This window comes from Choloepus didactylus, chromosome 14, assembly GCF_015220235.1.
Source record: "Choloepus didactylus isolate mChoDid1 chromosome 14, mChoDid1.pri, whole genome shotgun sequence".
Lineage (NCBI taxonomy): Eukaryota > Metazoa > Chordata > Mammalia > Pilosa > Megalonychidae > Choloepus > Choloepus didactylus.
In genome coordinates this window covers 67111570-67255748 of record NC_051320.1, presented here as the reverse complement: position 1 = coordinate 67255748, position 144179 = coordinate 67111570, and the positions used below count along the sequence as shown (strand labels likewise).

The following is a 144179-nucleotide window of genomic DNA, read 5'->3' as shown; positions in this document are numbered from 1 at the left end:
TTCATGGATGTCATCTTTGGTGCAGCTTTACAAATTATAATTAATGGAATTGAGGTAAGCAACAGTTGTCACCCAAATTAAGGAGCAGATATTAAATATTTCAGTATTTCTTGGTTGATGTTCTTTTGCTTTAATTCTTTCCTTTTTATAGTGCCTTTGTAATGGTTAATTTATAAGTTAGAAACTTCATGGAACCTTTTTTAACTTAGAGAATTGTATAGTCTGCTTTTGTACTTGAGATATAATTAGATAGTGTTAAGGTTCTTAGGACTGTAATTTGTGGACCAGCTGTATTAAACATTAGCAAAGTCACCCAACCCCAAAGGCTCAGAGCATTTCTGATCCATATCACAGGTTTTGTGCATAATAGATGGGTGTTAAGCATCTAAAAAATAAGGTGATATACTATTTTCAGCAGTTATTTAGTGGTCCTATTCTTGAATTAGGGAAAATCTGTTTCAATTCTTGTAGATTTAAAGGAGAAGCACAATAACGCCAAAGAATTATTGAAAAACATTATGGAAAAACAGTACTAAAAAACATAAGCTCTAAAATTTTATATTAATATGAAGCTATATTTTAACATGATTACCATAGCTTCTCAAATTTTCTTATGTGAGTGATTTAAATTGGCATCACTATAGAATCAGTTTATTAGAAAGTATATGAGGCTTTCTGTCTTACTGTTTCCTTTGTCTAAATTTAGTAAAGACCCACATTTTGTTATCTCCTGTAAATTGCAGACAGATGTATTAAGCAAGAATTATGTCATGTAATAGTTTGACTTCAAGAGTGGGATAAAGATATATATAAGAAATTTAAAGTATTGTAAGAGTTTATATATAAGACGAAAGAGTGAATTCTAATTGGAGTGGATCTTAAAAGACCAATATTTCTTGCTTTTAAATAATCTAGTGTTTTCTGAGTAGAAATTTAATGAATACTAAATTTATACATTTTCAAACTGTTGAACAGAATAAGTGATAGTATGGAAACCATTCAAAATCTCAAAACAATGTAAAAATAGGATTTATAGACTGGTGAAATATACATAGATGTATGTATATATATATATATATAATATATATATGTATATGTATATATAATACATTCAAACATACGGGTGACATATAATGGCAGTTTTGTGTGTTTGTATGTATATATGTATTTATACAAATATAATTTATCTAAGTGGAATGTTATACATATACACATACACACATACATGTATCACATATACTGTTTTCCATTAATATTTTATAGCAATTATCATAACAGGGTAATTCTTCCTACAAAGACCCCCCCTCCCAGAGATATGGTAGTTTAGATACCCTGAAATTCAGTCATTGCTATCACATTAATAGAAAATCCAAAATTCTAGATAAATATTCAAAGACTATATTTTAAAATGAAAAGATGGACTCAAAAGAAAGTGAGGTCAATCCTTTAATATCAGGGAAAACATAAGCTTGCAATAGCCGGCTGCCCAATCATTTCCAACATAAGCAGATTAAGTGTTTGGTTTTTAAAGATGGCTTGACAAGGAATGTGATATGGCAGTGAGCAGGTGAGAATTTGGACTCATGCAGGGTGAAGAATATAAAAAATATTCCAGCATAAATGCCAGACCAAATATAGCACATATGTTCAAAGAAATACGAACTAGATATTAAAACCTGCCCAGCATAGGGTTTACTAAGAATTTGAAACTCGTGGCTAGTCTCCTATACATGTAGGCTTGAATTTACACTATTTGCATGGTCAAAATAGGCACTCTATATGAACATTATTTTTTTAAAACCTAGACGAATTCTTATAGGAACACAGGTACAATTTCTTGTACATGTGAAAAGTACTCTCAACACAGAGATCATAGTATCTTTACAAGTAGAATTTCAACGAATTTGAGCTGGACTCAGTAAAATTTCTCTATAAACTGAGTGTTGCCTCGGGAATCTGTTTTCACACCAATAATAGCAAAAAAGAATGGAAGCTCTATTGGGTATATAGTTTAATCCCTCCCCTTTGCACCTTCCCTACAGTCCTCTTTCAGTGATAGTCAGTTCTGCCAAGAGAGATTCTATTAAAGATACATTTTCAGGGTCCTTATTCCCTCGAGTCTCCCTTTTCTGCATTTGGTGGTCTTTTTTGGTGCTTCCTCGTATTGTTCTCCTCTACCATTTCTTAACAAACTTCCTCAGCCTTCTAGTTATGGGGATGGCATCCTTACACAGTGGCTATGTGATTTATCAGTTCTGTTTTTTGTTTTGTTTTGTTTTTTCCAACATACTCTCATTGGGTTATATTAGTGGTATTTGTTATTTGATTAAGAGGTTCACCGAGTCTGTGAAACATAACATACAATCTCAAACTTGGCTATTTATATATTTTTCTAACACAACTGGAGACTTAAAAGTAAGGCAATTTCAAATGTAGTATGATTAGCAGTCTAACGATGCTTATTCAGGACCCAGATTTTTCCCTTCCTTTGACTCTGCTAAACCCACTGAATAGGTTTTAGTCTCAGAAGGCTTCCTGGTGTTTCCCTTGCCAGACCAGGGTTGCAAGCCTACCTTTAAACCCCATTATGCATAAGGGACATGGTTCCACTAGGACATATTAATCATGATTTACGTGTAAGCTGTGGGCATGGTTACCCATCCCTACATCCTGTAGTGGCCAGTGTTGTGCATAACTAAATAATATCGGCTAGGCAACGAAGCTTGTAGAGGGGACATAAGACTAGCTTAATTGTTATTTTAGTTAAGAGGAAACCAAGCCATGCTTCTGTTGATTTTTAAATACTCAAATGTATGAATATACCATAATTTATCAATTATCCTATTATTGATATAATTTCCTTCATTTTTTGCTATTATGTAAATAATATTTTGATGAGAATCTTTGTGCTTACAATTTTATTTGCATACATTATTTCCTTAGACCTATTCCTAGAAAGATAATTGCATTTAAAAAAATTTTACTTCAGTTTCATTGAGATATATTCACCTACCCTACAATCATCCACAGTGTACAATCAGCTATTCACAGTACCATCATATAGTTGTGCACTCATCACCACAATCAACTTTTGAGCATTATCCTTACTCCAAAAAAAAAAATAATAAAAATAAAGGTAAAAAGGAACACCCACACATTCTATCCTCCCACCCTATTTTTCATTTAGTTTTTGTCCCCATCTTTCTACTCTTAAAGACGATCATATAAGTATATAGCTTGCTCAGTGTGACCATGTGATTGTGAAAACCTTGTGGCTCACACTCCCTCTGTCAAGTGTATGGACATCTGAGTAGAAAAATGGGGACAAAAAGTAAGTGAATAATGGGGTGGGGGGAGAAGGGTTAAGGGATGTTTTGGGTGTTCTTTTTTTACTTTTATTTTTATTCTTATTTTTATTTTTTCAACTAACGAAACTGTTCAAAATTGTTGTGATGAATGCACGACTGTATGATGATACTGTGAACAACTGTACACTTTGGATGATTGTATGGTATAAGAATATGTCTTAATAAAATTGCATTAAAACCACTATATGAACTCATTTTAAAAAATTATGAAGGACAGAATAAAATCCACCACACATCAATACCTTTCTCCATATATAAACATTTTTCACACTTTAGGCCCTTCCATAAATCTGGGGTGTAGGGTCTACCATCATTCTCATTTTATAACTCAAGTGGGAGTGTATCATTGAGCTACTGATTCATAACAAACTACTCATAAATTGAAGGGAATAATACAACAAAATTGTATAATTATAGCTCATGTGTCACAAGGGTGAAATTCAGCTGATGTCTATGGGGCTGAGCTCACCTAGGCCAGCCTAGTCTGAGAGAAGTAGGACAACTTGGCACTGTACCACATGTCTCTCATCCTTCCCCTGAGGTCAGCAGGTTAGAATGGGGTGTGACCCTCTCATGGGGATGGCAGAAGCATAAGCCCCAAAATATAATCGCTTTCAAAACTCCACTTATGTTGGCTTTCTAATCTATCCACTACTATTGGCCAAAGCACATCACAAGGTCAGTTGAGGTTCAGTGGATTATGCCCCACCTACCAAATACATAAATCCAGGGAAGAGAAAACACTTGGGGCCATTAATGTAGACAATCTATATGGCAAGTAGGACATTTTATATGTTAAGATTGTAAGCTTTGCAATTTGACTGCCCAGGTATATATTTTGGCCTTGCCATGAACCTTGTGGCCGTGGGCAAATTATCAACATGTCTAAGCCAGTTTCCTCATCTTAATAAATGATAAATGAAGATAAGGCTTTTTAGCTCATGGTGTTAATGGATGTACATTTCTGAGCCCTATACCTACCACAGTACAGGTATTCAAAATTTTGACTATTGGTAGTGGTACTTTTCCAGATACGTAAAATTGAGGATCACAGGCATTAATTGATAATTTAAAAATAAAATCTAACATAAATAACGTGAATAGAAATCAGGGCTTGAGTGCAGAAATGCAAATTATCTAACTTCATGTTCTTCATACAACATCCTTCTATCACTGTGTAAAAAACTATTTTGTATGATCACAAGAAAAAATATAAATATCTTAGCAAATTATAATATTCTTAAACTGATATTATTCAACTTGCATTATGAAAATTTCAGCTGAGGAAAAGAATTTATATTTATTTGCAGTCTTTAATTTTCTTTGAAAAGTTATGTTTCCTGTTTATAAAACCAGTGTCAGATGTCACATATTTTACTAAATACAGTAAATGTTCAAAACTAAATCAGATGTACTATATGTAGATAATACATATTACTGAGCAAACCATATAACTACACTTCAAGATGTAAGCTCTCTAATACTAAATGGAAAACTAGGCAACTTGTGAAGAGGGAACTGTAGTAACCAGTGTCTCTTAATAACATTATATGCTAATTAATAAAAGAATACAGCATAAAAGCATAAGCTCTCTAATACTAAATGGAAAACTAGGCAACTTGTGAAGAGGGAACTGTAGTAACCAGTGTCTCTTAATAACATTATATGCTAATTAATAAAAGAATACAGCATAAAAGCATGAAGTCAAGACTTTTAAGATATCCATATATGTACCAACAATTGTCCGTTAGGCAGTATTAAATTCTTGCTGCAGGTATTTAAGATTCTTTTAAGGAATTCATATGGGCAACTAACTCTTAACAGAAATATCTTTTTATAGAAACAAGCCAGCCTCATTTTTCTTTAATGTCTGACACTATTCCATATGTTCAGAACCCATGCAACTGAAAGAAAATTGACAAATTGGTTGCTGAGTATAGTTTTGTTCTGATTTGTGAAAAACTTTCCTGGCTATGGCAAATTTTAAAAAACAATTTTCCCACATGTGGCAGGTGGGTGACTTAGTAGAAAAATTGTCAGGATTCCAGCCTGTGCTGCTTGAGCTATTTTTTCTTCAAGGAAAAAATAAACTGTCCCTTCTCCATGGGCACTTGTGCTTTAATATTTTCTCCTAAAGTAAAAAGAGCAAGAAATCTATTTTATATTTAATCCCCTGAAAATATCCCCATCATCATCACACACAGAATAAATAACATCACTTTATTTTTGCTTCTCTATAAGATGCCTGAATTTAAACAGGAACAGCAATGTATCATGAGGCTTGCAAAAGTCTCCTCGTTGTGCTCCAGTGATTTCAAACTCAAGTTGGTTCTGGAGTACTTGATAAGTACTACTGAGGTTTATCTGCTAATATAGTTTTATTTACATTTCTAACATTCCCTGAGGTTTCTGGTGCTATACTTATCTATGATGATTTGATTCAGGCTTTTAAAAGGTTTAAGCAAGTGTGCCTAAAACAATGATTTTTTCATTTAGGTTTAACTAATTCATTCAAAAAGCTGATGATAACGAATTAAGAGGAAACTTTTAGACACATGTACTGCCAGATAACTCTATTCAGCTTTTCACTTGGAAATACTTATTTTGAATGACGGATTTAGAAAATTGCCCACTAAATTCTACTTGTTGTATGCACATATAAGAGGAGAAAACAGAGTCAGAGACAGAGAGGGAGTAATAGAGCAAAAGGGAGAGAAAGTAAAAATAATAGCTAACACTTAGGTAGCATTTCATAAGTGCTAGGCATGGTTTTAAGCACATGTTTTGTTTCAGTTAAAACTCCTACTAATCCTCATTTGCCAGTTGAGGACACTGGTCACGTGAGGTTAAGTGACTTGACCACATTCACACAGGTAGTTAATCAGGCAGGCAATGTGTCTCCAGCTCTGACACTTCACCACACTACTGTGTGCAATGCGTGGAGCCAGGGAAAGGGGGAGACATAGATGCCTACAGGTGAGACACAAAGGCTTAGTTATTTAAGATGAAAAATTACACTATCAAATCTCCATCTTCTCTTCTAACATAATTATTAGCCTATCTGATAGCTGGCAAAAAGCTTATTACATACTTCAAACAACTTCATGCAAGTTTCACCAGTCAACATGGCAACTGGAAACACTATGGCCCTAGAGTAAAAGAACAGACTTATTTCAGGAACCTGATTCCTGTTAGCTGTGTGGCTTGGGAACAGAAAAATGTCAGTTTTAAATGAATTAGGGAACATGAAAGCACTGCATCTTTCACAAAGGAAGTGTTCAGTTTTAAACTCAGATTTAAAAGGATAATGCATACTCCCCCTCCCACTATAAAATTATTTGAATTAACATAAATGAGAGGGAATTAGTAGAAATACCAGTGACTATAATGTAAACAGTATAATAAATTCTGCACATGCTACATAGCCAAAGCTAGTCCTTAATCCTAAACTGATTTACTTCATTACAAAGACACTATACCTCCATCTCCCAACTTCCCCTTATTACCCATTGATTGAAAAAGAAAACCAAACTCATTTTCTTTAGCCATAAACCTGCCTCATGAGGAAGTTTGTAGGTTTTGGATTTGAGTGCCAACAAACCACATGATAGTGAGCAAGTCACAGAATTTCTTTAAACTTCAGTTTATTCATATATAAAATGAGAGCACTGCAATAATTAATACCTGGAGTAATTTCCTTCTTTAATTTTTAGTGTCTCAGAGAGTTCATAAAAATAATAGTTATTTGATGGATATAATAGGAACAAGTTCACAGAAATGTTGCTATATTAGGTAACTGTCTTGGGGTAAAGTAGGAACATGTTGGAAGTAAAGCAGTTAGGTTAGTTCTCTTTTACTTACTCCCTTGTTATGGTCTCTTTGAAATGTTCTTTTATTGTATTTTTTTTTTTTTCATACAGTTGATTTAAAAAAAAAGTTAAAAAAATAATAGTTATTTAATGAACAAATAATTTGAACTACTAATTATGGATAAAACATTATGGGTATTGAGATTCCTTTCTCTGAGAGAAGAATATATCAAGATTTTATATATAATTTGAGGTTTTCTTCCCATAAATACCTTTCTGATTTTGAGTCACATTTTTGAGTGACATGCAAATATGAAAGGGACTGTCTATGAACAGGGCAAAAACATTAAGTCATCGGTCAATTAATGATATCATATAAAATGTTTATCCAATAGATTTAAGAAAACAGATTAGTTAGGAATGAGACAAAGGAAAATTAAAACAAGCAGTGAGAAGGACTTAAGACAAAGAAAAATAATGACTGGGGGATTATAAAATAAAGTAAAATATTGAAAGGGGGGAAAAGGACAAGTAGGGAAATAAGCATAGAGAAAATAAATTAACAAAACCATTTGGAAGTGTGGCTAGATTGTAATGGGTACATAAGCATTTTCAAGTAGTCTTTCAATGCAGGAGAATGGTATCTTCACAGAGGAAAATTTCTGGGAGTGTCGCTTTTGGTATTAATGTCATTGAGTGCATTAACCAAGGACAAACATTGTTACAGGATTCAATCACAGAAGAACCTAATATGATGTCATTTTTCTTTGAAGTTAGCTCCACATTTGTTTCTAAGTTGTTCTTTCTTTAATTTGATTTATTATTATTTAGTTAAAAGAAACTGATGAAGACAGCAGCATAGAGAGGAGTGGAAGACTTTTAGTCCCCCCGGAACAATTCATAAATGACCCAAAAACTAGTAAATAAACTGGAATAACTGCGGGGAGACAAATGTGACTGTCCACTCATCATCCACCAACCTGAACTGGGAGGAATGCACGAGATTGCAGCATAAAATCTGTAAGTAAAAACTGCAGACCCATGCTGAGAGCTGAGAGCCAAGAGCCCTTCCCTCATGGAAGCCTTGCGGTGCTAGAGAGCAGCACTCTACAAACAAGCTAGTGTACCTCAGCCCAGCTGCAACTGGGGTTTTAATGTTAACTGCTTAATACAGACAGCGAATCCCCAACAAGCAGACAGAGGCTTTTGGTGACAACCGACCTTGGGAGAGTCAGGGGATATACCTGTCTCAGGAGGGGGAGCCCAGAGGATCTGGTGCTATCTCTGGTTGACGGGTGAATTTGGGAGCTTTCTGCCCCCTTCTCTCTCTGTGGAGAAAGCCTCAGACATTGTCAGCCCACAGTGCTTTGCAGTAAAGAAAGCCTCAGCCATTTTAAAATCGCAGCACTTTGACCAGCAAGTGAGAGAAACAAAGAACTTATTGATATGTAGATGACCTCTCTGGAGGGGGCATAGCTTCCCAAGAGGAAAGGGAGGGGCCCAGCTCTACTGCCTGCCTTACTGGAACCAGACCCCAAACCCCGGGGGAGGAGAGCCACAGGCCACACCCTCTTACACCAGCTGGTGACAGGCTGACAGGTGCACCTGCCAGGCAGGAAAGCAAAGGGTGTGTCAATCCAGTAAGAAAAACCATCAGGGAAACCGGATACTGAATATTTCCTCCTTCGGTGCCCTGAGCCTGTTCTCATCTGGGAAAACCTGATTGGGGTGGCCTAGGAGGTCAGATGCCTAGACAACAGAAAACTACAACCTACACTAAGAAAAATGAAGTTATGGCCCAGTCAAAGGAACAAACGTACACTTCAACTGAGATACAGGAATTTAAACAACTAATGCTAAATCAATTCAAAAAGTTTAGAGAAGATTTGGCAAAAGAGATAAAGGCTATAAAGAAAACACTGGGCATACATACGGCAGAAATCAAAAGTTCAAAAAAACATCTAGCAGGATCTATGGAAATGAAAGGCACAACACAAGAGATGAAAGACACAATGGAAACATACAACAGCAGATCTCAAGAGGCAGAAGAAAACACTCAGGAACTGGAGAACAAAACACCTGAAAGCCTACATGCAAAGGAGCAGACGGAGAAAAGAATGAAAAAATATGAGCAAAATCTCCAGGAACTTAAGGATGAAACAAAGTACAAGAATGTACGTATTATTGGTGTCCCAGAAGGAGAAGAGAAGGGAAAAGGAACGGTAGCACTAATAGAGGAAATAATCAATGAAAATTTCCCATCTCTTATGAAAAACATAAAATTATGGATCCAAGAAGCACAGCGTACTTCAAACAGAATAGATCTGAATAGGCCTATGCCAAGACACTTAATAATCAGATTATCTAACGTCAAAGGCAAAGAGAGAATCCTGAAAGCAACAAGAGAAAAGCAATCCATCACATACAAAGGAAGCTTAATAAGACTACCTGGGGATCTCTCAGCAGAAACTATGGAGGCAAGAAGGAAGTGGTGTGATATATTTAAGATACTGAGAGAGAAAAACCACCAACCAAGAATCCTATATCCAGCAAAGCTGTCCTTCAAATATGAGAGGGAACTCAAAATCATTTCCAACAAACAGACAATGAGAGACTTTGTGAACAAGACAGCTGCCCTACAGGAAATACTAAAGGGAGCACTACAGAGTGATAGGAGAAGACAGGAGTGAGTGGTTTGGAACACAATTTTGGGAGAGCAAAATTGGCACAGCAATGTAAGTACACTGAACAAAGATAACTATGAATACAGTTGAGAGAGGAAGGTTGGGAGCATGTGAGACACCAGAAGAAAGGAGGAAAGATGAAGACTGGGACTGTGTAACTTGGTGAAATCTAGAGTGTTCAATAATTGTGATAAAATGTACAAATATGTTCTCTTATGAAGGAGAACAAGCAAATGTCAACCTTGCAAGGTGTTAAAAAAGGGAAGGCACTGGGGGAGGGATGAAATCAATGTAAACTAGAAACTGTAACTAACTGAATCACTGTATTATGCTTCCTTTAACATAACAAAGGCGATATACCAAGGTAAATGCAGATAAGAGGGGGGGATGGGGAGGCGGGTTAGACACTTGACATTGGTGGTGTTGTCTGACTCTTTACTCTACTTTGATTTAAGTTTATCTTTGCTTTTCCTGCTTCCTAGCTGTCATTTTTTTTTTCCTCTTTCTTTTTCTTTTGCCTCTCTACCTTCTTTGACTCTCCCTCCTGCCTTGTGGAATAAATGCAGATACCCTTATATAGATAGTGTTGAAGGTGGTCAACACATAAATATGTGACCATACAGAGAACCATCGATTGTTTACTTAGGATGGAATGTATGACATGTGAACAAAACCATCTAAAAAAAAAAAAAATGGGTTGATGAAGAAACCTTGAGGGCAATATACTGAGTGAAATAAGCCAGACACATAAGGACAAATGTTGCAGGGTCTCACTGATAGGAACTAATTATAATAGGTAAACTCATAGACATGAAATATAAGGTACCAAGATATAGAACAAGGCTAAAGAATGGGGAGTGGTTGCTTAGCATGAGCAGAATGTTCAACTAGGATGAACTTAAATGTTTGGAAATGAACAGGGGTGTCGGTAGCAAGATGTGAGAATAACTAACAGGGCTGAATGATGCATGAATGAGGTGGAAAGGGGAAGCTCAGAGTCATATATGTCACCAGAAGGAAAGTGGGAAGTCAAAAGATGGGAATGTATAAAACTGAATCCTATGGTAGGCAATGTCCATGATTAACTGTACAAATATTAGAAATCTCTTCCATGAACCAGAACAAATGTATGACAATACAATTAGAAGTTAATAATAGAGGGGCATATAGGGCAAAAATATATACCTATACTACAGTTAGTAGTATTTCAATGTTCTTTCATAAACAGTAACAAATGTACTATACCAATACTATGAGTCAACAATTGAGGCAGGTTGGTTAGAGATATGGGAGGATTCGAGTTTCCTTTTCTTTTTCTTTTTCTTTTTTCAACTTTTGCTTTATTTCTTGTCTAGAGTAATGAAAAGTTTCTAAAAATTGAACAAAAATTAAGTATGATGATAGATGTACAGCTGTATGAGGGTACCAGGGGTAACTGATTGTACGCTTTGAATCTTTGGATAATTGTATGGTATGTGGACAATCGCAATAAAAATTAAAAAAAAAAAAAAGAAAAGATACTGGTGACCTTAGGTTTCCTTTAATGATAAAGTTGAAATCCGTTCCAAATGATCAGAACAGTCACCAAAAAAAAAAAAAAAAAAAGTTCACTTACAGCTTTGAAGAATCTTACTAGAGGGCATATGCTTAAAATTGATAATAAAAATACTCAGTCCAAAACAAAACAAAACAAATACATCAGTCTTGAAAAACAGGTTAAATTAAGTTCAAGATTTTAGAAGTAATTACGCTCAGATGCTACAAAGAATTCTCATTATGCCCCCTATTTCAGCACCTCTTACTGCATTTTTTTTTTTTTTTTACTCTATGGCATGGCATTTCTTACTGTTTGTATCTTTTAATCCATTCAAGATTCTCCCAGGAATCTTTTTCTTCTGCAAGCAGTCATTCCTGCATTTCTTTTCAATCTCCTTACGAATGTTCACTTTACTGAGCAATTGCTAATACTGAGTAATTGCTAAACACATTTGTCTACTTGTAAAATCTTCCATTAATTTTTAGATAAAATATCATCCTGAATATTTGCACTTGGGAATAGTGCTACTACATGCCAATTTTTCTTGCCCTTTGGTTCCCAGTTTCTGATTCCTTTAATTAATTTCTTTTTATGGATAATCACAATTTAAAACAAGTGCTCTGCATTTTTTCATACTTAGTGGTTCCAGGTAGGACAATGCCGTAATATTTTCACATCCTCAGCACCAATCATTTAGAGTTCTGTAGAGAGAATGTTTTTGTTTAAGGTAAGTTTATATGCAAAGGGGCTTGTTAGTTATCTCTAAACTTGTGTCCTCAGATCTTGAGCCACCCCCAATCCCTGAGGTTTGTTTTTAGGCAACTTTCTTCACAGTCTTTCATCATCCAACACGCAGTGCCCCATGCTAGCCTAACTCCTAGAATTTCTGTTAATTGAATATACAAAACAAACAAGTATCTCTAATTCCAGATCTGAGCCCATATATTAAGCATCCTAAATTAAAACAGTTCCCCTACAGGAATTCTGTTTCCAAGCACTTCGATTTTTTTTTCCTGATGCTCTGGTCTTACAACTCACTCTTATTAGTAAGTGCTAATCACCTAAGTGTTAAGCATCTAGAATACTTTTGTAAATGTCATATGTTCAATAGATAGCCAGCACTTTGGCTGTAAGTGATACCATTTACAAGTTATGTAAATCATCAAAGAATATAAATCAACCTTTTAATTTGGAGAAATCAAGTTAATTTGTGTTAAAATTGAAATGTATAAGAATATCATGCTAAATTTGAGATTGATATCTGAATCTTAACATGGTACTTTTCCATCATTGATCTGTAATAATATGATAATTATTATATCTTCAAACTCATTCTTTAATTTCATGACATAAAAACATATTAAAATTTGTACACAGAATAATTATTAGAAAGACAGTGACTTAACCATATCTGACTTCTTTTCCCCTCTAACTTTGTGCTAGAAAAATTCAGCAACTAAATTAACCATCATAAAATTTTGAATTCTGAAGAAAATCCTAGAACATCTGAGATTTTGAGTTTCAGGAGAATGAAGCAAAATATGAAGAGAAGGTGGTTAATAATGTTAGCACTGGAAAAAATTTAAAACTCCTGTGACTTGGAATGAGCCTTGGGTGTAATCCAATCAACCTCTCCATTTTCTGAGCAGACCAGAATTACTAATATTGGTTGATCCATTGGTCACAAGGTCAGGGCTTCCTGTGGCCATTTGCTACTTGCAACTTTAGGAAAGTTCAGATATTCACACTGGTGGAGAATAAAATGTTAAATTTGAGAGTGATCCTTCACTAACTATACTTGAAAAAGAGAGAGTTCTTCCTACATAAGCCCTTAAAGGAGAACAAAGCCCTCTCTGCTCATCTAGTCAACATTAGACCACTGTAGAAAGTATTCACAAATTATCTTTCACTACTAGCCTAATGTGAGAGACCAAAACAGGTGTTGAGATATTCTACATCCACTGGTTGGAGTCTCAAAATTGACATACAAAAAAGGAGGAAGATGAATCTGAATACAATAGCAGCTTGTTGTGAAGGAAAGCTTATGGAAGGAATGGGAGAAAACCTCATGGGAACAGCAAGGATTTTAGTAAAAAATACTAAAGTATTGAAAAGACATTTGGAAATTAAAAAGCAAATTTGTGTTAAAGAAACCAAACATTTTTTTAAAAAGATGAAAAATAATGAATATTTTGAAATGTAAGTGGTAAAAATATGACACACCACAGAACAAAATTAGAATGACATGAAAAACATAGAGGTAAAGTTATGAGACATGAAGAAGAGTTCCAGGAGAGCCAATACTCACCAAATGACAAGTACAGCATAAGTTCATAAAAACAGATGGAGGAGAAATAATAAGGGCAGAAATGATAAAATTAAACTTGTTAAACCACAGAAAGAATTTTTCCAAAAGAAAAATTATAGTATGCTGCACATCCCACCAAAGGAAGAAAAGAAGATACTTGGTTTCTTTGGTTTCTGGAGGTTGCCTTCCCAGCAGACTATGTAATTACTTAAGCTTGTAATTATGCTTTCTCATAAGTTATTAGAGATATCTTAGGTAGGAAAGGAGCTCATCTAAAGTTTCTAACATTACCCATATATTCCAGCATAAATCTATGGCACTTGCTTCAGAAAATTACACACAATTCAAGAAACAGTTTTATCATGCTAGTAGAAGCAGACATCAATGGAGTGTCTGGTCATGACATTAAGAATTGCCTATCGTGATCTGGCTTCTGTCAGATAAGATTGGATCAACCTAGCAACAATATATTGTGACACAGAAGTAGAACATTTCGAATCAAGAAAAAGGAGGACAAAGGACAGAAAGAAAGCTGCATAAGCAGTGGCCCAGATTCTCATTTCATCCATGATGGCATTTCATCACATTTCATGTCCAGATTCTCATTTCATCCATCACTATTATATTTACAACTCTCCCCAAGCATATATATCTATAGCAACAGGGAGGTTTCTTGTGACCAACTGACAAAGGATGAAAATGCCAAACTTGATTCTGTGATGGGTCAGCTCAGTATGTGGATGTGAGCTGAAAATGTACGGCTCCTATATTAAAACCCCCTCAGGGGTATGCCTGAAAGACTGCCATGAGGGGAAATACTCTCAATGGGAAGAATTTAAAAGAAAACAATTGGTCATCTACTTTGTGGAAAAACATAAGGGGCCTGAGATAAGAACACATTAATTGGCATTGGTGAATGGCTTGGCTAGTTGTTCGAAGGACTTGAAATGAAAAGTTTGGAAGACTGGGAACAAGAGAAAAGGTATGTGGATGGCTCTATTGGAGTCAGCTTGAAATATGACAATCTTTGTATCCCATATTAACACCTAACCCATATTAACACCTAACATCCCTCACTGAAATGATACTAAACAGCCAAATAGAATGATTTTGCCAGTTAATGGGAGCCAGTCACTACCATCAGAATCACTAGGTCTGGAAAAATGGACTTAGGAACACAATAGGTGTCAGGGATGTGTTATATGTGTTGGGCCCACAACATAGACTTTCACTCACTAAGACTAGCCCATCTACTGCCACTGACAATGTCTAATCTGCCAGCAAAAGAATGTCGCTGAGCTCCCAATATGGCACTATCTCCTGTAAAAAAAAAAAAAAAAAAAAAAAAGTAGCCACTTATGATAAATTGCATTTCTTGAAACTTAGAGTGGGCTATAGTTTATTTTGACTTTGACTATAATTTCACATGTTCTGAGTACATAGAGATTTGCATTGCTTGACCATAGGGCCTTAGCCAGTATAACTTCTCAGAATTACAAGTGCTTATGAGTTGTTTGAACCATTAATACATAGTAATATACATTATGTTACATTGAACTGAAGGACTCACTTTAAAGCACAGGAAGTGTAGAAGTGGGCATCTCTATGGTTCTATTGTATTCTACACCATCTGTATGCTGCTGGCCTGATAAAGTAAAAACAAAACAAAAAATTGGCCTTTTCATATTGCAACTTACTACACAATTTAGGAATAAAACCCTGAAGGAAGAGGCAACATATTCGAGGATGCAGTATACACTCTAAGGCAAAAAATCAGCATATGGTGCTGGGTTACATAGCCATGGAAATGAGGGGATGGGTTAAGGAATAGCTACACTCATCATCACTCTCAATTCCTAATAAGGGAACTTTTCGTTTTTATTCCTGGAACTGTAGTCTCTGTTCTCCACACAAGGAAACAGTTCCACAAGAGGACACCTTCACATCCACAACACAGTTAAGCTACAGCTGCTGCCCAATCACTGTGGGTTCATCTTGCCAGAAGTTCAGCAAAGAAAGGAGTTAGTTACCGTACTGTGCAGGAGTAATTGATCATCACAGCAAGGTAGGAATTGTGTTTTATAATGAGAGCCAGGAGAAAAATTATCAGCCCCCAGGTAATCCACTGAGACATGTCTTGGTGCCCCTTCACAATTTTAACTACAAATGAGCAAGTACAGGCAAGACACCTAGAACCTACAAAAGTGTTAGCTAAAGTGGAGAGGAATCAAGAATTGGTGGTGGAGAAGGGAGATGGTGAGTATCAGTGCTGGTCTTGAAACCAACTAAAGTGTGAGTGGCAGTATTTCACTCTACTTTCCTTTCTCCTTGAATATTTCCCCATGAAAAGAAAACCAATGCAAAAACTATTACCAGATGGAGTGAACTTACAAGCCGAAAGCAAGGAGATCCAAGAAGCCCAAAGAAGGGGTTGTTGCTGATACAGTGGTGCTCCACACAGATATTGCTTTCAAGACCAAATTGCTTACTACCTCAAGTTCCAGAAACTTGGGCTGCTGATGGGCCACATTTAGGAATTTCCGTAGTCTTAAACTAGCCACATAGCTGCAGTTTGTGCTCCTCCCTAGGGATGTTACGGCTACAAAAGGCCCAACCCTCTAGGCTCAACATGGGACATTTGTGACAGGCTGTTACAGCTTCAGAGCTATGTGTGGGATTGGCTTGAAGTGTCAACCCGAATCCTTTTACCCTTAGGACCTTAAAGGTGTAATTATCTAGCGCACTCTTCATTTAAATAGTTGGCATAATAATACCTGTCTTAGAATCATTTTTCCCAAACACCTGGCCTGTGAAAAATTGTTTCAAGGAACATTCATTACTTTACTAATTAAAAATAACGATAATGTATAATAAAAGGAAATCTAATTAAAAGACTCCAGGTTTACTTAAAAGGGAATTAAGTCTTTTACCAAATCCCTTTAGTGTGACAGGTATGGTATTATATGCTGTAAATACCAAGGTATGTAGCCATGATATTCCCTCCCTTGAGAAACTCTTTCATTTTATCTTTATTTGCCTGGGTTTCCATAAGTGTAAACCATGATTAGATAAGCTCTATATTATCCCATGCATTTTAAAATGTTGACTTTTATTTTGAATATTAAACCATGACATTTCTTTGATTTTGTATCCTTCTCTCCAGTAAACAATAGGTTTTCTCTCTTGAATATGTTATAATTTTGGAGAATTAAAGAATGTGGCATGTTTGCCCAACAAGTCTGTCATACAGACAAATACTGAGCCTGCCTCCATTTTCTTGGAGGATTGAATACTAAGAGGTAGATTTTATTCTTTAGAAACTTGACTACAATGATTAGTTCATTATCCATCCTTGTCTAATTAAATTGTAATTATCTACATATCAAATGTCCATAAAGATTCTGATTTGTTTTCAAATACATATTTGAGAATTTTACTGTTCTTCTTACTAAAAGTTTGTTTTTCCTGTTGATTTTTTTTTGTGATTTGCTATATTCCTGCTAATATAGTAATTGTCTTTAACCGTTTAATGTTTAAATTTTCTAATGCTTCTAATTTTTTTAAATCAGTCTGTTATAAAACTATACTTTGCTTTTAAATTTCCCTAGTTATATTTGGTAAGAGAGAAAATTGAGAAGAAAATTGAGAGATCTATAAAAATGAACAGGAAGAAATTATAAAGAATAATTAGAAACTGGAAAACAGTGAGCCCAGGAGTACAAAAAACATTCTATTAATCAATTAAAAAGAGGGGGGAGGAGAATTCCAATCAATTTATCTGTGAAAATACTTTCAAGGGAAAACAGATGGATGACCTTTGTCATGATGAAAGGGGAAAAACAGTTTTTTCAACTGCAACTTATATATGTTAAATTTATTCACTTAAGGGAAAAATTGTAATGGTATAGTACATGATATATGTGCCTGGGAGAAGATGCCCCAGATGAACTTAAAATATTTTAACTAATTGTGCTAGTATGAGTCCTTATTCTCATTCCAAATTTTAATGGGAATTACCTTCTATAAAATGAACTGATTCCAATAAATTATCCTTAGAGTATACTTGACAGTTTCTATATTTCTGAGTATTTAATTGGCATCTTAATTTATTTAATTATTTATGTCCTCCCAGACTAGATTCATGGTTAACTTTATTTTTATCTTCTCTTAGAGGAAAAGACCTGAGTTGCATAAAATTTAGGCAGAAATATGAGAAGGAACTTTTCCTTGTGAAATACATACCATATATATATATATATATATATATATATATATAGTTATGACTAACATATAGGCAATTGTAATCAAACATATACCAACTAGTATCATTGAAAAAGTAGTATTTAGGTTTTTCTTGAATACTTTAGTATTTAAAAATTTATTTTTACCATAGTCGTAAGCTACCTTTTTGTAATAATTTTAGCACACACACTCAAACTCTCTATTCATCTTGCAGAAGAGGAACACTGGTCATATATGAAGAGTAATACATAGGAAGTATTCATAATTACAACAGAAAAGAACAGCATAAAACTTTGATAATGAAATTATAGATTTTTGTTGTTGTTCTTTAACTAAAGAGGTAAGGCAAACAAATACAATTATTATTATTTTTTTTGAAATAAATTCAAACTTACAGAACAGTTGCAAAAATAATACAAACCCCATACACAGAACTCCAGCATACCCCAACTCCCTCCACTGATACCCAGATCTACCAACTTTAGTATTTTGTCACTTTACCATTTCTTTCTTTCCTTCCCTCCCTCCCTCCCTCCCTGTCATCCATCATCTATTGCTCTGTCTTCTGAACATATGAGAGCAAGTTGCACACATCCTTGAACAAATAATATAATTCACATATACATTTCCTATGAACAAGAATATTCATTTATGTAATCACATTAAGTATAGTTAAGAAGTTCAAGAAATTTAACATTGATATAAAGCTTACATTCTATATTTCATTTTTTTCCTTATGTCCCAATTGTGTCCGTTTGAGCTTTTTCTCCTCTATTCTTAGCTCTTGTCCAGGATCATCTATGGCATTTAATTGTCATTATCTATTTAGACTGTCTTATTTTTCAATTGTGAAAACATATCTACAGCATAAATCTTCCCATTCGAACTCTTCCCAAGCATTCCATTTAGTGGGATTAATCACATTCACAGTGTTGCAATGCCATCACCTTCCCACTATCCATTACTAGAAATTTCCCTTCACCCCTAACAGAAACCATACACTCATTTCTTATTAACTCCCCATTGCCCTTCCCCCACTTCTCATAACCCATACTCTACTCTTTATCTCTATTATCATATTCTCTGATACTTTCTTTGTGTTTACCATGGGGCTTCAATTTAACATCTTAAGTCTATAACAATCTTGTTTTCTTTGATACCAACTTAACTTCAGTAGGACATATAAACTATGCCCCTATACTCCTCCATTCCCCCACCTTTATGTAGTTCTTGTCAAAAATTACATATTTTACACCAAGTCCAAAACCACTGATTTATCATTACACTTCCTTTCAGCCTGCACAATTCCCTTTAGCATTTCTTATAGGACTGATCTATTGGTGATGAAGTCCCTCAGCTTTTGATTATCCAGGAATGTTTTCATTTCCCCCTCATTTTTAACCTCCAGGTGTTTATGAATTTTCTGTCTCTGATAGTTATTGACTTCTATTTGTATTCCATTGTGGACAGAGAATATGCTTTGAATAATTTCAATTTTTTAAAATTTATTTAGGCTTGTTGTATGTCCCAGCCTATGGTCTATTCTGAAGAACGTTCTGTGATCACTAGAGAAGAATGTGTATCCTTGATTTGGGATGTAATGTTGTATATATGTCTGTTAAATTTCTCTCTCTCTCTCTCTCTCCTTTCTTTGTTTCTCTGTCGGTAGGGATCCTTTTAGTATCTGAAGTAGGGCAGGTGTTTTATTAGCAAAATCTCTCAGGATTTGTTTGTCTGTGAAAAATTTAAGCTCTCCCTCAAATTTGAAGGAGAGTTTTGCTAGATAAAGTATTCTTGGCTGGAAATTTTTCTCTCTCAGAATTTTAAATATGTCATGCCACTGCCTTCTTGCCTCCATGGTGGCCATTGAGTAGTCACTACTTAGTCTTATGTTGTTTCCTTTGTATGTGGTGAATTGCTTTTCTCTTGCTGCTTTCAGAACTTGCTCCTTCTCTTCCGTATTTGACAGTCTGATCAGAATATGTCTTGGAGTGGGTTTATTTGGATTTATTCTATTTGGAGTTCACTGGGCATTTATGCTTTGTGTATTTATATTGTGTAGAAGGTTTGGGAAGTTTTCCCCAACAATTTCTTTGAATACTCTTTCTAGACCTTTATCCTTCTCTTCCCCTTCTGGGACACCAATGAGTCTTATATTTGGACATTTTATTTTATCTATCATATCCCTGAGATCCATTTTGATTTTTTTAATTTTTTCCCCATTCTTTCTTTTGTTCCTTCATTTTCCATTCTGTGGTACTCGAGGTTGCTGAGTCTTTGTTCAGCTTCCTCTAGTCTTGTATTATGAGTATCTAGAATCTTTTTAATTTGGTCAAGTTTCTTTTATTTCCATAAGGTCATCTATTTTTTTATTTACTCTTGCAAGTTCTTCTTTATGCTCTTCTAGGGTCTTCTTTATGTCCTTTATATAATGTGCCATGCCCTTCTTTATGTCCTTTATATCCTGTGCCATGGTCTCATTGTTTGTCTTTACTTCTTTGATTAATTGCTCCAAGTACTGTGTCTCCTCTGATCTTTTGATTTGGGGGTTTGGGTTTGGGTTATCTATTTCATCTGTTTTTTTCATATGCTTCAAAATTTTCTGGTTTTTTTTTGGGGGGGGGGCTCTTGGCATTTGCTTTACTTGATAGTGTTCTTTTAGGATATGGAGGATTATTGAAACCCCAGTCTCTAATTTGTCAGATCTACAGCTTGGTGGCATACACTTTCTCTAACTAACCAGCAGATGGCGTCCACATGTCACCTATTTCCCTCAAGTCAGTTCTCCCCAACTTTGTCTTTGTGGTGTGTGGGGGTCTGGTTCTTGTGGGGTCCAATTGGTGCACCAAGTTTGGGTGTGCTGTTGGTGCTGTCTGCCCTGAATGTGGGGCATGTGTCTGAGCAGTTAGGGAGACAGGGCAGCTTTAATAATCAAACCTCCCAGGTGTTCCCAGAGATTTAAGGCTGTTGCAAGAGCCTAAGCCTTCATTTCAGTCTTGACACAGATTGTCTCTGCCATTGACCCACAAGTCCTTGGTATTAGCATAGGGTCCCTGGGATTTCCAAGTGGGTCCCTCTTCCCAGCCGTGCCCTTCCAGGGCCTTTGCTGGGGGAAGGCTATGCTACATCACAAGTGCATGCCGTCCCTCAAGGGAAGCCCTGGGCTGCTGGGCTGTGCAGGGGTATTCTCAGCCTGCTGTAAGGATGGCTGAATGGGGCATGTTAACCTTCCTCTTTTTGCACAGCTCCGCCTTCACAGATCTGGGACAACCAGCTGTGGGTACATGAAAGGCCACTGTCCACGCCTGATATTGTGGCATGTGCGTGGTGTTGCGGGAAACACTCCCTGTCCCACTGGGTCCCTTGGTGTGGCTCTGGTCTGGAGCTCCAGCGCTGGGCAGGAGCGTTCCCAGCCCACCAGGAAGATGGCTGCAAGAGGCATGGTTTTTATCTTCCTTTTGGTTCACCTCTGCCCTCCCCACTCCAAGACAATTAACAGTGGGTCCACGAAAGACTATCTTCCATGCCAGATAATGAGGCGTTCACACAGCCTGTTGCTGCTGCGCTTCACTGTGTGGTTCTCGCTGCCGTATCTGCAGCAGCTCTTGGGATTTCTTTAAAGAACTAGTCCATCTCCAAATGCCAACCCGCAGTTTCCCCACACTGCAGCATGGCTGCTGGACATTCAGCAGGTTCACTCACTCATTTCAGAAAGCAGACTCGCAGTTTCACCAAGCACACGGTCCCTATGGATTTAGCAGACCTTGCCCAGCTGGTGCATAGCTGAAACTTGTGCTCTGGGTCACTCTCTGGCTTTTATCCAGTATTTTTCATGGAGGTGTTTTTTTGCCCTGTCTCTCCTAGCTGCCATCTTAGGTTCCCCTCTATTTTTAAATAAAAATTAATTAGTCTTTCCAAGTGATAGACAATTTTTAAATTTTATCTTTTGAGGAGAAATACTCTCTTCCAAAATTTACTCATATTTTGCATTTGCAGTTTTATTAAGATAGTGAATTGAATTGAATGCATATATGGTGTCACTTCTCTTTGAGAATATTGTTAAAATCACTCTAACATTGTAAATTTAAAATATTGCTAGCATCAATAAGATGTAATTTCTTTGCTTTACATTGTATTTGATGGCAAAGGCAAATAATATCTCTGTGAAAACCAGCACCATAACTAAAATTAGGCACAAGCTAACAGTTCAAAGGGAAATCATACACTAACCATATTTAAATGTAATATTGCAACACCTTGGTAAAGGTAAAATATCTTTTATCTTTGTGTCCAGCAAGTAGAAAAAATATTATTTTAGTTTCATATGTGAAACAAGGTTAAATTGTAAGTTCAACCTAGATTGCAGTAAAGAGCTGTTTTCTTATTTTGTAATATTTGTGTTTTTCCCAAAATAGCATGAAAAAAGCACTGTATTTTTCAGTTGTATATTTATCAACATCATATCTTTCAGAGGAGACATAGATGCTTCCTTAATTCTCAAAGAAAAACAAGTAGGCGTAGGTTTGTTTTCCCTGTTATAGGGATATTGAAGTGAAAACAGATGTTCATGGAAAAAGAAAAATAGACATTTATTTTATCATCAATCTATATTTTCTGTGCTCAAGTTATCATGGAAAATATAATTGATTATAGTAAATTTTTGGATGGTACATTATGGTACCAATTTCACCTTGCTATGTCTATTAAAAAGAAAGTTGATCGGGGGTGGTGAAGGTTGCTGGACATACCAGTCCTTCCTTACCACTTTTCTGAGTGATAAAATCTGCATAAGAAGGTTCTCTCGATGACTACAAAAATTCTTTAAAGACACAGACACACATTACATTCTGTATCTCCCATATACTCAGTGTAGTACTGAGATCACTGAATACATTGTTGGTTGTAAACGGATCACATATAACTGGTATGTACTTAATTCTAGGCAAATACTTGGTGAAATACAATAAAGCATTAAAAAGTAAGGTAACTCTTGGCAAATAAAAAGTAAAATATTTATAGATAGTAGAGAATAAATTGTAGAATCATACAGATATAACTGGTTCTTGAACTTAGTATAGATTCTAAGAAAAACTGAAGTCTTCGTACTTTAATAATGTCCCCATTTAAAAAATAATGTTATTACTCTTTATTATAATATATAGTATTGTTTGTTGTGGAGAATATTAAAGATAATTCAGTAAGAGAATAAAACCTGCCATTAAAATAATAAACTGGTTATGAGAATAGAAATTAAATATTATAATTACTAATCAATTACAAACAGATGCACTTAAACATGTGAAAATGTTTGAAAATGCCCTTCAGTTCTATTAGTGATCTGACAATTAGTTTTACATCTATATTTATATCACATATCAAATTTTATATATTGTTTTCTCCTGATATATCAATTAGTTATTTTGATTGCAAATAGTAGAAAATGATTAAAATTGACTAAAATAATCATAATTTTAATCTCACTTAATAAAATCTAAAGGTAAGATATTTCATAGTTCCTTTCTCAAACTAACTATCTGTGGCTCTGATTCTGTACTTTCATGATGCTCTTGGATTTTCCCTCATAATTAAATGTTGACAATTGCAGCTCAATGTACTTTATCCTCATGTGACAACTTTCAAAGCCAGGAAAATGTTCTGTACAGAATGTGCTGAGCATGAATACTCTTCTCATGCATTTCTTGCTTTTTTCCATGTTTGTCTGTTGTTTGTATAAGAAGCAGCAGTATATTTTCCAGTTGCCGCCAATGACTCTTATAATTTTCATTGGAAGGAGTTATGTCAAGTGCATATCTCTGGATGGAAGGGAATGGGTATGCACAAAGAGAGTATTACTTAATTCCTGTACCATTAAAATCAATCAGACCGTGGTGCCATGATGGAAATTACACAACTGAAAGGCTATAATGTTTTGGAGGAAATTGAAAAGAACATTATAAAATTTTTAAAACTGAATTAAAATTAAAACACTACATGTCTTAATTTGCAATATGCTCCAAATGTAAATATAAGAAAATACATAATTTTAGATATTTTTCTCAAGATAAGAAAAATTTAAATTAAGTTCCAAATATGAAAATGAAATGTGAAAAAATAGAGAACATTAAGAAAATCAAAAGTTTCTTTTTAAAAGATTAAGACATTGATAGACTTCTGGAGAATCTGACAAAGAAAAACATATATATAACTAAATAAAATACATTTAAAATGGAAACAGCAAATGGTAATTAAATTAATATTGAAATATAACTTTGAACACAATATCAATAAATCTGGATATATACAACTATCTCAAATAAACTTGAAAACCTAAATAGTATAAATTTATGAAAAGAAATTAAATATCAAAATTGATTCCAGGAGAAATAGAAAATTTTTACAAACAAAAAACCAAATTGGGTAACTAATGTATATGTAATTAGCACTTCTCCAGTGCAGAAGTCTCCAGAACACTGAGATTGTTGCTTTATTTTAGCACTGGTTTGGCGAAGAGTCATATCAGGCACAAGGGTTGCCATAAGTTGAATTTTTTACAGTTATAATTTGCCCATTTTAATTTTTACTGTATGAATGGAAAGTGAGTTACAGAAAAACCCAAAATATAAAATATGTCAAAACTATGGATTTTAATGCATGAAAATTAAGGATTTCTGTTTTTTGAAGGCAGGTTAATAGATAATAGAAAAGCAGAAATTACATGTAAGATCTAAAACTGACAGATTTATTTATGGAATATAGAAGACAGCCCTGTAAATTGAAAAGAAAAAGAGGACTCAATAGAAATATGGGTTAAAAAAAAGCAATAAATAAAAAGAATAAAACAGCAAACAAATAAATGAACATATTCTTGAATCTGGCAGATACTTAGAGAGATTCAAAAAACACAATAAGTTGCCACTTTACTCCCGCCAAAATATTAGAAATTAGAAAGCTAATAATGGCAACTATGATAGGGTAAGAGGAAACTTGAGACTTTCCTGTTGGTAGTTCAAAACTGATACAGTCAACATAAAAATAATCTACCTATTAAAATGTACAGTGCATGTAAAATATGACAAAGTAAATTCACTATGATGAAATGATCAAACAAGGTTAAATAGGGTAGTGTGTATAAACATTCAACAAAACATTATTCTCTCTTTGTCTCTCTCTATACACACACACACACACACACACACACACACAGATGCACACATTCGTGCAGGAAGAAAATTCTAGAAAGGGCTGATAGTGCAAACCTCTGAGCTGGAAGCATGTGTTTAGTACTTAGATAAATAAATATAGGTAAATACCGGTAAAGCTATTGATGTAGACACATATTCCAAGTTTCAATTTATATCCTCTTCAGATCAAAACTGACTGATTGTAGGTATAAAGTTTTAATCAGGAATCTGTCAATTGGTGAAATGACAGAAACCCAATTCTGTCTACTTCAAGTAAAAGGAGAAATATATTGATTCATTATAACCTGTGTGTAGAAGTAAAACAACTTCCATTACTGGGATTCAAATAATGCTATTAGGAGCTTGTATCTATACTAATTAAGGCTCTTGGTCACCAACAACAGAAACCAACTATAGCTAAGTTGAGTAGAAAAGAAATATATTGGAAAAATACCGCATAAAAAATTTGCAAGAGTGCTATAGAACTAGGCTCAAAAACCTGGACAGGAAATGAGAAAGCTTTTCAGAAAAGCACATAGCCGAGATCATAGCTAACAGTTCTCAAGAGGGGCCATGACGCCTTTTAGATCCTTTGGAAATGTGTAGGGACAATTGTGTTTCTCTGCAGATGAACAAGCTGTCTACAGGCCAGCTCAGACTTACTTGGACCCTCCCTGCTATGTGCTGAATCACACTTAGGGACTTTGGCCTTTTGGGTGTGACAGACGTATTACCAAACTAAGCACTGTTGCCCTGTGACTGGATCATGAGCACATCCTGTGTTCCAAAGTCAAGTTCTGCCTGATTTGATCTTTGTGTGGTGGGTTCCTTATGAAATATAGGAGCTCTATTTACAGAACAAGGGAAAGGGATGATTGAGAGTGAAAAACACAGATGTCTACTCTTGTCAGTTTGGAGCCATTTCTTATTTTTTGACTTGTATAAAGCAATATATAGCTATTGGGTGACTGACAAAAGAGAGTTTCAGAAACTGAAATTTTAAGTACTTTTTCTGTACTTAAAAAAGACTATGTATACAATATAAAAAAGAAAATATCCTTGAAAGGGAAAATATACTGTATAAACAGTTCTTTCCACATAAAGGCCATTAAAAATAAAATCTGCTACTTGTTTAAAGACAAAGTTTTATTTTATTGTTGATACCCACAAAATAACACTTTTACTATTGCCTTTGGCTGAACTTGTATATTTGAATTCTTAAGTGAACCAGGCTTGGGGAAAAAACTGTCCTTTTCTCCTCCTCTCCTCCTCTCCTCCTCTCAATTATTAATGAAATAAACTCTGAATGTAGAGGAGCTAGATTTAAGACCATTGCTTGAAATGTCAGCTAATATCAAAGCAATTCAGTAAAAGCTGAAAATAAAAGGTATGGAAAAAGTTCCAGTAAAACTATCTTGCTTTAAAATAGATCAGCAAAATATTATAAAAGTTTATCTTAATTTTTCCCCTAAATCATTATAATTATAACATTTTGCATTGGTTTCCAGTATAGAAATGCCAGTTAGTGTTCCTCATAATCATACTCTTATGTCTATATCACTCACAGGTATAGTAAAAGGGAGCATGAACTTGAACATACATACTTTGAACACAAAGCAGTTGCAATGCAGGTTCAAATAAGATTTTCTGTTGGAGATAGCAAGTTCTGGAACAAGAGAGATTTAGGTTTTGTCAATCTTCTACATATTAACAGTTCTGTGACTTTAGACAGTGTTTTAATTCTCTGAGCATTAATTTTCTCACCCGAAAATTAAGAAAATATGCATACGTTGTAGATTTCACCATTTCAACAAATACTTTTAAAATACTAAGCATTATGCCTAAAGATGAAAAATTAAGAACAAATATACGTGATTGAAGTAGGATCTCTTCTCTTGAAGCTTGCAGATTGTGGACACTACAGAGTGAAATATAGGAGAGAGCATTGTGAGCCATAGTGGCACTAGCACAAGGTACTGCTAAGTAATATAAAATGTACGCCTGCATTGGACATTGCCAGAGAAGACCCTTTTCTGAGAAGGGCTTTTCCAAAAGACAAAAACATTTGACCTGCAGGAGTTGGAAATGGAACACACCCTACAGGATTGCTTACAAGCAACACCTGGTGATAAAAGCAGTTTGGGGTCAGTAGAGAAAGCTTATCAGAATGGACAAACATACCATAGCAATCAATGTATATCTGCTCCCCACTTTGTAAGAACCCCCGACAGGGGGAAACAATGTCAGTCAGTCAGAACATCTCACTTGCTTGCATGTTTGCCTTCTATGGGCATCCCCAACCTCCCACTGGAGCTCCCTTCTACTTTCTGCATAGGCTGCTGAAGAATTTATGAATTGCTTGATAAAGTGATGAGATCCTAAATTGTGTGAAATGCTTTTCTTTTATCAGTTTTGGCCACAAGGATGGGATCCAAAGGTGACTGCTGAAGACTCTGGAAACAAGAAAGACAAGTCATTGGACCCTGTGGGTTCCCTGTACTCCTCACCTTCTCCAAGGGTCGCGGGTAAGTCCCTCTTAGATTTGAGTCCCCCTCTTTGCATTTCAGCTCTCTGATCTCACTATTTTTTAGTACAGGTAAGCAGGTCATTCTTACTGAAAAGAAGTTTCAAATTTTGAGCCCAAGTTCCAAGCCTTTTGGTCTAGTGCAAAGTTTCATTATTGCTACTGCTGTTTTCTTTGTCCTACGCACTAGGTAAGAAATGAAATGATAAAAATTCTAAAATCTTTGATTCTCCACTCTCTGGCACCCCAGCATATTATACATTAAAAAATTATAGGGCTGAACACTACCTATCTAACTAAATAGCGAAATCTCCCCAAAGACAACCTGAAGTTTCAATGACCATTATGAAAAATGTTCCAATTTGACAAACTTACTCATCTCAGTAGTGCACTTGAGAAAAAGGGATCCAAAATTAAACAGGCCAAAATGGAATGCCTATTTTAACTGGTACTCAGAGCTTAGTAAGAAATTGCAAGATTCTAAAATAGCTTGTAAACTACTGAGTTTTGTATTTATGCTATCTTTGTTACTGTATTTTAATGTCTGATTCATGGCTGAAAATTTTTAAATTAAAGCTATATGCTCTCTATTGTGTCTGTATGTTTGATGTATCATATTTTTCTAACTCCAAATTGTATTACCAAATTAATGTATAAAACTCCTTAAAAGAGTTCTATTCAAATTGACTTAGAGATAAACAAGCAGTTACATATAAATGAAGACTACTAAGATTCTAGAAGTTAAGGAAACCAAACTTGTAATATTCCAAATGAAAAATAAAAGACTATTCATAGAACTAAACCCAAGTGTTTTTAGATAAGCCTTTGACAAACGTCCAAATCAAGGCACCATCAAAGAGATACTTTCTTCCCAAAGTCTGGCTGTTGGTGATCCTTCGCTCCTCTGCCACATGGTAAAGCACATGGGGGCATCTGGTGGTCTCTCACTTCTCTCCTATGTTCCATTGATCCCAGCTTCCTGCTTCCATGGCTTTCTCTCTGTATTCATTCATCCTGAATGAGGTGGGTCATACTTTAACTGAAGTAGCCTCATCTAAAGACTCTACTTACAATGGGTTTACACCCACAGGAATGGATTAAATTTAAGACCATGTTTTTCTGGGTACATACAGGTTCAAACCACCACACAAGGTGAAAGAACAAATCCTTTGTGGTTTTTCAAGGGACCTCTGGAAAATCTCAAAGACAGTTTGAGATCATTAAAAGGTTATTTAGGATTTGATTTTGGGAAAACAAAATGTCCAGTTGTCAGGTTTGGACACTGTTAAATAGTATCATGGGCCTTTCTTTCTGCCTGTGGATGTCACTGAAGAAGCATCGTTGAATTCTTTTCTCCCACTGCCGTCATGTCTAAGTCAGAGTCTCCTAAAGAGCCTGAACAGCTGCAGAAGCTTTTCATAGGAGGGCTAAGCTTTGAAACAACCAATGAAAGTCTGAGGAGCCATTTTGAGCAATGGGGAACACTCACAGACTGTGTAGTAATGAGAGATCCAAACACCAAGCGCTCCAGAGGCTTAGAGTTTGTCACGTACTCTACTGTGGAGGAGGTGGAAGCAGCCATGAATGTAAGGCCACATAAGGTGGATGGAAGAGTTGTGGAACCAAAAAGGACTGTCTGAAGAGAAGACTCTCAAAGACCAGGTGCCCATTTAACTGTGAAAAAGATCTTTGTTGGTGGCATTAAAGAAGACACTGAAGAGCATCACCTAAGAGATTATTTTGAGCAGTATGGGAAGATTGAAGTGATTGAAATCATCACTGACCGAGGCAGTGGCAAGAAGAGAGGCTCTGCTTTTGTAACCTTTGACGACCATGACTCTGTGGATGAGATTGTCATTCAGAAATATACCGTGAATGGCCACAACTGTGAAGTAAGAAAAGCCCTGTCTAAACAAGAGATGGCCAGTGCTTCATCCAGCCAAAGAGGTTGAAATGATTCTGGAAACTTCTGTGGTGGTCGCAGAAGTGGTTTTTGTGGGAATGACAACTTTGATCGTGGAGGAAACTTCAGTGGTCGTTGTGGCTTTGGTGGCAGCCGAGGTGGTGGTGGATATGGTGGCAGTGAGATGGCTATAATGGATTTGGTAATGATGGAAACAGTTTTGGAGGTGGCAGAACTACAATGATTTTGGCAATTACAATGATCAATCTTCAAATATTGGACCCATGAAGGGAGGAAACTTTGGAGGCAGAAGCTCTGGCCCTTGCAGTGGTGGAGGCCAACACTTTGCCAAACCATGAATCCAAAGTGGCTATGGCAGTTCCAGCAGCAGCAGTAGCTATGGCAGTGGCAGAAGGTTTTAATTACTGCCAGGAAACAAAACTTAGCAGGAGAGGAGAGCCAGAGAAGTGACAGGGAAACTACAGGTTACAACAGATTTGTGAACTCAGCCAAGCACAGTGGTAGCAAAGCCTAGCTGCTACAAAGAAGACATGTTTTAGACAATACTCATGTGTATGGGCAAAAAAACACGAGGACTGTATTTGTGACTAATTGTATAACAGGTTATTTTAGTTTCTGTTCTGTGGAAAGTGTAAAGCATTCCAACAAAGGGTTTTAATGTGGACTTTTTTTTTTTGCACCCATACTGTTGATTGCTAAATGTAATAGTCTGATCGTGATGCTGAATAAATGTGCCTTTAAAATAAATAAATAAATAAATAAATAAATAGTATCATGAGTCACTGTGAAACATATTTCATTCCCTACTTAACCAAAGAGAAAATAAAAGATTTTAAAAGTAAATGGGAGTTAACAAGATTGTAAACAAACAAACAAAGTTCTTAGTTCTTTCAAATGGGAGACTTGTTCTTCTATAATAAAAATCAAATGAAGTAGGATAAATACAATATAAAGCATAGGAGATTATTCTAATGAGAGAGAGAATCCTTGCCTTCTAGTTAGGATGCAAATACAACGCTTTTTCCACACTTTACAACTTTCTATACCCATTCAGGTTTTGTCCTACACATTCCTGTTTCTTATTCTGGAATAACCAGTCATTTTATTTAAGGAAAAAACTATTCTCTTCTTTAAGGAAAAGATATCCTGTGTACCTTACATATTTGAGTGGCCAAAAAAGATGTTGGAAATCATCTTGCCAACATCCTACAAAACACAATTATTCTTAAAATAAAGTTTGCCAGAAAAATAACTCAGTTTAGTTAAACACAAAATTACAGTTTTCATCCTCTTAAAGCTCTAGTAGATATAATGCTAGCTTATTTTATTACTGAACATACATAAATTAGGAAAAACATATCCAAGTAGAATAAAATCATATGATTGTATTGTACTTAATATTGGTAACTAAGAAGGCTTAGCTGTTTGTATTTAACTAACAATATTAAACTAGTCCCATTCATCAAAGTTTTATCTGAATTATGTAAATCTTAATTTTAAAAAATATTTTATTTTAGTTCTACAAGTACTCCCTTATTTGCCATTGGAAATTTTAGAAGTTTGATTTCCTTAATTTCTGGGACATTAGAAGTATTAGTTTATTTATAAGTACATATTTATCTCCAAGCCAACTTTCATAGAAGTTTTTAAAGGAGCTTTATAAGCTAATTTGGCGATACCACCTGGACGTAGGAAAATATACATCAAACATATATAGACATGGAGCACTTATAGTTTCAATTCAAAACTTTTCAGCCAGACATACAAATACAGAAACACAGAAAATATAGAAATGAAAAACTCACTAGTTTACATGAGCTTTTTTCCGTGTTGCAATTTCTGAGTTGATCCTGAGTACCAGTTAAAATAGGCATTCCATTTGGCCTGTTTAATTCTGGAGTCCTTTTTACTCCATTGCACCTATGAAATGAGTGTTTGTCTTATTGAAATGTTCCCTATAGTGGGCATTGCAATTTGAGGTTGTCTTTGTTGATTTTGTTAGATAGGCACAGCTTCTGGAACCATAATCTTTGAACATGTACTATGCCAGGTGCCAGAGGGTGGAAAATCAGATTTTAGAATTTGAGGATCCCATCTTTATGCTTTCACTTCTTACTTAGCGCATAGTACAAAAAAAAACCCAGCAGTAGCAAAAATGGAACTGCAGACTACACCAAAAAGCTAGGAATACAGGCTCAAAATTTAAGCTTTCTTTTCAATAAGATTGACCCACTATCTTCACGCAGTGCCTTTTAGCTTGTGCACAGAACAAAGAAATCAAGAGTAGGAAAAATGTAACTGGACTGCACCAAAAGGCTAAGGATTAGGACTCAAATTTTGAGCCTTCTCATAAAAAAGATTGACATGCTAACCTTTGGACTAAGAGCGAGTGAGATTGGAGAGCTCGAATACAAAGAGAGTGGAGCTCCAAGCCAAGAGGGACTTACCCGTGACCCTTGGAAACAGTGAGGAGGACCCAAAACTCAAAAGGTTTAATGGCATCTTTACCTTTCCTTCTCATTGTCTCCAGATTGGTCAGCAGTCACTTTGGATCCCATTCTCATCATCCTAACTGATAAAAGAAAAACTTTTCATTCAGTTTAGTATCTTCACAGCTTTATTGGGTGACTCATGAATCGGAGCGCATCTTATCCAGAATGTAAAAGGGAGTTCCAATGAGGGGCTGATATTAAGTGTCCATTTTATATTGGGAGGTCTTACCAAGTGGGGAGCAGATATGCATTGTTCAGTATGATATGCTTGTCCATTCTGCTAAGTTATTCTATTGGACTAAAACTAGTTATATCACCAGTTGTTGTTTATTAGCAACCCTGTGGGGTGTGTTCTATTTCTTCAGAAAACCCTTGCATGTCAATAGTTTTTGTCTCTTGGACAAGTGCTTGTCAGAAAGGGGTCTTCTCCTGGCAAAGCCCAATGCAGGTGGCCATTTTATTTTACTTAACATAAGCAACATTTATTTATTTATCTTCCCAGTTCACCATGCATTATTTTGATTTGTCTTCCCATGTACAGAAAGATAATAGAATGGTAAAATGGAAATGAATATTCCTCTCTCAGTTTCAGTTGTATTTCTCTTTGTAAAGTAACTTGATTGAATTTTCATAAGTTTACACTTGAGTCTCCTGATTTTTTCTCATTCTAATTGGGGATAATTTTTTAAATCTCATTTTCTGTGTTTTGTGCTTTTATGTGTTGCACCTGATAGATAAAAAATATTGATTCTGAAAATGTAGTTATCTATGTCTGCAACACAGAAGTCAGGCCCTAAGCCATAACAAAATTTCTAAGGTAATATTTTCTCAGAAGGGTCACTCCAAGTGAGCCTTCTCATAAAAAAGATCGACTTGCTAACCTTTGGACTAAGAGCGAGTGAGATGGGAGGGCTCAAATACAGAGGGTGGAGCTCTCTTGAGTAGACACTAATGTAATGAGACAAATTCTACCTATTTTGACAGCACTGCCCCAAATTTAATCCTTTGCTTATTTAACCCTTACCCTTCCCCACAAATGTTCCCCACACTTTGAAATCCTACCTAAACTCCAAGAATAGGCTCACGTTCCACTTTTCAAAAAAACTACATTGATACCTCCTACCTGAAAGCCATAGTGATCAATGTCTCTGAATAAACATATAAAACAAGGCTTTCTTTTTTGTAGGCATAATATAGTGGAAATAACACAAGAATATCACTTTCACTTTTGCAACTTATTCCATGATACTTGGTTAATAGAGCCTCAAAATTCTAGTCCTTCGTTTTCTTTAGTTCTTATATTCTAGTATTTTCTTAGTTCTTATTTTCTAGTATTTTCACTTATACCATATTTTCAAAATAACAATAAAATAACAGCATTGCGCACATTTTAAATCAGTTTTTGTAGTATAATATACACATAGAATCAATTATAATCAACTGCCTCAAAGTCATATGGCTGTCCAAGCATTGAAATTTGATCATGCTTTAAGTTCACTGCCTGAAATAGAAGATATTATAAACTAAAAGAAGATATTATAAACTAAAAATCCTGGCAGCATAGCTCTGTCAGAGGCTCTGTTGGGAAACAGACTGATTTTACTGCAATCAAAGATAAGGTATATCACCTTAATTAGTCTTCCAATGATCATAAAGAGAAGCAGCACTGTTCCCAAAACACTAAGAACTGAAGCTCCAAAACATAGTTAGTATGCAGTAGGATAAAAAGTATTTAGCATCAACAGTTTAATTAACTTCCAAACCTTAGGCTTATTATGTGAAAATTTATGTATGACTATAATCTCATAGAAAGACTATGAATGTGTGAAGCAAAAAAAATCCCTATCCAGTTCAATTAATCAAGGCTCTTCTCATGAGTTTATTGTCAACACTAACAATATTTGGAATAAACATTCATTCTTTTGTTACATGATCACATGTTAAAAAAAAAATTAAAATCTACAGACATGTTTATTTTCACATATTTTACATTTATCAACAAAGCCCCAATATTTTCATCTTTGTTATCAAACCATTACACACAAATATTAATAACCTAAAAACTGCAGGAATTATATGTTGCAGACACATATTTTTAAAAATTGATGCTCAGCTGTAAGAAAAGTAAATAACTTATGAAACAAAAGAATGAAAGTCGATCACTGACTGGGATCTAAAGCAAAATTTATTCTCTGTGGTTCTTGAATTGAAGCTGAATCCCAGAAATGAAAAATATCAGAAGGCAGATATGAGTTTAAAAAGAAAGAAAAGAAGAAATTTCTAACAATTTTGGGAAATGTATATCTGATTTCTATAAAATGGAGTGGATTTTACAAGAGAAGTTATAGTAAAGAAATGAGACCTGGCAATTTGCCAGAGGCATAGAACCGATTTATTTATCAGGTAGAAAAAGCATCTAGATGCACTCTATTCTCTAACTGTAGGGTACTATGTTGCTATAATTCTTATGTTACTAATTTTCAATATAACTGAAAACTTCTGTCTTTAGAGTCCATACCCACTAAACAGAACAAAAAGGTAAAGACAGTTATATACTTTTGTAAACTTAAAAAGATGATTGAAATAGACAAAGCAGTAAATAAGAATATAAAGGAAAATGTCAAATACAAACTGAGAATAAGTAAGGGTGCAGAAGATTTAAATTTATTTGATAGTGATATATAAATTATATGTGACAAAGATAAAAATAGAAACATTTTTTAAAATAAGGTGAAATTTGCTTTACCAGGCCCCTAAACATGTTTGAGAATCATAGTAAATATATAGTCTTAGTGCAATAATAGAAAAATAGGAAAAGGAAATCAATAGACGGCTAAAAGATGCTATCAAGAATATTAATTATACATTAGAAATACAATGTGCTGAATATTCATTATTAGAGAGATGCTGAAAATACCAATGGTGACTCTTGTCATTTGGTATTATAGAACAGGTTAAAATAATGAAGTGAACCTTTTCGATCTGATGTAGCGTGTCTTTAAAATATAACATTAACAGGAAAAAATAAGAGACTAAAGACACATAATTTAACTTCAAACAAGTAATAAACAAACAAATCAAACCTATGTGGATAGATTTGCATATAAAAACACTGAAACAATTCTAATAAATAATCTCAAATTTTGAGAGTGAGGAAGGTGGTTAAAGTATGATTTTTGCATTTTACTTTGTAGAATTGTAAATTGCTTGCATTTTCAAGCAATAATATAATTATGCATGGCTTCTTATTTTTAAAGGTAAAAATGTGAAGTAGAAAATTCAAATTCTGAATTAACAAGATGAAGACATCACCTATTAACGTTATGGAGTGTAGTTTAATCTCCAAGCATTGGAAAATCTAAATTGACCCTTAATTTGCTTTATCTTATGGCAACCATTCTAAACAGGGGTTTCAATGTGCAAATAAGGGAACTTTGTCACGGGCCCTTAACCCTTAACACAGTGCCTCTCTCTCTCTCTCTCTCTCTCTCTCTCTCTCTCTCTCTCTCTCACTCTCTCGGTCTTTCTCACTCTCACTCCTTCTCTGTCTCCCTCTCCTTCTCTCTTTCCTTTTGCTTTAACTGAGAAAAATATTACAAAAGTAATCTACCATCATTTTATAGGAAATAAAATTTAAAATATAAAATAGAGCAAAGATTTAAAAATAACATATTGGTAAAGGTATTCCAGGTTAATAAACTTCCACCTACGTTATTATTTGAACAGCAGTTTTCAAGCTTGAGTCCATTACTCTATATACTTGCAGAGTAAATTAGTACAAGGTTTTCTGTTTTCTTCTCTATTACCTATCATTTATGTTTAGAAAACGAAAAGAAAAAAAAAACACATTGATTTAATTTTGTTTTCTTTATGTACCTTTGAGTTCAGATCATACGCAGAATATTTATAAGTAATAATGCCCTGAATTACATACCCTTTCTCAGGACTGTGCAGAGGTTGGATTCTGCCTTTCACCTCTGTACCCCGATGAATTAAGTCAATGCCTTACATGCGTGGGTATGCCATAAGAACTGGCTAATTTCACAAACAAGTGAATGAAAACAGGGCCTTCAGTCTGATAAAAGTTGTGGGAAGAATAGTATTAATTCCCCATAGCATCAGTTAAAAGCCCTGTTAATTTCTTGCTTTAACAATGTGTCAAGGATTACAAAATCCTCTTTTGTGCTAACATGAATTTGACCTTTTATAGTGTAGGAGTCAATTTTATGGAGAAAAAGAAGTGCTCATTAGTTTGCATATTCTCTTATTTGTAATTACTGCCTTTTTCACTATTATTATAGCATTCAAATTCCTCTTCAAATTAATACATGGCTATTTGCAATAGAAAACCTTTGAACAGCCTTTGAAAGAGCTCTCAGTTTTCTCTTGGTACCGATTTTGAAAGGACTTATTTTTGTTTGGAAAAGCAAATAGCCACTCAATCTTTCTCAACAAACTTTCATAAATAATATTTTCTTTTTTTAACTTTTTTATTTTGAAATACTTTCAAACTTACAGGATAGTTACAAAAATAATATGAAACCTATACAGGGAACTCCAGCATCCCCTTATTCCCCAATACCCAGATCCACCAAATTTACCATTTTGCTACATTCCCCATATCATTCTAGTTATCAGTCTATCCATCAATCCATTTTGTGAATAAAGATTTAATATTTAAATATTTAATGGATCACTGTAATATAGTTTTAAGTGTGCAGCATACATATTTATTTCATGTGCAATATCTGATATATTATTTAATGTAGCAGTTCTTGAGAGATCCTTTACTATATATACCCATCACCTTTCATTCCGACAAATAACATTATCTATATTTAAGTGACAGGGAACCTTATTTCAAAGTTGTTATTTAACTTTATCCAGCTAGCAAAGCTATTATGTTTTGGAGCTAAGATTTGAATCCAGAGCAGTTTGCTCCAAGGAAAAGCATGCTTTAAATTAACCTATCTATACTTTTTCTTTTGTATATTTTTATGAAAGAAACATAGGTATATTTTTATTTTCTTTCAGATTTTATCATCAGAAAATAATTGATTATCAAATTCCAGGCATTTTCTAAGCACTTGGGGAAGAGGGAATTAAAAGAAATAAGTCACTGATTACTGCCTTCAAGAACTTCATAAAATTGTTGGAGAATTAAGACAAAAAATGGCTATTTAAAATATACAACCTAAAATTAAAATGGTTAATGTTTCACACTCAAAAAAATAAATTCACCAAGGTTGAGAAGGGCATCAAAAATGAAAAACAAAGAGAAACAAATAAACATAAATGTACTACAAATAAATATCATATTTCCACTAAAGGGAGAAGGAGGAAGTGGAGAAACAAACTGTTAGGCAGTACCCCACCCTGCCCTTAGGAATTCTGCAAGTTTGGGATTTAATGTTTAAAATTCAAACTTTCTCACTCTCAAACTCCCTCTCTCAAACTGGCCAATGGAAACCTGCCAACTACCCCCATTCCCCAAAGTAGCCACTGAGAAACTGCAAACCTAAACCTGCCAGCTCCCCATCCCTGGACAAAGAACTTCCCACCAACCATCCTTTACAAGCCCTACTGCTCCCCTCGCTAGGGTCTGTTGGTATTTTAGGCTTCAGCCCACCTGCACACGGCTGGACAATAAAGCTCCTTTGATCAAGTTTTAGTCTCTTCTCTTCCTGATCAAAACACTCAATTGAAAAACCTAACAAACTAACCTAAGTAATTTTTGAAAACAATATTTTGTATGCATACTTTAAGGCTAAAGGAAAGAACTCTAAGCAGATATGATATTCTAGTTAGTAGATTGTTTTTCATAGGAGTAAGGGTTAGCAATTCCTCACATTCTTCATGTATATTATAGGAAGAAGCAAAAGAGTAAATGCTTTTAGATAATGAGAGCCAGTTTTCTCACTGTCAGATGAAAGACATAAAAATAAATAAAAGAAGACTGAAATGAACACCGTGATGTGCTGGAGAAATAACACTCAGCCCACTTAGCAGCCAAATCCCAGCCCTGGCCTACACCCCTCCATTTTTCATCTTGCTCAGTTGCATGCAGGTGTTTGTTATGTTTCCACTCTATTATTTGCATGCAGGTGTTTGATATGTTTCTATCTGTGCTTGGCTGCATGCAAGTATTTGGTATGTTTCTATTTCTCGAGAGACTGCAGGCAGCCAGAGGAGATGTGAAATTTTAACCAGTCCTAGGTGCTTGCCAGGGCATGAAGATTGCCATAGGCAAAGCCCCTCTCCCAGGAGCACATAAAAACCCAGCACTTGGGCAGTGCAGGGGTCCCTCATCTGTGAAGTGTAGCTGCCACCCAATGACCCCGACCCAGGCAGCTGGCCTCCCTGGGGGACCAGCCATGGTGGGATCTCTTCCCTTGCTCTATTGAACCCTTTGTGCTGTGTATGCAATAAAGTGATCATTTGATGGGAGTCTCTGTTGTGCCTGAGCCTGTGTTCCCACAATGCACCATATAACAACTCACTCCACATGGTGTTGGACTGGAATTGGAGGTATCAGTCTGAATTTTGGCTCTGGACAGACAGATGGATAGATGGATATATAGATAGATAACAAAAAGACAGATAGATGGGTAGGTAGATAAATAGATGGATGGATGATAGAGATGAAAGATAGAAACATTATGTGTATAATTTTGGAGAATGGAACATCTTTTGGTGCCAGAAAGTTTAGAAGTACTCAAAATATGACAGAGATATGTAATAGGATAAAATAGCCTACCTGAAGAAGCTCCCAAAGGTTAAATCTGAGAAAATTTGATCAATAAAATGTAATGATTCATAATCTAATAGATTATTTTGTGAATAAAACAATAAATGTCCATGAATTTATAATGCTGTCCATCAACAAAATAATGCATAACTTAATAAAAAGAGGAAGAAGGGAAAACTCTTTACACAGAATTGCAACTAATACATGTAGAAGAAATGATACAAAAATAAAATATCACCACTTGACCAACTCTACAATGATAGAGATTACGGGAAAAAGTTATTCAATGAATACTAAATTTAGTGGAACTATGTATAAAGAACCAATCTCCAAGAATCTCAGCATTCAGTGGCAGAGAGATTCCAAAAGGAGCCGAGAGGTCACTCTGGTGGGCACTCTTACGCACACTTTAGACAACCCTTTTTAGGTTCTAAAGAATTGAGGTAGCTGGTGGTGGATACCTGAAACTATCAAACTACAACCCAGAACCCATGAATCTTGAAGACAGTTGTATAAAAATGTAGCTTATGAGGGGTGACAATGGGATTGGGAAAGCCATAAGGACCACACTCCACTTTGTCTAGTTTATGGATGGATGAGTAGAAAAATAGGGGAAGGAAACAAACAGACAAAGGTACCCAGTGTTCTTTTTTACTTCAATTGCTCTTTTTCACTCTAATTATTATTCTTGTTATTTTTGTGTGTGTGCTAATGAAGGTGTCAGGGATTGATTTAGGTGATGAATGTACAACTATGTAATGGTACTGTGAACAATCGAAAGTGCGATTTGTTTTGTATGACTGCGTGGTATGTGAATATATCTCAATAAAATGAAGATTAAAAAAAAAAAAAGAGAATCTCAGCATAAGATATTGTGATGGTTAGGTTCATGTGTCAACTTGGCCAGGTGACAGTGTCCTGGTGTCTGGTCAAGCAAGTCCTGGCCTAACCGTTACTGCAAGGACATTTTTGGCTATTTAATAAACCACAAGGCTGGTTTATTAAATCATCAGTCAATTGGTTGCAGCTGTGACTGATTATGTCAATGAAGGGTGTGCTTCCACAATGAGAGAATGCAATCAGCTGGATTTAATCCAATCAGTTGAAGACTTTTACGTGAGGAAGTTAGAGGATCTTTACTTCTTCTTCTTCGGCTAGCCAGTGAAGAACTTCCTGAGGAGTTCATCGAAGTTTTCAGTTCGTTTCCTGAGGAATTCATTAAACATCTTCATTGAAGTTGCCAGTTTGCTGCCTGTCCTATGGAATTTGGACTCATGCATCCCCACAATTGCATGAGACACTGTTATAAATTCTTATATTCCTAGATGTCTCTTGTTGATTCTGTTTCCCTAAAGAATCCTAACTAATACAGATATTTATTGATTATTAAAGGACAAATGTCAAGTTTAAAGTGGAGAAACAAAAGAGACAACACATAAATAATTGAGAGAGTTAATATAACTAGTAATGTTCACACTGACACCTTGGTCATGTGCCTCCTGAAATGATGCATCCATGAAGACATGATATCACTTCTGTGGCATGCTAGCCAAATTAATACAGCCTGGATTTAATCATAAGGAACCATCAGACAAATAAGAATTCAACAAAATAACTGGCCAACACTCTTCAAAAATGTCAGTCATAAAATATAACTAAAGACTGAGAAATTCTTTTAAAATAAAGAAGACTAAAATATACGGTAGCTAGGATTTAATCCTAAAACAGAAAAAGTACATTAGTAAGACAATTGTTAAAACTTGATAAGATCTTTAGATTAGATAATATTCTTGTATCAATGTTAATTTATGACTTTCATATCTATATTGTGATTTTGTACCAAATTAATTTTTTCTCATTATTCTTTTTAATACTGATTACATGTTGACATGATCATATCAAGGGCTTGATTTATGAAGTAGGGGGTTCCTAATGCACATAGCATATGCTATATCCACGACAATCCATCCATGTCTCACATTATCATCACTTAGTTGTAAAATCCTCATTACTCTACATTTTAAACAATTCTCATGACCCAAAACATCTCTTAGCTCTTGTCAGTCCTTAATTATTTGTCCCTAGTATTTTTGTAATACTAGTATGGTATTCCTATTAATTATAGTCCCTAGTATGCAATATGTAGATTTTTCCCATGTACCTTTCTGTTGTCAACTCTCTGTGCTAATGTCATACCTTACAAGTATATCATGCAAGAACCTATCTATATTTGTAGTGCTGATCTGTGGCAAACATACCTTTAAACAATCCCTTTCAATCCTATTCACTTTCAATACAGCTCTGATACTTATAATCCAGTTAACAATCATCACCTCTATCTATTACCATACCTTTAAATTCACCATCATTAAGATATCTAATGATATAATGTATCTCATATGGAATGATAATCTATTATGTTTTGAATTAATTTTTGAGGAGTATAGTAGAAAGATAAATCAGAATTCTTTGAACTAATTTTACAACATATTTCTTTATCAGCAAATTTTTCTAAATAAAAAGTTAAGAAACAAACCTAAAATTATGTTTAATACATGCTGAGTCACATTTTATCTGCCTGAGATTCAGAAGAGAACTATATATAGGAGCCATTATGGAAAGCTTTAGTAAACGAGGTCACGTTTATTGGGGGGCTTAAACAAGGAAAATAGAGAAGTTTTTAAAAAAATTATAAATCATATAAGTGCAGGCTGAAATACGTATATATTATATATACATGCTATACATATATTATGCATATAAATATGCATACAGGAATATAATGTATATACAGGATTTTGTTTTGTTTAGAATTAGTGGGGAAACAAAGGGTATACAAAGAATAAATTATGAGTATAAATAAAGATGGCCACAACTGGTTGACTAGCGCATACATTTTTAACTTTAATGGATATACCGATTTTAATATTTGAAATGATCAAATGTAAATATGTATACTTTGTTATAAAATATGTTTTCATAATGATCAATATTTCACATATTCAAAAAAAAAATACTAATTAAAACCCACTAGGAAGAGAGGAGAACCCAAAATGGAAAACAAACATAAGCAAAGGAACTAATTACAAATGAATAATTAACTTTGCAAAAGGTAAATGGTGGGGAGAAGTAATAACAAAAGTTATTTTGTTTCCCCTTGCCTTAATTTCAAGTTATCTTATGAACTATAAATGAAATCCTTCCTCATCTCTGTGGCACTCCTTGTTAAAGACATAAAATTAGGCATAGCATTCACCTTAGGGGTGTTAGTGAGGATGAACATAACTTGGAATCAGAGTGGCTTGAAAAACAGGATGTATGGTTCTCATTTGTCATGTGGTGTCTGACTTTGGCAAGTTATTTGATAAATTGTTGTCAGTTTTCTCCTTTCTAAAATGAGAACAGTGTATTTAAATAACAATGACATTGGATTTGGAAATATAACTAACTTAAAATAGATTTTGTGTGTGTGTGTCATTGTGGCCTTAGGTGTTATATATTTTTTTCTGATTCTCTGTAACTTTGTTTGCAAAATAGATATGATTATTATGAACCACAGGGGATTTTTCTTTTTTAGACTCTGTTCCAGTTTACTAATGCTGCCTTTTTGCAAAACACCAGATATAGGTTGACTTTTATAAAGGGGGTTTATCTCGTTCCAAAGTTACAGACTTAAGGCCATAAAGTGTCCAAGGTAAGTCATCAACAATCAGGTACCTTCATTGGAGGATGGCCAATGGTGTCTGGAAAATCTCTGTTAGTTGAGAAGGCACATGGCTGGCATCTGCTCCAGAGTTCTGGTTTCAAAATGGCTTTCTCCCAGGATGTTCCTCTCTAGGCTGCAGTTCCTCAAAAATGTCACTCTTACTTGCTCTTGGGGCATTTGTCCTCTCTAAGCTTCTCAGGAGCAAAACTCTGCTTTCAAAGGCCATTTCCAAAATGTCTCTGTAAGCTATAGCTCCTCTCTCAGCAGCTCTGCATTCTTCAAAGTGTCCCTCTTGGCTGCAGCAAGCTCGCTCCTTCTGTCTGAGCTTTTATAGTGCTCCAGTAAACTAATCAAGGCCCATGCTGAATGGGTGGGGCCACACCTCCATGGAAATTATCTAATCAGAGTCATCACCTACAGTTGGGTGGGACGCATCTCCATGGAAACACTCAATCAAAGAATTACAATCTAATCAACACTAATACCTCTGCCCACACAAGATTGCATCAAAGAATATGGCTTTTTCTGGGGGACATAATATATACAAACCAGCACAGACTCCAATAGGCAAAATGAGAAAATGCTTTATAATGTGTAAAGTTTTATGCAAATGTGTATAGCAGTGGTTGCTTTTCAGTTCCTGATGGCAGAAGTACCTCGTATTTTTGCAGAACTACAGTCCTGATCATGGTGCCTAAGCATGGTATACATTCATACAATCATGAATTTCTAGTATATTTAGTAAAGCATGCATGTATATATTTCAAAATGTAAAATTAACATGAAATACCATGTGACGCATGAATTTTTAGCTTTAGTGAATGGACTGCATTTCAAAAAGCATTTTTAGTTCTTCAAGGTCTTCTTTTTCAGTAAATTCTTAAGGTCTTGCTCATGGAAATGAGGTGCACCATGTTCAAATCAGTAAATATTGGCATATCATAGCACTAAAATGAGATGTCTTTTCTTAATGGTTATGTTATACTCTATTAGATATTGAATTTTTCAAGCAATTATCCTGTTATTAATTATTAAATTCATTCTAGTCTTCAAAAAGAGATTATGTGGATAGAAATTTCTACACAGTGTTTGATTCCAAGGATGCTCCAATCAGGAAAGAAGAGAACATGTAAAACAAGCATTTTTTATGAAATGACCCAGAAGTTTCCTCACACCATTTCTAACCATATACAACGGCCTGAACTAAGTCACATTGCTAAAATGAGCTGCAATGGAAACTGGGAAATGTAGCCTCCAGCTGAGAAAGCATGGCCCCCTCTAAACCTGGCATTTGTAGGCTGTTCTTGACAGAGAGAGAGAGAGAGAGAGAGAGAGGATTGATCCTTGGCAGAGGTAGCAGTCACTGTCATGGTGACCACTGAGACTACCATCTGAGTGTACTTGCGAGTGTTTGCCCCACACAGAGAATACATAAATTCTATCCTAAGGAGAAAATCAACTGTGTTATCAGTTAACTGCATCCAGTTATCCAGTTGAAAGCACAGGAACTCCAGGTGATTCAAAGTCCTCTCCAGCAAGTCTATTCATGGTTTGATATGTTCTGGCATCTTACTGACTGAAAGAAAAGTTAGTGTTCTATCTCCATCTGCCACCACACACGTATTACACAGTGTGGATTTGAAAGAAGAAAATTTCCATTTAAATCTCTTATGCAGAACACAGAAGAGTGAAACATGTACCAGCCAATTGTTCCTTTCAGCCAAAGGGGTAGAATTACAAAATCCCCCTGCCCTGGCAATGGAATACATTCCTTGGCCATACCATATTTTAGTTCTTTTAGTGTCCATTGTCGTCTTGTCCATTCTTCTCCATGGCCAATCCTTGCCAATTCTGCGGTACTAACCAGAATCCTGGTGGGACAAGTTTGGAGATCTGAAGGTTGCACTAGGGATCAAATTTATATAGACCAAACTTGCCATTTTCTTACAATGAATTTCTCTCAAATACTGTAGAATTAAGGAACTTCCAATCAATTTCATGTGAAAGTAATATTTCTTTCTGGTGATTGTTCTTAAAGTTGCCATGTATTGTGGTGGTTTTAAAGCATGTCTGTATGTTCCCTTAGAAAAAGAGGTAAAAGTTGGCTATGCTTTCATTTTTAAAAGTTTTAAAATTCTATCCAAAATACTTGGGTTTCATGAGGGAAATAAATATCCTTTTCTCCTATGTGGATATGTAGAAAATCTCAGGACCCCGAAGAGAAATAAATATCAGATCATTGGGTTTGAAGAAGTCAGTAGTAATATAAGAAGAAAGCTAGTTAGCAATGCAACAACCAGATGGCTTAGCCTAGGAGTAATGATATTTCAACCTTATGTTATAAAAGAGTAAAAGCTTCATCAGAAAAATGGATGAAAATTCCATTAGGATTGCCACAAATCATGGAAGGCTCTACTTTTTGTAATTACTAATAAAGCAAGTATATTTCTTAGCTGTTATTTTCCAATATCACCAAAATTTTATTGCGCTATGATAGATACCATAGGATGATAAAGGCAGCATTGTTATATTTAATGATATTATCAATTTTGGTTGAGAGCCCTAAAATTGAATTCAGAGGAAATTATGTTCATGTTTCTATATAGACAGAGCTTGTAAAATAGTACACAAACACATTAGTTTTGAGCAACCTTTGATTTAGATTGCCATAAAAAGTGAAGCAGGAAAGTGTACAGAATACACTCTGCATCGCTTTATTAAAATAAATCTCTCACATGTATGTTGTAGATAGCTTTAGCTATAGGAAAAATAACCTGAAATGTGGCACTTAGATACAGGCGAGCTCATTCTGAAAATGTCTATTTCAGCATCAGGTAAAAATAGTAGAGACTGATGAATTTTGCTAATGCTAGCACAAACCACTAATTAGAAGCCAGGCTATAAAATTTTTAAGAAGAGAACTGCAAATCACAAATTAACATAGTCAGGAATTATAAGAGAAAGGAAATAATGGCAGTAAGACTATTATCTTTCTGTACAATGGCCAATAAATTGGGTGTGTTCCCCAACACAAAAGAGAAAATTATTCGTAATGTTTCTGTATTCTTTTACTATATTTAAAATGACCTGATGTGATTTTTCTTTTAAATTCTTCATATGGCACAGTTATAAAAATTTATAACCAATATATAATATAATAACCAATAAAATATATGTAATTTATAACCAATAGTAACCAATTACTAAATTACTATGGTAATATTTCTACCAGAGATGAATTTTATGACTTTAAGAAAAGATCCAGGATTAATATTTATGTAACTTGCACTAAACATAATTCAAACATGGGCTTTTGGTTTATTTGTTTATTTTCATTTAAGTTGTGTTCAATAACATAGAAAATTTTTGACTTGCAAGAAGTTTAGAATAATTGAAGGGACATTGTCAAGCTAGAAACATTTTATGTAAAACAGTAGCAACAACTGCATTCCACACCGACAAGAAAATGACTTGCTTAGAAAATGGACTTTCCTTCCCTATTCCAAGGAGAGAGAACAAAAGTATATATAATATATATACCCAAACTATATTTATCCTTTCAGACCTAAGCATTCTCTGAAAGAAGTGTGGGTGCAATAGAGGAATGTGGCCTTTTACCACAATATAGATGGCTGTCACAGTGCATTGGTGATGCCTATTGGCATATAGTATATATGACATTAAATTACCTGAAATATTTTTCTAAGTTATCTCTTCCCAGAGAATGTTGTGTCTGGATGCTGAGAAGACATGATTCAAGTCAGTACTTTCAAATTTATATGAATGAATTCAAAGCCAACTCTAAAAATGATGGATGGGGTGGGATTAGTCAAGAAGGTTTTTTGACTTTGGGCATGTAAAAGAAAGAAAGGAAAATCAAAGTCAGTATTTACCCAACAACAATTAAGTGTTTATCACTGTTTTCTAGGCTTATCAGATTATGCATTAAAGCTTAACAATGGAAAATAAGAAAACCTGTTTTGTATATGCATAAAGATAGATAAAGATATAAATATAGAAATAGTTATTTAGATAATGATATAAATATACAAAGAAAGACATATACCAAGCATTGAGCTAGATACTGGAAAGTAAACAGAGTGTCATGGCCCTAAGAAGCCTATAATCTGGTGAAAAGGCTTACATTAAATAATGAATCAAATAAATGTATTGTCATTCACTATGAAAAGTAGTATGAAGAAAAATAATTCAGAAAGTTAGTGTTGGGGTAGTGTAGACCTACTGGAGGATATATGTCTTTCCTTTCTGGAATTTTCTGAACCAAAGTGAATTTCTTCTATTCCTTTTATTTTGTTGCTGACGTAAGTAATTGATTTTTTTTTTCAAGTGCTTTACTCAGAAATGGAATGCCACAAATAAGGGAACTTCACAGTCAGCAGCCTGAGTTTCAGCAGGGCTGCCATACTACGCTGCATAGAATGCCTCCAGTTAGGACACTGCAACCAAGGGTTGCCCCAGTTGATACCCCAAGGCTGAACTAACTCAGGGCAGCACCCTGTTCTAGGAGCTTTTATCCTGTGTGAAATCCATTTCTTCTAAAGGACTCTAAATCACTCTCCCTTTATTTCAATATCCAGAATCCAATAAGACAATTCCCTACCTCAGGAGCAGAAGCAGCCCACGTGTATGCTGACCAAAACATATTACCTGCTGAGGAATGCCAAAACATGCAGTAGTCGTTTTGCATTGACTATGAATCATTGTGAACATGGTTCAGAGAAAAAGGTTTGTCTCATTTCATCACTTATTTGACACTTACAGTACATCAAATGAAATATCTTCTTCTATAAAAAAAATAACTTTAATTTTGCCAGAGAACACTTTTTCTCACAAACAGAGAGCTTTGGGCAGTTTTGATATAGAATAGCTATGTTTATTTGTAAAAAGACTGTAAGTAATTCTGCCAGTTTGGAGACTTTGAGATGTGGAGCCAGAAGCATTCTGTCTGGCTATCAGCAATCATCAAGTGTCATACAAATGCTCAATTTTCCTTCATCTGAGTAAACACTATCTTATTTCAGGGCTGATAGAGCAGATGAGGAAAAGAAAGTTTCATGTTATCAGATGATAGATGAACAAGTTCCCTATTTTATCATTGTTAATATTCTCTATGAATGCAAGAGAGTATACAATTTTGCGTGACTATTAAGTAATTCGTTTTTGACAATGTTCATCAAAATTATGGCAGTCCCTTGAGAACACAGAGTGTACACAAACAGTTCGGTCTGACTGGTTTATATCACCAAATTATTTTAAGATCAGGAGACCTAACTGGAAACTACTTTGCATTTCCTATAAAGTTAAGAATGCTTGGAGACAGAGTCATACTGGGACATATTTAAAATATTTTATGTGAAATATTTCATATAAATAAAAGGTGGGCTCAATGCTAATTATTAGGAGCTTATCCGTGGGATCATTATCATAAAATAAAGGTTTTATTATTTAGCACAGTGACATTTTACTATGTATATTAGACAATGATTATTTGGTCTTTTTTATTTTGAAAATGGTATTTCACTCCATTGAATTTTAAAAAATGTATAATAGTTTTTTTTTTTTCACTAAAATCAATAGTAACAAAACATTGGTACATGTCTGCTAAAATGTACATCTAATTATATCTTTGAACAAATTCTATATATTCCAATGTTAGTGTTTATATAATAATAAGTATTAAAACATCATCTGTTTGAATAGTCTTCTCGATTTGTGTTTCTATATCATTTTTATAGAATTAACAAAAGAAAAATAACAAAAGTACTATTCCTTGCCATTTAAATGATTTTTTCAGTATTATAGTTGCTATCTAGAACAGTCCCCAGAAAAATAACCTGTGACATTTATCATAGGAATGAAAAATAAAAGCAAAAAGTAAAGCAACAACAAAAATCTTCTGATTATTATGAATGTTAAGGCCAAGTTGATTAGACATGTTGGTTGATCCACTTGTTAAATTAGAAAACTCATTTACTTTTCAAAAAAAAAAAGGACAAATTTTATCTTTTCAAATGCATAACTTCAATAATTGATTTGAAAAGACATGATAAGCAATTATCTAAAAATAAATATTTCTTATCAGAAAATTACCAAACTTAGAAGAATAGAGGTGAAATTTCCTGCTCTATGCAAAAATGAGAGAAAAGAATAAAGTAGTTACATTCATTTATTTCTCCTCTTGTATGCTATGTGTTTTAACTTTCAAAATTGTTTGCATGCTGCCTTTGCATCCATCTTACGTTGCCTCAACACTGACCTTTGACCTAAGTTAATAAATTAATAAGCAGCTCTCCTGCCCTGGGGCTTAAATGCCAACAGAGCCCAAACCCACATCTGTAACCCTCAGTCAGACCACCCACATGCCTCGTCCAAAACCTAGAGTTGGTACCAAATGTAAGTTAACTGTCCCTACTACCCTCGGACCCTCAGGCCCTTTCCCTTTCAGCACATTTGCTTTAAACTAAGAAATCCTTGACTCCTGTGGAAAAGTGACTAACCTTCACCCCTGAGCCACACAGTAAAGGTGCAAGCCCACGGTCCTTCTCCCTTTGCGTGTGCACTTCCTACCTGCTGGCTGAGCCGCCCAGAGCTCTCCACTGACCTCTCACAGAACAACCCCCACCCCCATCCCCTGGGACCTGTGAGTAACGAACTATATTTTCTGATGCATTATGGCCTTAGTTATCCATTGTGTTCCCTTGATCTCCTCCCAAATCCAAAATTAAAATGCAGCTTAACCAATTGGAACACTATGGAATAACAAGGGGTGAAATGTTTTAACCTATCAGAAGGAGTGCTAATAAATAGCAACAACATAAACTTGAAAAATTTTGAAAACTTTTAACCAACACCAAGAAATCTAATTTCAAAATTCTGTGGTTTACTTTCACTAACATGTTTGTCTGAGTGGGTGAAGTTATGTGTCTCTTCAGAGCCCTGTACTTCCTTCATCTACAAAACACACACAATAACTCTGACATCTGTGTTGGCTGGTAATAAAACAGGTCAAAGGGAAAAAGAAAACATTTGTCTTATATATGGGAAGTAAAAGCAGAGAAGTTGGTTTCATGCATAGCTCTGTTCATAAGTAACCAGCTCTTTTTCTTTTATTGATTAGCATTATTTTAAATCTTAAGTAGGCTTTCTCTGTATGGTAGCAAATATTGAACCTGGGAGTTTCAATCTCACATAATTTAACCTTAAAATTAGAGATCAAGATTTGAAGACACACACACACACACACACACACATACACACACGTTGCACATGTATACATATATAAATATATACCTCCCTCCAGTGTTTGTGTCAATCCCAGAAAAAAAAATACACTCACTGTTTGGTTACATGTCAAATGAATTTATGTATCTTGGGTCACATTGTCTGACACACAAATGCTGCCCTGGATCCAGTCCTGTAGTGTTGGGAACTCAGCCTCAAAGACTAAGCTCACCAGAATCGACTTGAATTGGGGAGGAAAATTTCTAGGAGAAAAGATGCAGAGTAAAAAGTAATTATTGTTTACTGTAATTAATTGAAAAAACAGTGTATAAATAAGGACCAAAGAATAGGAGGATATTTGTAAGCTGAAAAATTCCATGTTAACAAAAATATTTGGGATACCTACTTTTCACAAATTAATAATGTAAATTGTTTAGTAAAAGTTCAAAATAAACACACATCATTCAGTGGGCAAATATAAGCAATATAAAGAATAATAGTAGAATTTAAATAACAAATTTGAATTCTGCAATCAATTAAATGACTCAATTATTTATTTATTATACATGTACATCATCCAGTAATATATTGACTGGGAAGCTTATATAAGTATTGTGCTTTTAATAGAAAAACTGTAAAAGAAAAAGAAAAGTTCTATTTGTGTATAGATTATATTTCCAATTCTATTAACAACAAAATCTACTTTTTTTTTTTTTTTTTACTCCAGTACTTCTTTCACATTATTGGACAAGGGCACCATCTTTTAAAAGAAGTACCATTGTTTTTTTCATGTCTCTAAGTTCTGAACAAATGAAAATAATATGGTGTCAGTTACTTAATAAACAAATCAATATTTGAATACCCAAAAAGTTGAGCCTTTAAACATATCTATTATGAGCTTTAAAACTTTTAACATCTGTTATTATATTATTTATTATATATATAGTAGTTTATACATCAATATTTTCTCTAATATGTCTGAGCCTCAACTTAGTAAACATGGAATTTTACTTAATATTATACAAGCTACTTCAAACAAGTATTTATTCATTCTTTCAGAGATAGTGCAGCATCATTATAATATAGCACAGTATTTAAGTATTTTTTTCTCCTATTAACATCATCTATAATACTGAAGGGACTGTTCTCAATCAGCAGTGGGTTATACCCTACATATTAAGAGATATAGTCTCATCCATGATATCAGAAATAGTATGTGCTCTTTTTCAGTGGGAACCCATTGTCTGTGGTGGAAGACATGCCTGTAATTAAGTGTGGAAACACTTTCTGTCATTTCCTTATGAATTGACTTATACAAAAACGGTTTTAAGTAAGTGATATTACTTGGACAGCAACATCCCTATTAATTATTACAGCATGCCACCTGACAGACTTTTTTTAAATTTTAAATTCACTATCTCAATATATTGAGATATATTCACATACCATATAATCACCCACAGTGTACAATCCACAGTGTACATATAGTTGTGCATCCATCACCCCAATCAATTTTTGAACATTTTCCATACTCAAAAAAAAATAAAAACAAGAATAAAAATAAAAGTAAAAAGAACACCCAAAGCATTCCATCCCCTCATCCCACCCTATTTTTCATTTAGTTTTTGTTCCCTGACAGACTTTTAAGGATTTTGCTTCGCTTGTATTTTCCTCGCAAATAACAAACTAATTATAAATAAAAGTCATTTATACTGCTTAATTTTAATGGCATTTTTCTGGAAAGTATCAAATTCAACTATCCCATAATTTATATTTTGTTTTATTTGTTGGTTAATAAAATTTAATTTGCTATACAAAATAGGATCTTCAATTTTTTAAGATTTTATTTTAGATTGTACATTATTTGGCTCTTCCGGATGAAAGCAAAATAGTAAATGACACCATGAGTCTGGAAGCTATAAAACTGGGGAAGCATATGATTCCTGTGTTATTAAAAGTCTGTAATGGGGAACTAGAGAAAGTTTTCATAAGCTGGGATTTAGGAACAAGTAAGGATTTATTGTCCATGCCCCATTACACTTGTAAATAGTTTCTGCTGTCAGTATTTAGGAAGGAAAAAAAAGTGGTGTTAACAGTCCTATGAAGAAAATGTATGTCCCCTATTCCCAGATGAAATAGCCAAGAGAGTTGTACAAATGCTTAATTTTAAAACTGTAGCATGAGAACTGAAATAATTATTTATGGTGGCTGTACCATTGTCACTGACTTACAAATAATTCTAAAGAAGGAGGCAGTTATTCAGTTAATGTAAACTTATTTTGCAGTGGCTATCCAAAACAGTCTCCAGAAAAATAACCTGTGACACTTTAAAATTAAAATATCTATATATAAATAAAACACTTATGTTGCCCCATATCCCCTCATTGATCTTATTCCTATCTTTCCTTTTCAGACATAAGTTTTATCCTGAATTTGGTGCCTGAATTTAATGCATTTGTTACTCTTCTTCTTTTACTTTTCCTTCTGTTACTCTCCCTCCTCCTCTTCTTTTTCCTCCCCATCCCCAGAGGTTATTAACCAAATTATTTTTTAAAATATCTCCTTCAAATTTATAAGAAAAAGACAAGTTAATGAAAAACAGGCAAAGTTTATAAAAGGAAATTCATTGAATTTTTGCAGCATTTCAAAATTTTAAGGTAGAAATCATAAAGATAGTCTACTTCATATTCTTTAAATATTTTAAATTATTGTTGAATTCACATAGATTTGATTTATGTTTTATTCATGTGGAATTTATTTTTGTAAGCGGTAAGTGAAAATCTAATATTGTTTCATTCAGATTACCTATAGCTGAACAAACATATTTCATTGTGAAGTTGCCAAATTTGTGCTGCTGTTTTCTGGCTCTATTTCATTCCATAATTCCATTTTAGCTGTGCCTGTGCCAAAAACACAACACAGCCATACTAATCAAAATAATGCTTTATTGGAATAAGAATAAAAAATAAATAAATGGAGCAAAATAGAGGGTATAGAAATACACCTTACTTATAATGTTAAAATCTGACTTATCATGTGTGGTAGCGGATGTGGAGAAACTGGAACTCTCCAACATTACCAGAAAAGGTATAACTACTTTGGGATGCACTTTATCACTCTGTTTTACTAAGTTAAAATACATCTCTCCTATGACTGAACAACTCCAGACCTAGAAATTTATATAACCTAACTGGATAAATTAAAAAGAAATAAAAGATGGGGCAAGATGGCAGAGTAGTGAGGTGTGTGTTTTAGTTACTCCTCTGAGGCAGGTGCTAGATAGCCAGGAACTGTGTGGAATGGACACCGCAGAGGAATCTGAGTTTGGACATGGTCATACAACACTTGCGAGCAAGTGGAGCAGCTGAGATCAGCAAAAGCTGTACATTCTTGTGGCCAGGGGGCCTGTGCCCCTCCCTGATAGGCACAACAGACTGTTTTAAAGCTGGTTTCCTGAGAGAGGAGGGGCCATCAGTGCTGGGAACCAGGAGGGAGAACTGCAGCTGCAGAACTGATTAACAAACTCAGACTGCCGAACAAAAACTCCAAACATAGATAAACTGAGACCAGACGCTGGAGAATCTGGGAGCAGTCAGCCCTGAAGAGAGGGGATAGGGCTAGCAAAAACAGCAAAACAACAACAACAACAACAACAAAAACCTACAAACTTTTGGAGTTGGGGGTGAACATAATACGGAGAAGCACTGGGCTCAAACAGAATCAGGCACATATGCAAACCCAGGGTGCCAGGGCCCTTCTCTGAAAAGCTGGTTTTTCTGGGGTTTTTTTGCACCTCAACTGCTCTGCAACTCCATGTCTTTTGGCATTTCAATAGTCCATCAGAACTGCAAGGACTGAATTAAAGTACTTTTCTATAAATAGTTTATACTGGGCCTTTCACTCTTTTCTTTTCTTTTTTTAAAAAATAACTATTCTAAGTAGCCCATTACAGAAAGCCTCAAAAATTTGCAATTTGTGGTATATACACGTGATGGAATATTACGCAGCTGTAAGACAGAACAAAGACATGGAACATGTAATATCGTGGATGAAACGTGAGGACATTATGTTGAGTGAAGTTAGCCAGAAACAAAGGAACAAATACTGTATGGTCTCACTAATATGATCTAACATTAATGAGCAAACTTTGAGAGTTCAAAGCTGATAACACAGGCTACTAGGAGATAGAAACAGGGTGAAAATCAGGCATTTGATGCTGAAGGACTACAGAATGTTCAGCAGGACTGATTGTATAGATCCAGGAATAGATCACATAATATTGTGTGATCGTAGCATAATATTGTAACTACACTGAACAAAGATGTCTGTGAGTAAAGCCAAAAGAGGTGGGCTAGGGGACTGAATGACACCTGAGGTCAAGATAGAAGACAAAGATTGGGACTGTTTAACTTAGCAAAAACTGGAGTGGTCAATGATTGTGACTAAATGTACAAATATAAAACTGTTCTTGAATGTAGGAGAACAAATGAATGTCAACAATGCAGAGTGTTGGGAAGGGGATGGTATAGAGGAAAAAAATACAATCAAAACAAACTGGTGTCTATGGTCAACAGTAACATTATAATATGCTTCCATTAAACATAACAAAGGCAATATACCAAAGCTAAATGAGAGAGGGATATAAGGGAGGGATATGGAATTCTTGGTAGTGGTGTTGTTGTCGTCTGACCCTACTATTATTTATTGTATTGTATGATACTTTATTTTTCTTTTTATTATCTTCTATTATTCGTTAAAAAAACTTCTTCTTTCATAGTAATCAATCCGTTCAAGTGCTAACTATGATGATAAATGCACAAGTGTAAGATGATACCATGAACAACTGATTGTACACTGTGGATAATTATACTGTATGTGAATATAGCTCTATAAAATTATATGGAAAAATATAAACAGGGATAAAAGTCTTGGTGAAAACATGGTGAGAGGGATGTATGCATTTACTGTTGGTTAGGAGGCAGAATGGCATAGTCTTTCTGGAGGACAGTGGGGTGGTTCCACATGAAACTTAGTATGCGGGTGCCTTAAGGTCCTGCACCCTCATTAGAGGTCATTTACTTGGAGGATCTGAGAGCAGGGACATGAATGGCCATTTGCACACTGGTGTATATGGAGAGAGTATACATGATTTGCAATGGGTGGAGGTGGCCCAAGGGTATATATACTGAGGAACAGAATGGTGAACTGTTGTGTATGCATACAATGGAATATTGAGCAACTGCATGAAGGAAGTGAATGGAACCATAGGCAGCATTTTGAGTGAACTACGCCAGAAACAAAGGCAAACACTATAATGCATCACCAATAAGGACTAACCACAATGTGTAAACTCAGAATTGAATCTAAGGGCACAGCCTAACAGGGAAATGATTATTGTAATGGTCTCTAGATTGTAAGCTCTTACAGCAGTCAAATCTATTCTTGAATTGTAATGGCTATCTCCAGACTCTGAGATGTTGATCCCTTAATGTATAACCTGATTGGTCTCTGAAACATTGCGTATCTGTGTTACACCTGAAACTCAGAGCTAGAGATTGGCAGATATGAATGTCAGTAATAGCACATACAGCAACTGTTAAAAAAAGCTGAAGAAGAGCCCAGACTGCAACTAGGGATATGAGTGAAACAGATGTGGTTAGGACTAGGGCAAATCAGGCCAAAGGGTAAAGGATAATACTGACTGTTTTAAAACTTCAAATTCCATGTGCAACCAAGGGAAGAGATTTTTCATTGGAGCAAGATCTATATTTCCTAAACACTTTAACTCATACAGTTTATTCAAATACCATAATTACATCGAATTTTTAATAGGAAGTGAGGCCTAGTAGGTTTGCATAGGTTAGTGTGAAATAGAGATGCATCACAAAGTAATTTGGATAGAGAATAAAAATATATATGCAGGGCCCCCCTGAGTTACTGGGGGAAAATGCAGAGGTGTTGGGCTTCCTCACCTGGATTGTTGCTGATGTTCTCACAAACATTGAGGACTTGCTGTTTGATGTGCCGAGCTCTCTATCATGGGACTTGCCCTTATGAAGCTTCTTACTGCAAAGGAGAGGCTAAACCTGCTTATAATTGTGCCTAAGAGTCTCCCCCTCAGTACCTCTTTGTTGCTCAGATGTGGCCCCCTCTCTCTCTAGCTAAGCCAACTCAGCGGGTGAACTCACTGCCCTCCCTACTACATGGCATCTGACACCCAGCAGTGTAAATATCCCTGGCAATGTGCAATATGACTCCCAGGGATGAATCTGGACCTGACATTGTGGGATTGAGAACATCTTGACCAAAAGGGGGATGCGAAATGAAATGAAATAAAGTTTCAGTAGCTGAGAGATTCCAAATGGAGTTGAGAGGTTTCTCTGGTGGACATTCTTATGCACTATATAGATAACCCTTTTTAGGTTTTAATGCATTGGAATAGCTAGAAGTAAATACCTGAAACTATCAAACTGCAACTCAGTAGCCTTGACTCTTGAAGACTGTCAGATCCCAGAAAAAAGAGTCTAACATATAGAAGGAATGTCTGATCCAGGGGCCCCGCAGCTTATCTCATAGAAACCAGGTGCGCCATAAACTAAGGGTTGAAAGCTGTTTTAGAAATCCCAGTCAGAGTGGCACCTCGACCCCAAAAGGCAGATAAGGCAAGATCAGATATGTCCGTAAGATGAACGACCACAAGCAAGCCAAAAGGCCTGCTTCCTCTGCATAGATAATATAGCTGCACATCAAAGAAGAGTAGTGTGTTAGAACCCTAGCAACCAATCAGCTCAGAAGTTGATAAGCCTTCACCCACTCAAAGCACAAGACACCCTTCCCACCCCACATGGTTTTTTTCTTTAAAAAACGCTGCTCTCAGAAAGAGAGCTGGAGCCATTTTCTTTCTTTTCACTGGCTCCCACCTGCTTTCTTTCTCTAATAAATCTTAAACTTTATACTTAAACTTTGACTTGCTGCATTGTGTGGATTCTTGAACAACTCCAACCTAACAAAGACTTACAAGAGGTGACAGTGTGATTGTGAAAGCCATGTGGATCACTCTCCCTTTGTCTGGTGTATGGATGGATGAGTAGAAAAATGGGTCAATAAACTAAATGAAAAATATGGTGTGTGTTGGGGGGGGATGATTTGGGTGTTCTTTTTCACTTTTTTTTTTTAAATTCTTATTTTCTCTTTTTCTGGTACAAGGAAAATGTTCAAAAAAATAGATTGGGGTGATGAATGCACAACTATATGATGGTACTGTGAACATTTGATTGTACACTTTGGATGATTGAATGGTATGTGAATATATCTCAATAAAATTGAATTTTGAATTTAAAAAAACAGTCCCTCTTTCCCTCTTGAATGGGGTAATTAATACACAGCCCCCCTAAAAAAAAGTATATGCTTAATTGCTAAATATTGGGTGCTTTTTTCCAGATATCTTTTTGTAATTCATTTTTAGTTTATTCTATTGTGATCTAAGTATGTGCCTTGGATGATTTCTGGTTCCAAGCCACCACAGTGACCATATAAGGTATAAAAACTGACATTAAAATTATGTTCACAGAAAAGAAACAAAACTAGGCTATACAAGTCAAGCATGATATCCCATAAAAGGTAAAAAATAAACCATTTTACGTTTCCTTCAAAAAAAAAATAAAAGAACATAACCTAAAAATGATTTCTACAATGTTTATAAGAGCTCATTATTAATGATCAAAGGTTTGAAGCAACCGAAATGTCCCTCAGCAAGTGAATGGATGGTGATATATTCACATAATGATAAACCACTGAGAAATAACTATACATGCCATAATATGTATGAATATTCAACCAATGATGGGCAAAAGAAACTGAACCCAAAAGAGGAATTTTGTGTGATCCCACTTATATGAAGTTCTTTAACAGGAAGAATTAAATTATGGGTGTGGAGATTAACATGAAATAACAGGTGAGAATTTCTGATGTGAAGGAAATGTTCCATATTTATACTGCATTGATAGCTTCATTGTTGTACAACATTTTCAAAATTCATAAACTGCAGATGTAAAATCTGTGCATTTTATTTTATGTAAATTATGCCTTAGCATAAAATAATATCATACTATTCCAAGTTCCTGATATGGATAAATACTTCAGAGTAGCCTGAATCATTTTATGATTACCACTCTTATTTTTCTTCTATTTTGATGTTTTTCCCACTTCAGATTTCTCTTCTAATTAGTTACAAATTAACTTAGATCTGTCTTTTAAAATATTTTCATTTTATTTTATGCGGCATCCTTGGGTTTTTTGTAGAGACCACTTTCTTCAAAAATCTAATCTATCAAATTGCCAAAATTATGGCAATACTATACTTTTCATTGCAAGTAGCCCTGTGACTTAAAGCATTCTAAATTCTGCAAATATTTTTGTGTTTTGGGTGTTCAAGTCTGTTTATTTTCATAAAGAAGATAGAGTATGTTAGAAAAATTAAACAAGGAATTCAAATAAGTTTAAACTATGTTACATGCTACGATTTTGCTGGCTTCAGCTTAGATATGGATAAAAATCTGTGATGGCTAATCTGTCAACATTGTGTTACAGGATACATGAAGTTAGAGAAACAGAAAAAAATTCAATTACAAGTAAGAGGGTAGGAAGAAGAGACAAAGAGAATATGACAATTTAAGAAGTTATAAATGAGCATAATGCACAATTGCATATGAAAGAATATTTCACATTTTCTACAAATGTGATACTGATTTGTAGCAACTGTCCCAAAGAGGGATAAATGAACATCCTTAATGCATCAAGAGAGTAAGATTATGATAAGCCATTATCTCAGGTACAATTCTTCTTGTTGTTTATTTTATTTTCATTGATTACCAAGAACAAGAAAGTATAAAACAAAACAAGAAAGGATTCTATTGATCAATATCCTCCACATCATTCATGCAAAATATTTGTCAATGGCTTATAATGTATTTACATATTATTATAAATATTTACAAAATATTTATCAGTGGCTTATATTTACATATTATTCTTCACTAAAAGTCAATATATTAAAAACACTTATTATAAGTTGTTACAATTCAATGCAATTCAACAAAATCAAATCAACCAGAGACAAACCAATACTATACAGATATGAGCCTGTCTGAAGGTCTGGCTCGATTCAAGAATAATGCCTAGAGGGTTGGATCTAGAACTTTATAATATTCAAGTAGCACATGGGGAGAATATTAAATGTAGATACTTTCTTCATACCTACATATCTGAGTAACTTCATAGGGGCTGAGATGCAGACTAAGACTATTGTTTCTAGTGCTAGAGCAACTTGGAGCAATGAACAAACTTTTATACAAATAGAAGGGGACCCAAGCAAGATTATTTGGTAATTTTTTTTCCCTGTCCATTGATGCCCTCTCATATTCTATGATCACCTTCAGGTATGAATTGATTGAGGCAGTCATTAATTTTCAATAAAGGAATAGTACCTTGCTCTGTTAGTGATTGAATGTTAAGGCATTTGGCCCTGCAGCTAACAAGTAACATATAATACATGAAATTTACTTCCAAGGGATTATATATTTTAATTCATTGCCACCCAATATTTAAGATTTGGAGAGTGAAAGTATGCTAACAGGAAATAGCATGCATATTTTATAGTGGATACATTTCTCCATTTACTTCAGAATTACATTTTTCAAATGTTATTGTCTGTAAACAAAGAATTATAACAACTTGAGCATTCTTGCTAACTTCTTCCTATTGATATCAAATAGAATTATTTCTTATGTTCTGATTCCAACTCCTATTATTTGTGTAACATAAGACAATCCACATAACCTTTGTTTTCTCATCTGGAAAAATTAGATTGATGTTAGTGTCCAAACAAAGCATGATAAAGCATGTATTGCTTAGCACTGTGCCTAGCAAAAAAAGTATTCATACATATGTATTATTATTATTAATTGATATGTATAAACATAAATTAAACATAAATTATACTAGATAGTATAACAACATTCCCAGAGAATGGATACCCAATCTTGAGAGAAGGGTACCCAATACCAAGCACCTGACACCCAACCAAAATATCAATCATATGTGAGGGAAAAAAAGGAAGCATTTTTTAACAAAAGTACATTATAAATATTCTAACCATTTCAAGCTCAACATATTGGTAAAGATACCAAATAGAATATGATGCTATGTATGTATGTTTCAAAACCATTCACAATCAAATAATACATTGGTTAGGGAAACAAAATATATGTGATAAAATAATCAAGTAGAGCAAAGTTAGGAAACACAAAACTGATGCTAGTATTTAGCCTTAGTATTTAAGGCTTAAAGGGAAATGTACAGGCTGATGTAGGGGAAGGCACACCAGAATCTAAAAAAGGGAAATGACAATCAATAGGGATTATACAATATCTCCAGCTTCATAATATTGAAGAGCTATTACCATCCTTAAGTCTGAGGTATAAGAGGAAGTGGTAGTGACACGAATTTAGGGAACAGGTTTTATGGGAAATTGCTGAGCTTTGACTTTCAGAAGTGATGCTGGCTAAATTTAGAAATTGGGTAGGTAGTGCGCCTGAAGAATAAATTGTCCAACCTTGTTTCATCTTATTTCATAATAAGTCTGCTCCCACAAGACTGGATTAAAAGAACATGATTTTTCTGGGGTACATAACAGATTCAAACCAGCACAGTTATAAAAACATGGTTTATCTGATGTGATGAGGTAGAGGTGAAGTAAGATGGTAGAAATATATATAACTGCTCTAAAAATTTCATTATATTTATAAAGTTTCAATTCTGTAAAAATATGTGTGCATTCATTAAAAATATATATTTACATATATAGAGATTTAAATGATATATTAAGTAAATACAGTGATTTGCATATTGATGAATATACAATGATTTCTATGTAAAACCAAAAAATACAAAAACCTATATGTGTGTACCCAGAATAGAATATGCATGCATGAGCAGAAAGAAATGTGCAGAAGGATACTTGCCGGTTTGTTGATTGGTAGACAGGAAGAGAAGTGGGAGTGGGGATTTTAAGAGTGTTTTCTTTATACATGTTTGCATTGGTTTGATGTTTCTACCTATTATCGATTACTTTTTTTTTCATTATTAGAGAAGTTGTGGGTTTACAGAAAAATCATGCATAAACTACAGGATTTCCCTATAAGACTGTATTATTAACACTTTGCATTGGTGTGTAAAATTGGTGACAATTGATAAAAGCACATTTTATAACTGTACTATTAACTATAGTCCATGGTTTAATTTAGGGTTCACTGTGTAGTATAGTTTCACAGATTTTCTGAAAATTTTTATTCTGTTATATATATTCTATGAATATATATTTTATTCTGTTATATATATATATATATATATATATATATATATATATATATATGGCCTAACATTTCCCCCTTTAACCACATTCAGATATGTATTTTAGTTCTGGTAATTATGTTTACAATGTTGTGCTACCATCACCACTACCCATTACCTAAATATTTCCATCATTCCAAATAGGAAACCTGTACGTTTTTAAACCCCAACTTCCCATTCCCTATCGCCACTGCACCCCCTGGTAACCTAATATTCTAGGTTCTCACTCTGTAAGTTTGTTTATTCTAATTATTTCATACCATTGAGATTATACAATATTTGTCCTTTTGTGTCTGGCATATTTAACTCAACATGATGTCTTCAAGATTCATTCATGTTGTTACATGTATCAGGACTTCATTCCCATTTACAGCTGAATAACACTGCACTGTATGTATAGTTGTTCATATTGCATTGTATGTACCTTTTGTTTACCCATTCATTTGATGATGAACACTTGGTTTGCTTTCAACTTTCGGCAATTGTAAATAATGCCACTATGAACATCAGTGTGCAATATCTGTTCAAGTTCCTGCTTTTAATTCTTTTGGGTACATACCAGGTCATATGGTAATTCTACACTTGCATTTCTGAGGAACCAACAAATTGTCTTCCACAAGCAGGTGCAAAAGTTATGTTGCTACCAGAAATAAATGTGTTCTTATTTCTCCAATTCCTCTCCAACACTTGTAATTTTCCTTTTTTAAAAAATAGCAGCCATTCTAATAGATGTGAACTGGTATCTCATTGTGGTTTTGATTTGCATCTCCTTGATGGCTAAAGATGTGGAACATCTTTTCTTGTGTTTTCTGGCCACTTGTATATCTTCTTTGGAGAGATGTATATTCAAATATTTTGCTCATATTTCAATTGGGTTGTCTTTTTGTTATTAAGTTGAAGGATTTCTTAATATATTCAGGATATTAAACTTTTACCAGGTATGTGGTTTCCAATTATTTCCTCCCATTATGTAGGTTTGCCTTTTACTTTCATGATAAAGTTCTTTGAGGCACAAAAGTTTTTAATTTGGATGAGGTACCAATTATCTATTTTTTCTTTTGTTTCTTGTGCTTTGGGTATAAATTCTAAGAAATCATTGACTACTACAAAGGCCTGAAGGTACTTCTCTATGTTTTCTTCTAGGAGTTTGATAGTTCTGGCTCTTATATTAAGGTCTTTGATCCATTTTTAGTTGATTTTTGTATAAGGTTTTAGGTAGGACTCTTTCTTCTATTTTTTTGATAATGGAGATCCAGTTGACTAGCACCATTTTTTGAAGAGAATATTCTTTCCCAATCATGTGGTCTTTGCTCCCTTATCAAAAATAAGTTGACCGTAAATGTGGGAGTGGATTTCTGAACTCTCAATTCTATTCCATTGTTCTAAATGCCTGTCCTTTTACTAGTACCATTGTGCTTTGGTTACTGCGGCTTTATAATAAGTTTTAAGATAGGTAAGTGTGAGACTTCCAACTTCATTCTTCTTTTTCAAGATGGCTTTGGTTATTCAGGGTCCCTTATGTGTCCATATAAATTTGATGATTGGTTTTTCCATTTCTGCAAAGAAGGTTGTTGCAAGTTGTCTGGTTATTCTGTTGAATGTATAGATCACTATGGGTAGGGTTGATATCTTAACAATATTTAGTCTTCCAATCCATGAACACAGAATTTCCATTTATTTAGTTCTTTGATTTCTATTAGCAATGCTTTTAGTTTTCTGTGTACAAGTCATTAACAACCATGGCTAAATTTATTCCTAGAGATTTGATTATTTTAGTTGCTATGGTAAGTGGAATTTTTTTCTTTATTTCCTCTTTTGAGAGTTCATTGCTACTGTATAGAAACACTACTAATTTGGAGGTGTTGGTCTTGTACCCCAACATTCTGTTGAATTCATTTTTTAGCTTTAAGAGCTTTGTTGTGGCTTTTTCATGATTTTCTGTGTAACACATTCATCATCTTCTTCTAAGACATCATCAGAAGTACCTTTAGTGTCCATCTTTCTACCGACAGTTTCTTGAAAGGAATCTAGGCCTTTGCTTTCAAGCACCTCACAATTCTTCCACCCTCTACCCATTACCCAAATCCAAAGTCACTACAACATTTTTGTATTTGCAATAGCAGCACCTTACTCCCAGTACCAAAATCTCTTTTAGTTTCCTAGGCTATTCCAGCAAATACCTTGAAATGGGTTGACTTAAACAATAGGAATTTATTAGCTTACAGTTTTGAGGCTAAAAGAATATCCAAATTAAGGCATCATCCAGGTGATGCTTTCTTCCTGAAGACCAGCTGCTGGCGATCCTTGGCTCTTGTGCCACATGACAAGGTACATGGCAGCATCTGCTGGTCTCTCTTTTCTCTTCTGAGTTCTATTGATTTCAGCTTTTTGCTTCCATGGATTTCTTCTCTCTTTGTCTGAATATCATTTCATTCATAAAGGACTCCAGCAATAGGATTAAGACCCACCCTGAATGAGGTGGGTCACATCTTAACTGAAGTAGCCTCATCAAAAAGTCCTACTTACAATGGGTTCACAACCACAGGAATGGATTAATGTTAAGAACATGATTTTCTGAGGTGTATACAACACCAAACCAACACACAATCTATTTCTTTGTTGTTCTATATTTCATTTATCTCCACTCTAGCTTTTAATTTCTTTTCTCTACTCACTTTGGGTTTAGTTTGCTCTTCTTTTTCTAGTTCTCCCAGATTTTAGATTAGATATCTAATTCAAAGCCTTTCTTCTTGTTTAATGTAAGGATTGAGAACTACAAATTTGCCCCTCAGCACAGCCTTCACTGCATCCCATAGGATTTGGTATGTTGAATTTTCATTTTTATTCATCTCAAGATATTTCCTAATTTCCCTTGTGATTTCCTCTTTAACTCGCTGGTTGTTTGAGAGTATGAAGTTTAATTCCAATATATTTGTGAATTTCCATTTCTCCCTCTGTTATTGATTTCTAGCTTCATTCTGTTGTGGTTGGAAAAGATATATTGTATGATTTCAATTTTTTTTTTTAATTTATTGAGCCTTGTTTTGTGATTAACAAATGGTCTATCCTGGAGAAGGATCCACGTGCACTTGAGAAGAATGTGTATTCTGTTATTGGGTGAAGTCTGGTTGATTTTGAGTTCATTCAAGTCTTGCATTTCCTTATTGATCTTCTGACTAAATGTTCTATACATTACTGAAAGTGGTGTATTAAAATTTCCTATTATTATGTAGAACTGTCAATTTCTCCCTTCAAATCTGTCAGTATTTGTTTCATATATTTTGGGGCTCTGCTGTTAGGTGCATATATATACTTATAATTGTTACACTTTCTTGTTAAAATGACCCTTTTCTCAGAATATAATGACTACCTTTGTCCCTCATAACTGTCTTTGAATTACAGTCTGTTTTATCAGATAGTAATATAGGTACCCCAGCTCTCTTTTGGTTACAACTTGCATGGTATATATTTTTTCCATCCTTTTATTTTCAGACTATTTGTATGTTTCAATTTAAGGTGAATCTCTTGCAGACAACATGTAGTTGTACCATACTTTTTTATCTATTCTGCCAATCTCTGCCTTTTGACTGAGAGTTTAATCCATTTACATTTCAAGATACTACAGATAATGCAGGACTTTCCTCTGCCATTTTGATATTTAGGCTTTGTAAATCTTATACTTTTTTGTCCCTCAATTCTTCTGTTAATGGCTCCTTTTATATTTATTTGTTTTTTGTGTTTTGCCATATTAAGTATCTTCTCTTTTCTATCTGGACACATTTTTCATAATTTTCCTTGTGGTTACCATGGGGTTAAAATTTAATATTCTAAATATATAACAGTCATATTTAGTTTGATACCAACATAACTTCAATAACACACATATACTTTCCCTAACTCCTCTGTCCCCCCCCATTTTTGTACTTGTTTTCTCTTATATCTTTGTATATTTTATGCCCAATACCATAGATTTATCATTACTTTTTATGCATTTGCATTTTAGCACCTGAAGAAAGTAAGAATTGGAGTTACATACCAAACAATGCACCACAATAATACTCGTATTTATAATTACCCAAATGGTTACCTTATTGCAGGTCTTAATTTCTTTATGCCACATTGAGCCACTGTCTCATGTCCTTTCCTTTCACTGTGATGAAGTCTCTTTAGCATCGCTTGTAGGGAAGGTCTAGTGGTGATGAACTACCTCAGTTTTTGTTTATCTGGGAATGTCTTAATCTCTCCCTCATTTTTGAAAGGAAGTCTCACCAGATATAAAATTCTTGGTTGGTAGTTGTTTTCTTTCAGCACTTTAAGTATTTCTACTCCCTGTGTTTCTTACCTCCATGGCTTCTGATAAGAAATTGGCACTCAATCTAATTGGTACATAACAATTGCTTTCTCTTGAAGCTTTCAGAACTCTCTTGTCCTTTGCATTTGGTAATGCAATCAATACATGATGGGGTATATTTTTTTTCATATTTATCCCAGTTAGTGTTGTGGTGGTTTGAAGCTATGTACCCCCAAAAAGGCCATGCTCTTTCTTTGAAATCATTTTTAAATTGTAGAATATAACATATATACATAGAAGTGGTAACTTTCCAAGTGAATTTAATAAGTAAAGAGCAAATTTCAAAGAATATTATAGGCTACAGTTCCACAGTTTCAGTTATTTCCTTATTGTGAAATATAACATGTATACAAAAAGGTAATATCTTTCAAAGTATGATTTAACAAGTAGTTATATAGGAAATTTCCAAAGTTGTTATAAATTGGACCTATTGTAAGTGGGACCTTATGATTAGGTTACTTCAACTGAGATGTGACCCATCTCTTTCAGGGTGGGTTTTAATCCTTGTACTGGAGTCCTTTACAAGAGATGAAATTGAGAGAAGCTGATAGAGAAAAGCCCTGAAGAAGCTAAGAGCGCTCTCACAGAAGCTCAGAGAGGAAGCCACTGAAGACAGAAGCTGAAAGCAGTGAAACTCAGGAGCAAAGCACCAGCAGACGCTGGCCATGTGCCTTCCCATGTGGCAGAGATGTCCTGAATGCCGGCAGCCTGTCTTCAGAGTCAAGATATCAAACTGTTGATGTCTTAATTGGGACATTCTCAAAGCCTTAGGATTGTAAAATGGGACTTAATAAGTCTTCATTGTAATAGCCAACCCATTTCTTGTATATTGCATTCTGGCAGCTTTACCAAACCAAAAAGGTGTTCTCTGGACTTCCTGAATGTGCATATTCATGTCTTTTGCTAAATGTGGGAAGTTGTCTTTCATTATTTCTTTGAATAATCCTTCTGTCCTTCCTCTCTTTCTTGTACTTCTAGGACTCCCATATGTGTATATTAGCATACTTGATGGTGCCCCAGAGGTGTCTAAGGCTATTTTCACTTTTTATAATTCTTTTTTCTTTCTGCTACTCAGTCTGATTCAATTATCTTGTCTTTGAGTTCTCTGATTCTTCATTCACCAGCTCCAATCTACTATTGAAACCTTTCTGGGAATTTTTCATTTGAATTATTATGGTCTTCAATTCCAGTAGTTCTCTTTGGCTCTTTTTAAAATTTCTGTTTACTGAGTTTCACGTGTTGCTCATTCATTGTTTTCCTAATATTCTTTCATTCTTTTCCTGCATTTTTCTTCTCTGAGTAATTTTAAGTTCATTTTTTTAAAAGGCTTTCTCATTCTGGTTTTCTTCAGTGGAGTTTTCTGGATTTGTATCCTCTTCCTTTGCATGGGCATCATTTCCTGTTTTTCTTTTTCTTTTTTTTTTATCTTGTACTCTTCTGCTGCACAGTGTACATTTTAATATTTTAGAAGGTCAACACTGGGATTTTTCCCTTCAGAAATCTGTTTCTTGATTAACCAGCTGGTGATAAAACAGAGATTTTCTCAAGCTTCAGCTGTTCCATCAGGAAGGTTGGTCCAAGGTGAATTCAGTGTGTAGGGCCCTCCCTGTCTTTTCTGGGCCTGTGTCTTGATCTGGGTTTGTGCTTGTTACTTGTTTTGGAGTTCCCGTTTATTGGAGTTTCGTTGTCTCCTTTGTTTCCTAGGAATCATACCTCCCTCTGCCAGGTGCTTAAAGCAGGCCAGACTTTACCCCAGGATGTCCACCTCTATAGTTTCTTACACTCCTTTCATTTTTCCAAGCTGCTTTCACCTAGAGGTTAAATGTTGGCAGAGGGGGACACCAGAGAGGAGTTTCCTAAATCAGTCTTTCCCAGCTAGAACAGGGCCAGGGACCCCTGAGGAGAGTGCAGACTGGATCCAAAGTGCCCTGGGGTGGGGATCAGGAAGGGCACCAAGAGCTTCTTCCACAGCTCCCCAAAGCTGTGCTTTCTTGACCTGTGCAGCAAAGGCAGTCTTTCAACTAACTGTCCTATGCAACCTGCTGCCATCTTTGTCTGGTGTGGTTGGAACAACGGCCACCCTCAGAGCGGGGCACCCAGAGATCTGAAATCACTAATCAAAAGCTGTGATCAGTGTTCAACCATGCCGACCCCTGCCTGGTCTTGGGGAAGAGGATTTTAATGACTCTTTCTGTCATCAGTGAGCTAACCAAGGAGTGGACTCCATGGCAGCCTGCTGCAAGAGTGAGGGATGGGCACTGGAAACCACCTAACATAGAAAGCAGTTTACTCTTCTTTACTGTAATTTGCCAGCCTCTTCCTCCTGCTCTTCTCTGGATGTCATACAGTGTTCTACTGGCTTCTGGAGTTTCAAAATAGTTGTTTCAGACAGTCCCTGCCTGTTAAATGGTCATTCTGGTTGAATGACTGAATCCTGAAGCTCTCTATTCCACCATCTTCCCACACTCCCTCTTAGTGTAGATTACTTTTAAAATTTGAAATACAATAAATTATACATATGCTTTAAAAATGATATACCTATATGTGTATGTGTGTCCATGTGTTTATATATGAATAATATTTCTGATTACAGAAACTACTTAGGGGCCTGTCTTATAGAATATTTACCAATTTTGGAACATATAAACTGGTTCTCTACTATTTTAGCATACTTCTGAAATAATACTATGCTTTTATATTCAAAAATATTATTTTATCATTAGAAATCTGTGATTAAGACTGTCAAATACCTTGATCACCTCAAAGAATTTCTCTATAGGCATTGATCCATGACCATTTTAATATACAAGGCAACTGACAATCTCGTACTATTAATCATTGTTTTTCTCATATTCACATTTCTCCACACCACCACCACCTGCCCTCACTCCTACACCAAGGCTAGTACACCAGGTAGCACTGATTTCTTCCATACTTGTTTGTTGAAATAAGTACCAAGTAACAAAGCATCACACTGCATCCTTGGAGGCATAATTAAGGCTATGGGCATATTACCACCAGCTATACATCCACTCCCCATAACATTATCTAAACATTTTCTAGAATAGAGAAACAAAATAGTAGAATAGTTTTAAAATTACAGTCTCACATGTCAACTGTTATTCACCTTTTATGCAGCAAGTTGTAATCAGATTTATTCTTCATGTTCCTTTTCGAACATTCCCACATCCACCTTCTAATTTTGGCATTTTTTCCTCTTTTTTTTAACCTTCTGTTTTTATTAGAGAAGTTGTAGGTTTGCAGAAAAATTATCCATAAAATACAGACTTCCCATATCCCACCCTATTATTAACACCTTGCATTAGTGTAGTACATTTGTCACAATTCATGAAAGAACATTTTTATAATTGTGCTATTAACTATTGTTACATTATTTACATAGCTATTTTTACAAATAACTAGTGTAAACAATGTTTACAATAGGGTTCACTGTGCTGTACATTCCATAAAACATGGAAACAAAATTGAGTCAGATCCCCATGTAGGCGGGACGGCATTGAGTTCACCTGCCAAGTTGGCTTAGCTTGAGAGAGAGAGGGCCACATCTGAGCAAAAAGAGGTACTCAGGGGGAGGCTGTTAGGCACAAAACATGGAAAAAAAAGTTTTGAAATTTTTATTCTAGTAACATATATAAAATCTAAAATTTCCCATTTTAACCACATCCCAATATGTAATTCAGTGCTGATTTAACAGCTTTTCTTGGTATGATCTATAATTACCTATGTTAAGTTTTTTTTTAATTCAGTTTTATTGAGATATATGCACATATCATACAATCATCCATGGTGTACAATCAACTGTTCACAGTACCATCATATAGTTGTGCACTCATCACCCCAATCTATTTTTTGAACATTTTCCTTGTACCAGAAAAAGTAAAAATAAGAATAAAAAATAAGGGTAAAAAAGAACACCAAATCATCCTCCCCACCCTATTTTTCATTTAGTTTTTGTCCCAAATTTTTCTACTCATCCATCCATACACTGGATAAAGGGAGTGTAATCCACATGGTTTTCACAATCACACTGTCACCTCTTGTAAGCTACATTGCTATACAATCGTCTTCAAGAGTCAAGGCAACTGGGTTGCAGTTTGATAGTTTCAGGTATTTACTTCTACCTATTCCAATGCATTAAAACCTAAAAATGGTTATCTATGTAGGGCATAAGAATGCCCACCAGAGTGACCTCTCGACTCCATTTGGAATCTCTCAGCCACTAAAACTTTACTCTGTCTCATTTCACATCCCCCTTTTGGTAAAGAAGATGTTCTCAATCCCATGATGTTGGGTCCAGATTCATCCTCTGGAGTCATATCCTGCATTGCCAGGGAGACTTATACCCCTGGGAGTCAGATCCCCATGTAGGGGGGAGGGCATTGAGTTCACCTGCCAAGTTGGGTTAGCTACAGAGAAAGAGGGCCACATCTGAGCGAAAAGAGGTACTCAGGGGGAGGCTGTTAGGCACAATTATAAGCAGGTTTAGCCTCTCCTTTGCGGTAACGAGCTCCGTAAGGGCAGCCCCATGATAGAGGGCTCGGCACATCAAACCGCGAGTCCTCAATGTTGGTCACAACATCAGCAACAGTCCAGGTGAGGAAGCCCAGCACCTCTGCCTTTCCCCTAGCTCCTCAGGGGAGCCCTGCATACATATTCTTATTCTCTGCCCAAATCACCCCGGGTGTGTTGTTTTTTTCACACTGACCTATACAAACCCATCAGATCTCACTTCCCACTCAAAGCTCCATGCAACTATAGTATTTGAACAAACTGTACAAGTTAAATTGTTTAGGAAATAGAGATCCTGCATCAGCTAAACATCTCTTCCCTTGGTCTCACACGGAAGTTGAAGTTTTAAAACACAGTATCATCCTTCACCCTCCCGCCCGATCAGCCCCAGTTCTAGCCAGATCTGCTTCATTCATATCTCTAATTGAAGTCTGGACTCTTTTTTCAGCTTTTTTAACAGTTGCTGTATGCACTAATACTGACATTCATATCTGCCGAGTTCTAGCTCTGAGTTTCAGGTGTCACACAGATACCCAAAGTTCCATGGATTGATCAGGTTGTACACAAAGGCATCAGCTTCTCAGAATCTGGAGATAACCATTACAATTCAGGAATAGATGTGACTACTATAAGAGCTTACAGTCTAGGGACTGTTACAAGAAGCCTTCCCCTGATAAGCTGTGCTCTAAGGTTCAATTCTGAGTTTACACATTGTAGTTAGTCCATATTGGTGAGGCATTATAGTGTTTGCCTTTGTCTGGCATGCTGTCTACAGGCTCCATTCACCTCCTTCTTGCAGTTGCTCAGTATTCCATTGTATGCACACACAACAGTTCACCATTCTATTCCTCAGTATGTATACCCTTAGGCCACCTCCACCCATTGCAAATCATGCATACTCTCTCCATAAACACCAGTGTGCAAATGTCCATTCATGTCCCTGCTCTCAGATCCTCCAAGTATAGGTCCCCTAATGAGACTGCAGGACCTTATGGCACCCACATACTTAGCTTCTTGTGGAACCACCACACTGTTTTCCAGGAAGGCTACACCATTTTGTCTTCTAACCAACAGTAAATACGTACATCCCTCTCTCCATGTTTTCTCCAGCACTTTTATCTCTGGCATATTTTTAAATGAGGGATTTGTTACATTGCCAGTAATACAAAGTCTGTCTACACTTTATTTCCTTGTTCTTGATGGTAAGGGTGAAAAAGCCAGTCTCACACTTGTTTTTTTTTTTTTTTATTTTATAAGTAATGTTTTATGTCATTCTGAAAATTAGTATATCCCATATTTGCTTGTTCTCGTCCATATTTTCATTTTTTAAAAAGATATGTCCTTATCTCTGATTATGTTTGATTGTTATACTACATTAGTACATTGAGTCTTATTACATTTCAGTTTGTGAGACAGGGCTTAAATGTGGCAATTTTTAAAAAATTTAAATATTATGATTTGTAGGATTTTGTATTACTACTTTGAGCAAAAGGAAAGTCCACGGTTCTTGTAGTCCAGTTGTCATCAATGTTGATCAGTTTAATATGCCTCTCTCCATATCTTTGTAGTTCTTTATGAACAATGCTAACATTCATGCATTGTGTCCATCAACAAATGAATGGAAAAACAAAATATTGTATATATGTATACATGATGGAATATTATTTGACCATAAGAATGAAGTTCAAAACATTAGGATCAGTGAAATAAGCAAGGCACATAAGGACAAATAATATAGGACATGCCTGATACGGGATGACTAGAAATAACAAAATTCACAGAGATAGTAAGTGTATTAGAGATTACCAGGGGATAGGAAGAGGGCAAAAGGGGGAGTTTGGGGAGAAAAAACAAGAGTAAATTTACTTTCACATATGGTTAAAGTTTAATGAACTCAATAAAAAAAAAAAAAGTTGATGCATTGAATGCAGTACTTGAAATAGCCTTGGCAGACTTGACATAATAGCTGTATATTTGCCATTATCTCAAACATATTAAGGAGCAAGCCTAGGTTTCTGGATTGTAGCCAAGAAAAGTGATACAGAAGTTGCAGTGTGATGTTGAAGTGGCATACAGATTTGTACTTGATTTTAGTAACCCACATGTGTTTGGTGGCTTTGCTTGTTAGCTTATCTGTAAACAAATACGGGCCCAGTATCCACTTTGGCACGATCAGATATTATAAGGAATTACTTCTTCCTGTAGCCAATTCATCATGAGGAGTTAAGTTTCATTGTTCTCGCTTCCTCTCCACTGCCTGTGCCATGTTTCCCAAATCCTGCACAACCACCTATAACTGCCTGGCTGACTGGTGGGCTAGAACCACATATGCTGTCCTGTGCTAATTATTTCCCATAACCTTGGGTCAAAGCCTTTTGGACTTTGCACCCCATTCATCTTTATCACAGAACTATGCCAAGCTTGTAGTGACAGAGATCAGAATGTGAAAAGTAATTGTGGATAATTGAGCCCATGTCTAGACTTTCATTTCAATGACTGCCTTTTCTAATACTTCCCACAACTTTTCTGAGTCAGTTTTGAATATGTTTAAAATAGCCAATGGTTTTCTGCTGAAACTAGACATCTAACAAGTTTATGTCCTAGAACTAAAGCTTTCAAATCTTGGTTTACAGAGTTCCCTGAAAAAGTGGCAATGGAGGAGCATAACTCTTTCAGACCTGCTTTTATAGCTAGTCCTTCAAGATGTTTATTTTGGGCTGCATGATCAATCCAGACTACTCACAATTTTGACATGAATACTGCTAGCTTTCCTGTATTTTGTCTGGAGATTTTCAAGGACTGAGAAACCAGAAATGCTACTCAGCAGACTCAGAAGAGACAAGTCTAGGATATGCAGGCTGGGCTTTCAAGAACACTTGAAATGGTAGAGAGGTCATTTGTTAAACCATAGCATGCTCAATGAACAGGCTACTGAATGCACTTGCATCATCCCTGTAATGTGGTGCACTGAGCTGTGATATATTCCACCATACTCCTTGCTGATATCTTCCTATACACCAGCTGCCAGTGACAAGCATTACAGCAGGGCCCTGATATCTCACTGTTCTCTGCCAAGACTCCCTTTGTCCAAGCACAAGTCTACTCAGCGACAGTAAGAGCACAGGCATTGTTTCCTCAGAGCCTGATTTATCAACTCTAGGAGGTTACTCAAGCTGAAAGGTAAACTGGTCCCACCCCTCAATGCTTTTGCTTTTTTGTGTAATCTTTGGGTATGATACAGGCTCTGTTTTGCTTGTATGCTTTGAGTCCCTGGGGTTGTCAAGGGATTAAGCCTAGCTCATACTAATTTAGGTCCTTCTCTTTTTCTTTAATCACATGGAATTGAAAATTTAAAACAAAAATTTGATTTTTAAAAAATTTTGAGGTGTAATTTATAAGAAAATCACACAAGTTAAATGCTCCATTTAATGGAATTTGACAACTGAAGACATTCATGTAACAGTAACCAAAACAAGAAATAAACATTTTCATTACCTTAGAAAATTCCCTCATGCCCCTTTTCCAGTCAATTTCTATATCCCCACCAGGGACATCCCCTTTCTAATTTCTATCATTATAGAGCAGGCATCAGCATACATTTTCTGTAAAGGACCAGAAAGCAAGTATTTTACACCTTGTGGGCCACATACTTCTTTCTTGAATAGTTCTTCTTTTCTTTTTAAACCCTTTCACAATGCAAAAAAAAAGTAACAACTCAGCAGCTGTATAAAATCGGGTGCTGGACTGATTTGGTCCTGGACTGTAGTTTGCCTCCCCCTGCCCATAGATTAGTTTTGTCTTTCTTTGAACCCCATACAAATGGGATAATACAACATATACTCTTTTGTTTCTGGTTTCTTAGTTCACCATAATGTTTTTCAAGATTCATCCATGTTGTCGCACACATCAGGAATTTATTTCATTTTATTGCTTAGCAGTATGCTATTACATTTTTTTACTACAATTTTCAAAATCCATTCTCCAGTTGAAAAGCTTTTGGTTTATTCCCATTTGGAACTATTTGTGGACTTATTGGGTCATTGGGTAAGCATATGTTTAAATAATATGAAACTTCTCCAATGTGATACATCATTTTACACTCCACTGACAAAGTACTTTCTTTTGGGAGGGGGGTTGCTAATGGCCTACAGGTGAAAGGCACTTGTCAACCTTGCCAGATCTGATGCTCTGTTGGTAACAAACCAAATTACTAGTGGGATCATGAATAAAACCCTTAAGCAGCAACAGAGGCCCTGCAGCTCTGTCATGATCCAAGTATCCACACTAATGTAGCCTGATAATAACATCTATAAATTCTTAGATTTCCTTTAGCCGCACTGACATTAATTTAGTGTTAGTTTAGTGAAAGCATAGGCCTGGTGTCCCTTGTCACTAGAAGCCCTTGCTAGGTATTAAAGGGGGAGAGAACTAACTGAAACTGTCCCTGAGAAGCTGCAGAGGGGGCAGAGTAAGAGGGGAGGAAGGAGGGGGAGCATACCTATGGGGCTGATCTCCAGAATTTACAGCTTATGGCAACATTTGCTTTAGCTGGAAGAGTCACTAGAAGTACTGACCTCATATCCAGAGAAGAGGCCACCACTGGCCTCCTTTCCCACACTTCAATTCTCTGTTTGCCTGGGTCCTGCTCTCCCACATCCCCTGCCTCCCCAGAAAATAACTTTGTGAACATTCACGCACGTTGTCATTGCCATTAGGAATGTCCCTTAAAGAGCTAATGAGCCTTCCGTCCAAGAGAAAATGCCCTAGAGCTTTGCTACTCAAAGTATGGCCATGAATCGTTGGCATTATTAAACATTCAGTGTTGGGCCTCACCCCAGACCAAATGAATATACATTTTTTTTTCCCCACATAGCATATGTTCTGTCCACCATAATCAATCAGTATCTCACATTATCGTCACTTAGTTGTACAATCTTCATCACTCTAGATTTTAAACATGAATCTACATTTTAATGAGATACCAATGTGATTCACAAGCACATTAAAGTTTGTCAAACATTTCTCCAGAATATTCACAAATGTGCACAAATGGTCTCCACAGTTCAGCATCTTACACGTGCCAGGGCTTTCATCAGGCCTTGTGTAGCCTTGGGATGTGTATGTGTGCATAGAGGATGGTATGTAGCTTACCTCTAACTTACTTCTTTATTTTCCCACTTAAATGCAGTCATCCTGAAATCAGATAAGCAAGCCAACCACAAAATCTGTACCAGGTTCAAAGACGGCTAAAAATGACCTCTTGGACACACTTACATTTTCTTTTTTCACTTTGTTTTACTCCTAAACCAGCAAAATAAAAAGAAATGTTATAGATACACAAGAAGATGATACAAGTAAAGTAGTAAGCCTAGAGCCTCAGGTCTTCCTAATTTCTTATAGGTATAATGCAGCTGACATGGAGTGAGGAACTCTAGATGAGAGGATCTAGAAAACCTTGACACACTGCCTTTATTCTGATAAGATGGGAGAAGTACACTTCAATACGAGGTCTTTAAGGGATGTAGGCCAGGCATCACACAAAATGAGTATTTCAATCATAAAATCTCCATTTTTTCCTTTTATGATTACATAATTGACACAGAAATTTTGCAGCAGGTTGTATCCCATAAATCTATAAATTCTAGGTGTGTTTATCATAAGCAATTATATACTGACAAGGTACATCCTGCTAAAAACTTTCCATTTGCAAGGACTCTGTATTTTTGCTAGTAATTATCATTAGGATTAGTATGTTTACAAGGAGATTTGATAGTCTTTTATGTTTTCCTTCTTCCCTCACATCCTTGGGATCATTATAGATCACTATTAACTCTTTATTAACCTGCTAGTCTAATGCATCCAAGTCATGCAGCAGACCTGGTCATGGCCTAGCAAATACTCAAGAATAATCATCAACTTGCCTATAAATATAGTCTGTTAACACTCTATGGGTAATAGATGCTGTGAGTTATTTTCAGTACTGCAACAACTCATATTGCTCCAATTTGTTCAAATATACTTTCTCCATTGCCCCTGGCAATCAAAGAATATGTTTTCACAAAGATTATCTGAGGATCAAAGGGTTGCCTGTACTCCTGGAACATTAAATCTAGCAGATAAACAAGTGGATGTTTTTCTTTTTAATGACTCTATTACAATCAATTGTGTTAAATTTTCTCAGACATCTGAATGTTACAGTGCCTGACAATGAGCTCTCAAACACTTGTTTTATAGAGTTCTAACACCCACTGTGAATTTTCAGCTCAGCCAATAATTACATCACCACCCATTGTTGCCCTTTTTAATCATGTTGCTATGGGACTGAGCTGAAGAATACTAAGCACTGCAAACTGTGAGAACTTTCTCAGAAAATGCTAATCACTTGCTCTTATTACTTTAGAATATATATCATCTATACATCAATGGCATAGAATTAAATTTTTCTTAGATGTTATTTTTAAAGGTAAATTTGAAATGAGGGAAAAAAGAAATCAATCTATTTTCACAGATGAATTTTCTTTTGTAAATACAGTCGGTCTTAGCATGAAACCAGCAAAGTAACTCTGTGCCAGTCTTGGATCTCTTTGAATTCAGAGTCAACATATGCCATAGCTGAGTGTGCTGCTCTGACCCATTTCCTGAGTGACATGCAGGCTGCTAAATATGAGAGGGGCTCAGAGCAAAAGAAACCCCCACAGCCTATTCACACAGCACTGTAAGCCATCCTGCCATGCAGGCCTCACAACATAAGACTCATGTGGCTCAAAGTGTCCATGGTAAATAAGGATGCTTCACAGAGAATTAAGAAAGCTTACGTTGCAGAACTACAGCACAAAACTCTGGGCTTTTGAGACAAAGTTATGTTCCTTTCTGTTGATCAGTATCTTATTTTGAGAATCAAGTCATTGCTTGGGACTGGGCCCTGGTAAAGATTGCATCTTAGTCACAGGGAACCAAGTGATTCTACAACTTAAGATACCATCATGATGCACTGAACCATAATGCTTATCATGTGCTGCAGGAATGCTCATATATATATGAATGGGGCTCAATAACTCGAGAACAATCTGAGCAGGTGACTCAGATCCTCATGACACATACCAGCTGCATCGCCTCCCTACCCTGTGCCCATGCACACAGTTTGATGGGGATTTCCCTACGACTGGTGACGGAAGAACAAGAAAATTGAATCTGTTTTACATAGTGTGCTGGCACAAGTTTGAAGTGTACTCCTGGAGCTCTTCAGCTGCTCTCTGAAGTGGCACTGAAGGAAAAGAAGAACACAGTGGAATCCTCCAAAAAGGAAGAACTTTGGCAACTACAACTGGTTGACCATTTTGTCTTGAAGGAGGGATACTGTGGTAGGCAAAAAAATGCCCCCCAAAGATGTCCACTTCCTAATTCCAGGAATGTGTGATTACCTAATTTTAAACTGCAAAAGACATTACAAATCTGATTAAATTACATGGATTTTGAGATGAGATTATCCTGGGTTATACAGGAGGGCCCAATGTAATCACAGGGTCCTTAAAAGAGGGAGGCAGGACAGATAAGAGAAGAAAAGATGCTACAGAGCTGGGTTTGAAGACAGCAGAAGAGGGCATGAGCAGCCTCTAAGCTGAAAAAAATCAAGGAAAGAAATTCTCCTCTAAAGCCTTAGAAGGAATGCAGGTTGACCGAAACCATGATTTTAGTCTTGTAAGACTCCTTTCGGACTTATGATCCATTTGTTACAGAAGCAATAGGAAACTAAGGCAAATACATACATATTGAATGCTTGACAATGGCTAGGGTTTTGGCTGATTTGTTGTGTACTTGGAAAAAATTCTTATCCATTAATTATATCATCTTTATCATTTTAGGAATGTTTCTATAGTTTGAATTTTTTCCTCATTATGTGTTGTATTTTCTTGCTTCTTCACATGCCTGCAATTTTTTTTTTATGAGATAGCAGCTTTATGTATTTTGTCTTGCTCTGTGACAGATACACTTTTTACTCCTATACATATTCTTGGGGTTGGTTGGATGCAATTAAGTGAAAGCCATCCCTTTTGTGGATCAGGAAACTGAAGCAAAAAGCTATTAAATGACTATTCAGATGGCACAGTTTTATTTGAAATCCTGGGATTAGAGAATATGCCATATGACTTCTGGTCCAGTGATATTGTGTTCCCTCTACCAGGTAGCTACCAATTTATGGAAGAAAACAAATGGTATAAAATTTATCATCTAGATAGTGCAATAGAAAAGCACTTACAGTTTATCAACTGAAACTCAGATGTAGAAAGAAATAATGAATTATCCTGACAATTTATTATTTATAATTTTGCATTAATAAGTAATGCAATTTGGGGTTAAATATTTAGTAATTTCATGAGAGTCAAATCTAAGGTAGGCATATATTGATTTGAAGATGGGTTTTTATCATTTCTTTTTCTGTTCATTTCAATTATTAGTTCTATAAGAATATCATATTTGTGCTAAATTAAAAATAATATATAAGAAGTAACGTTTTTTCATGACTATTTTGGAATATGTCTTTCCACCCACTTAAGACCTCTGAAAATGTTTGACTAAGTCATGCATCATTTTAAAAATAAACTAGAAATGAAAAAAGTTTATGAAGAAGAGAGACTGTTTAGTTGAGAGCAAGTAGGTAAATGTATTCTGTATCACATACAGTTCATTTTGACTCATCTTGTGACAGGCACAGATTTGTTGAACACTGCAATAAAAATAGACGATTATAATATCAGTGACACTCAAGTCTTGTATTAGAGAACTTGATATTCCGTGTACTCAGTATAGTTCAGTGTTGTCTCAAATTTTGTGATGACGCCTCCAACTACTCTTTTAGTTAAGGGTTTTATTGCCCTTGGGCTGTTTTCACTCTTGCAGTTTGGTTTGGAAAATTTCTGACTTTACCTATCTCGACCCAAAGCAAGGAAAAACTTGGCAGGTTTTGCTGATTTTCACTCTGTTTTTGGTAAATCAGTCTGACCACAATCTCAAACAAACTACACACATTGCAAATCTATCCAAAGTGGAAAACTAGCATAAGAGTTCATAAGCAATAAATGACTGGGACAGAAAAGTTACGAATTTTGCCCATCTTCAGTCAGAACTAAAAACTGACAAGTAAACATAAGCACGAAGGAATGCCTCTAGGCTTTCTGTGGCAGCAGGATTTAAAATCATAAAATGAATGGTCATCTTATTGGTTACACTGTTCCTTTGTAATGACATATATTTTAGAAATGTCAATAAATGGAGTGCAAGAATACGTATTCATCTCTTTCTGCATCATTTAACTATAATAGACTGTATATCCTTAAACATACCAGAGTTAAATATATTATCTCAGTGACTCAAAATACAATGGCATAAAACATATTAATTAATGTTGAGAATATAGAAATTATGACTTGCATAATTTTAGGAGCTATTTCAGACTATGTATTCAGATGTTATCAGTTTATCCAGATAAATTAGCTGCCAAATAATATAGAATAACAAAGATGCAACTGTGCATATACTCTAAGCATCTCCAGGCATACAAATTATTTTTACTTTAATGTTCATTGTCTTATACAAAATGTCCAGCTTTCATCAATATATCATAAGGTGCACAAGAAAGCAAGAACACCAAACACTCCCAAAGATAAAGCAGTCATGAGAACCAATATTGGATAAAGATTTTAAATACTATGATTAATATGCTCAAATCTCTAATGGAAAAGGCTGACAACAAACAGGGTCAGATGTGTTATTTCATCCAACAGATGGAAGCTATAAGAAAGAATCAACTGAAATGCAAGTAATTAAAAATACAGCAACAGAAGTGAAAATGCCCTCAGAGGGCTCTTAAGTAGATTTAACACACCATGAATAATGAGACAACTTTAAAATAATCAATAGAAATTGCCCAAAAGAGAGCAAAAAGAGAAAACAAAGTGAATAAAATAGAAGAGATTATTCAAGATCTAACATATGTGTAAATTATATCCCAGTAAATGAAGAGAGAGAAAATGGAAAGGATAAATATTTAAAGCAATAATAAATGAGATTTTTCTACATGCAATCGCAGACACCAAATCCTAGAACTAAGATGCTCAGAGACAATCAAGCTGAAAGAACTCACACACACACACACACACACACACACACACACAAACACACGGATAAAAATTGAAATTAATTATATCATATTAAAATTGCCAGAAAAAAAGTTCAGAGAGACCACCTTGAAGGCAGGCAGGATATTGCAAATTTCACAAACACAAAACTTCTGATGAAGGAAATAAAAAAATGCTTCATATTTGGAGAGGTATATCATGCCCATTGGTTGGAAGATTCAATGTTGTAAATTTATTGATCTACTATTTATATTGATCTATATGTCCAATTTACTCCAAATAAAAATCCCAGTATTTTTGTAGACATAAACAAGCTGATACTAAAAGTTATATGAATGGATAATAGATTAGAACAGTTAAAACATTTCTGCAACAAAGAACAAACTTTGAGGCCTGACACTACTTAATTTCAAGACTTACTATGCACAGTGATTAAGACAGTTTACTACTGTTGAACGATAAATACATAGATCGGTGGAACTGATAGTTGTCAACAACTATAAACCATGGATGCTTAAGAATATTTCAAAGACAATTCACTAAAGAAAGAATACTCATTTCAACAAATGTTATAGAAACAATCAAATCTCCATATGAATAAAAATATACCTCAACTTATACTTTACACCTTGTGCAAAAATTTATTCCAAACACATCATATACCTTACTGTAAATTATAAATTTATAAAGCTTCTGAAATAAAATATAGGAGAAAATCTCTAAGACCTAGTATTAGGCAAAGAGTTTTTAGACTCATCAACAAAAAAAAAATCCATAAAGAAAAATTAATTAGACTTCATAAAAATTTAAAACTTTTATTCTACACAAGGTAATACTAAGATAATAAAGACAAGCCAATTTTTTGAAAAAGACAATTTTTTGAGAAAAAATTGCAAATTACGTTGCTGACAAACTGCTTTCCAGAATATATAAAGAAATCTTAAAATTCAACAATAAGAAAACTAGCTATCCAATTAAAAAATGGGCAAGTAACAGTGAAAATGTCAGAGTAGAAAATTCCAAAATCCTACTCCAAAAAAGCAATGGAAAAACTGGTAAAACCTGTCAGAATCAACTTTTTCCAAACTCTGAAACCTGAACAAAGGCTTGCGGTAACTCAGGGAACACTTATTCAAGGAAAATGGTTGAATCTTATTAAGAACAGAGAGATCTGCAGCATTTTAAATTACCTTAGTGCCATTCCTTGCTCTCTAGGTCAGCAGAAGCCTTGAAAAGGACAGGCCACATTCTCAGGACTGGAGGGAATTATTTGACCTGTTTGGTGGTTTCCAGGAAAAATGGCTGGAAAGGCTTGTCTTTATTCTGCCTGACTAGAAACTCTCCCAACAATAATGCTGCTAGCTGGGGAGCATTTATTGAAAACACTTGCAGGCAAATGTTTTGCTGCCACCTAAGATGATAGATAACAACTGGGGCAAATGACAGATTAACCAAAAAGCTTGGGAGGAAAGGATGTGGAATGAGATTTCCATTCAAGCAAGATGAAACAAAAACTATGAAAAATCAGTCTAACTGTATTAAAAATGAATCACATCACAATGCTAATGGAGTAAAAAATAAAAAGTTGACTTCAGTAAATTAAAAATGTTGTTTTGACTGGACATTGTAGGGTGAAGAAAAACAGGGTACTCTAGGAAGACTTGCAATCATAATCAAGAATAATGTGCTATAAAAAGAAATACTTGGAAGTAAATATATCTTGGTTATTGAAAATAAAGTATCAACAAAAATATTAGAAATGGTGGACAAAAATTTATGGAATGCTTCCAGAACTAGAAAAGCAAAGAAAAGAAAAATAGGAAGCAAAAATAAGCTATCTGATAAACCACCTAGCAATTTCAACATTTACTTTTAGGCTTAAACTACATGTTTGAATTCATCTTCTTTTGCCCATGCCCTTTCACTGCCTGCCCTTTTTTCAGCCACTCAAACCATGATTTTTAATTTTTTGTTTTAGTCTGAGGGCTTCTGGGCTTAATGTTCCCTCATCTTAGAATGCTAACCCTAAAATCATTGCATTGCTACATTCCTCTCATCAATCAGGCATAATCTCTAACATTTCATTCAAAGCAAGCTAATGACACTGTGTCTCTTCTTCCAGTAGGTGTTTATCATATTGATTTATTTTATTTTTACCACAGCATTGCTCAGTTTCTGAAATAAGTCTGTCTGTATGTATGTATGTATGTATTTTAAATTTATTTATTTGGTTGGTTGTGTGTTTATTCCACCCCTACCCCTAACCTGCTAGAATACAAGATTGAGTTGCGTCTCCCGCACAACTACAGTACCAATAGTTAGAAGAGTTCTTACCACAAAGTAATTCCAAAAAATAAGGTAAAGAATGGGAAGAAAGAGGATAAAAGGAAGGAAGGAATAAAGAAAAAAATAAAAAGAAAAGGAAGAAAAAGAAAAAGGAAAAACAAAGTAGCTGACAGAGAAATCACTACAAGAGAAGTACAAAGTGGTACCTATTAGATATTCAAAAAATTATAATCATATCATTACTTTCTAATATCTCTGCTCAAACGAAATGAAGGCACGTGATATATTGGTATTTGTAAGCTGTTTTAGAAAAATGAGAAGCTTCCCCTTTCCCTATTGTGTTTTGTGATTGTATCTCTGGTCAAGGATATAATCCATATTATAGTTTTTATTATCTAATTAAATTGAATTAAATCAATATAAAGATTTTGTGCTCATTTACATATTTCATTAGTACAATTAAATATTAATCCTAGCTCCTAAAAATATCTGAGTGTCTTTGACTTGACATAAATTTTTATATTAGTCTGTGATCATTTCTATATTTGAACATTAAAAAAGCATAATTTCTCTTAAAGCATTCTATAATTGAAAAACTATACTGTTCTCATTTTCTTTCAAAATTAATTACAAGTAATTAGAAAATTTTGCTACATCTGTTTTTACATGATTTTTTAAAAATCAAATTTTAGTTGTTCAGTTGCAAAAGTTTCACTATCCAAATCCAAACAAAAGGTTCTTCTTTAGCATCTGAAGTACAATATACTCTGAAGAGTTTAAAAAGATAAGCTATCTAATCATAATTGTAATAAACTCCAATGAAGTTTGGTACTGTATTGTTATATTGTAAAAACATATTTCAGGAATAGAGTTTGGAAAGTCCACATACATTCATTTCTCATTAAAATATTTAAGCCTAGGTGATTTTTTCAAGAGTTTTTTTTTTTTTTCTCTACCTCATTGTAAACAGATTTGAAGTAATTTACAAGAAATAAGAGCAGAATTAGACTGATGATAAATAAATTAGATTACAGATAAATTAGAAAAAGAGAGAACACATTCTAAAGAAGATACAGAGGTGAAGAAAATCAAGAGCAATTAGAGGAACAGAAATACGCAGGCTATTAAGGGTATAACAATTGCACTATTTAAGCTTCAAGTTTGTTCCTGGACTCTCTGATAGCTTGGGATGCAACTATGTAACACTATGTGGATTCCTACCCAACAGAATTCACTGTGTACTGCATTCTGAAGTATGGACAACCTACAAAAGAAAAAAAGCAGCTTAAAAATAAAAAGTTAGCAATTGAAAATTGTTATACATTTCCTTTGATTCTGTAAAATACTGCTTTCTTTGATGCTTCAAAATGTGTTTTTAATTAGTCACTGATATGGTTTGTTTCTTTGGTTTTATTTTGCATCTGGCAAAAAAGAAGCAAGCACTCAAAGAGCCAGAATAGAAGAGCTTTTTAGGAAATTTATGAATGTCTCTATTGCTTTCTGAGGATTGTTTCAAGGGAAATGTTGGGCCCAGTTATTAAGCCGGTGCTAATTATAAGAGAAAGGGACTTCTCTCAATTAAACTTTTATTGCATTTCAAAAAGCTCTTAGATTGTTAAGACCCCAAAATAGTAAAACCTTCTAGTGAATTAGCCATCAGAACCCAAAAGAGCACTTCTGGAAGGGAATGACCCCTAATTCTCAGTTACCACATTTTATGGTCATGTCCTTAACATTTATATTTTCTTAAATTAGAGAAATACAGTGAGTTAAGATAAGAGCATTTTTTTTCATTTTTTAAAGAAATAATTCTATTTCTGCTAATAAAAAGATAAAGCAAATAATATGGATGGCATTTCATTTGGATGGCAATTTTGGGCAATTTTAAGAGGAAACATTTTTGATAAAGGACTCTACAGAAGAGAGATCACACACTACAGATTCATGAAACCTTACAGAGTTTTTAATCTGGCTATTTGCCCACAGGATCCTACTTTAAGGAAATGAAAAAAGCTTTCCAGTGCATCTCCTTTGGGGAAATTTAAACTAATAACAACCAGATAATTGATGCTTCTGAGATGAAGTTTCTAATGTAGTATGCAATATATTTCTTTGTATTCACATAGAATCTTTAACATTTGGCTTGATGTTTTTGTCAGTTTTGGAAAAGTCTTGGCCAGTAATTCCTTAACCAGTGCTTCAGCCGTATTCTGTATGTCCTGTTTGTTAGGGACTTTACTTACTTGGGTATTAGAGTTTTTCACCAAACTTCCTCTGTCTAATATGTATGCTCTACATATTCATCATCCTTTTCTTGTTTCTGTTCTTTGATCTGGATATATTTCAAATATATTTAATATATATAGGATTTCCTTTTGAATTTTTACATATTTCTTTTATCTAATGAATTTCTCCATGCTTTCATTTATTTTATTTAACCTAAAACCACAGTTATTTTCAAGTCTGTGACTTCAACATAAAATGCATAATTATTGTATAGTTCTATGATTCAGTTTCTGTGTTCTGTTACTATGGTCTCTTTCTTTCAAGCTGCATGGTCCTATTTCTAGTATAACTGGTGATCTTTCAACAAATGTTAGATATTAGGTATGTCTATATATTATGTATTTGGTTTATATATATAAACCACAGAAGTTCTAGACAATATTCTCTTAATTCTGAGAGAATTAAATTGTCTTCAGGCTGGCAAATAAAGGACAGGAAGGTCACCTTGATCCAATCAAGTACAGTTTAGTTTCTTTCTTCTATTATTTCCAAGGCATAGTACTTTAGGGTTCTCCATTGAAATTCTGGCCCCTTTTCATTGAGAGTTTCTGAAGTTTTATTTATTTTTTTATCACCATCACCTCAGGACCACCAAAATCTCCATTAGGTTTTTAGCCTTCAGAAGCTTCAATAAGAAAGTAGTTCTCTGTACTCTTCTTCTGGCTTCTCTGCTGTCCCTGTAGCTTTGGTAGATCCTGCCTTGGGCACACCACTGGTATCCAATGCTATATTTTGAGGCCACAGAAGAGAAATCATTGCCTATTCTCTAAACCCTGTTAGCCCAGTGATCCTTCCTGCTGAGCTATCCCATATTGATTTTCAATGTCACTGATAATCCATTTGATGTCTCAGTTACTCAGAGTGATTCTTCTTCAGAAACATCTGTACTGCAGGTTCTTTTATCATAGCTATCCCTTGAAATTTAATCAAAAAGCATTATCAACTACCTGCATTATCTTTCCATAGGATATATGGAAGCTTTTGGTTACCTTCCATGAAACATGGGAATGGAGTCTCTGTATGTGGTCTTCCCCTCTAACGCAAGACACGTCAGTGTGTTACTTTGACAAGACTAAGACAAGCCATTCTAAACCAGGGAGAATATTCTACAATCTCAAAATCCCTAATGAGAAGATAAAAGATAATCATTTCTACTTTTCCCTCAGTTTGACTAATGCACCTCTACTCTCTAAGACTAGACCATATAGGATAGGACATCAACAAGGTCCCATAGCCTGTTTTCCATACTTTCTTCCACCTGTTCCTGCAATCTGTACCAGAAGGAAAGCATCACATTTCCCCACACTCCCCTTGACTGTGGGATAATTTTCTTTTATTATCCTCTTTTTCTTCCTGAGGGTATAAATCTGTAGTGAATACCATAGGGAATTTTGTAAGGAATGAAGAATGAAAAACACATGAAGAAATATTTTAACTTATGATTTCCATTACATACATGTATATACATATATAAAAAGTCAGAGTTCACAGCCACAGACACACACACATGAACATACAAACACACATAAATGATGGCAAATAATAATTGAGGGTTGTGGGAAGAGATATGGAAGGAGAAATTACAGTATCAAGAAAATAGTTGAAGATTTGCTGTGAAACTTTAATTTTGCAGAAAATAAAACCTGCACATAATCTTTCATTGTAATTGGTTTAGCAATACTGAACCAACCAAGTGTTTTAAAGCCCATGTTTCCTTACCCCATCACCTATCTTTTCAGATATGAAGAGTTGGAGAAAAAATATAGAATTGGAAAATCAATCAGGTCAATCTAAAGCAACAAGAACACAAAGTCAAGTGTGCAGTTCCTAAAACACCCAAGTTTTTTGTTGTTGTTTTGTTTTGTTTTGTTTTGTTTTAAACAGGAAACATAAGTTTAGTCTTTGCTGCTCAAGAGCCTACTGACATTTTGAGATCAAAATAAACAGGGTAGTAGCATTAAAGGTATTTACTCTTATATAAATAATTTCTATGAAAGGTAAATTTGGTTGACTTGCATTTCTATTTCTATTACCCATTCATTAGGAACTCAACCATTCTAGGCAAAAGCAAGGGGCAGAGGAGATATTGTTGCTCCACTCCCAAGTCAGTTTGCTCTGGCTTTTGGAAGAATGAGCTCCAACACCCCCAACACAAAATCTCCCTCAGGTAATAATGTTAGCTCGGATTAAAAAGTGAAACAATAATGCATTCACAAACATTGAATGTACTGACATTTGCTGTGACCAAAATAGTAAAATAGCAAAAGGACTGTGTTTACTCAGATGCTCTCTTGAACATGCTGGTATATTTTGTACCTTTAACGCAAAAGTTCCTCAATACCTCACAAGGTTCACCCTATCCCTCTTTGCCTAGATAGAAGATAGAGTACTCTAAGGAAGGGGAGGAAAAAAGTGATAGCCTTCTCTATTCCTATTAATAAACTCACTTGAATAAACTCCTTCCAAACGCCTAGACTTCTCTTAGGTAGTCCAGTGATTCTCCAAGTGTGGTCCCAGGACCAGAAGCATTTGTCCATTAGCCTTGAATATTTTAACACAATTTGGAAAGTCCCATGGTACTTTCCTTTAAGATAGTCTCACCACATAATGAAGAGTCCCTGCTATAGAAAACATAAACATAAAGTCTATAGCATCTATGAAGTATCATGATCAATTAACTAAAAAATGCACAAAGTAGTGAAATATATGTAAAATACTAAAAAATGAGGCTGTCTTATTTATTTTGAAGACATTTCTTTCACAATGAGTTAGGCTTCTTCCTACTTTCTATTTGGGATAGGGTGTGGATATTAAATATATTTGTGTCTTTTAAATTTTCATTCATAACAATTGCCCGGAGACTTGTATTACCAATTATAATATCTCTCTAAAAGGGGATATGGTGACCATAATATAAATTATGTAATATTTCTTCAATTTTACTCTCCTTTTCATCTTATCTTACTGTTCTATTTTTTCTAATAAAAATAAATCCACTTAGTAGATATTTTCAAATAATGTCACTGTTTTTCCTAAGTCCCATAATCAAAAAGGATCCATGAAGGAACAGTTTTTCCAAATTCACTGATAGAATTACAACCCTGATACTACCGTATTTGAACTATTTATATAGAAAAATCTAATATCTCTCTGTCTCTAGCTAACTAGCTAACATATATCTATTTTTCTGGTTTATCTCAGATTGATCGAGGAAATAGGATTATTTCAATTTTATTGTTAATTCTTTCTGCTGCCTGGTAGTTGAGATTGAACTAAAGTCTGGGGAATCATTACTCTATTCCTTTAGTGGAAAGGACTACAAAATGTCGAGGCAAAGAGAGTGGTAAAGAATAGAGGTCAATAATTCAATCTAACATATTTATTCTCTTCATTATAATTATTCACATCACTCCCATGTGCAAAATATATTTATTCCTGTATCAAGATCCCCCAAAGTCTTATCTACTCATGTTATTAGCCTTGAAGTACAGTATACCATTTTTTACATTAGGGCTGGATACCACTGTTAATGATCTGATGACCTATAAATGACAAGTCATTTGCCATACATACCTAATTGTCAAGCAGGGACAGAAAAACTGAGATACACTTTTTTTTTTTTTTAATTTGCAAAGCAGATGAATGAGAGTCATAAAGCAGTACTCACTGATCCATAATCAGGAAATCCTGTTGGATAAATGGTACCAGGTCCCCATCCCAATAGGCACAGTTTATTCTCTGATTATGCCTCAGATCTACTCCCTGGAATTTGCTTGCCAGTCCATTTTTCTCCAACACTCTTGGCTAGTCTTCTGCAAGTTCCTGCTTATCTCCTTGGCCACTTCTGCAGAAGGCATTGTAGGATATACGTGGCTCAGCTGCTTTAAAAGCCTGCTTCCAGAATGTAAAAATTAATGGATCAGAAGTCTAGTTACATATTAAACTGTCTTACCATCTTTCAGTTTGGGCTGTCATCAATTGTGCCACTACAACTCTTTCAAAAAGTAGTGGTTTTCTTTAGCCCTTTACTCCATTCTTGTCCATGTATCAAAAGTTATACTCCAATTATTTTTCAGACTTGCCTTTCTTTACATTAACTTACAGTTGTAACGAGTGCCAAAGAGCATTCACTTACTCTTTTTGTAACCCTTTTTCAAGATGATTGGGTCTGTTTGGTACCACTTTAATTCTTTCAGCAGTCTTAACAAAGGGTGCCATGGAAACACCTTTGTTTTGGTCCACAACAGCAGGCTGTATTTTAATGGCCATGCTCTTGATTTGATCCTTGTCCACAGGCTGTATCTTAATTTGAGATTTTGTTATTGGCACAGACAATAAAATAGAAGTTACTGGCAATGGTCTTCTTTTCCCTCTCTTCTCTTTCTTTCTCTCCCTCTGAGCTTTTCTCATTAGTGGTAAAAAGCCAATGAGGTAAAACTGTCCTTATATCCAGGTCTCTCATCACACTATAACTAATATAATAATATTATTAAAATAGCATTGTGTTCATTGCTAAAATATTATTATCAAATAAACATGTATTAAATGCTTATTTTGTGGCAGACCTTGTTAAATATGAGCTATATAAAAATTATTTTCAGTGAAGAAGCACAAGCAAAAAAGGTGCAACTAACATGCTCTAAATCCTGCTCAGTTAATCATTCCTTAAGGGGCTAGTAAGCAAAGCCACTGATTTTTTTTTTAAATTGAGATTGTTCACAAACCATACAATTATCCAAAGATCCAAAGTGTATAATCAATTGCCCATGATACCATCATACAACTGTGGATCCATCAACATAATTAATTTTTTTTCAATTTTTAGAACATGTTCATTACTCCAGAAAAGAAATAAAGACAAAAAAAAAAGGAAACTCAAATCCTCCCATACCCCTAACCACCCTCCCACCCCCATTATTCATTCATAGTATTGGTATAGTACATTTGTTACTGTTGATGAAAGAATTTTAAAATACTACTAACTGTAGTATATAGTTTGCAATAGGTATACATATTTTCCTACATGCCTCTCTATTATTAACTTTTAGTTATAGTGTCAAACATTTGCTCTAGTTCATAAGAGAGATTTCTAATATTTGTATAGTTAATCACAGACATTGTCCATCAGAAGATTTACTGTTTCATACATTCCCATCTTTTAACCTCCAACTTTCCTTCTGGTGACATACGTGACTCTGAGCTTTCCGTTTCCACCACATTCACAGACCATTTAGCACTGTTAGTCATTCTCACAATGTGCTACCATCACCTCTGTCCACTTCCAAATGTTTAAGGTCACCCTAGTTGAATATTCTGCCATAATAAGCAACTGTTCCCCATACTTTAGCCCTGTTCTATATCCTGCTAACTAATATTTCATGTCTATGAGTTTACATAGATATAACTAGTTCATATAGTTCATATCAGTGAGACCCTGCAATATTTGTCCTTATGTGTCTGTCTTATTTCACTCAATATAGTGACCTCAAGGTTTCTTCATCAACCCATTTTTTTTAAGATGGTTTTGTTCACACACCATACATTCCATCCTAAGTAAACAATCGATGGTTCCCTGTATAGTCACGTATTTATGTGTTCAGCACAATCACCACTATCTATATAAGAACATCGCCATTTCTTCCACAAAGAAGGAGGAAGAGTCAAAGCAGGTATAGAGACAAAAGAAAAAGAAAAAAGAGAAAAAAAAATATGAAAGCCAGGAAGCAACAAAAGGAAAGATAGCATTAAACCAAAGTAGAATAAAGAGACAACATCACCAATGCCAAGAGTCCCATACCGCTACCCTAGCACCCCCTGCTGTATGCATTTAGCTTTGGTATATTGCCTTTGTTACATTGAAGGAAGCATAATACAATATTTCTGTTAATTATAGTCTCTAGTTTGCATAGATTATATTTTTACCCCAATCCCACCCTATTTTTAACACCTTGCAATGTTGACATTCATTTGTTCTCCCTCATGTAAAGACATATTTGTACCTTTTATCCCAATCGTTGAGTACCCTAGGTTTCAGTGAGTCATGCAGTCTCAGTCTTTATCTTTCCCCTTTCCTTCTGGTGAACCACATGATTCTAGCCTTCCTCTTTCAACCATACTCAAGTCATCTTTGTTCAGTGTACTTACATTGTTGTGCTACTATCTCCCAAAATTGTGTTCCAAACCTCTCACTCCTGTCTTTTCCTTTCTTTCTGTGGTGCTCCCTTTAGTATTTCCTGTAGGGCAGGTATCTTGTTCACAAACTCTGTCATTGTCTGCTTGTCTGAGAATATTTTAAGCTCCCCCTCATATTTGAAGGACAGTTTTGCCGGATATAGGATTCTTGGTTGGTGGTTTTTCTCTTTCAGTATCTTAAATATATTGCCACACTTCCTTTTTGCCTCCATGGTCTCTGCTGAGAAATCCGCACATAGTCTTATCAAGCTTCCTTTGTATGGGATGGATTGCTTGTCTCCTGCTGCTTTCAGGATTCTCTCTTTATCTTTGATGTTTGAAAATCTGATTATTAAATGTCTTAGCATAGGCCTATTCAGATCTATTCTGTTTGGAATACGTTGTGCTTCTTGGATCTGTAATTTTATGTCTTTCATAAGAGATGGGAAATTTTCATTGATTATTTCCGCTATTATTGCTTCTGCCCCTTTTCTCTTCTCTTCTCCTTCTGGGAGACCCATGACTCATACATTCCTGCATTTCATGTTGTCATTCAATTCCCAGAGACGTTGATTGTATTTTTCTATTCTTTTCTCTATCTGTTCTTTTCTGTACAGGCTTTCAGTTGTCTTGTTCTCCAGTTCCTGAGTGTTTTCTTCTGCCTCTTGAGATCTGCTATTGTATATCTCTGTTGTGTCTTTCTTCTCTTGTGTTGTGCCTTTCATTTCCATAGATTCTGCAAGATGTTTTTTTGAACTTTCAATTTCTACCTTAAGTATGACCAGTGTTTTCATTATATGCTTCATCTCCTTTGCCATATCTTCCCTAAACTTTCTGAATTGATTTAGCATTAGTTGTTTCAATTCCTATGTCTCAGTTGAAGTGTAAGTCTGTTTCTTTGACTGGGCCATTTAACTTTGCTTTTCTTAGTGTAAATTGTAGTTTGCTGTTGTCTAGGCTTCTGATTTCCCTGGTTACCCCAATCAGGTTTTCTCAGACCAGAATGGGCTCAGATCTTAGAAGGGGGCAATATTCAGTATCAGGTCTCCCTGAGGGTGTGTCTTAGAAGATTGATAAGCCCTTTGAGGCCTCAAGCCACTGTCCTTTTCTGCCCAGCAGGTGGCGCCTGTCAGCCTGTCACTCCAGACAGGTGTAAGGAGGTGTGGTCTGTGGCTTTTTCCCCCCAGGTTCTTGGGTCTGGTTCTGAATGGAAGGCAGGTAGTAGAGCTTGGCACCACCTTTTTCCTCTTAGGAAGATACACCCCATGGAGAGATATCATTTGCATTTGAATAGTCTCTCTGACTCTGCTCTTTCCACCCTTGTCTGGATCAGAGAGCTGTGAACAGAAAATGTCTGAGGCTTTCTCCACTGAGTCAAGCAAGGGGCAGAAATCCCCCCTTCAGGGCCAGTCCACAGCCCCCTCAGTTTCATCCTTTGGCCAGAGATAGCACCCAGTCCTCTGGGCTCCCCCTGTCCCCCTCCAAGAGAGGTCCTCTGGCTCTCCAAGGTCAATTGTCACCAAAAGCCTCTGTTTGCTTGTTGGGGATTTGTAGCTTGTACTGAGCAGTCAACATTTGTTAATTAAAACCTCAGTTGGAGCTGGGCTGAATCATATTCACTTGTTCAGAGAGTGCTGCTCTCTAGCACTGTGAGGTTTTGCAGTTTGGGCTGCTGTGGGGGAGTGGACTCTTGGCTTTGGTTTGCAGTTTTTACTTATAGATTTTATGCTGTGATCTCAGGCATTCCTCCCAATCCAGGTTGGTGTATAATGAGTGGACAGTCACAATTGTCCCCAGCAATTATTCCAGATATTTTACTAGCTGTTCCAGATTGTTTGCTAGTTGTTCCAAGGTGACTAACTAGCTTCACTCCTCTCTATGCCACCATCTTCTTCCAAATCTGTCCAAAGCCACTGATTTTGATGAAGTGTTTGTATAAAACCTTCCAAGGAAATTTTAATATTATAGCAATATCTCTGTGATAGGCCCATCCTCCTAATTCCCAGTAAAATTTGAAATAATTACCTTTGACCTGTTCCTTGAATCCATCCCAATTTCATCTTTCCAACATGGGCATATCTTTGGTTAAGGACTCATTTAGTCATAAATAATGGGAATTGGTTAGAGCACTTTCAGTGAAATGACACAACCAGAAGTCATATGGTAATAAGTACAAGAGAGAAGACATTGCACAAAGCAGTATTAACAGGGATTATAGTCTTTTTGTTGTTGAAAAGTTGTGAAACTTTTAAGTTATTTTATTTATTTCTAGCATAATATTTGACACAAGTTGGTTTCACTGGGAAGCAGAAGTTTTAAGATCTGCTTGTCCCAATATCCATCTAATTTCTAGTCACTCTCCTCTACATTAACATAAATAAGTTAATAAGCATCATAGCATCAATTTTCTCTTCAAATTAAATGACTCTTCAACTTGAATGACTTCACCTGTCCACAAAATCAATCCCTTCATCTTTTCCCAAAAGGTGATCTTGTAGTTACAATATCTGTATCTGTATCTCTATTCAGATAAGGGTCTGTATATACAAATGTCCTTTAAATGCCATTTCACTTTCTCTTTAAACCTAATCAAAGCATTTTTGTACATTGACCCTCCAGTTAGAATCACTTTATCTGACACCTACTGGTTTGATTTCCTCCCTTACTGAATTTAGGTTTGGTGGTCAACTACATAATTTGTCTCTTATTAGCAAATTCCATGTCATTTCATGTTTGTCATATTGTGTCACCTGTCCTCAAATAGCTACCTCAGATTTAGTCCTAAAATATCCCACATTTTGTTTTTCAGGTACTCTTTTGAGTATGAAAAATTACTTCTGAAAAAAAAAAATGTACCCAATTCTTCAAAAAGTATTATTAAAAATTCAGGGTTTCCAAACCCACTTTCCCTTTCCCCTCAGCATCTATCCAACCCTACCTTGTCTCCTTAAAATCTTATCACTCACTTAAGCCAGATTATCTTGCTGTCTACTTTGTCAAGTAAACAGAAGACATTAACATTAGTTATCATTTACCTCAATTCTCCATATTTTACCATTTCTTACAAAACATGTGATCTCCAGACTTAACTGCATCCATCATCAATGAACATCAAATTTTTCTTCTCCTTTCCTAAGTCAGTCTTTCGACTGACTTTTGGAGGTTTAACTATACCACGTATGCAGTACTGAAAAACCAATTTCCACAAATAATGCCCTTGCTTGTCATTGTTTTCCTCTCCATAGGCTCCTTCAACATTGTAAACATACATTCAACCCTCAACCCTATCCTAAAAAGTAAAATAAAATAACTACCCTTTGACCTGCAATCTTATCTAGCCATTGCTCAATATGCTCATCTCCTTCAAATCTATATATTTGAGTAAATGAATCCATCTCACCATCCACACACTGTTCAATCCTGTGCAATTTGTCTTTCCCAAGATATCGGTTCAAAGTGTTTGGATTAAGGCCATCTATGACATCTTAGTTTCTGAATATAAAGACATTTTTAAAATAATCCAATTTACCAGGCTATCTCCAAACATTTGACACAAGAAAACATTATCTACTGTGAATGTGCCTCAGTAAATTGAAGACACCCTAAGGTTTAAGTCTTCCCTTTCTCCCTCACCCACAAATAATTTATCTTTCTTCATGATTTGTCTTTCTAGTTAAGGGCTTGGTTTGAGAAGGTAACATGATGAAACAGAAACAATGTTGGAGAAGGGACATCTGATTATGGTTAAAAATAATACAGCTGCCCTTTCAACAGCTCAATATAAATCCAGTGTATGTGAGAAGACCAGAGTATTTTGGAAATAGGTAGCATGCATGAGAGATGATTACTCTCCTATTTTCTTTTTAAGAATATGTTAGATTCAGAGAACTGATAGGAAGTTCCCTACTTGGGGCCAAGTCAGTCAAAGGACTCTCATTCAAAATTGACCCTTCGGAAATAAACTGATCACAGCTTTGGCTTCTAAACTTCAGCAGGAAATTGGATTCTCTGCAGTGTCAGTGAACTCAGTTCCTGACAAGGATTGCTGGTGTATTCTTTCTTTGTGGTTCAAAAAAAGGCTTAATTTGGGAAAGAAAGAAAGAAATGTCAAGCATCAAATGGAGGTCATGGGTACTAGCATTAAATTAATCCCAAGTAATCTCATATTTTTAACTATGAATATAATTTTAACCCTCTCTGACCATCACAATCTTAAGATATATTTGCATAGGCTATTTGCAATATTTTGAGATGATTAAATTATATTGTTACCTAGAAAGTGTCACATAGCCTAATATATAATTTTTCAGTGTATTTTATGTGTTTACCTTTTTTTTTAGTAATATTTTATGGCTTCTGATGATGCAAAATACATTCATCATATTTATTGTTTATTTATTTATTTATTCATTCATTTTATTTATTTTTACTGGCTTTACAGGTAGCCAGTGTTGGTACATTAAAAAGGTGTTTAATGAATTGGTTTATACTGAATTGATTAAATTCAGATCATACTGAAAAATTCACCAGTGCAGCTTTAAATTTACAATTCAATTCTTGTGTTGTTTGAAAATAGAATTTGAAAAGGTATGTCTACCTGATATTATTCAATGTGTGTTGGTAGATACATTTAAAATCATTGTTTTATGCTTGGGAGCACTGGCTACAGAAATACTGTGGATATATATTTTTTTTCTAAAATTTCTCTATTTTAATTTTCTTAACGACACTTAATTTTAGTCTTCCCTGAAACTATTATTCCTTTATTTTTATTTGTTTTAATATATATGAAAGAAATTTTATCTCAGTACATAAAAAACTAGCAAAGCCTTTCCTATTTTGAAATATGAAAGAAAATCTATTTTTAATGTTCCATACCAAATAATATGATTTATTAAATCATTTTATCTAGTCTATAATAATATGAATACAATTAATGTGCCTATAAACACAATTACTATAAAATCCTAAACAAAATGAAACATAATTAATATATATAGAATTTCTTTTCAAAATAATTTTAAATTATAAAATATATTATAGAAAAAATAAAAAATATAGAAATTAGCATCTATGAATTTAAGTTTATTATTTAAAAATTTGCATAGGTACATGTTCTGTTTTGATGTTTTGGGGGCAATTGCTTAAAATTTACAGCTCAGGGTGCAAAATAATATTTAGCAAAATGTTCATCCATTTCTTTCTGAGAAACTATTCAATTATGTTATCTGGAAACTACCATTGTCACAATTTATAAATGTTCAATTAATAAGGGATAGATATGGCTTTTGTTATCAAGATTCTTTATCCACTGAAACCAAACACTTTCCTGTGCAGTGCCAAGAAGCAGAGCTGTCTCGGCCAGATGGCTTCCATTCATCTCCGGAGACTCGGAGGTTTAAACAGATAACACAAAGACAAGGTGTATATTTGAATTTTGCCATTAATAGCATCTGACTTGGTGTTTTTCTCATTAACCAAGAGAAACAAAGCAGGCTGCTGAAGAGCCAGCTTTATCTAGGTCAGCACCAGAGACTTCTTTGTGTCAGGAATCATTCATTTTAGTCATGCAGTGTCAGCAAAATGTTGATGTTCAAAACAAAATTGTCACAGATGGTATGTTTCAAAATAAAACCTGTAGTGAATATGAAGCAGGTTTTGCCTTATTGGGGAAAAATATAAGAGTAGATCTACTTGAGGTCAAGATTTGAATTCCCACTGACAAAACATGGAGAAGGAGTTCAGAGACCCTTTTTATCTCTTTCTTTTCAAAACACTAACACAGTATTGATAATATGTCTACATTCATGCTGTATATTAATTTAAGAAATGTAGGAAATATAAAAATAACATTTTACAACATTTTTCATTAATTCAAGAAACAATATATTAACTTTGCAAAGATTTATATTCAGCCAAGAGAAAAAAGCAAAATGAATAAAAACAATTGTATATGTTGTTTCCTTTCCTCCAATTCTTTACAACTGCCCATAATTTTTTATTTCCTCTATTCCTAGAGAGAACCAAGAAAATCTCCCAAGATAACATGTCCAAATTATAGAAGCAGTAAGATACCACTTCTTTCAACTCATTGCCTAAGAAGATCAATGGTCTAATCTCAATAGTTCCTATTCCCAAATAAAGTTTTGCTTTGTTTGAAATTTTTAAAGACCATGGATTTTTTTTTTTTAGTATTCATGATCACATGCTCCTTTTATATGTTTATAAAACATATAAATATGATGTATGTGAAATATAAAATGTCCTTTTAAATGTTTATAAAACAATTGTGATGTGTGTGAAATAGCCCTAAGCATAAAGTCAAAATTATTAAATTCAAGTTCCCAAGTTAACTCTTTCTCTCTATGTATTGTGAGTTTGGAAAAATCATTACACATTCTGATCTTTCATTTCTTCTTCAGTAAAGTGAGAAAGCTATTATCTTTTTAACTCACAGCTTAAATAAAATGTAGTATACAAAATTTAATTAATATATATAATAAACCACCAAATTAATATATTTGCCAATCCGATATTTTTCCAGCTTACAATTCATTCAAACTATATAATTACTACATATTTAAAATGCAAATCCATTATCATTGCTCATGACAACTAGGAAATGGTGGGAAGAGAGGGGTTACCAGAAATTACTCCTAAAGTAGGATTGAAATAAATGAAACTGTAGGGGTTGATGCTAGAGAAACAGCCAGGTGAGTGAGTCACAGGATGTCAAAAGGAAATGTCAAGATCAGTCATAATTCATGTCATAGTCAGATTGGAAAGTGCAAAATTTAATATGCTTTCTGCTTTCATCAGAACTGATTTGGAAATTCTGGACGAAATTAGAGTTGACAAAATAATTAAATGAAGGATCCTGTTTTTCTTGCTCACTATCATGTCCCTAGGATACAGCAGAGAACTTGGTATATAGTAGACATTCAATTAAAAATATTGCTTAATCAAAAATCAATGAGTGAATGATTTAAAGTATAAATAAATCCATGGACCCAAATAAAAGCAATTGGATAAGACAGAAAGTGAGAAAAACATCTTTAGCTCTCTTTCTTCTGTCCCATTCAAATCCATTCACTAAGCCCTGATTGTACAACTTTACATATCTTGAATCCATTTATTCCTTTTCTTTCCATTGTCACGCAGACATTGATGATTCTTCCCTATATGACGGCAGTGGTTTCCTAATTGATTTTATTTTCTGTCTCCCTGTCTCTTTTATTCTTTTAAATTCATTAACCACCTTGTTAATAAAATGCTATTTTAAAAAATGTTTTTCATGTAGGTTTAAGATTTTAAAAATCTTCCAGTGACTTCACAAAAGGAACCCCAAATCTGTGTATATTTCACAGAATCATTCACCACATTTCAACATCCTTTATCCCAAATCTCAGTGACACCATTGTTCCCTTTATTCTCTAGAGCAACTTCTTCCCCATATATTCTTGCACATATAGGTTGAGAATATATATTTTAAAAGCTTACATAATTTCTGGAATAAATGTGTTCTATTTCTTCATATACAGTCTTCAGAATGTAAGTCAACAATGAAATAATTCTATTAAATTCTAATTGCTAGACGATAACCTCTGTTGTGCCAATCTTATCACTGACTCTTAAATTGAAAACTACAAATTCATAATTGCCTGTAAGTCATACATCAATGGCCAAGTCATCATGTTAAAACCATGATTGATATTATTATTTCAACAGAAAGTGATTTTTAGTTTCTAGTTACTTCCAAGTCTTCTCAAGCTACTCTGACTACAGAATATGACATATAATTTTGAAGGCATGGGAGAAATCCATGAGTATGGAGGAATTCACTTAAAGTTGAGTATTCTGGTTTTCTAATGCTGCTGTTATGCAAAATACCAGAAATGGATTGGCTTTTATAAAGGGGGTTTATTTGACTACAAATTTACAGTCCTGAGGCCATAAAAGTGTCCAAACTAAGGCATCAATAAGAAGATACCTTCACTGAAGAACAGGTGCCCAGAACACCTGCTAGCTGGGAAGGCACCTGGCTGGCTTCTGCTATTCCTTTGCTCCCTGGTTGTGTTTCAAAATGGCTTTCTTCAAAATGTCTCTGGGCTCCTATCTGTGTCTCCAAGCCTCTGCAGGCATCAGTGTCTGGGCCTAGAGCTCTTTTAAGTAGTCCAGTGAACTAATCAAGACCTACCCTGAATGGCGGGATCCAGTCTCCATGAAAACATTCAATCAAGACATCACACCCTAATCAACAGACTAATAAATCTACCTCCACAAGATTGCATTAAAGAATATGGCTCTTTGGGGAACGTAAATATCCAAACAAGTGCAGTGAGCATGATTTATAGTAACCATTTTATTTATGCCCATGTGTATATTTTCACATTCCTTTGATGCCGCTGATAACCAACAATGTCAATCATTTCCTTTCTATTATATGAATATCCACAAGCCAAAACCCAAAAATAACCACCAGGGTTCAATATGGCCCATTACTTAGGAAAATCTATCATAGCCCTGCTATTCTGTGATTCTCAAAGATTTACAATTTAATAAGCCAGTTTCTTAATAAAGTAAAAAATAATAATAATACAAAATACCATGAGCAATTTAATGTCTCCCTGGAGACATATTTTTAGGCAGTAAAATGATGAAACTAAATAGAATGCAAGAATGCAGAGACTGTGACTAGAAAGTCCTGATAATGAGTGTAGAAATATAATTAAATGCAAAATGGTAGTGCAGATAATTGTTTTAATGTGTTTTTACAAAATTTATCAGCATTATTTTCTTTAAAAATCTAGTATGTTTATTATTAACAGAAAGAAGAGTGAAGGAATGGAAGAAAGAAGAATAAAAAGAAAGAAAAAATAGTTTACAAAGACAAAATAGATGAAAAAACAAAACAGAAATTCTAATTTCAAGTGCCAAATCTCCAAATATACAAAATTAAAAATAAATATGTTTTCTATTAATGAATTTGAGAACTCTAAACCAGTAAGAAGGTAACCATTCACGTTTAAGACAATTGGGAACACATTTAAGAGCAAGGCAATTTCCTTTCAAAACATGTAAGAATGTAATAGCCAAAACATATTGAAAAAAATTTTCAAGAAAGCATACAATAGGAGGTGATGAAGATTAATAAATAACAGTAATGACATGTTAACAGTGGGACAAGAATTGCATTTTTGTTATAGAACTTCTATGACTGTGACTGGATAATGGCAATTAACGGAAACAATATAGGACTCAAGTTTCTTCACTATAGGTAAAGGATACAGGAACTTATCTACTTAGAAAAGACTGCAAAGAAAAGAGGCTTAGCAAAGTACTTCCAGGCAGAGATGCAAGCTTGCTAGTGAAACACCTCTACACCAGTCTGCAGCTGCTGATTATTCCACCTGATGGTGTGGGGAATCGTAAGAGCTTTTGAGAAGTTCCCGTTTTCTTTTCTCAGGGGACCTTTGTGCCTTCCTGGTACCTCCTGAATCTTTTGGAAACCCAGCTATCTATTGTTCTGCCTGTACCTCAGGCTCTGGCAATTGGTATAAAGGCCTTTTGCTTATTCCAAAGTATTTACTTTTCTACTAGGTAAATTGTGAGTCAAGCCAAGCAGGACAAGGACTCAGGCCAACCTCTGCTTGTTTCTTCATCATTAAAGTATAATTAGACTACTTCTAAAGGAAATGCTCATATCCTTTTGCTATACTGTAATTCCTTTTTTCCCCCTTACATTAAAAATGTAAAGTGTCTTGGGGAGCACAGGTTTTATCGTTTGTATAACTTGGAGTTCTTGAGTGATTTTCATTTTTCAGAAAGCTTCATTGTATCAACTGACTTAGTAAACTTACAGAAATGTTTGTTACAACACTTTTTTTGTGGTAGCAAGATCATATTTATAGTTGAAAGGACTTTAATAGTGTTTTTCAAAAACACAGTTTCTGAACATATAAACTGTGTTTTATTTGGCAGTGGGTATTAGGGTGGTTATTTAAATTTTACTCCTGTAGTGATAATATTTTTAATAACTTTTGAAGTTTCATTTCATTCCCAGGATACCATTGAATTTATGCATTTTATCAAAAAGTGCTTTTTGTTTTGTTTTGTTTCAGACTTCTCCTTGGTTGACTTCTCTATTCTGTATGCCATTTCTCTCTTTAAAGATTAAAGTAGGAAACACTTTATGGTACTCATAAACCTTTCAGAGTTATCTAATCTGTACTACGCCTGAAGTTCTCTAGTTTCTCTCTCCTAACTGACTTAAATGTTTTCACTGTGGGAAAATGTTGCCTTTTCCTCAGCCAGGTGATGGTCTGAAAATAAATCCAATTTATGAACAAAAAGTATACTTTGTGATTTTAATCTTTTTTTTTTTACATTTTCGAACACTGTGAGAATAATTGCAGCAGCATTGAATTTTTTCCATTAGTTTCCTATGTGAAATCATGTAATTCACAGAGACTGAATTTTTTTCATTAAAAAGAAGTGATAAAGAATAAAAATGTCTTCAAAAAACTAACAGTCTATTAATTTGCCAAGTAAACCCAAGTATTGGTTCTTGGCAAATTTTGCAGGTGTATATGAATACTATGTGTATGAAGGAAACTTGTAACATTGTGCCAAGGCAGACTTTCCTTCCAAAAGAATTTTAATTAGTGTCTCAAAGGTATAAATATAAAAGTGTGTGACATATATCCCAAGGAAGATTATCATTTTGACAGGGAATGTATCAGTTACTCATAGCAACAATCCTCTCATTAATACCTCCCTTTTCTTTGCTCCATGTTCATTCCCTTACAGTGTCTACAGAATCCACTTCCCCCAAATCCACGTTTCCTTAAATTCCTGTCATTGAATATGCTTTTGATGAAACTCAATCTAAGACAAATATGACATTATGTCAATTTCTTTAGACTTTTTAACATATTTGTTTAATAAGCATATGCAACCAAAAAATCACAAGAGAAGAGATGCAAGAAAAGCACAATTGTATAAGCTTGGAAATAAGGAGAGAAAGTAGTGTACTCAGTTTTTTACCTAATAGCTTTAAATAACTAGGATATATCCTGTAATCTGGTTAAATAAGCTGAGTAACATTATCTTACATAATAGGTTGCATGGAAAGCAATCTTCTCAGGAAGGATCAGGCAAGTTCTCTCTTTTAAGTGACACAATTATTTGCTTCTTTTATAGTTGATATAGTTAAGCTGAGTAGAGTTCAAGGATGGATATTATGTCTATTTTTAAGATCCTTAAGGCTTCTTGATCAAAAGGGGAAGAGAAATAAAACAAAATAAAGTTTCAGTGGCTGAGAGATTTCAAATGAAGTTGAGAGGTCATTCTGGAGGTTATTCTTATGCATTTTGTAGATACCCCTTTTTAGTTATTAGTGTATTAGAATTGCTAGAAGGAAATACCTTAAACTGTCAAACTGTATCCTTGATTCTTGAAGATGATTGTATAACTATATAGCTTATTCGGTGTTACTGTGTGATTGTGAAAACATTGTGGCTCAACAGATGAGTAGAAAAAAGAGGGACAAAAAGTAAATGAATAATAGTGGGGGGGGATGTTTTGGGTGTTCTTTTTTATTTTTATTTTTATTCTTATACTTATTTTCATTTTTTTATCTTGGACTAACGAAAATGCTCAAAACTTGATTGTAACGATGAATGCACAACTATCTAATGACACTGTGAGCAACTGACTGTAAACTTTTGATGATTGTATGGTATGCAAATATATCTCAATGAAATTGCATAAAAAAACACCAAAAAAAAAAAAAAAAAAAAGAAAAGATCGTTAAGGCTTGAGGATCAACTGCTCAAATGTGTGATGCCAATGCCATGACATTGCCATTTTCATTTTGTTTAAACATTCCCTGGAATTTGAAGAGAATTTTGATATTTGACCTCAGTTGATCATATTTTCCATTTTCTTGATATTCATTTTTTGGGGAAAGTGTATTCTTGGACATTTTACTATACAAGTTATGTTAGGGGTAATTTTGATCCATCCAACACAAATGAAATGTCAAATGACATCTTGCTCTTCTGCAAATTTATAGAACTAAAGAAGTGGTGAAAGACTTGCCTATTTTTGTCTTAATAAACTTACTACTTTCACAAAATAAAAGAGAAATATATTTGTGCAAACTGATTTGCTAAAAAATAAAGCCCTAATTACATGACCTTCTACAAACATTATGCTCATTTCTGCCCCATGGCTTTAGCACTTACAGTTATTTTCTCTGAGAACTCTTTCTTCTTCTCTCACCTCCATCTTTAATTGGCATGGATGGAGAGTCTCCATGCTTTCTATTTTTCCCTATTTGCTGGCTGAATGCAGAGGACTTTGATATCATGGGGGAGGAAACAGCTACTATTGTTATGGAAAATTCTGAGATGGATAAATTCCTGGAATCTAGAACATGCGAAAATATATGTGTATTGGGGTTTATAGGCTTCACAGGATCAAAACAAGCTTCCAGCACAAAATAGTACATTTTGTACTATTTTGACAGAAGTAAATTGATATGTAAATCATAACTTTTTGGATCAATAGGCTGAAATGCATTGAAAGACATCTCTTAAATGCATCTATTAAAAGGTGAAGAATCTTAGATTGGGACAATAAAACAGCAAAATGAAACATAAATGAAGTACAAATAGTAAGCCCCTAAAGCAAAATGATGCTTATTGTAAATGAGTTGACTGTATTATTTATCATCCGAACATGGACACATTTGAGAGTAAACAGTAACATTACTAACAATAACGCAGATATAATAGGCATGAACCAAGGACACAGTGTCATCTCAATTATTTAGGGGAATAATATCTACATTTTTATACATCAATAGGGGTAGAAATTCTTCCCTGATGCAAGCCCAGCAGAACAATATATTCACTGAGGTTCCTTACTATTGAGTCAGTGCACAAAAATCCAAAATGATTGTATACATGCATGGGAAAGACTTGAGTGGCCCATTCTTTCATGTCTGTCTGAACTTGAGGCCCCTTGAAAGCAAGAAGTGACTGAAAAGGCAGAATTGTAAACTGCATGACTGTTGAAGGTGTGCCTCAACACACAAACACAAAGCTCCTTGGCAAAGGGTGGGAGACTTATTGGCTTAAGGGATTTAAGATAATGTCTGTTTGTAAAAAACAAAACAAAACAAAACAAAAAACCAGTTTAAAATCCAAATGTCAGATACCACTATTCTAACTGAGTAGAAACAGTTAGGGAGTACAGTTTTTATAGAATTAGTCAAAGAAACTCAATAAAGAATGAAACAGTAGAAACAACAAACCTTGGCGGGAGAGAATATCTAATTTTCAGAATTGTCACATCATGTTATCTAAAATTCCAGCTCTCAACAAACATTTAAGAGACTCAAAAAGCACTAGTAAAGTATGGTCCACATTCAGGAGAAAACAGTGGTCAGTACAGGGAAACTTTGAGGGAGACCAGAGGTTTGACTTACTAGAAAAGATTTAAAATCAGCTATTAAAAACATGTTGGAAAAACTAAAGTAAACCATATAAAGTGACTGAAACCATGCCAAATATATTTTCTTAGCACAATCAAATTAAAACAGAAATGAACAACAAAAGGAAATTTGGAAAATACACTAATATGTGGAAATTGAGCAATACTTCATTGATAAACAATGGGTAAAAGATGAAAGCATAAGAAAAAATTAGAAAGTACTCCTGAAAAGTGAAAACTAAAACTCGACACATGAAAACTTGTAAAATGCAGTTTATTTTAAACAGAAGATCTCAAAATGTCCACCTTAAGAAACTAGAGAAGCAAAGAAAACTCAAAATAAGTAGAAGGAAGAAAATTATAAACATTAGAGCAGAAATAAATGAAATAGAGAGTAGAAAAACAATAGGAAAAATCAACAAAACCTAAAGTTGGCTTATTGAAAACAGCAACAAAATTGACAAAGTTTTACCTAGACTGACCCGTAAAAAGAGAGAAGACTGAATTACCAAAATAAGGAATGAAATCAGGGGACATCAGTACAGTTGTTACAGAAATGAAAAGGATGGAAAGGAATACTATGAACAAATATATGCCAATACATTAGGTAAGTTGGATGAGATAGACAAATTTCTATATGGGTAAAAACTACACAACTGACTCAAAAAGAAACAGAAGAGCTGAAAAGATCTATAATAGGTAAAGATTTAAATTAATAATAAAAAGTGCTTCCCACAAAGAAAAGCCCAGAGTGAGATGACTTCATTGGTTAATTCTACCAAATATCTAAATTATTTCTTGTAAAATAGAGTAGGAATAACTTCCAAATCATTCTGAGGACAGTATAACCCTGATGTTAAAACCAGATAAGGTCATCACACGAAAACTATAGACCAATATCTCTTATTTATAGATGCAAAAATTCTTAACAAAATACTAACAAACTGAATCCAACAACAAATAAAATGGTAAGATGACATGACTAAGTGGCATTTATCCAAGGAATCCAACATTAGTTTGACATCTGAAAATCAGTCAGTGTAATATGCCATATTTATAGAAAAAAAGATCAAAATCACAAGATCATCTCTACTGATACAGAAAAAGTGTTGGAGAAAAACCAACACCTTTACATGACACAAACACTCAACAAACTAGGAACGCCAGGGAGATTCCTCAACAGGACAAAAGGTGTTTGTGAATATCCTACAGCTAACATCATACTTCATTTTGGAAAACTCAGAGTTTTTCCCCTAAGATCAGAAACAATCTAGGAAAAAAAAGTCATTTGTTTGACTTTCAGCAATAAAGAAGAAACATTTATGGTTTCTTAAACAGGATGGAAGATCCAGATGTCTTAGAATAAAAATAAAGTCAGGAAAAGTACATCATTTATTTATCATTTATCAAAAGATAAATTATCAAAAAGATAGAACGAGTACTTTCTCACCTCATTTACCACCTTGTATGAGTTATAGACCATACAATGGGTGAGGCAAAGAAAGTCTTCCATTTCTGACACTTTTGATTTTTCTGTAATTAATTTGGAATCTTTGTAAATATGACCATATTTGATATTTGTAATTAGTATATGATCAATAAATACTACACAGGTATCCAAAAACATCAGAAAAAATTTAAATGCTGTAGCCTGTAGACAATTTCCAAACTTGCAGTTTTTGTCACCTCAATTTTCCAAATATTCTTAGTACTTTAATAACAATTTCAAAACTGATAGCACCAAATAAATGAAGAATAAAAAAAGATATAATTTGTGGTCGTCACCCACAAATATTTGTCTCACAGTTCCTGAATCTTCTCAATTCCAATGGCCTGCAATTTTCCTTTGTCTGTACCTCCATTTTCCCTTGTTTATCTATAGAATATCATGGAATTATAGTGAAGAACAAAAGCAATAATATATATATAAAGTACCTACAACATTGCCTGACATAAAGGCAGTGCTCAATTAATGTCAGTTGTGTAACAATTTTCAGTATTACTACTATTTATATTATTATTAAAATTTGGACATTTCTGATCATCCTATCTGAAGCAATCTAAAAAAAAAAAATTTGCAGAAACATTTTGAATATGAGTTTGTGATACATTGAAATCCGTAGTGCTTTAAAAATAACAATGGCACTGTTGATTATTTGGACCAACCGACATTTAAGAACTTTTATTTGAGCTTCTTTAATATGGTAATAATAAAAAACACAGATACTTACTGTCCAGAGTTTTAGAAAGAACTATAAACTTTATTTAAATGTTGTATTCATGTAACATTTTGTATAAAAACCTATTATCATTAGATAAAAATTTGATTCTCCCATTATTATTCCGTTTTATTCTCGCATGTGAAATGTACTGTTTTAGATAAAATGAATTTTCTCATTTCCCAGAAGAACAGATATAGTTTATTTGTACGACTTTCAGATACTCGCTAGGCTTCACTGGAGATACATGATTTCCTTCTCTCCGCATTCTTAGAGAACTATTCTTTTGTTTTGTAATTATTTTACATCAGGCCCCAGACAAAATTGGATTGCTTGTGACCTTGATTTTTTTTTCTTAAAATAAAGAGAATGTTTTGATATTCAGAAAAGTGAACACCTGACTATATGGGCTACTTTATTTGTGGCCCATGGATTTCATAGCCTCTGGTATTCCTTTCAGTTACTTGTTTTGTGCAATACCACAATATTCTGAATCACATTGCAACTTTCAACGTAAACCTGACTTTGTTTTTGCTTGTACTGCTTGCAACTCAGTTAACATGAACTTTGTAACTCCAAAGCAGATGTCAGGTATCAATCTTTGAATTATCAGAGATGCCGGGCAAATATGGGAATGGAATCTGAATGCTTTTTATAGTAATAGATTATGGCACACTCAGTAACTCACTACAGTTGGCTATTCTAAACTATGGTACATGACAATTGAAAACCTGTTGTTCAAATTCTAAAATAAAGATATAAAATATATTTTGACTTGTTTTTCTTTTCATCCAAATGCTAATCACATAAAGATACTGAGATCATTTTCAAATCATTTACATTTCAATCCAGAAATCTGAAGTACAGTAGAAAACATACTTAAAAAATATAAATATAACCAAATTTTTATTCTTCTGGAATTTATGATTGTTGAAGTTGTATTTATTTGGAATAATGTTAAATGAAATTCCCATCATGGAATTTAGAAATAGAAAACTACAGAAATGAGACTATATTCAGGGGAACTATAATTTTTTAATGTATTCTGTCTCAAAGTACTATTTTCTACTAAAACATGACTTAGAAATAGGTTAGGAGCAGGAATCTAAAATTGGGTGCCAAAACTGAAAGCGTAACGTTGTTTAATTTCCTGGCTGCTAACAAACACTATACAATAGGTTAGTTCAGCAACAGAAATTTATAGGCTCACTGTCTCAGAGGCTAGAAGTCTTGCTTCCTTCTGGGGTCGTGATCTTCTGGTTGGCTGACAATAACTGGGGTTCCTTGGCTTTTCCATCACATGGTGGCATCGTCTCCTTTCTCTTCCAGGTTCCATTGATTTCCAGCTTCTGGCTAATCCCTGTGGCTTCTTTCTTTGTCGCCTTCTGTAAAAGGCTTCCAGTAATAGGATTAAGACCCATCCTGATTGAGTTGGGCCATACGTTAAATGAAGTAACCTCATCAAAAGATACATAATTCCAAGCCACTACAATATCATTATTAAATTTTCCCTAACAGTCCTATGGGATATTAGTCTCAATTTACCAGTGTATAAATTAAGGTTGCAAAAAATTAAACACTTTAAATAACTTAATAGGAAGTGACAAAATTAAGCTCTGGTATAATTCCAAAGCTTCCTTTTCAGACACCAGCCATCTCTCTCACTCTCCACCCTCCCATGATGAGCTATCACTCAACTAGTTATTGTACACCAAGGCATCTATAAATGTGTTTCATGCAAATACAGAAACAATTAAACCTTTTCCATTCTTTAAGTCCAAGAAATTTAAGAATACCCAAAATATCCCATTTCCCTATCCCTCCCTATTATTCATTTACTTTTTGTCCTCATTTTTCTACTCATCTGTAAATAAACTGGATAAAGGGAGTGTGAGCCACAAGGTTTTCACAATCACATGGTCACACTGTGTAAGCTGCATAGTTACACGACTGTCTTCAAGAATCAAGGATACTGGGTTGCAGTTCAACAGTTTCAGGTATTTCCTTCTAGCTATTCCAATACACTAAAAAGTAAAGAGGGATGTCTATACAACACATAAGAATAATCTCCAGAATGTCCTCTCGACTCCATTTGAAATCTCTCAGCCACTGACACTCTATTTTGTTTCATTTCTCTTCTCCGTTTTGGTCAGGAAGTCTTTCTCAATCCCTCAATGCCAGGTTCAGGTTCATCCCTGGAGTCATGTCTCATGTTGCCAGGGAGATTTATATCCCTTGGAGTCATGTTCCACATAGAGGGAAGGGCAGTGAGTCCACCTGCCACATCTGAGTAACAAAGAGGTTCTCTGGGGGAGACTCTTAGGCATAATTATAAGTAGGCTTAGCCTCTCCTCTGCAGTAACACACATGATAAGGGCAAGCCCCATGACAGACTGCTTGCCCTTCTAAATTGGTAGTCCCCAGTGTTTGTGAGAAGATCAGTAATTCCCCAGGTGGGGAAGTTTAATATTTCCACATTTTTCCCCAGTCCTTCAAGGGGGTCTTTGCAAATACTTTTTATTCTCTGCCCAAATTACTCTGGGATGCATTGGGGCTTTACACTAACCTGTACAAACCAACCATATATCATCCCTATTCAAAGTTCAATGTAATTATGGTGTTTGAATAAACTGACCATATAAGTTAAATTCTATTGTATGCTACAGAAAATATAGATTCTGCACCAAATAAACAAATTTTCCCTTGGTCTCACACAGAAGTTGAAGTTTTAAAACACCCTCAATATCATCCTTTACCCTTTAGTCTGATTTACCGTAGTCCTAACCAAGTCCATTTTGCTCATATGTCTAATTGAAGTCTGAACTCTTCTTCAGCCTCTTTAACAGTTGCTGTATGGGGTAATGCTGACATTCATAGCTGCTGAACACTGGCTCTGAGTCTCAGGTATTACACAGATACCCAAAGTTCCAGGAACCGACCAGGTACACAAAAAGCTCAGCATCTCAGAATTTGGAAACAGCCATTACAACTCAGGAATAGATGTAACTGCTATAAGAGCTTACACTCTAGGAACCTTGACTGTAAGCCTTCCCCTGATAACTTACGCTTTCAGATTCAATTCTCAGAGTTTGCGCACTACAGTTAGTCCATATTAGTGAGGTTATTATAATGTTTGTCTTTTCATTTCTTGTTTATTTCACTCTACATACTGTCTTCAAGGTCCATTCACCTAGTTATATACCTCAAGACTTCATTCTGTCTTGTAGCAGCTCAATGTTCCATTGTATGTATACACACAGTCTGCCATTCCATTCATTAGTTGATTGACTACTGTATTTTTTAATGTGTTTGGGCTTGCAAAGCTGTCTTCTATTAAAATAGGACTTGTAACACAAAAATCTAACACTGAGAAAGTAGAATAAGAAAACTAACCTTCATCAATGCCAATACACAACTAGGATCTCTTTCTTGTGTATGGACCAAGAGTTTTCCACTGCCTTACAATCTATACTTAGTGCTGTCCTCCAGAGTTCAAGATTACCATATTTCACATCAAGTAAAAGTGACATGGTTTTAATATAAAGTGATACATTTTTTTCATTGATGTGATATGTGTTGAACATGGTATTTGCTGATGACAGGAGCCATCTGTCAACTAATCAAATGGATTTTATGGTATGTAGTATAAAAGAGCTTTAAAAATGGTGTTATAATTTTCTAAACCACTTGCTATATTTTAGTCAGTGGAATATTGGGAAAAAAATTGCTTTTCGATATGCTAAATTATTTCCCTGATGCACATGCACTGATGAGCACTGTTTAAAATTTCTTAAATTCATGGAGTGCTGTAAATTGCACAGTTAACTAAGAGCAGTAACATGATAAATATATTAAAAGTATAATAATATTTATGTGGATTAAATATATTAAAAGTATAATAATATTTATGTGGAGTAATGTTAACTGAATTTCCTATAATGTAATTTAGACAGAAAACTATAGAAAAAGAGACTATGTTCAGGGAGAATGTGGTATTAATTAATACAGATAGAAAAATATTTATTTTCTTCAGAAACAATTCCAGGAATATTGGCTCAGAGAACATTTAAAGGAAATTTTTCTTCATAGAGCCATTAAAATATGGACCAATAGAGTGATTTTATACTCTATGGAATATGCCTCTGAAGCAATTTCTATATTTATAAAGTATATTTAACAACAACATTTAGATATATATGTATAAAATCAGAATGCAGGCAAACTTTTTAAGATGAAATTCTTAATAAAATCAAGAGTAAGAATTTATGATGTTATTTAATCAAGCCATTATATATTTTCTTCCCAATACAATCATTTCTGATTGGATTGATGCTTGTTGCATTTAGAGGTCATGATGAATTTCGAAATAATGTATTTCCTAGTGTTCAGGAACTGTATTTGTCTCTTCTGGAGACAGAACTCAGAACAGTTTTCTTAAACCTCAAATATATTACTTAAAAGTTGGATTTTATTTTTTATTGTATCTAAGCACTGCCATAAGATAACAATTGGAGATCACATCTTTTCCTGCTTAGCATGATCGCTATGCCATTACTCTTCTTTTCCCAATACTCCCCCTCACTTCCAGGAACTTGCCTTCTATGACCCTGCTAGCTTTTGATGGACCCATACAAATATCCTATTATTGCTCCCTCTGTTTACTTTCAGCAGGTTCTGTGTCACTTCTCACACTGTGCCCACTAAATGCCGAGCCCCCACTCAGATCGTATTTTCGGAGGCCCTTGCTTTGGGGTCTGTCCTGCACTAGAGGAAACATTCCTCTAGTAAATGCCTTGACTGTGAAGAACTAGATATTTTCAAAAATATTGGAAAAATATGTCTGGATTTCAGCTGTATTTAAAAGTTAGTATAGTCTACAATAAACAGAAAAAAAAAATTCATTGTATTTTTTGTTTCTCCATTATGACCAAATGGCTATGCAACCACTCAACAATCACTACTTGAGTTTTAATCTCCACAAGCATCTCCAGCTAGCAAAAATAGGGTGAAAAGCAATTTGTTTTTTCTTCTTGATGAAAAACCTTGTACATAAGAAGTTATGTTAGAGTTGTTTTCATTAATAGTGTATACTAAATGCTGACATCTTCATTCAGACAATATTCAAGCAGGAATCAATTGAGAAATCACTGTCAAATAATTCACTTTACAAAGAATAGGGAAGACCATGGCCAGGCCCACTTTTTGCCAGATTATAAGAAAAGAATCAGAAGACAGAAGCACATTATTGTGCAATGACAACAACAAAAACAACAAAAACAACTTATGTCTTGGCTAGATACTAGATAATTGAGTAGAATATGGCTTCTGTTCTCACTTGACTGGTACAATTTGCAATGAGCTCATGGCCCTGGTCTCTGGCTTGGACATTTATTACTTTTCAAAGGTTGCTGTGAACACAGAACTTAAACTAGGTTTGGGTTGTGAGGTGTGGATGGGGAATCGGGGGGCACAGAAGAGAGGACATATCAATATTTCTACTCATTTGCATTCTTATGTATCTTCATAGTTCTTAGTAATGTGCTGCTTTAAGATGAAAATTAACTTGATTTACATCCAAAAGTTATTTTCCCATTCTTCTACTCTGGGATAGCTCTTGCCAGTCTCCAACTCTGGGCCAGTCCTTGTCATCCTCAACCCCTCTTTCATATAGGCGGCTCTAATGATGGGATTTCCAGCAAAGTTATAACTGCACCAAAGTCCCAAAACCCCATGATTTCTAATTCTCATGGGAAGACATTTCTATTGTGCCATGCCACTGGAGGGAAAATTTTACTTAACAGAATGAAATAAATCAATGCATACAATTGAAACCATAACATCAAGCAAATAAAAGAATAAGAACTATGTGTAATTGCATTATTAGCATAAATCAGCTTAAAAGATTTGTTAATTAAACACAACAGAAATCCACTGATGTCTAATGTGTTGAGAGTTATGTAACATTTATCAGATGTAACTTTTATGTATCACAAAGCCTATTCTAAAACAAAAAATAATAGATTTTTCCACACCCTTGAACAATGCTTCACCCTATGGAAACCAAAGATGTCTGTGTTTAGTGAACTTAATCCACTGAGCAGTATTTCAATATATTTTTTTTTCATTTAAATGTGAAATTTGTTTTCAAACTTAAGGATAAATCACAGTACCAGAAATCTGCAAAATTTCTTTCTAAGATATAGGAATAACTGGACATTCAGTTTAAAAATACCAAATTCAACAGTATCCAACCTTCTTTATTCTATATATATTTTCATAATGAGTAAAAGATTCAAATTCTTTATAACTGTGATAGAATTCAATCATTTTAAATTAAAACATCATAAGGTTAGTAATTTCTGAATAAATTAACATTGATATTATGTAGATTTTCATGAAAATGATTATTATATTTTTCATGCTTTATTTTATCAGTTACAGTTAATATTCTTATTTTTATCATGAGTAGAGAGTCAATCAATAAAGTTATCTCCACTTTTTGCATAACCTCAAATGCTGCATAAAGAAAGGGGAAGGAGAAAAGTTTAGCTCTGTGGACACTAACATTAGTCCTTCATCAGAATAATTGTTCTCTCATGGCAGAAAATGAGGACCAAATGTTAAGTACTGAGGAAAAGTATAAATGCCAATTTCTTAGGCTGGTGTTACTATTAGCATCATACAGATAGCTGATTAAACAATTTGAGTTCCATTCTACTTAACATCTGTACTTTAATTGCATTGTACATTCAATTCAAAGATAAACCTATTCGATATTCAGGTCAGGTATTTTACACAGAATCGCTACTCAATTCTATGCCCTAATCAGGGCTAGTATTAATCCTAAAGTACCTCTCCCTAAAAGTACTTTTCCTACATTACCAGAATTCAAAGCTTTGTAGCTTTGTCCTGAAGACAAAAATTCCTGATCCTGAAATGTGTTATCAAAAAGGATTTAGGGAGGTAAGTTGAAGTGATTATAGAGAGGAGCTTTTAGGGAGAGTCAGAGGAGGCTCTGATAACACAGAGTCACCAGCACTATTTCCTCAAAAGGAAGATACAGCTGATGCCCTGGAAGCTTTTGCATTCATGTCCCTATCTCCAGAGTCACCTATGACCTTCCTAAGTTTCTCCAGTCAACCCCACTCACTGCTTTCTCTGTTCAAGAGGAAGGTAGAGGCCCTAACATAACATAGAATCCCCTTCCTGGGGAAGTCAGGAACATGACTAGTAGCCATCTACCTACCCCTACCTCCTTGCCTACCCCCATCTCGTTTTCTATTGTGCACAAATGTTTCAGTATATTTCTATTCCACAGCTTGAGGGAGATGTTAGGTCTAAGGAAAAGGCTTGACCTTACCTTAAACCCAGAAACTGGGAATAAGCAGCCCAACGGCTTATCAGGGTGAGAACTCTCAGTGGCAAGGCCACCACTACCTAAGTTGTATAAATACTCCACCCTCAGGCAGTTCCCACAGTCAAGCCACACAGATTGATCTTGAGGTAGGTGTGAGGCTGGCTATTATTCACGAGACCATTAGAACAGAAGATGGGGGAATGGAGGTGAAAATGAATGTGCGAACTTTTACAGAGAAGATATGGGATACGAAATATAGGTATGGGGAGAAACAGGGAAAGGCTCTCTTTCCTGACTTTACGATGAGGGCACAACCACGCTGATCAACCCGGCTTAACGGAAAAGTCTTATCTGCCCTCCATTCAACCCCATCCTTCAATGAACTCTTACTCAATTGGAGTTAAAATACAAGGAAGTGGGAGGCAGGCTATGGCCAAGAGTGGTACAGCCACGGCCTTTGTTTGGATGGGTCCTTCAAAGGGTCAGATGAGCATATCTCACTCACAGTGACTTCCTCTGAATTCCAACTAAGATCTGGAATAATGAGGAGGAAGCTGTGGTCATGCTGCAACAACTGCATAATAGTGTGGGGATATTCCACCCCTGCCTAAGGGATTTAGCTCCTCACTAGTTTCCCATTTCTTGGTGGGACAGTGATAATTTCCCACCAAGAAAAGGCCCCCCCTAAGTGAGGCAACAAGTTTGTTCTGCTCCTCATTCCAGTCTCTTGGGAGAGAAGAGTGAGTGGGTTTATTGTGCCCTTCCTGCTTGGGATAGGGGAGCCAGGCCAGTGGGCTATGGGTGCACACCTCTTAATCCAGCAGAGGGTTCAGTAGCTGTCCATTCCCCTTGGTGCCCCCACTTGCTGAGCTGTGTTCTTGTGGCTACTGAAGCATGGGATCATAAAGGACACCAAAGATGGGGTCTCCAAGGGAGAACTCTGGAAAAAATATAAACTAGGAGGAGGGCCACAGACTTGGCAGGGACAATCTGCTCATGCTCCACTCCTCCCAACAATGCCCAGATACATGCAGTAGAAAAGGAGGAGGAGTCTACAAGTCTCCCACCTCCCCCTTCGGCCCCGACTGAGGAGTCCTGCCACCTGGAGGGAACTCTCTACCTAGACTTGACTAAATTAAAAATGGCCTAGGGATGGGGACAAGATCCCCAACCACTCTCTGGAATTGAAGGCCATATGCCCCAGTGTGTACACAATTTGGGGGCAATGAAAAATCCTTTATGCCCACTTTGGTTACAGGCTCCTAGGTCATGGTTATTCCCAGAGACACAGAGGTGAGAGGATGGTGAATAGCAATGGGAGGTTTGGGGCATTACACACCATGGGAGGTTACTGCTACTCTGCAAATTGGTCCCTATTGCCTTTTGCTGCCCCTGTGGACATGTTTCCCACTGGGGAATGCATTGTAGGAACTGATGTCCTGCACCACTGCTCCTTCCAGTGGCAACTTTGGGGATGCGCTCCCCAAAACCAACAAAGTCTGGCAATTGGGCAAGTGACAGACCGTTCACCCCCAGTGCTCTTATCTCCTTGGCAAACTGAACAGCAGCAGCATTATCACTGATATTACTGAACTCATAAACGACTTTTCTGTCTGCAGGTGTCATCTGCTACACTATCTCTGCCTATGATAGCCCTTTGTGGCCAATGAAAAAGGTGAGTGGAGCACAGACTATGTGGGCTTGAATGCAGAAGTGCCCCCTTTGGCACCTGTGGTCCTAGGCATTGTGCAACTTACATATTTGCCTGCCTCTTTTGGCAGATCATTAATGACCTGACTGGTAGCAAGCACCAGTGAACAAATACGCAATTTGTCAGCTACCTTGGCTGAAATAATAAGTTCACAGCATGAGAACTTCAGGCTCAGCAAAAATCGTTAAGACTTTCAAGCCAAATTAGTATTTGATAATTGCATTGCGTTAGACTTCCTCCTAGCCCAACAAGGAGGCATATGTGCTATCACTAACACCTCTTGCTATATATAGGTTAATATCTTGGAGGAGGTGGAACAGGAGGTCGCTAAATCCAATGGCAAGCTCACTGACTGCAAAGTGTACAATCAGATTCTATGTGGGACCTCTTCAGCTGTGTCTTGGGGAGTATGGGGACAGGGATGCAACCATTATTTCAGACAGGCCTGATCACCCCGCTTGGAGTGATGGTATGCATAGGTGATACATTCCTAGTGTGCTTGCAGCTGCCGATGTTCCCAAACCTCTACGTTAACATTGTTGAGAGCCACAGGCCAATAGGCCCAACCTGTCTCTGCCTTCATGTCTGGGGTGAGAGATGGGCTTATGTTATGGAAAAGTAGGCTAGGCCTGGTGAAGAGGCTGTGGGGTAGACTGCTGGGAAAATCATGGACACACCTAGCAGCCATCTCCCAACCCCAGCCTACTCCCACTTTCTATTGTGTGCAGAAGTTTCAGTAGGTTTCCATCCACAGCCTGGGGAAGATGCTAGATTTAATGATAGGCCTGACCATACCTTAAACACAGAAATTGGGAACAACCCCAGCTGCTTCTGAGGATGGGACCTCTCAGTGGAAGGCCCCCTACCCCTGAGTTGTATAAATATTTTCCCTTAGACAGCAAAGTTGTGTCTCTCATCCAATGCAAAGTGGGGCGTGAGAAGCTGCCACCCACTGGAGCTGGCCTGAGCAGTGTGGAACTCCCCAGGAGACCAGCAATGATGGGGTCTCTTCCCCTGTTCTTGTGAACCCTTTGTGCTGTGTAAGTAATAAAGTGGCCATTTGCTGGAAGTTTCCATTGTGCCTGAGCCTGTGTTCCTACAACATGCTGTGTAGCAACTCGCTCCACGCCCCTCAAGAGATATCAACCAATATGCCAGATAACTTTGATTCACCTCAAATTTTGGCCAGAATAATCTAAACAATTCTTTACTGTTTAATTAAATTTTTTATTGTCATGATTACATTGATTGATTGGCTGCCTTGTATTGAATCCATGTTGGTTATATAGGCTCAATCAATAAAAATTAAACTAATATTCTTAATCTTACTAATAGGGTTTCCATACTTTTTACAGAACTGACCAAATTCTCTTCTAAAATGGACCAGAAGATGTTGACAGGACATTTTCTATAAAGACAAAGAACACAGATATGGAGGAAATTCCTTCCTGAGTCTATGATTGGGGTACCTTCTTTTATTCTCAATTTTTTGTTTTCTAAAACATGAAGGAATCCAGCTAAATCACAGGATAAAGCATATCAATCAGAGTTAAATCAGCAGTGTGTTGTATTGGCAAATCCACATAGAGATATATGTTTCTATGAGGCAGATTTAATCATACTGCATCCTGTTTCAAAGAAAATTGAGGGCATTGCTTCCAGTTAGAAGATAGAAAGCATTAAGAGAATGGCATTTTCACTGTACCAAGGAGAAAAGAATCTATATAATCTAGAAAATCATGATTATCTTGAATCCATCAAAGAACAGAAAGCACAAAGCAACCAAGTAGATGGAATCTTAAGGAGGAGCAATCTCCTCCAAAGACAGACGCTTCACTTTTGGCAGAGTAAGAAGAAAGAACTGGTTGCCATACAAACAAATAAGAAAAAATCAGCACAACTTTTAAGAAATTCTTAAAAACCAGATGGGGAGATTGCACCCGCTCAAAGGTTGTTCAAGACCTCTATTTCCTTATTGATCTTCTGTCTAGATGTTCTATCCATTACTTAAAGTGGAGTATTGACTTCCACAACTATTATTGTAGAACTGTCTATTTCTCCTTTCAATTCTGTCAGTTTTTGCTTCACCTATTTTGTGCCTTGTTAGGTTTATACTTGTTTATAATTTTTATAGCTTAGTGGATTGACACTTTTATCAATGTAAATTGTCCTTCTTTGCCTTTTGTAATAGTTTTTGATTAAAGTTTATTTTGTTGATATTAGTGTAATAACTCATCTCTTTGGTTATTATTTCGTCCTTTCACTTTCAACCTATTTGTGTCCTTGGATCTAAAGTGAGCCTCTTATATAAACAGAATATATAAACAGAATATATTTGAATGATGATTTCTGTTTTTATCCATTCTGCCAATATCTGACTTTTGATTGGGGAGTTTAATCTACATTTATATTTAAACTGATTATTGAAAAGGAAGTAATTCTGCCATTTGTTATTTGTTGTCCTTATGTTTTATACATTTTATTTCTCCTTTCCTCTCTTATTGCCTTTTCTTGTGTTTGATTGATGTTTTGCATTGTATGGTTTTGATTCTCTTCTCATTTCATTTTGTGTATACTTTTAGAAATTATCTTAGTGGTTACCATAAGGATTATAATCAACATCTTAAATTTATAATAATCTATTTAGAATTGATACCAACTTAGCTTAACTAGCATACAAAAACTTTGATCCTAAACAACTCTGTCCCTCCTTGTGATGTTGTCACAAATTACATCTTTATAAATTCTATGTCCATTAACATAGCTTTTTAATTTTTTTAATGTGTTTATCTTTTAAATCATTTCAGGAATACAAAAATAAATTACAAATAAAACAAAGCAAAAAAATGATTCTTAAAAAAAACCCTTCACTTTAAAACACACCATTCAGGAAAACCAAAGACAAGGCACAAATTATGATAAAAAATTGTGCAAACATATATATGATAAAGATTTGTATCCAGAATAAATAGAACTCTTACAATTCAATGATAGGGAATCAATAATCCAATTAAAAGATGGGATTTGAATAGATCTTTACCAGAGAAAACATGTGGATGTCAAATAAGCTTATCAAAAGATTCTCCATATCATTAGTCATCCTTGAAATTCAAAGTAAAACCATAAAAAGATGCACCTATATTTCTATTAAAATGGTTAACATTACCTAGCAGTTACAACACAAAGCCCTGGGGAGCACAAGAACCAACTGGAATGCTCACCCTCTGCTGATAGAAATGCAAATGATACAGTCACTCTGTAAAAGAGTCTGACAGTTTTTTATAAAATTAAATATATGCTTACCATTCAAATCGACAATCTCACTCTATATTTACCCAAGAAAGGAAAACACGCCCAAGCAAAGAACTGTCTATAAATGCTTATAACAGTTTTATTAATAATTGTCCTAAAACTGGAAAAAATATATCCATTTTCTAGTGAATAGATACATCCATACTATAGGATACATACTAATCTAATCATCAGTCTTTAAAGTGAGCCAATTACTGATATTTTACCAAGCTTGAATTTCAAAAATATTATGCTAAGTGAAAGAACTCAGACTTAGACGACTACAAACTACATAATTCAATTTGTATGGTGTTCTGGTAAATGCAAAAATATAGGGGCAGCTCCCTGGCAATGAGGGATAGGCCTCCCAGGGATGAACCTGGCCCTGGCACCATGGGAATGAGAACGCCGTCTTGACTGAAAGGGGAAAAGAAATGAAACAACATAAAGTTTCAGTGGCTGAGCAATCTCAAACAGAGTTAAGAGGTCAATCTGGGGGTTATTCTTATGCATTATATAGATATTCCTTTTTAGTTTCTAGTGTATTAGAATAGCTAGAAGGAAATACCTGAATCTGTTGAACAGTAATCGAGTAGACTTGATTCTTGATGATAATTGTATAACTATATAGCTTTTATCATGTGACCATGTGATAGTGAAAATCTGGTGACTGACACTCCCTTTAACCAATAATGGGCAGATGAGTAATAAAATAATGACAAAAATATATATAAATAATAGGAAGAATAAGTGGTATGGGATGGTTTGGGTGTTCTTTTTTATTTCTTTTTTAATTTTTTTAAATTGTTATTTTTTTTTTAAATACTTGTTTTCTTTATTTGGAGTAATGAAAATACTTGAAAATTGTGGTGATGAATGCGCAACTATATGATGATACTGTGTGCCAATGATTGTATATTTTGGATGGATTATAAGGTGTGTGAGTATATCTCAATAAAACTGCATTAAAAAATATATAGGGGCAGAATGCTTATCAGTGGCTCCCAGAGCTGAAGAGAGTAGGAGAAGATTTACTAAAAAAGAAATATTTTTTTGTAGTGATGGAACTATTCTATAGTGTCATCATATTGTTGCTTATGCAGTTATATAAGTCTGTCAAAACTAGTGAAACTATATTAATACAGGAATAATTTTGCTACAAGTAAATTGCATTTCAATAAACCTGACAAAAAAAAAAAGTAAAAATGGCAAATATAAGAGTAGCTGGAGGAAAAGTTATGAACTGAAACAAGAGATAAATATAAGACAAGATCTAGATTGTAAGAAAGTCGACTTTAAAAAAAATTTCATGGCTCCTCTAGAACGCACTATTCTTCTCAAATTGTACAATCACAGTTCACATTTTAAAAATTGTTCCGTCTTCTTCTGTCCAAAAAGAGTATCCTAAATTAAAAGATTTTTAACTGCTTTTCAAAAAACACTAGTGTATTTGACAGAAGTAATTGTGGGGAATATTCAAGGCTTAATTGAAAATAGTTTATTAAAAGTCACAGTCATAGAACTGTGAGCATTTTTCTCTCCTCCTACACTTTGATCTCTGTCAGAGTCCACCACCACTAAACCCAACCAGAAGCCATAGGAGTCTGAGGATGTAGTTGGCTCAATAACATATTTCAGAAAGCAGGCCAGAAAAGAGCATAGAATGGATCTGGGGGGCAAGTGGAAAATACTTGATGCAACAGAAACTTGCAATTTTTTAAGAATAAGAAAAACAAAAGGTTTTATTTTATCTTCATTTTTTTTCCTTATCTAATACGCTTCCTTTTTTTTTTTTTATGAAGACCTGAGTTTCTGACCAATATCATTTCCTGCTCTCTGAAGAACTTCTTTTACCATTTTTGCAAGATAAATCTATTTTTCACCTTCATCTTGAAGGATAATTTCGCTCAAGACAGAATTTTAGGGTGGTGGTTTTTTGTTTGTTTGTTTTTCTTTCAACACTTTAGATATTTCACTCCACTCATCTTGCCTGCATGGTTTCTGAAGAGAAGGTCTATGTAATTCTTATCCTTGTTCTTCTATAGATGAGGTGTTATTTCCCTCTGGCTTCTTTCAAGATTTTCTCTTTGTCTTTGATTTTCTGCAGTTTGAATATGATATTCCCAGCTGTGGATATTTGAAATTTATCCTAGTTGGTGTTCTATGAACTTCCTGGAATCATGATTTTGTTTTTGTCATTAATTTTGGAAAATTCCCAGCCGTTATTTCCTCAAATATTTCTTCTACTCTGTTCTCTTTCTTCTCCTTCTGGTATTCCCATTATGCTTCTGTTACACCATTGGTAATTGTCCAACAATTATCAGATATTCTGTTCCATTTTTCTTTCTTCATCCTTTTTGCATTTCACTTTGGGGGGTTTCTATTGACATTTCGTCAAGCTTTTTGATTCATTCCTCTGTTCTGCCCAGCCTATTAGTGAGCCCAGCAAAGGCACTCCTCAATTCTTTCAGTGTTTTTGATTTCTGGCATTTCCTTTAGATTCTTTCTTAGATTTTCAATCTCTCTGCTTACCTTACCCATCTGTGCTTACATTGTGTCTACTTTTTCCATAGGTGCCCTTAGCATTTTAGTCATAGTTATTTTAATTCTTATTCTGATATTTCCAAAATCTCTGCCATTTCTGAATCTGGTTCTGATGTCGGTTTTGTCTCTCCAGATTGTTTTTTTTTTCTTGCCTCTTAGCATGCCTTATAATTTTTTTGTTGCTATTGAAAACCAGTCATGATGCACTGAATAATAGGAAATGTGGTGGTTTGAAGATGTATGCACCCCACAAAAAACCATGTTCTTTTATTTAATCAATTCCTGTTGGTGTGAATCCATTGTAAGATAGGACCTTTTGATGGGGCTACTTTAGTTAAGGTATGACCCATATCAATCAGGATGGGTCATAATCCTATCACCAGAGTCCTCTGTAAGAGAATGAAATTCAAACACAGAGAGAGAAAGCCACAGACAGAGCAGCCTAAAGCTGAAATCAGTGAAACCCAGAAGAGAAAGGAGAGACCAGGGGACACTGCCCTGTGCCTTGCCATGTGACAAGCTAAGGGTCAAGGGTCGCTGGCAGCCAGCCCCAGAAGCCACAGTCTTTGGGGAGAAAGCATCACTTTGATGAGTCCTTGATTTGGACATTTTTCAGGTCTCAAAACTGTAAGCTAATAAATTCCAATTGTTTAACATGAACCGTTTCATGGTACTTGCTTTGAGCAGCCTATGAAACTAAAACAGAAACTGAGGTAAATAAGCCTTTAGGACAAGGTTTTTTGTTATCTGGGCAGGAAATATTTGCTGTAGCTATACATGCCAAAGACTTCAATTTCACGGTTGGAACTGTGTCTCATAGATTTTTCCTGAAATTCTTCACATCAGGAATAAAAGTGCATAGTCTTTTCTTGTTAGTCACAATATCTCTTTAGGCACAGACATCATTCCAGATTTGTAAAGTAAAAGATAATAAAACAAGTACTAGGAGAGAATCAAAGAAAAAAAGATGTAGAGAGTCCCAGAAGTATCCTAGTTTCAGGCCCTTCTCTCTCAAACACCTTCTTTTCCCAATTATGTTAACCACTCAGTATCTACTGTTTCCTTAATCAAAATGGATAATTTTCCCTTCATATTAAAAAGTACTGACAAATATAGATTTTGAAATCTGGTGGAGAGATTTTTCAAGTTAATAAACTTAGTTGGGACAGGATAGTTATTGTGATATTGTTTTTCTTATCTTTGTAAGGTAGTAATCCCAAATAGCTGGCTGAAAAATTTGCCTTTGTAGTTTGGGGGCTCAAATCAACTTGCCCCTGAAGCTGTAATGTTAGGAAACTTGGCAAAGTAAAGCAAAATTGTAAAGTAATTTTAGCTACTTCTTTTGATACATTGTCACAAAAAGTTTATATTTCATACAAAAGTATATACTCTTGTACCTTTAAACATTCATATACGTGCATACACACACACACACACAACTAGTACATTCACAACACAACTGCACTTGATTTAAACATAAATATATAAATGTTATTATTGTGTTATATCACCAAAATTGTAGATAATTCTGTAAATAATTTTAGATTTACTAAATATAATTCTATTTATTAAATGGGATTGAATTTACTAAATATAATTGTAGAAAATTCTGTAAATAAGCCATTCATTGACAGATGAATGCCTTTTAGCAAAGCTTTTGTAGGTGTGAATGAAAAAGGATGGGGCTATCAACTCAAATGTATTGAGTTAGGAAGTTCATTGCTTCCTCACAGGGCCCTTCTTTGGTTTGGAGCACAATTCTAACATGAAGGAAAGATGACAGGTGGAATTCATTTTCAGGATACACAACTTTGCTCAGTACTCATTGATCTCAGGTTCATTCCAAACCATAGTCAGATGTCCAGTTTAGGCTTTCAGATCAAATGGGAAAGGATTTGGACTGATCAGAGGAAATCAATTAACCCTTAAAAGACAAACAAAACAGAACAAACAAATAAAAACCTCAAAGTTCATGTTATGCAAATGGTAACTTGCGAGAAGCATGTCTGTGTGGTAAAAATACAAAGGCACTACAGATGAAAACACTAAGGGAGCAAAGCTTGGCAGGACCTCCATAAATAAAATGAACCCATAATAAAATGAAGGAAGCTAAAAAAATGCATCACATTCCTGGGTTTACACACTGGTGAGGCCTCCTTGTCAGCATTCCTTTTGTTTGTCCCTTCTATTCTAAAGATGAAAGACCTATGAAGAAAAGTCTATTTTTTCTTTTATTTTAACAAAAGAGTTTTATATTAATATTTCTTAATATATTAAATTTTTAAATAATTAACATTTTAATGAAATTCTTATAATTTTAATCCTTGATTCCTTTAAGGTCCTTTAACATTTTTTTTCCTTCACACGAGCTAACAAAATTGATGTTTAAAGATGGGTCTTTTTATGAAACAAGCTTTGTAAATGTACCTTGGATTTTTTGGGGGGTGGCAGTCCATAAACTTTTGTTTTTAATCTTCATTTTAACCTGTCAGTGATATTGGGGGTGCCTTCTAGATACTATAGAGGAAACAAGTCACAAGTCTGGATTCTGTTCTAAATTTTTCCACTGACAAGCAATGTAAAACTGGACAAGTTACTTAACCTTCTTTACATATGTTTTTTCTTCTCTAAAATGCACATATTAGCAACTATATCAAAAGGCTGGTATAAGTATTAAATAGTACCATAACATAAGGCTTAATACACAGCATAGACTTTAAAAGGGTAACTCCTTTTTCTCTCAAATTTTCTACTCATCACAGGTTTTGCTACCACTACACTCAAAGAGCCGACTGCATTTCAGACACATTAAGTTTCATTAAAGTAACCAGAATAAATTCAAAATGTTGTATCAAACTTTCATGATCATTTCTACTTTTTGTCAGTAACTCCAAAAATCAAAATACACATACACTTAACTGAAATTCCAATGAAATTGGGTCATATCAAAAAGAGTTAGGAACCTTCAAAATAATCCTATGAACCAATATCCATGGATATGATTTGCCATTGTTTAAAGGTTTTAGTGTTTGGTGCAGCCTCTTATATTTAACAACAGTAGCACGTTACATCTTTATTAATATTGTTTCAGTAGAAAACAATCTTTCCTCAAAGTGTTATAAAGTCATCCCGATGCTTATAATAATACTTGTTAGAAGTAAACTCAAACTTTTTCTTAAACGCTATTTATAACTCATTTTAATGTTAGTCAGTAATTTTTACTTTTGCCTGTGCTTAGCCATCCTCTTTAAATACTGCAAAAAAAAAAAAAAAGTACACCAGGAACATCAGTTATTCTGCAAAATCAGAATAAATTTATCTTATAATATCCATTTTATTTAAAAAAGTATTTTTCACAGGACTAATCTGACGGGTTTTTAAAGTCATTTTATACATGGTGGAAACTCAAAATCATTTGTAATTTAATGATGCATAAAAATGTTATAAATAACTTGTGCTAGGAATTTCATAATAAAATTGGCTCTAGCCAACATACCATATTATATTTACCCCATTTTATGTTAAGTATTGTAGGATAAGTATATACTATAAAATTATGTTTATCACAAATTATGCTGAAACTATACAATGAATTTGCACTAAATGTACAATGTGCAATGAATGTACATTTTTTTACATAAAAATAGAAAGTTGTTTTATTTACCTGGAAAACACTTATTTGGGGGTCCATTGAGCATAGAAACAAAAGACAAAACTATATAATGCCTAAAAAATCACAATTTTCATGGAATTTAAAAACTTTTTATTTTGAACTATTGATTCTCAGAAAGTTACAAAGGAATGTCCTAGGAGGTTCTGTGTACCCTTCATTCAGCTGCCCCTCATGTTACCATCTTATAAAATGATAGTACAATATCAAAGTCATGAAATTTACATTGGTACAATCCATACACTTTATTCAAATTTTACCAGTTACGCATGCACTTACATGTGTGACTGTTTGTATGCATAGATGTATGCAGTTTTATCACATATGCAGCATTATTTAAGCACAATTAAGATACTGAACTGTACCATCACCCCAAGACTCCCACATGCTCCCCATTATAGTCACGCTAGCCTCACCTTTCCTATCCCTGGTCCTCAGTGACCACTAATCTGCTCTCCATCTATATAGTTGTGTTATTTCATGGATGTTTTAAAAATCAAATCATACATTATGTAATCTTTTGAAATTGTTTTGTTTTCACTCAGTAATTTCCTTGAGGTACATCCAATTTGTTGGGTGTATCATTAATTCATTCTTTTATACTGCTAAGGGATATTCCATTAAAGGACATTTGGGTGCATTTGAATTTCCAGTTTGAAATTTTTACTAATTAACAAAGCTACTATGAATATTCCTATATATATTTCGGCATGAAAATTAGTTCTCAATTATCTGAGATACTGCCCAGGAGTGCAATTATTGAGCTATATATTAAGTCCATTCTTATTTTGAAAATGAAATTCCAAACTATTTTCCTAAATGATGTACCATTTATACCCACAAAGAATGTATGAGTGATCCTGTTCCTCTGAATCCTCAATGCCATTTGGTGTTATCAATATATATTTTTTAATTTTACAATTTTAAGTGCACAGTGATATATCATTATGTTTTTAATTTGCATTTCTTTAATGGTTAATAATGTTGAACTTTACATGTTCTTATTTGTCATACATATACCTTCTTTGGTGAAATATTCCAACAAGTCCTTTGCCCGTTTAATATTTGGATTGTTTTTGTTTAAATTGTCCTTTATACATTCTAAGTAGAAGTCCTTTGTCAGATATGTGATGTGCAAAATCTTTTTCACAATCTGTAATTTGTCTTTTCCTCTTGACAGGGTGTTTCGCAGAGAAAAAGTTTTAATATTGATAAATTCAATTTGCCAATTTCTCTGTTCTCAAGTTTTTAGTACCAGGTCCCAAGGAGTTCTTCTATGTTTTCTTTTAAATGTTTTATACTTTGATATTTTACAATTCACTAGATGAACCATTTAACTTATTTTTATATTAGGTCCATTTTTTTTCCTGTTGATATACAATTGCTCCAACACCACTTATTGCAAAGGCTATCCATCTTCCAATTAATTGCTTTAGCTTCTTTGGTGAAAATTAATTGTGCATAATTGTGTACATCTATTTTGGGGTTATTTATTTTGTTCCACTGAATATGTCTTTGCTTCCACCAGTAGCTCTCTGTCTTGACTACTGTATGATGCTAGTTGTAGGTTTTGTGTACATGCTAGGTCTTGTGTATGAGGTTGAGAAAGTTCCCCTCTATCTCATTGTACTGAGAGTGCTCATAATGAGTGGAGGCTGGATTTTGTCAAATGTTTTCTTTGTGTCAATTGACATAATCATACAATTTTTACTATGTTTTTGATATGGTGACTTTTAAATATACAGCCACTTTGCACACCTAGGAAAAATCTCATTTGTTCATTGTGTATTATTCTTTTTAGGTACTGTTGGAATTTCTTTACTAACATTTCTAAAGAAATTTTATATCAAAGGTCACGAGAGACATTGTTCAAAAGTTTTATTATTTTGTACTCTTGCCATCTGGTTTTGGAGACAGGTAATACCTCACTGAGGTACGTTTCCTGCTTTTTGATTTTCTGGAGAAGACTGAAAATTTGTTGTTCATTCTTTGTAAAATGTGTGGTAAAATTCTCCAGTGAAACCATCTGTGCCTACAGATTTCTTTTTCAGGAGCTTTTAAATTACAAATTGAATTTCTTTAATAGTTGTAACATTAATATAGTCATCTATTTCATTTTGACTGTGTTTTGGAGGTTTATCATTTTTGAGATAATTGGTCTACTTTTAAATTTCCAAATTTATGAGCATAAATTGGTTCATGGCAGTGCCTTATTTTTTAATGACTGCAGAGTCTAGCAAAATTTCCTATTTGACACCTGATGTTGAGGATACGTATCTTTTTTCTTTTTATCTTTGCCAATTCTGTTAGATGTTCATCAATTTTATTGATTTTTTTTGAAGAACAAGGTTTGTTTGTTTTTTTTTTCCTTTTTTTTTTCCCCCTAACATAGACTTTTCAGATCACAGAAATCCTTTCCAGAAAATTCTCCTTTTTGGTTAGGAACAAACCACCTTTTGTTCTGTTTTCTAGGGCTGTGGCATAGTGAAGTAGTTTGAACAAAAATGATAGCAATACTATATTATCATTAGCATTTATCCAGTCCTGGAATTTCCTGAAGAAATTACAAGGAAGTATTTTTTATCATTCAATGTATAAGTCATGCTGTATTGCACCATGTTTTAATTCCTCATGCCCCACATGTTCAGAAAAGGCTGCTACTTCTGGATCTTGAAGTGTGTAGTTCGTTGGTATAAGTCCATCTGCTGGAAGTCTTCTCAGACATGTAACTTGGGACTTGGCTTCTCTCTACATGTAGGGAAGATGTTGGGTGCATTTGGTTTATTATACTTTGCTCCTTTAGGTCCGAAGTCCTGAGAACATTCAAGCAGTTGAATATGAACTTACATAATTTTAGGTACTTCAGTGTTTCTGCATATAAAAAGTTTAGTTTTATTTGTTATATTTCATTTATTCACAATATATACATGCACCATTTCCATAACGGGAAGAAAGTGGAGTTTCCATGAGGAAAATGAAAATATAGAAGACACGTGTAGCAGCACAGTGGATGTTCCACTCAGTTCCCATTGAATCCTTTTTACTGTTTCTGGGATCCCTGCTGCCCACATCACCAGCATCACAAACCGTAGTCAGGTGTAGGAGTATGAAAGCCCAGTAAACTTGCCTTGTTAGGGTTTTCAGACTTAAAAATAAAAATAAAGGCCACCTAGTTAAATTTGAATTTCAGGTAAACAACTTTTGGTCAGTATAATTATATCCTATGCAATATTTAAGACATACTTCAACAACAACAACAAAACAACAACAACAACAAAAAAAAACTGTTGTTTTATCTGGCAACCCTACAAGGGGGCAAACATAGGTATAATCTAGGCTCCAGAGCTCCTCTGTGGATCAGGTGAGTCCAGCTGTTTGCCTGAAAGGGGGTCCTTACTTGACTTCTTCTCTGCCCTGATTCTCCCACTCCTTTGTAGGTTTCTCCCAGAAGCTCTGCTTCATGAGCCACTTGCACCAAACCTTTGCCATAAAGCATGTTTCTGTGGACTCCAAACTATGATGTGGAATTTATTAAAAAAGAAAACAAAAACAACAAAAACAAAACTGCTTCTACAACTGAAAGTTCAAAGCAATGGTAACATTAGTCAGAAAGGAGATAAAAGGTGGAAAATTGAGTCCAATTTTACAATGAGGAAAGGGTCTCTTGGGAAAGTTATTAACTTGCCAGGCTAATACATTTAGAAAGTGGCAGTGCTGAAGTTGAAACATAAGTCTGGTGACCAAGCCTTATACATGCTCCCGACAACACTCCCTCTCTAAGGCAGAATAACTACAAGCATACAAGGGAGTGATTAAGGGCAGGGACTTTTGAATATACCAGAGAGCTTAATCCACAAAATGACCAATATGCAGATGATGTAGGGAGCCTGGTGTGTATTTTGTGTGGTGATCAGAGAAACGGAAATCAGAACAATGAATGGAATCAACGGCTTTGAAGTCTGAGGCCAGAAGGGAACACTTTGGCAAAGTTGCTTCTAGGTGCTTGCTGGGTACTGAAGTCATTTGTAGCATTTCCCAGTGGCACTGGAAGGCCATAACTGGACTGGGAATCAGCTTTCCAACTCCTCTTAACAATAGAACATACACATGCTATCAGCCGATCATTGCATATAAGTTTTATGCACCCTTTACTCCCTTACCTTTATTCAAAATTTCGTAACAAAATTTAAGATTGAAAAATACAGAAAGGTTTTTATGTGAAAACATGAGTTCTTTATTTTAAGAAGAAGGTAAAGTTGCTTAAGGAAGCCTTGGTTTATAGGGAATCTTTTATGAGTCAAAAACTTCTGATATAAGGCTTGAGGGGGACAATCAGTTTTGATCTTAAAGAAAACATAGCCAAGTGGAAAAGAGTTAAATCAATGATTCCTGGAAAATGAAACTGATAGAGATAGGTCCAAGATTTTAGGGACCACTTTATAAGGGTGCATATCAATAATATATGAACAAAGTATTCAAGGAGGGAGAAGTAATGTTTTCGTAGCATTTTAAGAGAGGGTGGTATTTAGGTAGGTGATAAAAATGATGAAAGATATCCTGGCCAAAAGTGAAACACATGTTAACAGGCATAGAAATGCAGCAGTATATTCTATTACGTGCTCAATAATTTACAACGGATGATTCATCTATACAGACATATTTTAAACAGCATTGACTACAGTAGCGAGAAGCAGCAAACACAACTGTACTCCTTATTAGAATCCCATAAATTTCTCCTTGATCTGCAGGAGATGTTTTACATTGAACCAGCCTTATCCTGGTCCTTTATCAGATAGATAAAGCTATCACTTACACCAAGATGGCATGGAGTGATGACCTGAGGCAAATAAAAGATAAAAAGTTGAAATTTGGAGGGGCACTAATAGAATAGAGGAGAACTGAGACCATATGCCTGGACACACAGGCTGAAATGTCCCACCGATTCCATGGTTAGAGAATTGGACAAGTATATCATTGTGGAGATGAATTGTGTGCCATAGCCAAGGCATGTCCTTAAACTTTTTCTGCATTCTTGTGGGTATCAACTCATGTGTAAATATGATCTTTTGAAGACGTTATTTTTAGTTAAGATGTAGCCAGCTGAATTGGAGTGGGTGTTGATCCTTGTTACTGAAGGCCTCATAAAGAGAAGAACCTGGACACTGGAAGTCAAAGGAAAACTGGAAAGGCAGATGAACAGAGAGTGCATTGAGAATATCAACATATTGTGGGAGGCAATGACCCAAGCCAAGAGACCCCAAGGATTGAGGGCAGGCAGCACCAGAACACGACCGACTGGGAGAAAGCAGCCTTGCCTATATCTTGATTTTGGACGTCGTCTAGCCTCAAAACTGTGAGGCAAAAAAATTCCTGTTGTTAAATCAAAACTAATTTCTGCAATTTGTGATTGTGGCTCTGACAAACTCAGACAATGATTTAAGATTTGATTTTGCTGAATTTCAGTTAGAGTGAAATGCACATAAGCATTTTAAATAGAATACTCAGTCAGTCTCAACATATTATTGCATCATTCAGGTTGTTCAAAAGAATGCTTTCAAATCTTTTATATCGAATGTAAAAATTGACAATTATGGTAATAGTGCTCTCAACTAAAACACATATGCAATACCTGATATATAGTTGTTTTTAAAATATATATTCCTCTCTAGAAAGGCACATCTCTTATATATGCCCAACTGTGTACATTAATTCCTTGTTCACATCAAGTACTTATGTATAAGGACAGACATTCACATATCCCAAAGCAAAGCAAAAAACTGGGTTCATTTCCCAAATAACAAAAAGAATAAATCAATGACTTTAAAACCAAAGTGAAGACAAGTAAATTAAAAAAACAAACAAGAAATCCATTAAAATGTATTTGGATTTCTCAGTATGGATTCTTTTTAAATTGCTTTGCAGAATCCTGAGAAAATTCAGAACAAAATAAAATAAAATAGATCCTTAGTTTTAATAACAGATTATATTTCAAATACCTCCATCATCTACAAAATTAACACATTTTTTTATGTTGCATTAGTCTCTGTTTCCTGATGAAGCATCTTAAGCACTCTTTCCTCAACATTTAAATTCACAGATTCATAAAATTATATAATTTGTGAGTAATAAGGGGCCTGAGAAATCATCTTTTCTACCCACTTCATTTCAGAGATGAGAAAACCGAAGTCAATATAGTTATCTAAGGTTACAAAGAAGATGGAATTATATGAATTTGTAATTGATGATTTATTGCAGTGAGGGTGTAACTTTCTCTCCCCAGTGGTTCTGTGAGTTTGGAAGGAGCAATTTGTCTGTTTCCGTCTTCATTTAACTGTTTGAACATATAAAGAGCCAATCACAATATAAAATGCAATAAACAAGGTACGAGACATACTGACTCCAGCAAATACTGAAACATACATTTTTATTTTACTGAACATGAATTTCCTCTTTGAGTAGTTTATATTTAAGTATGAAAATGAACAACCTTAAATTAATAGAATAAATTGAGAATACAATAGAATACTTAGAGACGTAGAAAAACATTAGGTTTACATGTCTTATACTGTATTTCTGTAGATGTCTTTTCTGTAAAGAAATTCTTGAGGTTATACGTCAAGCAAAAACAAATGTGTTTTTTGTTTTTTTGTTTTTTTAGCTCAGCAGTTTACAGAAAAATAACTTCTTCAGCTTTGGCTCAGCTTTAACTCTGTGAGTCAGTCTCACTTACCTTCTCTAATCTGTAATTAAATATAACATAAAGTGAACACTTATAAAGAGAGAGAAAAAGTATGGTAAATAATTTTTTTTTTTTTTCCTGGAGGGATGTTTAACAGCCATCAAGACTGGGGACATACACAAGGAGAATGAAGAGTGAAAAACTTTGAAATGATGATATCAAAATAAAAATAAACTCCCTGTCATGGAATCCTTCTCTAGATCTTGTAAGAAAGAATCCACAACATTTATATTGTGACTTATCAAAGAAAGAAGGTTCAAAGTTCAGAGTTGTCAGATTTTAGATGAGTATCATTTCCTTCTTTACAGATATTCTGTATTTTTGGAGTATTAACCACTTATTCTATGCATTAATTTAGGGTATACATGACTATGTACAGTTTCAAAAATAATGATAAAATGAACTCCTTATTTCAAAGACATGAATTAAAAAAACAGTATATGAACAAAAGTGTAGTAAGCTATCTCTGTGCCCCCTCTAATCACATACCATTCTCTAACGGGCTACCCCTTTATTTCAATTTTGTGTTTCATATAAATATAAAATATATTGATCTCTTTTACTTCCAATTCTATGTGTGTAGTTTTCATCTCTTTGCTATTATGGACAATGTAGTTATTGAAAATGCTAAATCCTTTCCTGAGGTAGTTGCACTATCTACCTTGCACTCCCACTGACTGGGTATAGTTCCTCCTATTATCCAGTATCTTTGCAACACTATTATTACCCAGTGTACTGGTTTGTATATATCATGTCTCCCAGAAAAAGCCACGTTCCTTGATGCAATCTTCTGGGGGCAGACATATTACTGGGGATTAAGTTGGAACTTTGGATTAGGTTGTTTCCATGGAAATGTGCACCACCCAACTGTGGGTGATAACTCTAATTGGATAATTTCCATAGAGGTGTGGCCCTGCCCATTCAGCATGGGCCTTGATTAATTTACTGGAGCACTATATAAGCTCAGACAGAAGGAGTGAGCTTGCTACAGCCAAGAGGGAAACTTTGAAGAATGCACAGGAGCTGAGAGAGCAACTGCAGTTTACAGAGACATTTTGGAGCGACTTTTGAAAGCAGACTCTTGTTCTGGAGAAGCTAAGAGAGGGCAAATGCCCCAAAAGCAACTGAGAGTGACATTTTGAAGAGGAGCTGTGGCCTAGAGAGGAACATCCTGGGAGAAAACCATTTTGAAACCAGAACTTGGAGCAGACGCTAGCCATGTGCCTTCCCAGCTAACAGAGGTTTTCCAGATGCCATTGGCCATCCTCCAGTGAAGGTACCTGATTGTTGATGTGTTACCTTGGACATTTTATGGCCTTAAGACTGTAACTGTGTAACCAAATAACCCCCCCTTTATAAAAGCCAGTTCATTTCTGGTGTTTTGTATTCTGGCAGCATTAACAAACCAGAACAGATTTTGGTATCAGAGAAGTGGGGTGCTGCTGCGTTTGCAAATACCAAACATGTTGGGGTGGCTTTTGAAATCGATAAGGGGAAGATTCTGGAAGAATTGTAAGGAGCTTGACAGAAAAGGCCTAAACTGCTTTGAAGAGACTGCTTGTGGAAATATGGACTCTAAAGATACTTTCAACAAGGCCTTGAGCAGAAATGATGAATGTGTTGTTGCAAACTGGAAGGAAGGCGATCCTTGTTTTAAAGTGGCAGAGAATTTGGCAAAATTGAGTTCTGGTGTTGGATGGACAGCAGAAGTTGAAAACAACGAGCTGGGATACTTGGATGATGAGATTTTGAAAGTAAAAGTTGTGGATATAGTGTGGCTTCTCCTTGCAGCTTATAGTAAAATGTGACTGGAGAGAGAGAAACTTAGAATTGAACTCTTGGGTTCAAAGAAACCAGAAACTGATGGTTTGGAATATTTCGGGCTTCCAGGGGTTAAAACCCCAGAAGCTACAGGCCAACATGAGGATTCACCCAAACATGGAACCCAACTGCCTTTCCAGTACAAGCCAAAATTGGAAATGATGTTATCCAGAAAGGATTTGTGGAAAGTTCTATTGTCTGACAGCTTTGACCTCTGTGTGCTTCACGTGAAGCCAACAGAATTTTTGCAAGATCTTTATAGACAGAGCTGCTGCCGGTCTGGACTGGAGGAGACATACAAGGAACATATTGAAGGAAAAATTTCTTCAAAGACAGAGCCATGGAGGTTAAGGTCTAGCGTGGAGAGGTCTTGAGCTGGGAGAGCAGAGTGGCCCACACACATGGAAAGGGTGAGTTTGCCCTGGAGGTCAAGGGTGGGCCTGCCATCTCCATGTTCAGAAAAGGTGTTGCCACCTCAAGCCCCAAAGAAGGTGGAGCACATTCCCAGGGAAATGGGGAGAGCCTGGCTGCCACCCCGCTGTTCTGAGGGGGTTGAGCATGTGCCCCAGAGATGGAAGAGAATCCGGGTGCTGCCCCAATGTTTGAGGAGGGTGAGGCCGAAAAGGTGGTCTCCCCAATGTGTGGATATGTTGGAGCACTCACCCCAGTGTTTGGAGAGAAAAGGGATGCCACAAAGGCCCGTAGGATGGGTTGGACTCCCATTCTCTCAAGCCCCAAGGATAAAACATCATTCTGTAAATGACTCTCAGATTTTGAAAACCAATGGAGTTTGCCCTGCGGGTTTTAGGAATTGTTTTGGACCCTTAAATCCTGTTTTCCTTACTGTTTCTCCTTATGGCAATGGGAATGCTTACCCTATGAGTGTCCCTACTTTGTATATTGGAAGCAAATAACTTGTTCTAAGTTTCACAGGTATGGAGCCAGAGGAGAATTATGCCTTAGGACCAACCACACCTATCAGTGAGTTTGATGGGAACTTGTACTTAACTATTGTTACTGAATGATTTAAGTTCCTGTGATATTGTGATGGGATGATTGTATTTTGTATATGGAAAGATCACATTTTTCTGGGTTCCAAGGGGTGGAAACCAGAACACCCAGTATCCTCCAGTGTTCTGCAGAGCTACCTTTGTAATAAACCAAGCACGCATTCATGAGAGCATCTCTTTCTGGACTCTCAATAAAGTTCAGTTGGTGAATTTATCTCTTCTTGCCCTTATATCCTTGAGTCTTAATTTCTATAACTTCAAAATAAATCTTAATCTGAAATTAAGCAGATTTTCTCAAGCTGTAATTTTTCAGCATAGCCTTGGCTAAACCTGGTGCACTGTTTTTCCATATCAATTATAGAAACTGGCTTGTCAAAATCCTCAAATCATTTTGTACTTTTCTAAATACTATGTCTTTCAACCTATGAAAATGAAATATATATTTAGCTCTTTTAAAATGCCATCCAAGGGGCAAGATGGCAGAGTGGTGAGGTGTGGGTTTTAGTTACTCTTCTGGGGCAATTGGTAGATAACCAGGAACTGCGTGGACCAGACACCGCAGAGGAATTTGACTTTGGACACACTTCATACAATACTCAGGAACACGTGGAGCAGCTGAGATCAGCAAAATCTAAGTTCTTGCAGCCAGGGGACCTGCGCCCCTCCCTGCCAGGCACAATTCCAAGGAAGGAGGGGCCGTTGGTGCTGGGAACCAGGAGGGAGAACTGCAGTTGTAGAACTGATTAACAAACTCAGACTGCTGAGCAAAAACTCCAAACATATATAGACTGAGACCAGACACTGGAGAATCTGGGAGCAGTCAGCCCAGTGGAGAGGAGGAAGGACTAGCAAAAACAGCAAAATAAATAAATAAATAAATAAATAAATAAATAAATAAATAAGTAATAAAAACAGAGAATTTTGGAGTTGGGGTAAACATAATAGGGAGAAAGGCTGGGCTCAAACAGAATCAGGCACATATGCAAACCCAGGGGGATGGAGCCCTTCTCTGAAAAGCTGGATTTTCTGGTTTCTTTATTGTTCCTTAATCACCCTTAACTACTTGCCTTTTTGCATATCAATAGCCCACCAGAACCGCAAGGAGTGTAAATAGTCTATACTGGGCTCTTCTGTTTCTTTCTTCTTCTTCTTCTTCTTCGGCTTTTTTTTTTTTTAATCTTTTTCTGTCTTTTTTTAAAATAACTATTCTAAGAATCTAAGAAGCCTATTACAGAAAGCCTCAAAGACTTGCAATCTGGGTCCAGGCAAGAGCAGAGCTAAGATAGCTCTGAGAGACAAAGCAATAAGTCTACTAGCAGAGAAGATTCACTAAAGACCATAACTTCCCAAGGAAAGGGGGGCATCACACAGCTCCAGTGGTAGCCCTCCTCTAGGGAACTCAGACACCAGGGGCTGGAAATCAAAAACCAGCTTTAGTCAGCCGTGCCCCCAACAGGGTCAGGGTCACCAGGAGAACTTAAGGCTCCATACCTCCTCACACTGGTGGGGGAGCTGCGGGCTGGCAAGCACCACCTACTGGACAGCAAAGGAAAAGCACAGAGTATGAAGGCCTCACAGGACAGTCTCATTCTCAAGGAAACTCCATATCCTCCTCCTGAGACCTGGGACTCTCCGGACTGGAAAAACCCGACTGGGGTTAACCATATCTGAGGAGACCCTCAAACAAAAAGGCTACATAGAGGCAGGGCAAGAAACAGAAAAGCAAGAAATGAAAAATTCCCATCAACTAAATAGAAACTAAGTTAGAGGCCTAGAATAAGCTGATCTAAACACCAAAGGTTAGAGAACAAAGCCAACCACCAAGAAAACCATAAGTGAAAGAGTGAAAATGAGCTCAAGAATAAACTAATCAAGAAAGTCAGATGTCTAGACAGCTTAAGATAATGAGCCATACTAGGAAACATGAAAATATGGACCAGCCAAAGGAACAAACTATTAGTTCAACCAAGATACAGGAGTTTACGCAACTAATGCTAAATCAATTCCATCAACTGAAGGAAGAATTAATTAAAGATGCTCAAACAAATCTCCTAAGTGACTTAAAAAATCAAGTCAATGAACTGAGGGAAGTTATAGCAAAAGAGATGAAGGATATAAGGAAGACACTGGGTGATCATAAGGAAGTCATAAACTTGAAAAAACAAATGGCAGAACTTATGGGAATGAAGGGCATAATGGAGGAGACGAAAAAGACAATGGAGGGATACAACAGTAGATTTGAACAGGGAGAAGAAAGGATCGGTGAATTGGAAAACCAGACATTTGAATTCATACACACAAAAGATGGTGAAAAGAATGGAAAAATATGAGCAGGGTCTTAGGGAGCTGAGTGACAACATGAAGCACTCAAATATACGTGTTATGGGTGTCCCAGAGGGAAAAGAGAGGGGAAAAGGGGCAGAAAGTATAATAGAAGAAATAATCACTTTAAATTTCCCAACTCTCATGAAAGACAGAAAATTACAGATTCAAGAAGTACAGTGCACCCCAAGCAGAAAGACTCATGGTGCTACAGAGCAGCTCAGTAGACCTATTCCAAGGCACTTACTGATCAGATTGTCCAATGTCAAAGACAAAGAGAGAATTCGGAAAGCAACAAGAGAAAAGCAGTCCATCGCGTACATGGGAAGTTCGATGAGACCATGGACAGATTTATCTGCAGAAACCAAGGTGGTGAGAAGACAGTGGTATGATATGTTTAAGATACTGAAAGAGAAGAACTCCCAAACAAGAATTCTATATCTGACAAAACTGTCCTTCAAAAATGAGGGTTGGAAGAGGCTCTAAGATGGTGGCATAGAGAGGAGTGGAAGCTAGTTAGTCCCCCTGGAACAACTAATAACCAGGAACAACTAGTAAATAATCCAGAATAACTGTGGGGGGACAAACATGACCATCCACTCATACACCAACCTGAATTGGGAGGAATGCCCGAGATCACAACATAAAATCTGAAGGTAAAAACTGTTGATCCAAGCTGGGAGCTCCTTCCCCCAATGGCCCAAGCTGCAAAGACTCATGGTGCTACAGAGCAGCTCTCTTCAACCAAGTAAATACAGCCGAGCTGAGCTCCAACTGGGGTTTTAATTAACAAACACAGACTGCTCGATACAAGCTATGAATCCCCAACAAGCAGACAGAGGCTTTGGGTGACGACTGACCTTGGAGAGCTGGAGGGTGGCTGTGGACTGGCCTTGAAGGGAGCTTTCTGTCCCTGTTTCAGCTCAGTGGACAAAGACTCGGTCATTTTCATTTCCCAGTGCTATGACCCAGACAAGGGTGGAGATAGCATAGGCAGAGAGAGATCATTCAAATGCTAATGATCTCTCCCTAAGGGATCTATCTTCCCTAAGAGGAAACAGGTGGGGCCGAGCTCTACCACCAGCATTCCATTCAGAACAAAACCCTAGATCCTGGGGGAAAACAGCCACAGGCCACACCTCCTTATACCAGTCTGGAGTGACAGGCTGACAGGCACCACCTGCTGGGCAGAAATGCACAGTGACTTGAGGCCTCACAGGGTGTACCAATTCTCTAAGACACACCATCAAGGAAACCAGATACTGAATACTTCTTCCTTCTGGGACCTGAGCCCATTTTGGTCTCAGAAAACCTGACTGGGATAACCAAGGAAAACATGCCTAGACAACAGAAAACTACAACCTACACTAAGAAAAAGGAAGTTATGGCCTAGTCAAAGGAACAAACTTACACTTCAACTGAGATACAGGAATTGAAACAACTAATACTAAATCAATTCAAAAAGTTTAGGGAAGATATGGCAAAAGAGATGAACCATATAATGAAAACACTGGGTGTATACAGGTTGAAATTGAAAGTTAAAAAAACCAACTGGGAGAATCTATGGAAATGAAAGGCACAACACAGGAGATGAAAGACATAATGGAAACATACAATAGAAGATCTCAAGAGACAGAAGAAAACACTCAGGAACTGAAGAACAAGGCACCTGAAAGCCTACATACAAAAGAACAGATAGAGAAAAGAACGAAAAAAATATAAGCAATGTCTCCAGGAACTTAAGGACAAAATAAAAAGCAGGAATGTATGTGTCATTGGTGTCCCAGAAGGAGAAGAAAAGGGAAAAGGGGCAGAAGCAATAATAGAGAAAATAATCAATGAAAATTTCCCATCTCTTATGAAAGACATAAAATATGGATCCAAGAAGTGCAGCATACCCCAAAGAGAATAGATCTGAATAGGCCTATGCCAAGACACTTAATAATCAGATTATCAAATGTCAAAGATAAAGAGAGAATCCTGAAAGCAGCAAGAAAAAAGCGATCCATCACATACAAAGGAAGCTTGATAAGGCTATGTGCAGATTTCTCAATGGAAACCATGGAGGCAAGAAGGAAGTGGGGTGATATATTTAAGATACTGAAAGAGAAAAACCACCAACCAAGAATCCTATATCCAGCAAAACTGTCCTTCCAATATGAGGGAGAGCTTAAAATATTCTCTGACAGACAATGACAGAGTTTGTGAACAAGATACCTGCTCTACAGGAAACACTAAAGGAAGTACTGCAGACAGAAAGGAAAAGAAAGGAGTGAGAGGTTTGGAAAACACTTTTGGGAGATAGTAGCACAGCAATGTAAGTACACTGAACAAAGATGACTGTGAGTATGATTCAAAGAGGAAAGTTAGGACCATGTGGGACACCAGAACAAAAGACGAAAGATAAAGACTGGGACTGTATAACTCAGGGAAACCTAGGGTGCTCAACAATTGTAATAAAAGGTACAAGTATGTTTTTACATGAGGTGGAACAAATGAATGTCAACATTGCAAGGTGTTAAAAATAGGGTGGGGTTGGGGGGAAATATAATCAATGCATACTAGAGAGTATAATTAACAGAAACATTGTATTATGCTACTTTTAATATAACAAAGGCAATATACCAAAGCTAAGTGCATATTGAGGGTAGGGGAAGGATATGGGACTTCTGGCATTGGTGATGTTGTCTGAGTATTCTACTTTAGGTTAATGCTATCTTTCCTTCTGTTGCTTTCTAGCTGTCATGTTTTGTTTTTTCTTTGGTCTCTCTCTTTCTTTTTTCTTTTTCTTTTGTCTCCCTGCCTTCTTTGTTTCTTCCTCCTTCTTTGTGGAAGAAATGGAGATGTCCTTATATAGATAGTGGTGATGGTGCTGAATACATAAATACATGACTATACAGGAAACCAATGATTGTTTACTTAGGACGGAATGGGTGGGTACACAAAACCATATTTAAAAAAATGGGTTGATAAAGAAAACATGAGGGCACTATATTGAGTAAAATAAGACACATAAAGACAAATATTGCAGGGTCACACTGATATGAACTAATTATAAAATGGAAATGCATAGACATTAAATATAAGTTACCAGGATATAGAATGAGGCTAAAGAATGGGGAGTAGTTTCTTATTACGAGCAGAATGTTCAACTAGGGTGAACTTAAACATTTGGAAATGGACACAGGTGATGGTAGCATGTTGTGAGAATAACTAACAGTGCTGAAAGGTTTGTGAGAGGGTGGAAAGGGTAAGCTCAGAGTCACACATGTCAACAGAAGGAAAGTTGGAGGTTAAAAGATGGGAATGTATAAAACAGTTAATCTTGGAGTGGACAATGTCTGTGATTAACTGTACAAATATTAGAAATCTCTCTCACAAACTAGAACAAATGTATGACACTTTAACTAGAAGTTAATAATAGAGAGGCATATAGGAAAAAAATATACCTATTGCAAACTATATACTATAGTTAGTAATATTTTAACATTCTTTCATCAACAGTAACTAATGTACTATTCCAAAACTATGAATCAATAATGGAGTGTAGGGGGGTGGTTAGGAGTATGGGAGGATTTGAGTTTCCTTTCTTTGTCTTTTATTTCTTTTCTGGAGTAATGAAAATGTTCTAAAAATTGAAAAAAAATTAATTGTGGTGATGGATGCACAGCAGTATGATGGTATCATGGGCAACTGATTTTACACTTTAGATCTTTGGATAATTGTATGATGTGAACAATCTCAAATATGTATATATATATATATACTATATATATATAGTGTGTGTGTATATATATATATATATATATAGTGAGGGAGACATTAAAATATTTTCAGACAGACAGACACTGAGAGAGTTTGTGAATAAGAAACTGGTGCTACAATAAATACTAAAAGTAGTGCTACAGGCTTATAGGAAAAGACAGGAGAGAGAGGTTTGGAGAAGAATGTAGAAATGAAGATTATCAGGAAGCATAAAAAGAGAGAGAGGAAAAAATAAGACGTGAATAAAATCCGAAAGACAAAATGGTAGAAGAAAGCAATGCCTTTACGTAATAACACTTAATGTTAATGGATTAAACTCCCCAATAAAAAGACACAGATTGACAGAATGGATTAAAAAACAGGACCCATCTATATGCTGTTTACAAGAAACTCACTTTAGACACAAGCAGAAAAATAGGCTGAAAGTGAAAAGTTGGAAAAAGATACTTCACGCAGGCAGCAACCAGAAAAAAGCGGGAATAGGTATATTAATATCAGATAAAGTAGACTTCAAAATAAAACAATTAGAAGAGACACAGAAGGACATTATATATCAATAAAAAGGTCAGTTCATCAAGAAAACATAAGAATCATAAATATTATGTACAGAGCCAGAGCACACCCAAATTCATGAGGCAAACACTGAGAACACTGAAAGGAGAAGTAGACAATTCTACAATAATAGTTGGAGACTTCAGTACACTGCTCTCATCGATGGATAGAACATCTAGACAGAGGATCAAGAAGGAAATGGAGATGTTGAATTGTATGGTAAATGAACTAGACATGACAGACATTTATAGAACACTACACCCCACAACAGCAGGATACACCTTTTTCTCAAGTGCTCATGGAACATTCTTAGGATAGACCACGTTTCACAAAGAAAGTCTCAACAAATTTAAAAATATTGATAATTATAAAATGCCATCCAACAATGTTTAAAAGTTTTAAAGATTTCTGTGTTATATGCTTCAATCCCTGCTATTTAATTTTACTTTTGTAAATGCTAAAATGTTTTAAAAAATAAAATCTTGAAGATTTTTTTTTGGGTTTTGTGCCAGTTTGAATGTATTATGTCCCCCCCAAACGCCATTATCTTTGATGTAATCTTGTGTCGGCAGACCTATCGGTGTTAATTAGATTGTAATTCTCTGAGTGTTTCCATGGAGATGTGCCCCACCGAACTGTGGGTGATGACTCCGATTGGATAATTTCCATGGAGGTGTTGGCCTGCCCATTGGGTGGGTCTGAATTAAATTACTGGTGCAGCTGTGAGTGACATTTTGAAGAGGAGCTACAGCCAAGAGGGACGCTTTGAAGAAAGCACGGGAACTGCAGAGGAGACAGAGTTTGAAGACGGCCGCTGAAAGCAGACTCTTGCTCCGGAGAAGCTAAGAGAGGACAAATACCTCAAGTGCAACTAAGAGTGACATTTTTGAGGAACTGCAGCCTAGGGAAGAACGTCCTGGGAGAAAGCCATTTTGAAACCAGAACTTTGGAGCAGACGCCAGCCACATGCCTTCCCAGCTAACGGAGGTTCTTGGGACACCATTGGCCATCTTCCAGTGAAGGTACCCGATTGCTGATGCACTACCTTGGACACTTTATGGCCTTGAGACTGTAACTGTGTAACCAAATAAACCCCTTTTATAAAAGCAAATCCATTTCTGGTGTTTTGCATTCCGGCAGCACTAGCAAACTAGAACAAGTTTATTGAAATGCACTTTATTTTTTATATTGATCTTATATATAGTCACCTTCCCCAAAACTCTTAATAATGCTAATAAATTTCTCAATAGGTTCTCTTGAGTTTTCTATATCCAGAATTGTATTACCTATGGATCTTAATCACTATCTTCCCTCTTTTCATAACTTAACGTATTTTATATATATATATTTTTGTCTTATAGTAACACCCAGATTTTCATCTATAATATTGAATAAAATTGATGGAGGTAGTCTCTTTATCCCCATTTTTTAGTATTCAGTATTTCTCTGATACTTGCTATAGGTTTTTAATAATCACTTTAACCTGTTAAAGATACTCCTTTATATTCACTCTTTTTGTTACAGAACATCATAGATTAATGATGAATTTTGTTGAATGCTTTTTGTGCATCTATTCAGATGTTGATTTGATTTTCTCTTTTAATATGCTAATGTAGTCAATTATAGGTTTTCTAATGTTACAATAATTTTAGCTTTGGGGAATTAACTCTAATGTGTTATATTATGTTTTAAAATAATTGCTGGATTTGGTTTGCTGAAGTTTTGTAAATTTTTTTTTACCAGATATTTACTGGATTAGATAGGCTATTAATTTTGCTTTCTTACATTTTCCTTGTTGGGATATAGAATCAATCAATTGCAGCTTCAAAAATGAGCTAGGGGAGGGTTTTCACCTTTTCAATTCTTTGGACAGGTTTGTGTAAGGAAAAAGAATTTTCCATGAATGTTGTTCACTCATTGTGGGGAGACTATGTCATCATCAATTTACATTCTTTAATGGTTATAAGACAATTCCACTTTACTATTTCTTTTTTTAATCAGTTGGTATATTTTCTTGAAATTTGTATTCTATCATTCTTTTCATAATCTATATTAAAATATACATCCTCTTTTCAATTATAATGTCAATTGTATTTTCTCTTCTTCCTGATAAAATTATCAGAAATTTATTTACTTTAATAGTCTTTAAAAATAACTTATTCTGAACACTGATGATCATTTCTATTGTATCTCTGATTTCTATTTTAATAATTCTGCTCTTCTCTAAGTCTTATTTTCTTTATTAAATATTGGATATAATTTTTATTTTATTATATTAGATGGAAAACTTTCATTTTTTCTTTGCTTTTTGAATAAGCACTTAAGGCTATAAATGTCAATCTAATCATTTTAGGTGCGTTTCCCACCTTTTGATATGTAATAACATCAGTTTTCAGTTCCAGATTTGTTTTCCAATTTTTAAAATATTTGTTATTTTTACCTGTAAGCTATTTATAAGTTTGCTTTTAAATTTAAAATTCATGATTTAAAATAACACCTTAAAATCAGCATAAAGTTAGAACCATTAAACCAGAGATAGTGGAACAAGAATAAACAGCGAATCAATCAGCTCAACAGAAATCCTAGATACATCCAAATTGGTCTATGTGTTATGTGTTAAAATCAATCGATAAAGATCAGAGTATCCAATAAGTATTCTGGAAACTTTGGTTAGTTATTCGGATTAAAAATAGGTCATATTGGTTAGAATGCTTTCATGTGTAAGTGACAATAATACAGTTTCA

General features: G+C 35.2%; 1 pseudogene; it reads left to right on the top strand.

The window, feature by feature from the left end:
- Nucleotides 1-29020: 29020 nt before the first annotated feature.
- Nucleotides 29021-29978, top strand: LOC119509321 (annotated as a pseudogene).
- Nucleotides 29979-144179: the final 114201 nt, after the last annotated feature.